At 44.3% G+C, this 119,667-nt stretch overlaps 5 protein-coding genes and 1 long non-coding RNA gene across 10 annotated transcripts; 2 read left to right on the top strand and 4 right to left on the bottom strand.

The window, feature by feature from the left end:
- Window positions 1–492: 492 nt before the first annotated feature.
- Window positions 493–9,450, bottom strand: cldn11b (claudin 11b). The gene is made up of 3 exons (XM_085287705.1): window positions 8,756–9,450; window positions 6,733–6,897; window positions 493–1,844 (listed from the first exon to the last, which is right to left on the bottom strand). The coding sequence occupies exons 1-3, from the start codon at window positions 8,979–8,981 to the stop codon at window positions 1,585–1,587; spliced, it is 651 nt and encodes a 216-aa protein (XP_085143831.1). The 5' UTR covers window positions 8,982–9,450; the 3' UTR covers window positions 493–1,584.
- A 1,472-nt stretch (window positions 9,451–10,922) lies between these two features.
- phc3b (polyhomeotic homolog 3b) lies at window positions 10,923–25,770 on the bottom strand. 3 transcript variants are annotated; one of them, XM_085287700.1, is made up of 11 exons: window positions 25,165–25,770; window positions 22,588–22,740; window positions 20,059–20,160; window positions 18,991–19,246; window positions 16,594–17,706; window positions 15,845–16,179; window positions 15,309–15,474; window positions 14,364–14,475; window positions 14,011–14,131; window positions 12,783–13,086; window positions 10,923–11,743 (listed from the first exon to the last, which is right to left on the bottom strand). In XM_085287700.1, exons 1-11 carry the CDS (start codon window positions 25,768–25,770, stop codon window positions 11,589–11,591), a joined length of 3,423 nt encoding a protein of 1,140 aa, XP_085143826.1. In that variant the 3' UTR covers window positions 10,923–11,588. The 3 variants fall into 3 exon arrangements, with proteins under 3 accessions (XP_085143826.1, XP_085143827.1, XP_085143828.1); XM_085287701.1 differs by having other exon boundaries at window positions 19,039–19,246; XM_085287702.1 differs by lacking the exon at window positions 20,059–20,160.
- A 15,337-nt stretch (window positions 25,771–41,107) lies between these two features.
- Window positions 41,108–49,104, top strand: LOC146567708 (uncharacterized). The gene is made up of 5 exons (XM_085287706.1): window positions 41,108–41,653; window positions 45,036–45,094; window positions 45,188–45,271; window positions 45,352–45,428; window positions 46,748–49,104. Exons 1-5 carry the CDS (start codon window positions 41,283–41,285, stop codon window positions 46,790–46,792), a joined length of 636 nt encoding a protein of 211 aa, XP_085143832.1. The 5' UTR covers window positions 41,108–41,282; the 3' UTR covers window positions 46,793–49,104.
- Window positions 49,105–51,653: 2,549 nt separating this feature from the next.
- Window positions 51,654–75,300, top strand: LOC146567707 (cullin-1). Of its 3 annotated transcripts, none has more exons than XM_085287697.1 (22): window positions 51,654–51,831; window positions 64,107–64,528; window positions 66,602–66,776; window positions 66,870–67,037; window positions 67,234–67,284; window positions 67,374–67,464; window positions 68,135–68,298; window positions 68,417–68,579; window positions 68,819–68,949; window positions 69,285–69,392; window positions 69,463–69,611; window positions 70,216–70,264; window positions 70,352–70,483; window positions 70,593–70,710; window positions 70,819–70,895; window positions 71,790–71,908; window positions 72,341–72,446; window positions 72,532–72,579; window positions 72,697–72,779; window positions 72,873–72,978; window positions 73,657–73,770; window positions 73,854–75,300. In XM_085287697.1, exons 2-22 carry the CDS (start codon window positions 64,389–64,391, stop codon window positions 73,932–73,934), a joined length of 2,373 nt encoding a protein of 790 aa, XP_085143823.1. In that variant the 5' UTR covers window positions 51,654–51,831; window positions 64,107–64,388; the 3' UTR covers window positions 73,935–75,300. The 3 variants fall into 3 exon arrangements, with proteins under 3 accessions (XP_085143823.1, XP_085143825.1, XP_085143824.1); XM_085287699.1 differs by having other exon boundaries at window positions 51,655–51,831; window positions 69,505–69,611; XM_085287698.1 differs by lacking the exon at window positions 51,654–51,831 and adding an exon at window positions 58,953–59,136.
- Window positions 75,301–77,094: 1,794 nt separating this feature from the next.
- Window positions 77,095–99,679, bottom strand: ezh2 (enhancer of zeste 2 polycomb repressive complex 2 subunit). The gene is made up of 19 exons (XM_085287696.1): window positions 98,786–99,679; window positions 94,783–94,906; window positions 94,001–94,129; window positions 93,793–93,912; window positions 93,549–93,669; window positions 92,047–92,226; window positions 91,786–91,891; window positions 88,012–88,175; window positions 87,265–87,362; window positions 86,944–87,187; window positions 83,162–83,328; window positions 82,916–83,051; window positions 82,400–82,525; window positions 82,139–82,317; window positions 81,942–82,037; window positions 81,496–81,577; window positions 81,261–81,341; window positions 81,101–81,185; window positions 77,095–80,429 (listed from the first exon to the last, which is right to left on the bottom strand). Exons 2-19 carry the CDS (start codon window positions 94,897–94,899, stop codon window positions 80,369–80,371), a joined length of 2,292 nt encoding a protein of 763 aa, XP_085143822.1. The 5' UTR covers window positions 94,900–94,906; window positions 98,786–99,679; the 3' UTR covers window positions 77,095–80,368.
- A 17,588-nt stretch (window positions 99,680–117,267) lies between these two features.
- On the bottom strand, window positions 117,268–117,787 carry LOC146567705 (uncharacterized). Its single transcript, XR_014893777.1, has 3 exons — window positions 117,619–117,787; window positions 117,399–117,544; window positions 117,268–117,316 (listed from the first exon to the last, which is right to left on the bottom strand). It is a non-coding gene; the product is annotated as an uncharacterized LOC146567705 (long non-coding RNA).
- Between the last annotated feature and the right edge of the window lie 1,880 nt (window positions 117,788–119,667).

The following is a 119,667-nucleotide window of genomic DNA, read 5'->3' as shown; positions in this document are numbered from 1 at the left end:
GAGTGGATCAATCCAAATATCCATAGTGTTAAGTGGTCATTGAAATGTGTTCAGAATTTGCAAATTAACAGTGAGTCATATAAACCTCTCTGCCCCACATAAGCTGCCTTTATAGGTCAAAAGTATCAGTACTGGCTCTGTATTTACTTGGTATCGGATCAATACCAAACTTTACAGTATCACACAGCACTAGTGACGAGACAAAGCCTGTCGTGCTCTGATGTACGTAGTTTGCGGTTAATCTGTGCTAGCTTTGCCTCATTTTAGCCAGAAGAGGCTAAACTCTGATGATCTGATACCTACTGTAGAAGAAGACAAACAAAAAATCGTATTTGAAATGGATTCATATCAAATGGAAAACATACAGAAATAATATTCAGTAAAACATAAATTTAAGAAAGCATGAATCTTAATTTAAATGTGTATGGGTGTTTTCAGAGAGCCCAAGAGATTTTAAAGCCTTTTTTCTAAACACAGACAAGAATTTAACCATGTGGGTATGCAGATGATTTATTTTGATTATGCTGTTAACATAAAAGTAAAAAGAAATGATAAAAAAAGTGACAGCCGACTGTGGGGGATTAAATATGAGCTGCAATTTAAAAGTATCATAAACACTAAAGCGACCATGAAAACAACAGTTTGCTATTTATAATGTGAAAACAAAGAGCCGCTGACAACGATTAACTTAGATGGTCACAGCCGGTCAAACAGGGGGACTGTCCTTCCTGACTGAGTAGCTGAAGATGTGAAATATGTATTTATACATGTACAGCAAATGAAATTACAAACAGCTGCAAGCTTTCTGCTAGGCTTCACCTCGGCTCATGGGAGTCCCTGAACTGGACGTCCGAACCATGTTCGTGTGGTTAATTCTACTGACAGACCAATCACAGTCATGACCTCGGGGGCTGGTCATGTGATTGGTTTAGAAACAGTATATTTGAGTTTGTTTAGTTTTTTCCTGTAATGCCAGAGTTTGAAGTTGAGATTGTTTTGTGTAAATTGGATTTGTGTATTCCTGTTTTGACTGATTGTTCTTTCTTCCATCGTGTTACTTTGTATCATTCAGTGAGAGCTTTGTTGTCTCCGTTTTTTTATTTCCTTTTGTACTTTGTGCCTTGGTTTGAGTTTTACTTTCCCACCTTTTGAATATGTCTTGATTGCTTTAACCTGTGTCGTGTTTACCAGCTTTTCTCAGTCTCCAGTTAGTCCTCAGTGTGGGTCTGCCCTGAGTGTTTGTCTTACATTGTTGTGTTTTGATGCTACTTGTTTTGCTCGTCTTCCTGGCTTTCTATCCCGTTCTTGTTTTTTCATTCAGTATAATAAAACTTTGTCTTTTTTTTTTGTTGCTATTCTGAGATATTTTTGGGACATACACAGATTCTCCAGACTTCCCTAGATTGAGGCCAAAAGATTTTCTGAATGTGAGCTTATTATTAATCCCTCCATTTCCTGCTAACATTCATTTTCATGGTGGATTTTAGTCTTGAAGCAGTAAACAGATAATGGCATGTCTCATCGATGGTGAATATGACTTTAAACTCAAAGAAAACTTGGTTAAAAATAGAGCGCCTGGTTCCTTCACACCCGGGCGCTCTTGGCGTGGTTGGCGGGGGGGTCGAGGAGCGTGGCCGTCCCCCTGTTCCCAGAGTAGTAGAAGCTGTCGTCCCTACTCGGGGTCCCGGGGTCGATGCCCTGGCAGCACAAGATGATGATGCCACCTAGGAGGCAGAGGGCGGAGCCGACCCAGCCGGAGTACAGAGAGAAGCCGAATGACATCAGATCTTCCTCTTTATTAGTGCCGATGGGGAACCAGACGGTAGATATGATGCTGCACACAGCTGGGTTTCAGACATATTTAAACACAAAAGGTGAAAAACAGGGAAAAGAAGAGGTTATAATTTTGTGCTCGGTGCCTCCATCTGTCTGGCTGTCATCCCTGAGTTTGTGGACAGGAACTACCTGTCTTATCTCACAGGAAGCAAAACAGCCTGACAGATCCTGACCCATCATCCTCCTTCCTGCAACAGCTGGGAATGACTCGGGGAAGACCAGAGCTCTATACAACATGCCACATTCACCCACTCTAAACTGAATGCTGTCTAACCAAATTCATACTGCGACAGATGCGTCGGAGAGTAACTTAGGGTTAGTATCTTGCCCAAGGATACTTGCCATGCAGACTGGAGGAGGCAGGGATTGAACCTCCGACCTCCCGATCAGTAGGTGACCAGCGCTACGTCCTGAGCTACAGCCACACGAAGTTCACTGCAGTAAGAGAAAGTCTCTTAAAACGAGAAACTGCCCTCAGAAATCAAATCTGTCCTCTGAAACTGTCCCAAAAAGGTTATTTGAGCACACAAATACAGTGGGGCAAAAAAGTATTTAGTCAGCCACCGATTGTGCAAGTTCCCCCACTTAAAATGATGACAGAGGTCAGTAATTTGCACCAGAGGTACACTTCAACTGTGAGAGACAGAATGTGGAAAAAAAAATCCATGAATTCACATGGTAGGATTTGTAAAGAATTTATTCGTAAATTAGGGTGGAAAATAAGTATTTGGTCACCTCAAACATGGAAAATCTCTGGCTCTCACAGACCTGTAACGTCTTCTGTAAGACGCTTTTCTGTCCCCCACTCGTTTCCTGTATGAATGGCACCTGTTTGAACTCATCATCTGTATAAAAGACACCTGTCCACAGCCTCAAACAGTCAGACTCCAAACTCCGCCATGGCCAAGACCAAAGAGCTCTCGAAGGACACCAGGAACAGTATTGTAGACCTGCACCAGACTGGGAAGAGTGAATCTACAATAGGCAAGCAGCTTGGTGTGACATACAGTGCTGCCAGGGCCAACCTGAGAAGAGGCATCAAGACTGCCAAGCAGCAGCACAGGAGGCGTATCGAGGCCAGGTTTGAGAACAACACAAACCCAAGGCAGGTCTGGGAGGGCATCAGGGCTATCACGGACTACAAAAGGAGAACACCATCACCCTCAGCCGACAGTTCTACTCTGGCTGAGGATCTAAATCTCTTTTATGCCCGTTTTGACAGGGAGAACACCGACCCTGTCCTGTCCCCTCTCCCCTCAACCGATCCTGCTCCGGTCCTGAGCACTCATGAGCTGAGGCGTGTGTTCCGGAGCATTAACACCAGGAAGGCGGCCGGGCCGGATGGAGTGCTGGGCCGGGTGCTAAAAGACTGTGCTGCGGACCTGGCGGACGTCTTCACCTCTATATATAACACCTCGTTCACTGGTACCATCCTGTTTCAAAGCAGCAACCATCGTTCCCATCCCAAAACAGTCAAATGTCACATGTCTGAACGATTTCAGACCTGTGGCACTCACCCCCATTCCCGCCAAATGCCTGGAGAGACTGGTCATTAAACACATCAGAGCTGCTTTTCCACCATCCCTGGACTCGCACCAGTTTGCATACAGGGAGAACCGGTCAACCGAGGATGCGATCGCCACAGTGCTGCACACATTACTGAAGCACTTGGAACACAGGAACACCTACGCACGGCTCCTCTTTGTAGACTACAGCTCGGCTTTTAATACCATCCGGCCATACAAACTCCTTCCCAAACTCCACCAACTGGGACTTAACTCCTCTCTGTGCAACTGGATTATGGACTTCCTCACTAACCGTAGACAGAGTGTCAGAGTGGGTAAGAACACCTCTTCCACCCTTGTGGTCAACACCGGTGCCCCTCAGGGGTGTGTTCTGAGCCCTCTGCTATACACTCTCTTCACCCATGACTGTATTTCCTCCTGCGCGTCCAATCTCATTGTTAAGTTTGCAGATGACACTACAGTGCTCGGACTTATATCCAACAATGATGAGACAAACTACAGGACAGAGGTGCAACAACTAGAGTCATGGTGCCACGACAATAACTTGGTCTTAAACACCAAAAAGACCAAGGAGATCATTGTAGATTTCCGGAAGAGGGGTCATAACAACCATCTGCCTCTCTTCATTGGCAGTGAGGCGGTGGAGAGGGTGAGCAGTTTTAAATTCTTGGGGGTAACTGTGACCGAGGACCTGTCCTGGGGCAACCATATCACCTCAGTTGTACGGAAGGCCCAACAGCGCCTCTACTACCTGAGGAGACTGTGGAGCGCACACATTCCCAGATCTCTGATGTTGAACTTCTACAACTGTGCCATCAGCAGCGTTCTGACGTATGGATTTCTAGTGTGGTTCCCCAGCTGCACCAAGGCCGATCAGCAAGCACTCCAGCGGGTGGTGAAAGAAGCTGGCAGAATTATTGGAACAAGTCTGCCAGAGATCAGTAATATCTTCCCCACTCGCTGTCTGAGGAGGGTACACAGTATCCTGCGGGACCAACATCACCCTGCGCGCCACCTTTTCCATCTGCTGCCCTCAGGGAGAAGGTACAGGTCTATACAGGCCAGAACATCCAGACTGGCCAACAGCCTGTATCCACAGGCTGTGAGGCTCCTGAACTCTCTGCCCCCCTCTCACGGACAATAACCATATCCAACTTCTTAATAGCAATGAACTGGTCTGCATTGGTGCATCATATCTTTATTCTCATCCCCCTCCTGCCCCCCCCCCCCTCTTTCTTAAATAGATAACTATCATATCTGATATCATATCTCACAGTACAATAATATTGAATGGGTTGCATTGTTGTAATTTGTCATGTTTCTCAGGTCTTTGTCTGAATTTCTACGAACATTATTGCTAAGGATTGTCTTATTGCATTGGAGTCACACTGGGTTAAATATGTACACTTGGGTTTTAAGGGGTATTTATTATTTTCTTCTTTTTTTTTGGGTTGTATGGAAGCCCCAAACGCAATTTCATTGTTCTTGACAATGACAATAAATAAATAAATAAATACTAAATACTAAAATACTAAAAAATCAACTGTGGGAGCAATCATCAGAAAATGGAAGACATACAAGACCACTGATAATCTCCCTCGATCTGGAGCTCCACGCAAGATCTCATCCCGTGGGGTCAAAATGATCATGAGAACGGTGAGCAAAGATCCCAGAACCACACGGGGGGACCTGGTGAATGACCTGCAGAGAGCTGGGACCAAAGTAACAAAGGTCACCATCAGTAACACACTACAACGGCAGGGAATCAAATCCCGCAGTGCCAGACGTGTTCCGCTGCTGAAGCCAGTGCATGTCCAGGCCCGTCTGAAGTTTGCCAGAGAGCACATGGATGATACAGCAGAGGATTGGGAGAATGTCATGTGGTCAGATGAAACCAAAGTAGAACTTTGTGGTATAAACTCAACTCGTCGTGTTTGGAGGACGAAGAATACTGAGTTGCATCCCCTGTGAAGCATGGGGGTGGAAACATCATGCTATGGGGCTGTTTTTCTGCCAAGGGGACAGGACGACTGATCCGTGTTAAGGACAGAATGAATGGGGCCATGTATCGTGAGATTTTGAGCCAAAACCTCCTTCCATCAGTGAGAACTTTGAAGATGAAACGAGGCTGGGTCTTCCAACATGACAATGATCCAAAACACACCGCCCGGGCAACAAAGGAGTGGCTCCGTAAGAAGCATTTGAAAGTCCTGGAGTGGCCTAGCCAGTCTCCAGACCTCAACCCCATAGAAAATCTGTGGCGGGAGTTGAAAGTCCGTGTTGCTCGGCGACAGCCCCAAAACATCACTGCTCTCGAGAAGATCTGCATGGAGGAATGGGCCAAAATACCAGCTACTGTGTGTGCAAACCTGGTAAAGACCTATAGTAAACGTTTGACCTCTGTTATTGCCAACAAAGGTTATGTTACAAAGTATTGAGTTGTATTTTTGTTATTGACCAAATACTTATTTTCCACCCTGATTTACCAATAAATTCTTTACAAATCCTACCATGTGGATTCATGGATTTTTTTTTTTTCCACATTCTGTCTCTCACAGTTGAAGTGTACCTCTGGTGCAAATTACTGACCTCTGTCATCATTTTAGGTGGGGGAACTTGCACAATCGGTGGCTGACTAAATACTTTTTTGCCCTGCTGTACATCCCTCTAAAATTAAAACTACAAAATATGTAACACATGTCCTCAACAAACTGCACACTCAGTACTGTGTACTCACAGTGTGCTGACCTCTACACTCTTATCTGAAATCAAAAACATAACAAATCAAATCTGCAGTCTGTCAAATCAAACTCATTCCTCAGATTTATCAATGGCACTGCTATTAAAGCAACATTTCATTAATAAGAGCTGGTTGAATTCTTTGAATACCAAAGAGAGCACCTTCATTGGGTCCTTTACTACCTCCTTATTCTGGATTTTGGTTCTCATCTATCCAGCTTTTATAAAACAAAATGGTCAGAACACATGAAACAAAGTGTCTGAGATTTGCATTTTTCAGTCATCAGCCACTCCTTTAAGTAATCAGATTCTCTGACAGTCTTTTCCCTGAATCTCCTCCACACGTTCCTTCATGATGTCAAGGAAAAGTGACGAGGAAAAGATCTTTTGGACTAATAAACTGCAAACACTGAAAGTCAGTGTAAGTGAAATTTCTCTTTACTTCACTGACAAAAGCTAAAACATTAAACTCAACTAGTGCTTTTGGTAAGTGTTAGTAAAGTAGTAGTTATAATCAAACTGATATAAACACAACTGTGTGTGCGTGTGTGTGTGTGTGTGTGTGTGTGTGTGTGTGTGTGTGTGTGTGTGTGTGTGTGTGTGTGTGTGTGTGTGTGTGTGGCCTCCTCACCCATAAAGATGAAGAGGACGCCTCCCACTCGGGCGCGGCGCTTCTTCACAGCTGAGGTGTCGTTCTGCAGCCGCACGCAGGCCATGGACATGAGGATCAGGAGCGTGGCGGGGAGACCCAGCAAACAGGCGCAGATCATCAGAGCTCGAGCTGTCTGGACGTAGGCTGAGAGGCAGAGAGAGCATCTGTTTGGTTTAATGTTCTCAGCACAGCTCACCTCTGGCACTCAACAAGGCGCTGCTCACATTAGGAATGTGCACACGTGTTGCATGCACCGAAGACAAGAAAAAGATGCAAGAAAAAGCCAGATTACTTTACTCAGAAAGTAATGTCTAATCTTGCTCTGAGTTACAGTCAAACACAGTCTGACGTCACTCTTCATGTCTTCACTGAACACACAGAGAATAAATCCAACGTAATAAAACATTGGTGTTAATGATTTCTCCAAAAGCTCATGAGAGACAAACCCCACTAGGTTTTAAACACCTGGGACTCTCAGGCTTCTGGTTTAGAACTGAAGAGGCTGCTTAAAGCACGCAAAGAAGCCCAGTCATTTTTCTGTCAAGCTGTTAAGATCTACAGAAATCTCAACAACTGTGCAAAAGACCACCAGAAGAAAGCTCAACCTTTGGCAGGCTTCTCTGTGTTGGCTGGGTTTGTTAACTGGAACCACCTGTCAGAGATGACTGGTATCAGCTTTCTTTGTTAATCCAGGCTAAACGATGACTGGCCCAAAGTGCACATCTAGATAAAAATCAGTCAGCGGGGACAAGGAGGAGAAATAGTCTGTGGCCACCACCTGCTAAACCATTCCTATTTCGGGTTTGTTGTCTCTCCACCTGCTGCACTTTACTTTTGAACTAAGTGGGTGAGATGGATGCCCAGTGCTTTATGCTTCCTAACAACATAGATCAAAATCCCCGAAGTTTAACTGACTGTGTTATATTCTGACGGCCGAGTGTCGTCCTATGTTTTTGAGTAGTGAACAAAAGGCTGATAAATTCCTTTAATTATGTTATGCACTGTTTGGTAAACGTGCAGAAGGTTTGTTTGGTAGTAAACAAATTAAAAGCTCAAAAAGTGGAAAAATTGGCTTTTACATTGTTGTTTATAGTTTGATATGAAACGTGTGAAATTAATAGTCAGTATTTATAATACTGAGCACGAGAATAGAACTATACTCCTATAAACAGAGGACTGAGTAAACATTATTGAAATATGATGAACAATGTTTTACACCATAAAGCAGTTTAATTTAAAGAGTTTAAATAACCAGTTATATTTGTTTCTTTAAATAAAGCTTATAAGTTACCATAGTTTCCACAAGTGTTTGTTCTACACTTCCCATCCTTCCTTTCACAATAAAAGTTATTGAGTACGAGCATAAATTGTGTGATTGCTGTATATCAAAGTGGTCTATAGAAGTGTGTCAAAGCAGTTTATGATCGATTATAGCTTCAAAATAAATATAAATATAAAAAATTAAATTCATATTAAAATGATATTTGACTGATGTTCTTATAAAAGGTAAGACTTATTTACAACATCTTCACAATTTAAAAGGAAATTCTGTCTCTCCTCATTAAATAAACTCTGCTATAAAGTAAGTAAGTACCTAAATGTTCTGATGCTCAAACAAAAACAGCAAAGTTTCTCACAAACGCTGTGAAAAACTGTATTTGTTCATTTTTTATTTGTATTCTGATGAACGAGACTGTTCGATAAACATATTGAATAAACTGTAAAAAGAAAAAATCTCGTTACGAATATATTTTGTTGGTGAACAACAATGCCGGTTTAAATACATGTGTCGATAACTTAATGTTAATAACGTGAAATAACCATTAATATTTAACTGTAATAAATTCAACTCTAAATATAAAGCGTAAACTGTTTTGTTGACACGCAGCCACTCTGCTCACTCGCTGCCTCCCGCAGACCCACGCAGCAAACGTGAGCTAAACACACTTGAAAGATCTCGTCACGCACATCATGTATTAGAGCATTTATTGGCGCATCTCACCGGGCAGTGTGAGGATCTGGGTGAGGCCCACGCAGTGGTGAAGGGACGGGGAGATGACGCACTCTGCCCACAGGCCTCGGGAGCTCAGCTCGTCCATGCGGACGCAGGTGGCCTTGGTGTAGTCGCAGGTCCGGACCCAGTCGTTGGTGGCCGTGGCCACGATCACCCCCACCCAGCCCACTCCGCTGGCCGCGGTGCCAAGGAGTTGCCTGCGCATCTGTGACATGGTGAGCACCGTGCGTCTTTAAGCGCCCCAAAAGAGAAAGATAAAGAAATTCAGCCTGTTTTTAAATTCAGAAACGTGGCAGCTTCTTGAGAGCTTTCCTCTTTTTTTAACGTCTGCGGGAGTTTAAAAAGTTTAAAAATGAAAAATTTTATAGGCCAAAGACTCAGAAAGAGCTTAAAAGCGGATAAATGACTGTGTTATTGTCTAATAAGCAACAAAAAACACCGGAAAACAAAAACCACTGGAATAAAGCAAAAACTGATATATATTCAGAAATAACTGCAGACAGTTTTTCTCTGAGTTGGAGCTTTAAACAACGTTTAAAAAGCTTAAAAGTCTAAATTTAAAAGCAGTCCTGTTCCGTCAGTGCGCCTGAAGCTGATCCACGAGAAAAATGCCCAGAATAAGATTTATCACAGGGTGTGGTGGAAACCGTACTCCTCTCCAAAGCCAATGGGAGCACATGTGAGATCCTAACCTAAACCAGATACGGGGAGAAAGGCAGGCTCAGGCAGAAAAACAAGCATCACCTAAAGCCTTCCTGATGAAGCTAAATCAGTTTAGCTCATAAAGTCCAGAGTTGTCCTCATGCGTCACTCACCTGCACCTCTGTTGCCCTCTGCTGGTGGTCCCGCCATCCCATCAGCAGCACTTCTGCCGAAATCTGCTCAGGTCCACTCAGTTTGGGACATCAGCAGAAATGTTCAGTGAATAAGACGTCTTAAAGTACAGCTTAAAGTATATGGAAGTTCTCAGGTGCTTTATTAAAAACATTAAAAATATTAATATTAATATTTCAAATCTAAACAAAAAAGTTGTCGTTATTCACACCAGTTGATTAAAAATAAGGATTCACAACTAAATATTAGAAAAAAAAACTTTTTTATTATCATTTTAAACCAATCATTTGATGAAGGTGATTTTCAGCCTGGGTTTGCATTTCCTGGATGACAGGACGGTTTCCCAGTAAAGAATGAAATATATAAAATATATAAAATATTAAAGTTTCCAAACCTCAAAATCATTTAAAACCTTAACATCTGACTGAAAACGATTTCTGTGTTTGTTCTGTTCTCAGCCAACGCGGCGCCACCATCCTTCAGTAATGTTGAGGTCTGGACTCTGGGGAGGCCAATCCATGACTGATGGTTCCACTGTGTGTTTTTCTGTCCAATATAATACAGCACTTGATTGATCTCTATTACTATTGTTATTTATTTTATTTTACTTTAAGTTATTACAAATTGAACAGAAAGAAAGACTCTGAGAGAATCTGTTGAATCAGCTGTTAAAAGAAGAAAGAAAACAAACAATAGAACAGAATACAGAGATCAAAGCAGCGACCTAGATACGTGTAAGTAACAGTAACTACTGAATACTGAATGCTATTGAGCAGCACACAAGACCGACAGCGCACGATATGCTTCAAGGTAGAAGCCGAGGAAGATATAGTTTGTCTGTGATCATCCGTGTGCGTGAACGCGCCTGAGTTCAAAAGGTTTCTCCATGTAACGATCTGCTGGAGGCTGTGGGGAGCCATAGCCCCGCCCCCCAGAGCATGAAGCGCTAAAAGTGCTTCTTGATAGTTGTCTCTAAGCCTCTAAGTCTAAGTTAACCCCAGAGCCCCGCTTCTACACCTGCAGCAGCCAGGTTGTAGGCACTGGGGTAAACTGCACTACGGGGGATCCCAGAACCTCTCAATCGCTCCACACCCCGACAAAGTGGGTCTGATAACCACTACACTGTGAAACTGTGCCAACTTTAACTTTAGCATTTTATGCATCCATGAAACCAGGAGGAGGCCCGACGTTTGCTCCTCAGTGGAACATCTGCTCCACGTGTCTGAAGTGTTTATGCACATTTTTGTTAGAAAGCCCGCTTTCACTGGGCTAGTAAAAGGTCTTTTACTTGGGAATTAATTTAAAACAAGATAAATAAATCGTTTGATGATCAATTATTCATTTATTAAATAATTTCAAGCAGGATACCATAAAAATGTGACGATTGAAGACACCAGCCTCTACCCTGATAGTGACTTTTTTAATACACAGACATGTCTTTGTCCAGAATATAGTGATATAAAACATTAAACTTTCATTAATCACTTACAAAGTCTACGCATTATTGTTTTTTCCTTTTACACACACGGGTTATGTTTAGCTACTGGATAGATTTGTTGCTGACGTCACGTTCTAAAAAAACTAAATAGACAAATTTTATATATTAAATGTTCAAAATCCTTCATCAAATAGCTTCAAATGTACACTCTCCAGCGGCATGTAAAATATACACAAAGTTACAAAACCCCCCCGTCTCCTGCTACAGTCGGAGGGCCCAAAACTGGTGAGACTTCTCATGGACTCTGGTGTCGTCATGCTCCCGCACTCCTCTCCAGCTCCCATCTGCTAAGGCCACGCCTAGATTTATAATCTCATGAATTATAAATTCCCACAAATCTCTTTTTGTGACTTTGCTCTGTCATCCTTGGTGTCAGCTTTTGACTTCCGCCGACTTCTCTCGTTTCCTCGCGTCTTTATTGCCTTTTTTCCCTCTTCCTTTTTAAACGCTTTCTCTTTTTCTCACGTTGTTTCTCTTTTTCTTTGTCTCTCATTGGTTTTTCAGTGCGTTGATGTGAGCGCAGATCTTCAGAGCAGGTCCCAGTTTTATGTTCATGCTGGTCATCAGATGGTCCTCGGTGAGCAGCAGCAGAGCCTGGCCGTCGATCTCCTGCACCCGGAAAGCCTCCGCTACGTCACTGCAGCCTGAAACAGCAACGCGGAGAGTTTAAAAACACTGACGGTGTCTGACTGAGCAAATGATTCTGTTCAGTCACACAGAAAGTAGCCATGGCCCTGACTTTAGTCACGTATAACGATCTAAACTCTTGACTTTTAATAAAAACACCTCCAAACTCCTGCAAAGTTTAGTCTGTGGGGATTGACTCGGTTTTGGAGCCTCGAGTGGACATTAGAGGAACTGCAGTTTTCCCCTTTCACTGTTGCTGCTGTCCTTCTGTCACAAGTCACTGCTCTGCTATTTTTATATTAAGAGCTTTTGGTGTTTTCATTCATCAGTATTTTGGTGTACAATATTCTTATCATCCTCTTGATGAAGCACACCCCTGATGCACTCATGTCGTCCACAGCTTCCTTGTTTATTGTCCATGCTACGCGAGGATAGCTGTAACAACGACATCTAGGACTAGGATTAGGTATTACATGGTACTGATGGTACTTTACTGTGTTCAAATCCTTTAAAGACACACTGCACACTGTGCTGAGATATGCTAATTTTGGCTAATATCACTTTGTTTGTGCAGAAAAGCTATTTAATGCATTCAAACGTGTCAACTTTGGGATTATTTTGTAGATTTAACTAAAGAAGTGGGAACACGTGATGTGTTTGTATGACTTTTTGTGGCTAATAAAAAAATAAAGACACCATTTCAAATTAGATTTTGGTGGCTTTCCTGTGAACACATTTTTTTAAAGGTTCATAAACTCGACAATTAAATGATTGGTTGGTGGTTTTTAGGCCACATGATGAAATAATGTGATGCAGGTTCTGATTCTGAGTCTGACGGTGTGTGGTTGGAAGTATTCTTCACATTACTTCACTCAGCAGTTAATTTCAGCATTTTGCGAAACCTTTAATGGGACTTGGGGGATACGAAGAAGCTGTGAGCGCGCCTCCGTCGCCTGCTGACAATTAAGACACGGAGTGTGGCGTAAATCAAACCGACGGTTCTGAGTTAAAGGTCCCGGGAGAAGCTCTACGTGTGGGGCATCGGCTCATGTTTACCTGGCAGCGTGTGGATGAAGGCGGTGACTTCCTCCACGCTCCACTGCGAGGGGGCTGGCTTAAACGTGGTGGTAGGCGTGGAAGTGGTCACGGCCGGCGCCGACGCCCTCCTCGCTCTCCGAGCCGCCCGACGCTCCATCCTAGCCGTCATGGCGACAGCGGGATCTTCCTCTCCTCCGTCATCGTCTTCCTCCTCCCTGCCTCCACCTCCCACCATATCGTCTTCATCTTCGTCCTCTTCTGCCGCCGCCGCTTTTTCTTTTCCATCTTTCTCCCGCTGACCGGCGCTCCACAGATCACGAGGCTGAAAGGAAACAAAGCGTGTAAGAAATGTAAAAGCCAGGAAACGTCCTGCCTGATATCAGCAGTTCAGGGGCTGCTGGGGTGATAGTGTGGGGCCCTGCAGCACCAGCGCAGCATCATTTAAACCCCACACTCCACCTCAATCATCTCAAACTGGTTACTTGTATATGACTCCACAGTCACCAGCTCTCACTCCAGCAGAGAACACGTGGGATGTGGTGGAGCGATAAATATGTAGAAACTGTGTGATGCTATCATGTCGACATGGACGAACACCTCAGAGGAATCTGTGAGTTATGAGAAAGTTCTCGACTCAAACGCAGTTCCAACTCAGTACAAGGAAGGTGTCACTGAATAAAGTGGCTGCTGGCTGCATAGAACTTAAAACTGAGCGTCTGTTTTCTGTCTGTCGGTGGAGCTTCCTGATTTCTCGGCTCTCTGCTGCCCTCTAAAGGCCGTCGGCTGTCACTGAACCACAGATGAACCACAGATGGCTTCAAATGGCTCATTTCATAAGACCAAGTCTAAAATCCACTGCACACGACTAACTGAGCTAATGTAGTTTTACACTACTAAGTATTTTTAATTCATGTGTTTGTTTCAGTTTAGTTTCAGTGTTTTTTAGTTTTTCTGGGACGAAATTTAAAAAGTTTACAAAAGATATGAAGCTACAAACGCAGAGTGGCGTTTTTGTAGGAACGTAACCCATCAAATAAACATCACAAAGATCAATAAAAGCATAAAAATGTGTTTAATATTTGGAAAATCAGCCTCCTGTAATACAGCCGGTGCATGTGTACGGTCACATTCGGCTCGTGGAGGACTTCAGGAGCTCTAACTTCATTTTCAGAGTGTGGCTCTTTAAAACATCTCAGCACTTCTCTGTTTGCTGTTTTTAAGCTGTTGGCGAGTTCAGCGTCCCTACCAGCCGCAGCAGCAGGGGTTTCCCAGGGACTGACTCCGCCCGGTTGAGGGCAGGACGAGGCTTCTCTGACCGGCTTCCTGCGCTGAGAGCTCGCAGACGCTTCGTCAGTCGAACGTTAAACCTGAGGGGGGAGGAGGAAGGGGAGAAGCACAGAGACACGTGGTGATGTTTCCTCGTTCTGCTGCTTTCATTCACACTCGTATCTGCATCTGACACCTGCGCCTCCACGCAGGCCACACACACCACATCCTGTCACGCTGCTGCTGCGACAGCAGCACCCCTACGCTGTGTAAAGGTCCCGTGACATCACAGCTGCCCTCTTTAGCGCTTAAGCCAATGAAGCGAGGCCTTACCCGCGTGCACAGGAAGTGGAGCAGAAGCGTTTGGAGCGCATGAAGTTGTGTGCGTGGCCCCTCTTCCCGCAGAACTGGCAGTGCAGCACCGTTCGGTCTCTGTGGCCCGACCCTGTGAGAGGGACACAGTGGAGGTGAAGCTGAGAAACACAGAGTCTAACATGGTTCCCACTGCTAGTTTAGAAGACTAACAGCTCCCACATTTACCACATCAGCAGCAGAGTGACAGACGTGAGCAGAGCAGGATTCGGGCATGTGTGGGGTAAACGTCAGGTTTACCGCCGAGTTTTCAGGGTATTAAAAGTGGTTGACTTCTTAGACGTCTCACACACACTTTCACTGCACAGTCCCAGGGCTGCTCTCAGCTTGTATTTAGTGTTTAGCCTGTTCATGTGTTGAATGAGCCCCAGTGCTGCAGGTGCAGAACATGACGGGACAGGTTTACAGTGGTGGGCAGAGGCTGTGCCACAATGCAGGAACTCCGGTTTGGTTCACTGTTAGAGCCTGCGGACCAATCGCTGCGTCAAGACAAGAAATAGAAGATCTCTCACCGTTTTTAGAGAACATGCAAAGACTTTGTCCTTGTTTGGTGTGCAGCCACGAGAAACCCTTTTTATATATTTTCTTTAAGCCTAATTGATTTTCCTTTAATATTAAACTTACTAATCTTATATAAAAACTGCAAGAATTATGTTTTTATTCTTGATTCAATCAGGTCCGTTTTAAGCTCTGCTCTCATTTAAAGTCTCACAGCTGCAGGGAAAATGCGTCACCTGCTTCTGTTTTGAGTTTTCTGGGATGAATCTTTGTTGTTGATTTGGTGACAGTATGACGTGGGTGCGGCTGGTCTATTCTGCAGCTCTTACCAACAGTACTTTCATGCATCGAGACTTCAGAGCAGATAAACGAGCAGATGTGAAGTTTAAAAGTTAAACTGCTCCTTACTGCTCCCAGGGTCGTCCGTGTCTCCTCCTTCCTCTTCGTCCGAGTCTGTGGAGTGCTCAGTTTGTTTTATCGTTTCCGTTACAGGCAGCGCCGCTTTCCCATTGGTCCCATTCACTTCCTGCGGTTTGGGCACCTGCACTGGAACCAGCAGGGATGAGCGGTTCACCTGGACCACAGAAATAAGGTGAGTATAAATGCACCGCCTGTGGCTGAAAAGGTAATCGCAGTAAGGAGGGAATCCGTTTACATCCACCCAGAACTTATTCTACGTTCATACACGAGAAAGGCTTTGAGTTTTTTCCCCTTTTAGTAACAAAATTGTAATATTTGCCGTCTCTAAGAAAGGGAAACCCAAGAAAAGGTGATAAACTGTAAAACCCAGATTGAACTGTCAGCTGAGCCACAATTTATTTAGGAAATGCTTAAATAAGCCTGAGGAGATTAAACACCAACTTATTTCACACTAAAAGCATCAAAACCTAAAATTCTAACTTCATTTTTTCTGCCTTTGTGATGTAAAACAAACGTCTCCTTACAGGAAACGGTTGGAGCCCCTCCTGGATGACAAATCCCTCCACCAGGTGGGTGAGAACCTGCCGTCCCTCAGGCCACGGCCTTGGCTCCCAGGGGCTGCTCAGTGATTGGCTGAAGCTCTCTGACTCGTCCTCCAATTGTCCGAGAGGCTCTGCCTCAGTTTCCGTGGGGGGCTGCTGCTCGCCACCTGCTTTGTCCACCTTCGCTGGCTCATGCTGCGGTAGGCTGAGGTCAGTCGGGAGGGCGGTGTGCGCCGGGAGGAGAGGAGGAGGGTTTTCTGCCGAAGGAGTGGTGATGGGTGAGGAGGGGGGAGACTGAGAGGAGAGGCTGGACAGCGCTGTGAGGAGCAGAGAAAGAAAAAAGAGTTGACTGAAAATTAAAAGGAACATGTTTTGAAAAAAGTATTGATTGCATGAAGTTACAGCCGAAAACAAAGCAGGACACTAAAGTTCACCAGTGAGCAGCAGGTAGCAGCGAGCCTTTACTGCACCAGACGTCCCGTGAAGACACTTTGCTCAACAGCTCAATTGCTTTGTAGCCTGAAGCATCAGAAGCTGCTGCTGGCTGCACACTGTGCACGACCATGTGTGCTTCTCCAGGACGAGCGGAGCAATAACAACTAATCATGTGGACCCTTTAAGGGAGCACAGCTCGGACAGATGAAGCTGTGGAAAACGCTTTAATGCAAAGCCTCGTGTAAACACACAGATATGAGCACTAAGTGTTGCTGCGTCTGAGCTGTTCACGGTACCTGACTGATTGTCGGACTGGGTCGACATGTTCTCACAGAAGTCCTCCTGGCTGACGGGCTGAAGGTCTTTCTGAGGCTCTGGCAGCCTCTGACTCTGGGCAGAGGCTTCGGGGGCTGGAGCTGGCTCTGGTACCGGGACTGGTGCTGGAGTTTGGACTGGAAGTGGAGTTGAAATGAGACCCGTGATGGGTTTTGAGTCCACAGTGGAGTCTTTAACAGGATCAGGCTCCGGGATAGGGTCCGTGTTGTGGTACTGATGGGGAAGCTGTGCCGTCTGGTTCTCAGACTGGTCCATTGGAGTCTCTCCTTCCTCTTCCTCCTCCATCTTCTTGTCCTTGCCTTCCTCTCTCCTCTCTCTCTCACTTTGGCCTTCTTCTGTCACTTCCATTTGATCTTCCTCTCGGCTAACTTCCTGCACCTCCTGGTTGATTTGCTCCTCACTGGGCTCCTCCTCCTTCACCTTCTCTCTTTGGTCATCTTTCTCCACTCTCAGGTCTTTAGCAATGCTTTCCTCATCTTTGACTTCCTGTCTCACAGCTGCAGCTCTCTTTCTCTGCTCTTCAGCCTCCTTTACCTCCACCTTCTGGGTCAGATTTTGCGGCTGGGGCTCAGCTTGACTCTGTGGAGAGGCTGGACTCAGAAGGGATGGAGGTGAGGGCAGAGGAGAGGTGGTTTTTGGCAACGAGGGGTTTAAAGGAGGAGGAGGAGGAGGAGGAGGAAGGACGTCTTCAGTGCTCAAAGTCCTCTTTGATTGGGCGGAAACCTCAGGCGACTCTGCCGCTGGAGGCGGCGGCTGCACCGAAGCATGCGTGTACGTTCCCGGCTGTGGCTGGCGACCCGAAGAGAGGGCGATGATCTGAAGCTGCTTCGCTGCAGACAACGAGCGCTCAAAATGCGGCACAGCTGACAGAGCGCTGGAGACAGATACCGGGCTGTGAGTTAACGGACAGCTCTTCAGTCCCGCCAGCGGCCGGCTGATGGAAGACGCCTGGCTGGAGGGAGCAGCAGCGATTGGTTGGAGGGCCGAGGTCTGTCGAGGTGACGCCGCTCTGTGACCGTTAGGAGAGTGAAGTCTGGGTCTCAGAGGGACGGCTCGAACCGGAGAATAGAGAGCTGTGGGAGGAAAGCATGAAGAGGAAACCATTAAACTATGAGGGATGGATATGACTAATAATGATCTGATAAATGACAGACTGCCACTCGTGCATGTTGTTTAATTCTCATGTGCTTCACTGTAATCTGCTGATGCACAGCAGGCTGCAGGATTCAGGGTGTTGGCTGAAAAACTTTCTCACATTAAGATTTAAACATTTCCTTTCAGTGGCTCCAAAAACTCTGAATTATTTAGATGATCAAATGCAAATTTTATTATGTTTTTGTTTTCTAATTTTCATCTCTCAAGGCTGCAAAATATATCAAGACCCATGATTCAATTTACTTTGTTCTGCAGCACAGTGCAGTTTTCTTCCAGTGATTTATGAGTTCAGCTGCAGACAATGACGGCAAACATGCTGAAAACTGACTTGTTGTGCTCTGTGAGGGTAAACCGAAGCTCTGACGTCTCCGGGTAATAGAGAGGAATTATTTGGTTCATAAGTCACTGAAATGAAACGGTACACAGGACCACAGCAGTGCAGCTAAAGACGGCTCTGAACAGCTAAAAGCAGTAAGTTTGTCCTTTCTTGTTTTAAAAGTAACCAAAATTAAAATAGTGAAAAAAGAAAAATATCTATTTAAAAAATGTAATTCTTTAAAAACTGAAGACAAAAAATGATTGAAAGTATAAAACGCTCATTTTGAAACAATTTTTTTTAGTTTACTCACTGCTTGTAGAAAAGAAAACTAAACATGCAATCTCACACCACCAGACTGTGGCTTGCTGCCAGAACAGCTGCAGAGAGATGCAGACGGCTTTAAACTGCAGGCTTTTATTTTGAAAGGTTCAGAGTGTTGATAACATCCAATATGTAATTTGAGGCTTTTATTTTGTGTCTTTTATCCTTTCTTCACCTCAAACCCGTTGCAGCAGATGGCTGCCCGGTCCTGAGGTTTCTTCCTGTTAAGAGGGGTTTCCTTCCCACCAAGTGCTCGCCTACAGGGATTTGTCTCATTGCTCAGGCTTCTCTGTATTATTGTAGGGTCTCTACCTTACAATATAAAGGGCCTTGAAGCAACTGTTATCATTTTGAAAGCATACTGGTCTTCCACTGATGGCTTTTATTTTGAAACTCTGAACCACACCTCCCTCCAGTCCCCCCGGTTAGTCACTGTCAGGGTGAGAGCTGGATCCACCAATAAACTCAAACAGGATCAAATATAAATAAAACATCAGCTGACTGAAAGTGCAGAATTATAATAATTTATGATAATATATTAGTCACTATGTAAGACCCTCACATGGAGGAGCGTACTCATCCGGCCTCATCACACCCTTCAGGGACCTACTTGGAGGCGGCACGGCGAGGTGTCGGCTGGGCGTGGTTGGACACTCCGTTGCTGTGATGCTGGACTGAGGTCGCGGCTTGAGAATCGGGAAGAGGGGGACTTGAGGTCGAGAGAGGGGAGGCGGGGCCGTGGCGTTGGGCTTGAGGCGTAGGGAAGGAGGGATGGCGAGAGTCCCGGGGGGAGGAGGCCTCAAGGTGAGACTCTGGAGCTGGAAGGGACACAAAGATGTTCAGTTAGATCCCACGAAGGCGTTGGCTATCCAGTCACAGCTTAGCAACTGTTACCAGCGAGGGCGGGTATGTTACAGGCAGCAGGAAAAAAGCTCTCTGAAGCAGATTTAGTCTTAAACGTCGGACATTTTCTGATTGTTCGTAAGGTGAAAATAAGAAATACAAAAACAGAAAAACAAGATCACATTTCCTATTGATGTGGGTCTGAGGACCAACTGTGGAGAGATCGTCCACTGATCCTGATCCCAGTCACAGCCGTCTGTTACAGTCAACGTATGAGAGGAGTGTGTTTCACCCAGAAGGAATTATGGGTAGTAGTTGAGCCTGGCTATCTCTCATATACCAGACTTTGTTGAGCTGGCACGCATCCCACACGCTGACATAACCCTTTCATTTCTCCAGCGAACGATCAGAAAACAGATCAAACATCCAGGTCTCAGAGCCGGGACACGCATGCGCACGGCTGCTCAAAGAAACCAGATTCTGCTTTTAGATCCCAGCACTGGGACGGGGTGTAAAAGGGACTCAGGGCAGTTTTTACCACAGCTTGAATGTGTTCTTCACGTGTGCGTCTTTTGTAGTTACGGAGACTAAACATGCTAAAAATGCCAAATTTGCATTTCATTAAATGACTGAAAGTTACTGAAAAAAGCAGCTCGCTCGCTGTGCTTGCTGAGCTTCGCGTGTTTCAGACGACTGTGTAAAGAAGTCAGCTTTTTGCATTTACCGTCTAAGGTCAGTTCAAAAGATGCATTCACGTGCATATAAAGACATTTGCTCGGCTGCTCACCTGAGCCGAGGCGGGGTTAGAGGAAGGAGGAGAAGTGGAAACAGAGGAGGAGGAAGAGGAGGAGCACGGCTGGGGCGGCCGCATAGCAGATGTAAGAATTAGCTGCAGGAGAAAAAGGAGGAAACAGGTGAAGGAGGAGATGAACAGAGGAGAGCAGGACAAGCACAGATGTTTGTGTGAGACATAACTGAAGCATCTTCTTGGCCTTTGCTTCCTTTTAATGACCTGATAAAACACCCATAAACATAAAGGTTACTTTTTCAAACGGATCAACATCAGATTTGAACCCTCACACAAGAAAACTGAATTTTGCTGGGGACTATTTTCTGCGGTGGATTAATACAACTGCGAGGCAGATGCTTCATATTCAGTGTTTTTCAATGTTAAACAGACTTTTTTACAACACATTTAAGTGTTTAAATCCAGGTGGCAGATCTAGATGATGGAAATGATTTGTGAGATTAACCATGGTTTAATATTTCACCGTTAAAAGAACTTTTATGAACAGATAAATAACCTTTAGTCTAAAATAGGTTTCTGTGCAAATAATCAAATGATGTCAATAATGACAATTTGATGGTTTTCACAGATGTGTAGTTTTGAGCTCATCAGTCACAATCAAGCCGCTTTGCTCTTTCTATACATGAACACTCATAATATCTGGGGACCGTTCTTTATTGAGAAACAGAGTTTACTTTGTTTCTGTCGCTCAGGCTCAGTCTGACTCTTCTTTAGCTGAGCACCACCGTCTGCCATCAGAGACATGATCAGAGCAGACACAAAGATTCAGTATGTGGAACACTGATGATGCAAATAAGACATGAAATCATTAAAGCTGTGAATTCATTTATCTTGTTGTTGACTTATCTCTACCATGGCAGCTGCACAGCACTCTTGTTCTTAGTAACTGCAGTTGCAGCAGTGCTCAGCTCAAGGATGAAAACAGATATATTTGTATATTTCTGACCTGCAAATGTCAGTGACAATGAAACACAAACATATGCATTGCTCAACTTAGTGATGGGAGTCAGGTACTAGCTACATGCATGCAGCTATACACAGTCAGCCAATCACAGGGCAGCGTCTCTATGGATGTAGGCATGTAGACACGGTCGAGACGACGGGATGAAGTTAAAGCTGAGCATGTGGAACAAAAGGTGATTTAAGTGACTCTGAATGTGGCGAGGTTGTTGGTGCCAGACGGGACGGTCGGAATATTTCAGGATCTGCTGGGATTTTCCCACCGAAAAAGAAAATATCCAGTGAGCAGCAGTTCTCTGGGCGAAACGTGCCTCGCTGAGGTCAGACGTCGGAGGAGAAAAGCTTCAAGAGATCAGTAACTCAAATAAGCACTGTGTGGCGAGGCGTGGTCTGCGATGCTGCTGCAGGTGAGATGGACGCACCTGCGCTGATCTGCAATCACACCTGTGCTGTTGTCATTAGTGGTTGTTGGTGGTGATGTGTACGGCTGGCAGCTGTTACAGCAACCGTGTGAATATTGTAAGAAGAAAGCATGCTGCAAAGCATGAAGATGCACCCGGGCCTGCTGTGGGTTTGTTACACACTGGTTACAGCCGTAGCAGAAGAGCATCTCTGAGCTAACAGCTAGTCCAACCTCAAACCACACGAGTGTCCTTTCTGTCAGCTACGAGAAGCCTGAGGCTACAGTCCACACAGGCTCCCCAAGACTGGACAACAGAAGCCTGGAAACATGTTTCCTGGTCTGATGAGTCGCGACTTCTGCAACATTAAGACTTCAGTGTCACCATTTGGCCTAAACAACATGAAGCTTCGTGTCAACTGTTCATACTGCTGGTGGTGAAACAGCTTGGGCCTCTTAGGCTGTGGTGTTTAAATGATGCTACCTATTGTTGCTGAACATGTCCATCCTCTTATCGCTACACTGTATCCATCTTCCAAAGGTCACTTTCAGCAGGACAACAGGGCTCAACCTCGTACTGGCAACGTGTACCTCATGAAGTGGCCTCTGAGTGTATAATGTGTACTCTCTGCTGTAAATCAAAGATTTGGGGAAAATGTGGTGCTTCAAGATTGTTTTAAACTAAAACTTCAAACACATAATCTTCTCCCAAACAGGTAGTATGTACATCATCAGTTACCATGGTGATTTAGAGAGGTAAAGCACCTCTGTAACACTTAAAAGTCTGACTTTAAGCTCAACACGGCTGCCTTAACCTGGTAACGTTGCTTCATAGTCTGTGTTTTCAGACTGTTTCAGATCACGTCTCACAGGGTTTTTGGTGCAGTGCATTTCATATCATTTACATCATGTTTGTGTTTGTTTAGTATTCGGAGAAATTTCTGCTTTGAAAGCTTTGAAACGTCTGTTTTCAGATTTGTTTGCAGCTTTAAACTCTGAGCTTTTCCTGCCAACTGGCTCATTTTAATACTCGTCATCCTTTCTGCAGCTGCACACTCTGTCCTGTTCACTGTGAGCAGCAGAACAGAATGCATGTGGAAATATATGAAAGTGTGTGTGTGTGTGTGTGTGTGTGTGTGTGTGTTTACCATCTGAGCTCTAAGCAACACTTGGTCTTGGCCTGTCCCTTTGAGACCTTTTCCTAGGAGCAATGTCTGCTGGGACACCTTGGGATGCCTGACAGGGGAGGGGTTCTGATTGGTTCGCACAAGACCAGGTGTGCCCACAGGAGTCTGTGATACCTGGAACAGAGGCAGGAGAGGGGGGAAGGGAAGCAATTAAGGCAGTGCTTCAGAGCAGGGATGACTTTTTGTGATATTTCCTCGAACAGCAAAGCAGTCACGAGTGTGTTTGGGTGGAAACCAAAAGAGTAAACAATGAAAATGTCGAATTTTTAATGCTTCTTTTCTACAAAAAAGAAAAACACTAAATGAATACTTTAACAATGGACAGCTTCATCCAAGCAGATTAAACTCTCTCCACCAGGCAGCTCACATCTGTTTATAGTTCTTTAATCTCATCTATCAGGTTTAATTTAAAGATTTGAAAAACTGGTTTGTAAAATTTGTTGTCAGAAACTGTTTGGCATGTTTTTAGGCAAAGGAGTGGATTTTAAATCTGAAGTTCAGACTTGAATTAAAGGGGTTTAATAAAAGTATTCCCTCAAATATTCAGGAATTACAGCCATTTCAATGCACAGTCGCCCATTTTCAGAGGCTCAGAATTCATTAGACAACTGTTTAATATGTTTTCACGGCCACCAAATGCAAGTGTTTCATTTGCATTTGTTTGCTTTTTCAGAGGAACTCTCAACACGAGGTCCGAATAAATGTCAGTGCGAGACAAACAGGCCATCACTCGACTGAAAGTCCAAATAAAACAAATGAACCCATCAGGCAGAAAGAAAAAATCAACATTGTGGTGCATCGGCCAGCTCAGCAACACCACGAGACTTTAAAGACCACAGAACGCTCTCAGGGAGGATCATCGTCACAGGGTTTACACCAACAGGGTGCAAACCACTGGTTACACTCAAGAACAGGAGCCAGACTTTACCAGAAAACGCGCACGGCTGGCTGTGGAAGCAGGTCACGAGTGTTTACTGATGATGCGATTGCTGATAGAAGCAGCGGGATGAGCCGCGAAGTGTACGGGGCTGTAGCCTCTGCTCAGATTCAGACAAACGCTGCAGGGCTGATCGGACAGAGCATCGGAGTGCAGACGGACAATGAGCCGGACCACAAAAGCGACCCAGTGCAGAGAAACGTGATCCTCTTCAACGGCCACGTCGGGCACCTGATCTCAACCCGACACAGCAGCTTTTCAGTTACTAAAGGAAGAAAGACACAAACTTACTTCTGTTGAGCTTCGAATTAAGCGGAAAGTCTGAACTTCAATCACAATCGGTCGATTGTTTCATTTAAAATCGCAGCGGTGGCCATCGGGTATCAGTAACTGTCCTTTTCTGTTGCTGACATCCAGCTAATGACAAGTTCTGAGAACAGCTTCAGAAAAGCCGGGATTGAAGTTTCTGATTTCGTGCTCATCTCAAGCTCGTGTCTTTAAAGCTCTAACGTGAGGAACCGCAGACTGTGCAGCTTTTTGTATCTGGCAGCAATGCCTGCATACAGAGTGTGAACGCCAGCGTCTCTGTGGCTCGCTCACAGTTCAGCCTGTTTACTCACTGAATTAACAGAGAGCGAGACCCGAGTGTAAGGATGTGAAACGCACTCAGATGAAAGCAAACAAAGAGGAAACTGTAACCCCAAACAGTCAAACACTGACCCAGATGGAGCCTGACAGGTGAAAGGTCCGAGGCTTCGTCTCACGAGCTGTCTGTCATTCTTACATTTAGATTATTCACACCTGATCTTTCTTTTTAAATCCGTTTGTTCAGGTCAGCTGTCGCTTTCAACACTTGTTCCAACATTTAATGAAACTCAGCTTAAAAGATTCTCACACACCACGTGTCACAGAAATATGAATAAAATACAGATTCGGTCATTTAAGCAGGTTGACTGTCATGTGCTGTACCTGCATTTTTATTTACTGTAGCTTCACTTTATGGATGAAGCTTGCTAACAAAGCTAGCACTAGCTATCAACTTTATGCACCTTTGCACCAAATCCAAAGAGTGAAAACTGTGATTTGAGTCTTGGCTGTGCGTTCTGTAAAGATGGCAGTACAAGTAAACATCACGAGTGCAGGAAGGCTAGATAAAACTTTGAGCTCAAGCTGTTTTATTTACATCCGTCCTCTGCGTCAGGCTCGTCTTCTGAGATTAAATTACTGCGTCTTTTTTAGACGAAGCTAAAAATGATTTGGTCCTAATGTTGTCAGCCTGTTGAATGACTGCTGTCAGTCTTATGAATACAGCCAGTAGGTGGCCTCCTCCTTATGTAACCCAGAGACTGTGCATAAAAGAGGCATCACAGGTTTTCTTTTCGAAGCCTCAAAGTTAACGTTTTAGCCACTGTCATGGTGGGATTCTTGGATGTGGTCATGAGAGGGTGGAGACGTGCGTCCTTATTCTGTATGGGTGCAATGTATGAACACAGAAAGAGCAAAGATCCAATACAGACAAACTGGACAAACTCCAGCAAAGTGTTTCTAAATGAAAGACGTGTTCCTGTTTCTCTATGTGGGGGTCAGTGTGTGACCTTTACCTGTCTGCCAGGTGGACTGGCTGGCGTGTGAAACGGTGTGATTGGCGTTGAGGTTGCAGAGAGGACCCTAGCGCTCCCGTTGGTCAGGCTGGTGGAGATCTTGGCAGACATGGTGGTGTTGTTGTGCGTTGCAGAAGAAGTTGGAGAGGATGAGAGGAGTGGTGAAGGAGCGGTCGCTACGACAGGAGAGGAGGAGGACGAAGGGGGAGGGAGAAGGGAGGGGGAAGGGGGGGTTTGCACGGAGGAAGACATTTTGGAAGAATGGTTGTGTCGGGAGTATGTGCGGAGGGTGGGGGCAGGGGTGGAGGTAAGTTTAGGGGGAGTCGGGACGAGGACGTGAGGAGACGGAGCGCCTGCCGTTGCTGCTGCCGCCTTTGGTCCATGGTTTGTGGTGATGGAGGGAGCGGGAGTGAGAGGCGGGGGAGGGGAGGAGGTGGTGGGTGTCAGCGAGGGTGCGGGGGAGTCCAGGAGCATGGGGTTGGGGGTAAGCCGAGGAGGCGTGGGGGTCGGAGGGGTGGCGGAGGACTCAGCGGCGGTCGGAGGGCTCGTTCCATTGGTGGCCTCGCCGTGATCTGATTGGCTCTGCCGAACCAGCTCCCTGTCCATCCTTCAACACTGAAGCACGCTGAGGAGCACAGACAGACACACAGACACACACAGACAGACACACAGACAGACACACAGACACACAGACAGACACACAGACAGACGCACAGACACACAGACACACAGACAGACACACAGACAGACGCACAGACACACAGACAGACACACAGACAGACACACAGACACACAGACACACAGACAGACACACAGACAGACACACAGACACACAGACACACACACAGACACACAGACACACACAGACAGACACACAGACACACAGACACACAGACAGACACACAGACAGACGCACAGACACACAGACAGACACACACACAGACACACAGACACACAGACAGACGCACAGACAGACACACAGACACACAGACACACAGACAGACACACAGACAGACACACAGACACACAGACAGACACACAGATGCACAGACACACAGACACACACACAGACAGACACACAGACAGACACACAGACACACAGACACACAGACAGACACACAGACAGACACACAGACACACAGACACACAGACAGACACACAGACACACAGACAGACACACAGACAGACACACAGACACACAGACAGACACACAGACAGACGCACAGACACACAGACAGACACACAGACAGACACACAGACACACAGACACACAGACAGACACACAGACACACAGACAGACACACAGACAGACGCACAGACACACAGACAGACACACAGACAGACACACAGACACACAGACAGACACACAGATGCACAGACACACAGACACACACACAGACAGACACACAGACACACAGACAGACACACAGACACACAGACAGACACACAGACGCACAGACACACAGACACACAGACACACACACAGACACACAGACACACAGACACACAGATGCACAGACACACAGACACACACACAGACAGACACACAGACACACAGACAGACACACAGACACACAGACAGACACACAGACACACAGATGCACAGACACACAGACACACAGACACACACACAGACAGACACACAGACAGACACACAGACACACAGACAGACACACAGACAGACACACAGACACAGACACACAGACAGACACACAGACGCACAGACACACAGACACACAGACACACAGACAGACACACAGACAGACACACAGACACACAGACAGACACACAGACACACAGACAGACACACAGACACACAGACAGACACACAGACACACACACACACACACAGACAGACAGACACACAGACGCACAGACACACAGACACACAGACACACACACAGACACACAGACACACAGACAGACACACAGACGCACAGACACACAGACACACAGACAGACACACAGACGCACAGACACACAGACACACAGACACACACACAGACACACAGACAGACACACAGACAGACACACAGACACACAGACAGACACACAGACACACACACAGACAGACACACAGACAGACACACAGACAGACAGACAGACAGACAGACAGACAGACACACAGACAGACACACAGACACACAGACAGACACACAGACACACACACAGACAGACACACAGACAGACACACAGACAGACACACAGACACACAGACAGACACACAGACAGACACACAGACACACACACAGACACACAGACAGACACACAGACACACAGACAGACACACAGACACACACACAGACACACAGACAGACAGACAGACACACAGACACACACACAGACAGACACACAGACAGACACACAGACACACAGACAGACAGACACACAGACACACACACAGACAGACACACAGACAGACACACAGACACACAGACAGACAGACAGACAGACGCACAGACGCACACACAGACACACAGACACACACACAGAGGCACAGAGTTAATTTGCATACTGCAACATTTGTTCTCAGAATTAACACAAGACATGGAAATAAGTCCTAACGTTCCTCGTGAGGATTCATGATCAGCGGGGGAAGCCTCGGCGCCACCACAGACGAGCTGGAGGCCAAATCTAACAGTTAAGAGCCCAAAACCAACAATCGGCACAAACACGACCTCATGTTAACCTGTTCTGTACAAAGCTAGCAGCGAGACACTCCAGAGTGATGCTGAAGCAGCGTCACAGCTTGATTTTCAAGTAACAAAAGCTGGAACGGGCTCGTGCATTTCTAACCACATTTGTTCCAGCACAACGTCTTGATGCACGCTCAGTCATCCAGGTAAGCAAATCCACAAAAGTCCCAACTGTTTGGGATTCCTGCACAACGTTAAAAAGCCTCTGGTTTCAGTCACGTTTCAGGATACAAGTTTTCATCTGCCTCACTTTTTCTCCTTTCTTCTCTACCTGATCCCATCCCCGGTGTCCTCCTCTGTCACACCAACCCTTTTTCTCCTGCCTGGCAGCTCCATCTTCAACCCTTTTGTTCAACATGTCCAGTCTTCCCTCTCTGCACGCGTCCAAACCATCTCAGCCTCGCCTCTAACTTTGAGCTGTCCCTCTGGTGGGTTTGTCCATCTTCAGCCTCCTGTTACATCACAGCAGGTCTCACTACTGTCTTGTAAACCTTCCTTTTCACTCTTGCTGCTTTCACACATCACCCCTGACACTCGTCTGCCTTCACTACCTCATTCGTATTGATTTGCATTGACATATTCTGGTCTTAAAGGATGAAAAACTGCTTTTTGAGGGTGGAACAGTTGGTGGAATAAATCTGGACCTGACTACAGTTCAAGTCCAACACGACTGTTTTGATGTTTAAAATGTGTTTTTGATTTAAAACACAGACATGTCTCTTGTTCCTGGGTAGGAAGTGTTCTTCTTGCCTGGGAGGCAGAAGGAGAGTCATTAATATCTATTTGCAAAAACTTTGCTTTTGTGACCCATAATTTAATTTGTAATTACATTTACAAATGTCACTGTCATCGTAACAAAGACAAAGTCTGCCTGAGAGACACTCTTTAACCCAATGGTCCTTTTGCAATCAGGCTTTAAAAGTTAATGCAAAATCTTGCAAAGGGTTATGATTAAAAGCCACCTGGTTATGTTTAAGCAATAAAAACACTCAGAGTTTGAGTGGACAAACAAATTTGCTGGTTTGTCTCCAGGAAAACAAAAAAACAGATTTTCAATCCCTGAGGTCTGGCTGTCCAGAAGTAGAGTCTATCAGCTTCATTCTTATATTTAAATAGGTTAGTGAAAGAAAGATGGTCCGCGTGTTCTCCTGATTAACACAGAGATTCGAGCAGACAGGTACACGTCAATGTACTTCTGATATTTTGTTAAGCAGCACATGCAAATGTGATGCTGCTGCTTAAAGCTGTAATTAGTAGCGTAATAAATGACTTTTAAAGCAGTGTAAATACACCGATCAGCATGACATCAGGTGAGGTGAATAACACTGACTCTCCATCATTGTACATCAGGGAGAAAGTGAACATTTTGTCCTCTAAGTTGGTGTGTGAAGCAGGAAAAACAGACAAGCATGAAGATGTGAGCGAGTTTGACAAAAGGCCAAACTGTGACGCCTTCTTCTCTGAAGCTGCAGGTCCTGTGGGGTGTTCCCGGTCTGCAGGGTCAGTCAAAAAGTGGACCAAGGAAGGAACAGCAGGGAACCAGCGGCACGGTCATGAGCAGCCAAGGCTCATTGATGCACGGGTGAAGGCTTGCCTGTGTGGTCTGATCCAACAGAGAGCCAATGTAGCTCAAAGTTCATGCAGGATCACACAGCATCACAGTTCGGTGCAGTCCAGTCAGGGCGCCCATGCTGACCTCTGTCCACCTCCAAAACCACCGACAACAGACAGGTGAGCATCAGGACTGGACCACGAAGAAACAGAAGAAGGTGTTCTGGTCTGAGGAGCCACGTTTCTTTTACATCACATGATGGCCGGATGAGTGTGTTGCTTATCTGGGGAACACCTGCCGCCAGGATGCACTATGGGAAGGAGGCAACGTTCTGCCCAAACATCGACACGTACCATCCTCCTAAGCACTGATGCAGAACATGTACACGCTTTCATGGAAATGGTATTCCCTGATGGCTGTGGCCTCTTTCAGCAGGAAAATGAGCCTGGCCACAGAGAAAGTGGTTCAGGGATGGTGTGAGGAGCACAGCAGTGAGTTTCTAAGGCCCCGAACAGAGGGTTTAGAGGATGCTGATCCACAGCACACATTCAGGAGTCTAGAGGAGTGCGTGCCTTTACGGGTCAGGGTTGTGTTGGCAGCAAAAGGGGGACCAACACAATATTAGGACGGAATGCCTGAAATCTGAGTGTTAAGTAATGCATTACTTTGTAACAAAGTAATGCATTACTTTGTTACAAAGTAATGCATTACTATGTTACAAAGTAAAGAGAGTTTGAGTTCTGAGCGTAACACTGAAACAACTGGGGAAGTAAAAACACAGAAAACAACTGCAGAAAATTATTAAAATAAGTGTTTAAAAAGCACTTTGAGTAAATAAAGCCCAGGTTAAAGCATCAAATATACACAAGCACTCAAAACTGTCTTTACAAATCTAGGCTGCTGACATTTTCTGAGTATACATATTATAACATTTGCTAAACAAAGGTTGTATAAAGTCCACTTAACTCTTTTTTTCTGCTTTGATATATTAAGTTCATGTGACTTTGTTCATGTTGACACTATTTCATCTTTTTAGGCCAGTTTTTAAAGTAAAGGCGACTCTGATTCACCTTTTTTGAATTTTTGGATGGAGTTAAAGTTCGCCCCTGAGGACCTGCTCACGCCTCGCCCTTTAAAGCTGAAACACGACACCCTTAGTGTCAACTTCAGCCGTGTGTTTTGGATTTGAGCCACTGCAGCAGTTAATCTGAACCGTCGCTGCAAAACGAAAACAGAAAAGCGTCTCCTGATCTCCATACCGCAATCTGTAATTATTGGATTATCTGACCGCAGACTGCATCAGTGTCCTTAAAACACCGTTACCTGATTCATTTCTGTCACTTTTAAGCCAAAACTTCCAAATATCTTCTGGCTTGAACAACTCAAGTATGAAAATTTACTTCTTTTCTTTCTTATTTTTGACTTTTCTGACATTACATAGAAAAAACCCACCTGAGCAAACCGTCTACATGTTAATCAGCAATGAAAGCAACCATGCTGCAGCTCACGTATCTGCAACTGATGCATCAGACCCAGGATCCGTGAAGTTTTCACACCCGAAAAGAAAACAGGAACAAGAAAAACAATGACCTTTCCACCAAGAAGATAAACAAAGTTGGTTTATCCTGTCGACGCTCAAACGTCCCTACACGTCTTCAGAATAAGAGACAAAAATGACCGGTTTGTTTTGTAAAGCCGGCCTCCTTCCATCATAAACAAAGAGCAGAGAAACGTCCTCCCACCAGCCGAGCCCTGATCCTCCACATGTCAGTGCAGTGAGCGAAACTTTATATTATTCAGAGACATGCAAATGTTACAAAACTGGAGTTTGCATATATTGAAATGATTTAAATGTAATTTTAGATGATGACCTTGCCCAGTTTGCTTAAAGCCTTGCTTAAATGCTCCTGTATGGAGTAGTTACAGGGCACAGGTGGGACACGTGCCCCTCCACAGTTATTTAGAGCACAATTATCTCGTTTCAATGACAACATGGAAGGAGCAGAGGGAGGTGTATAACCACAAAGGAGCCGTGAGGGAAAAGGAGGAGGAGGACATCTGATATCACAACATTTACTCTGGTGATTTTAGTGACTTTGGTCTGAGTGTTTCAGAAGCTGCTCATCTGCTGGGATTTACGCACACGGCCGTCTGTAAGGTTTACAGAGGAAGACAGAAAAATCCAGCGAACACAAGACTGTTGGGTGAAAACGGCTTGTTTGTGTCAGAGGAGAATGAAGAGAGTAACTCAAATCATCACAACTAAGTTATGCAGAAGAGCAGGTGTGAGCGCACAGCATGCCGAACCTTCAGCAGCAGAAGACCACACCTGTCAGGCAAGAACAGGAAATGTGGACCAAAATCTTTGAGGGATGTTTCCAGCAACTTGTTGAATCTGGGTCACAAAGAGTCAGTTCAGCTGGTCTGAGCAAAGTGTACCTAATGATGTGGCTTATAGGTGTATATATCTATGGTTCCTGCTGAGAGCTGTTACCTTCCAGAGTGTACAGAGATCAAAATGAATGAATTCATCATCGATGTGAATATGTGACGCATTTCAGCTTCAAGTGAGGAGCAGCTGCATATTTAGACGAGTTTCCCATCATTTGTCTACTTCCACAACTTTTCACAGTTTTTACAGGAACTGGCATGTTGGTGTGGCAAGGAGAATGGGAAGTAGGGTGGAAATATATTTGTCAGTTTAGTTTTTGAACATTTTTGACTTCTTGCTATTTTCCTCTTTTACACACGTCTTGCAGTGAAGCCTGGCTAACAGAGCTATTGTAGAAAGATTTACTGCAGCTGAGAGACTTGAGACAAAAACCGAAGCACTGATTCAGCAGGGATTATTTTAAATGACAGAAGTTGTTAATTTTTCAGCAGAATGTTGCATTGTTATTGTGCCGGATTTTTGAGTTTTGTTGCTGCTGTAAACTTCCCCAGAAAACGACTGAATCTCAAAGGTTCCCGCAGGAGGATCCACCTGGCTTCGTTTATAGTCACATTACAGTAATTTGTAGTAACAAAAAAGGTGCTTTGGGTGCTCAGCTAGAGTAGATAAGTGCTAAAGAAAGCCACACCTGTGATAGCGGTTATAGTCAGGTAACAAACATGTCATATCTTACATAAATATGTACTTTTACCCACAGCAGGTCTCAAAATCCCAGAGCCACGTTTTCCGACCTTGGTGTCTGTCACCGACTTTTAAAGCCAATCTTTCACATTTCCTATAAATGTGCTATAAAGTGGGCCACATATATGTTACAGAGCAGAGCACATGTTATGATCACACTTTAGCTGTGACTTTGTTAGCTTTGTTTTACTCAGTTCAATTTTTTAAATTAGTCTTTTTATTTCTTTGTTTTTGTTTGCTGCTGGGATTTTTCCCCTTAAATAAAACACTCGAGTGTGCAGTAACACTGCTAAATTGACATTGTTGTTGTTGAATGCCCTCTCGGTTTCTAGTAGGTAACTTTTCATGCAGCAAGAGTGCAAACACTCTGCAGGTTTTTCTTACTTCCTTTACTGTCCGAAGTGTGGCCTGAAAAACCACAGAGGTCCCGGTGTGGTTCCAGGAGGTCCCCCAGCTTTCTATTAGTGTAACAAGAATGATAGTTTTATATTCACATTGTGCTATTTTGCAGCTCTCTGGCTGGGAGCCCTTATTGTACCCGTGATGTTATTTCTAGTGTTCAGCGCAGTAACTGTTAATAGTGCACAATTTAATCTTAAACCCAGCTTTAACAGTTTTACTTGTTTTGTATTATTTCACACAGTAACGACTGTCCCCCAGCCTCCAGCAGCCACGTTTTGGGTTGTTGTTGTTTTTTACAGTTTTTAATCTTGTAACACTGAATTGTTTTTTCTCTGTAAGCCAGAGAAGCAGAGACACAGAGGGCTACAAGACATACGGGTGAACATGGAAGTGAACTGTGAGCTGGCAGCTGAGCAGAACGCAAACACCTCATTAGATGACAAGAACTGAAACTTGATTAATGTAAAGATGAGATTCTACCAGAAAAACAAAATTAGAAAAGAAATAATTTCCCAACTAAAAGACGACTAATGCACCTCTTTATTTTTATACTTGCAGCACACAGCTGTGGTCAGATGTTCACAGTAATGAATTTCATGGTCATTTTAGGTGTTTGATGATTCTTTGAGCTGTTTTTGGTGGAACAGCATACGTCTCTAAGAATTGGGGGAATAAGTTTGAATTTATTTCAGATTTTCTCTCATCTAAGGGGCTTAAATATATAATTAAATGTCTATTAGCTAGTTTTACTTTAACCAGGTGCTTTGGGTAAGCATCAGCAAGCGTCTGGCATCATTCCTGCTGCTCAAAATGACCACGACATTAACGTCCATAATGAGTGTCTTTCAATCTCAGAATAATCCTTCTTTGTCTCACTGTGGCCTTGCTGTGGTCCCTCAGCCACCGCCTGTCTGAAATAAGTAGTTTTAGAAAAAACAAAACATTTTAGCTCCTCCTTAAAGGGTTAAGGCTTTCTTCTGATTGGCTGTCCATTGTCAGCGCGGGGCAGGAGGGACTGCTCTGTCTGAGATGTCTATATTAGAAATATCCTGTCTCTATTACATCATAAATATCTATTGTAGCCATAAAAATGGTAAAAACAGAGTGCTTCGAGTAGCTCGAAGCCCGAGCTTTTGGCTCACAGGGAACATACACTGACTTGGCCGTATTCAATCTGCACATCCACCTCTGGAACAGCAGACATGTGAGAGGAAACAATGAGGAGGTCGGGTCGCCTATAAGGGTTTGAATACTCCTTTAAGCGCAGCAGCTGAGTTCTCTGGCAGACACAGAGTCCAGCAGCAGTTTTTTTCTCTTCCTGTATTTAGCTGATGATTAAAATTCAGTCATTTTAAAAGCATCCTCCCTTCACTTTCATATTAATATTCACTTAAAGATGCACACTGTTGTATTTATATTGATCACAGCTAGCTATAACATGACCAAGTTCCACCCTTACTACTTCCTGACTGACTGTTGGCTGTGAGGCCCACAAACTTACTGAAAAGATTCCCGGCGTACATGGAAACATCTCTAATTCAAAGCAAGTCAAAGACTCTGGGACATTAAGTCAGCTACTGGAAACAGTTATAAAATGAACTTATAAGGACAATATAAATCAACACATGCAGGAACAATAACATTTACTGCCAATAACAATGCAAAAGTGTCACATGGCTCTGTGCTTTCGTTTTGCTGTCCAGATGTGGCAACCACAGGGGCCCCAGTGTGGTTCCATGAGGCCCCTTTTTTCTTCTAGTGCAATAAATCCTGTGAAAACTGATCATGTTGAATGAAAATCTAACCGTTATTGATTTATTTACCATCACTTTTCACACAAAAAAGTCTGATTTGTGTAACTAACACGCCCGACCTAACAGAGGAATAAAACATTGCTTTCACCAACAACTTTGTGCCACCTTTGCAAATACACAACTCCATAACTAACAGGTTTGTCTACGTTTTTATTTCTTTATTTTGTTTTGCTGTTCAAAGTGTGTAAGTGTGTAGGAATCCCACAGCACATCTACTAAACTACGTAAGACTTTCTGTCAGATTTCTGAATAATTTCCTCTTGAGGTTTTCATTTCATCGAGTCATCAATGAGTTACGATGGACACTTTACATGGTTCGCCTTGTTATTGAGTCGTTATCCAAAAAAGTGGCAGGAAGAACCACATGAGCCCCAGTGTGGGTCCAGGAGGTTCCCCTGTAAGATGTTTATTTTCTAGCATCTGTACTCAATATAAACACAATATTATTATTATGGAATATATGAATTGAAAATCTGGTTTTTGTTGTCTGACCAACAGTACAGAACTCAAAGATTAATATCCAGACAATCAACTAAACCACCACCTTCAGCTGAAACCAACAAATTTCAGTGTGTTTGAAGAAGGATTTAAATGACTGATGTGATTAAGCTAAACTGACCAGCCAACAAGATTAAAAACCCTGTGCTGTCCAAAATGTGGCCCGCTGAACCACAGGAGCCCCAGGATAAGTCCAGGAGGTCTCCCTGCAAAATATATTTCCTCGTAGATCACAATCTGCACTCTTGTGCACTCTATCGTTTGGACAAGGGAAAGATATCATAAGATATGTAGATAATTTCTTCAGTCTATCACTTTGTCTATCTTCAGTCTGCTTCAGCCTCAAAAATCCATCAAGAACTCCCAGAACTTGGTTTAAAGTCTGTAAACTCCATGTTTTATTATATGAATCATCCAGAGCTCAGTTTAACAGCAGAATGAAAACATAAAAACAACTTCTTTTATCAACTCGAACCGACAAATTTCTGCTTAAAAATGACACGAATAACTCTGATATTACCCTGAAAGCGATTAGTCTCCATTTAGAACCAACGCGTGTAGTTTATCTGTGTGCACTGTATACAGTATACACGAGGAGCCTCTGCTCATTGTTTGAAGTTCAGAAATGTGGAGATCAGGGCGCAATAAGGGCCAAGATCTTCTGGGAAGTCGCTTTTCTGGTTAAAATGGGAGCTGAGCGTGCGGCCAGAAGTAAGCTAAATTCACGCAAAACCACCACGCAGGCAGGTGCTCGTCCACGCACAGCGGGCAGATGCTGACATCTGGCCCGCAGCCTGTTAACTGAACGTGTCCGCCTCAGACGATGGTGGTGATAGCAATGAGCCACAGTGCACAGTGACAGTTAGGCCAGAGATCATACATGTGACTATAAAAAAGAAAAAAGAAAGATGGAGACAGGCCTTCACAGGGGAGAAATCTCACGATAATAACATTTTGAAGAATTGTCATGTCCACGTTGCGCGTAAAGCGCTTCGCTCGCCTACCTGCTGAAATGCTCGACGTCCTGCAGGTTATTCCCGCTGCCGTCCATCCGAAAGTGGGCGCATGTTTGGAAAGTCCGTTGCTGTGTTATCTGATGAGCGGCTCTGGGCTTTTTCAGCAGGGTCGACAGGCTCAAATGGGCGTGTGTGAAGCTTCACTTCCTCGTCTGACAGCGCAGGGGCTGCTGAGAAGTGCGCGTCACCCTTCCCCAGACAATAATTTCCCCGACCTCACCTCTATGATTATCCGCCCTCTGCGCCCACCGAGAGCCCAAAACGCAAAGTTGCAGTGCAAGACGGGCCCGTTTATGATGTGCAGGGGCTTGTGTGTGTCTGTGTGTGTGTCGCACTTTGTTTAGGATTTCATCACATCCTGGGCTTTCCTCCGCCGTAGATCCGGCCTTCGCAGCGGTTATGGAGTCCGTCGTCCTCCGCTGTGTCACCACCGTCTCACCTCCCGGGTCTGCGGTGGGAATCAGCCCGGCTCGGGGGCACCGTGTAGCGGCTGCGAGGGGCCTGGTTATTCCGCTGCTGGAGAAATGCAATGGAAGTGCAGTCGTTGCAGGGCGGCAGATGCGAGACAGCACCACTCAGAGCTCAGGAGGACCGCAAAGACGCCGATATACAGCCGTGCATGCACGCTGCACACTGTAACACAGTTTGTACCAGCGCAACAGCTCGATGTGTTACTGTGAGAGCAACACTGGGAGCAAAGACGCGGTCAGAGACGTCATTGAGGGGCACGAGGTGCTGAAAATGCTGTGAATCCAACATTTCGCATTAGAAAAACTGCAGAACAGGTAAAGACGCATAAACTCTGGTACATCTGCTCATGCAGTCCGAGCGATGTCGCTGATTTAATCCAGAATGTTGGCAACTGTTCGATATTGGCTCATTCTCCATCAAATCACCCAAACTTGAGAAAGGTTCCCATCCGACCACCTCAGGATCCGCCGATATTTTCCTTTTTACGTTACCTTCAGTATTTTTATGAAGCCATGTAAAAATACTGACGGTACAGTCCTAATATTTGCCTTCATATTATAAATATTTTCAGAGTTCATAGATTTGGGCTGAAATTTGGTGATTTTTAACTATTTTCCCTTCTGTGGTGTTCAGGATGTTTCAGCCTGAAGTGTAAAAACTGACCCTGTGACCCTCTGTGATCATGCAAGGATTTCAGAACCTGAACTTGTTTGATCCATGTGATATGTCCAAAACTTGCATAAGGAACAGGCGTGCCTCCCAGTCGTAAGCTATCCCACAAACTGTGACTACAGTCAAGCCAACACTGTTTTGCAAACTTTGCTGCCTCAGTTGTTATGTTTATATATTTCTGTCCTCTGACTGTGACAAGCAGGAGCTTTGTCAGTATGAAAGTTACATTAAAGACATAAAGAGTGTGCGAGTTAGCTGATGTCACAGCAACTTCCAGTTTTAGCAACGTTACTTCAAAAGGAACTCATGCAGCCCTAAAATGGCCTCGCATGCAAAGAAATTCCTTCTGTGAATTTTCCACTTGAGAGAAACTGAATCATCACAAGCTTCACGAGAGCCGTCCAGCTGCTGCGAAGGCTTCAGCACGACGGAGCGCCGCCTCCTCCAGAGTGAGGCTGAGTCATCGTTCCAGAAGTGAGCAGGCATGAGTGCGTCTGCAGGCACAGTGAGGCATCAAGGGACAGCAGAGAAGCCTCAAAGTTCAAGGAATCTGCAGGAAGTTCAAGGGGTAGCAGAGGGTTGGTGCACAGTTACTTTCTCTGATGAAGCCAACTTCTGTTTTGGAAATCTGGAAAAATCCTTTGTCTGTGGAAAATCCTGAGATTTGTGAGGCACGTTTACAGGTCTAGCCTGCCTCAAACATGGAGCATAAGTGAAAAGTGGCTCAGAGATCATTAGATCAGCATGTTGGATCCATGGTCAGGAAACCAAACCGTGGTGAATGATCAGTTCTTGGAAGCATGTAGACAAGCAGAAGTCCACAAACTGTGAAGAACTTGGAGCACTGATTACTGTCTGGAGGTTCTCTCTCCTGTCAGGTGCAGGTGTGGGCCGGCAGCTGGAGGAGTCTCTGTTTCCCAGGCTTTGCTAATCACACATGCCTTCATTTTCTCAGCAGTGAGCACTGTTTAAAGGTTGGGGTGGGTCTTCCATCTCTGTCAGATTGTTGTCACTACAACAGTGCTAATCGCCCTCATGCTTAGAACAAGTTTTTGTGTCATGCTCTGCTTAACCTTTTGCTCTTATCTGCCTCCAGTAATTTTTCTAATGACCTTCCTCTGTTGCGGACATTCCTCAGTCCAAACCTGTTACTTCAATTTGTTATCATAAATTGTTGTCACAGTAGCTACCAGCTATCCTAGGAATCCTCACCTGCAGTGTACCTGCCTGCCCGCTTTCCACAGCTCCTTCTCCCAGTCTCCTCTGGATTCCTCCGTCCCGTCAGGACATCCTCCACAGCCTCTAGATAAAGATAATACCAGCTCCACTTCTTCTTGAAACTAAGTTTGATTCTGAAACCTTCCTGTAACCAGAGAGTTACCTGCACAATCTCCTGCTGCTGTTTCCAGTGTCGTTAACTTCTAAAAACCTGTTAAATAAACCGTTTAGAACTGTTGTTAGTTTCTTTCAGGCCACTCATTTGGTCATTATGGCATTTAGGACTTCCAGAAGCTGTAAACACCGACTCTCTGCACAGAGTTCATTTGAACTGCTCTTTACCAAAGAATGTGAGCTTTGTGTCTGCAACAAATATTATCAAAATGTACATAATACAAGTTCTTCTTTTCTACTACTACTCCACGACATTCTTAATTAGCTATAATAAGGAAGAACAGTAATAATTTACACAGCCTGCCATCTGATGGTTTTAATGCGTCAAGTTCAAAGTCAAGATGAAGACTTCCTGTCCACAGGATTCACCTTTGACCTTTGACTTTTTGTCAAGTTCACAAAAGCATCAGATTCAGAACTTCAGTTTGGCTTCATTTGAATATGTGTTTGCAAGTTTAACCAAATACCTTTCAGCCGTTTGACCATCGGCTAACTACTTCTTCTTGTACAATAAACGAGTCATGTTCACAGACTCCAACTTCCTCAGAATTAGCAGGAAGCTCTGTGGAGCATGACGAACTGTGCGATTCACTCAGAAAAGACGACGTTTTCCTGTTTGCCTTATTTTCTGCACACTTATTCAAACAAACCCACATTTTAATGACGCAGGAATCCATCCCACATCAGATTTATGACAGCAGCTGGAATCTGTGCAGAGTGCAAAACAAACAGCTCCACAGCTGAGGAATAACTGCACCGCCATTCACACAACCCTACACCACTACAGTTAACCCTGCAGCGGCCGGTGGTGAGATCGTGAAATGAACTCAGCACATCCACTGAAGTACAGTTTAAAGTCCTTGCACTCTGGATGCAGCTACTTTCTCCTTCATGCCATTTGTTTGAAAGCTTTAGTTGCTTCTTATCTGCTAATATACGCTCACAAGATCATTATGTGCACCTCTCTGCCACCAGGCTTGGACCTGCTTTCGTTAGCAGCAGCCACGAGGAGATGCTACACTGTGGTTATAAACACATGGACACAGTCAGCAGCAGCTCAGGTGGGCTGTGGTGTGTAAACGACGCGCAGCTAAGGCGCCCAAGAGTTTCAGTGACTCACCCACGGCATGCACTTCTTTAGCCACAGACGTTAGAGTCACTGACAGATCTTTGCATAAAGCACACAGGAGGACAGAAACTGTTCACAAAGATAAAATCGCTCTCACTCTCTTTCTAACCTGTTCCCACATTAACCGTGAATAATTCTGATCATGTTTCTGCATCGTGACCACTTCATGAAAACTGTTGTTAGTTGGATTATGACTTCCTGTAAACGCGTCTTGCACCACTTTGTTTATTCAACACAAACCACGTTCTTCATGTAACGCATCGGTGCGTGGACGGAGGGACCCACGGTAATCCTGATCACATATTTATTCAGCCGGGAGAAAAACTTCCCAGTGACTCTGCGTGTCCTGTAAGCTCCCAGTATGTGTGGTCATGTGACCTGTGAGCGTCGCGTGTCAGTAATCGGATGATTGACCTGACAACAAATACTCTGCTGCGTCACTGACTTTAATCCGCACCTGCCTCGAGCGAAAGCAGAGAGGGAGTAAAACCGGAAATCCACACAGATTTCAAAATAAAACGAGAAACTAACTTTATGTTTGACATTTGCTTCTTGATGACATTTTTTATGCTGGAGGAGAAAAAAAAGGCAAAAATAAAACAGATGCAGCAGTTTGCAAAAGCCTGTTTAAGCAACCTATAATAAAATACATCAGTATCCCTCTGACATGTTACAAAAGCAGACACACCTGTTTCTTTAAACTACAAATCAAGAATGTTTTCTTAAATACATCTTTTTTTTTACAAAGCTCAACTTTGTAAATTGCCTGTATGTCTGTTAACTTTATGTGACTTGGTTGCTTATTCGGCGTCTTCTACTTGGAACCTTTTATTTAATCTTTAAAGCTGCAGATTTTGTAGAATATATCTGATAAATCTGATCAAGAATAGCTCAAAGTCCTGAGTAGATAGTCTGATTTGAAAGCACCAAATTTTACTTTCTGTAATTAGCAACAGCTCTGTGCAATCTTCATTGTTACTAGTTTATTTTCAGTCACTTTCTGTTATTTATGCCGTGAAATAAATAAAATATATCTTGTATATGTAAAAGAGATTTTATTATTTAGACTTCTTTTCTCTCCGAGACATTTTTCCCGTTAGGAGCGTTTTCGCTGCGCTTTTATTTTGAAATAATGAACTAGAATTTTTCCTGCAGTCTGTCAGCCTTGACTCGGGGGTTGCTAAGGCATGCGCGCCATAGCAACCGGCTCACCAGTGAAGGAAAAGTGAAGATTTTAATGTTCATGTTGTTTAAACACACGAGGAAGAAGAAAATGATGATGATGATGAAGGGTCCCTTCCAACCTTCGAGACCGGATACAGAAACATCCCAATGAGGTAAAAATGCCAGGAACTAAAGTCATCAAGCCTAAACCAGTCGATACAACGAGGAAAACCCAGGAGAGACCCAAAGCGGCCAAAGAGGCGCAGAGTGAGCTCCGAGTTCCCGCTGTGCGCAAAAGCCGCGCCTCCAGCTGTCCGAGAAACCCGCAGCCTGAGCGGTGCCAAAGACCGACCGGCGGGCCGCAGGGGTCACCCTCCAAACCAGGGAGCGAGAGGAGAACCAGGTCCACCTCCACTGCCCCCAAACCTCCACAGAACGGCTCCAAAGCGAACCGGGACTGCAGGAGGGCCAATCATGCCGCCGTGGAGCCCAAATATCAAAGAGAGGAGCGGACAGTGCGAGCGGAGGCCAAGTACGCAACAAGCCACAGGTGAGATACGTCAGAGGGGCCTCGTGGACACCCAGTGGACCACGTGAATCCATCTGTAACACCACTCACAAACAGCAGTGAAGGGAGAATGGATATGAGAAACGCCTTTATTATTATACTGTAATACCCATCACAGCATCGAAAAATAAAGTTAAACACAACAAACAGATAGAAGTAGCTCAGTAAAATTAAATAGACTACAATAAAGACAAACGAAACACAATTAAAAACATCCTGCTGACTGTAGTAAAAACAGCACAGCAAAAATGTTTTTATGCTCAAAATAATGTTCAGTCCGTCCACAGAGGATGCTGCAGATTTACAGATTTATAGGCTGTATAGAAAAGATGGAGTGAAGTTGAAGCCTAAACAAGAAGCTGCTGGTTGTGCGTGTTGAAAGTGACGCAGAAGTCTGTGGCGTCACCAGTGCTCACAGAAAAGCAGCATCAGAAACTGTAGAAATCAAAAAATGGAACGATAGTATTTGATATTTTAGCGTCTCCTGTTAAAAACATTAAGAAAATTATTTCGCATGCAGGAAGCGACAGGAAGTTGGGAAGCCTGATTTTTTCCTTTTATTATATTTGAAGCTCTTGGACTTTTGAGAAACGAGCATATTTGTAATAGAAACGCGTAAACACTGATATCAGCCAAATATATCCAAGCAAAACACTATCATTCATTAAAAGTCAGACGATGGTCTGAACCAAACACAAAAGCAGATTATTTGTGAGGAAATTGTGTTTATTTATGCTTTAAGAGACAACAGCAGCACCAACACAGTCCACAGGTCCAGTTCAGTGAATTGCATTAGTGACAAAGATCACCTGCACAGTGTAAATGAAGGAGGAAGTTATCCATCGAGGCCTCTCTCTGCTGTAAAGCTGGACGTGCAGTCAGCGGGGACTGTGAGAGCTTCAGTGGAGATTATCTTGCCACACTGAGCGATGCTGTAAATTTAATAAAAATATGTCAGGATCGCTCCGTCTGTAGCGCAGCTGTGCCAAACATGTCGTATTTAACTGCTTCACACCGAGACTCTGAAGGCAGGAAGTATCATTTTTTTCTGTTACCTCGACGACTTCTATGGTGGGCGGGACTAAGATGGGGTAAAAACTGAGACTTGAGGAGGTGGGACTGTGAATTATGAGATATGAGTGCATTCATATTGTTTTGTATTTAATGCCATTTTTTCTGTTTTATGACTGTTTCATGTTAAAGATGGAAACGTAGATTTTGTAGTATGTTGTCTTATAGAGATGTCTGCTGTCTTTGGAAAAACATTTGGATGTTTGCATAACTTTTGTTTAACAGTTCTACTTTTTCTTTTTTTTAAATTCTGAGATAGTAGAAATAATTTAGCATGAATCTGGAAGTTTTCATTTATTGAATCAGGACAATGAATCTCCCCTCAGATTTAAAATAGCTGCTTGCGTACGCTGAATGTTTGAGTTTCTCTCTCCGAGGCTGCGTGCAGGTCAGCGTTTGGAGGGGAAGGCGTTCACGTGTAGTCCTGCAGTAAAGTTTCACGCAGCCATCTGGTGCAGCAGGTTAATCCCTGCATGTTTTACCACCAACTGCACGACAGTGCTGCAGGTGAACTGCTGCATGTCCGAGTCACAGCAGCACACAGTGTGGCCGGCTGTCAGATTTGGGGTTTCGATTTGAAGCACAAAGAAGACTCGAGTTGTTCAAATATGCTATTTTTACACCTGGCAGGAAACGTTCCCAACATCTCCACAGGAGTTTGTTGCTTTTCTCTCTGGATTAAAAAAACTTTCACATATTTGTTTTCATCTTTTTCTCCCATCAGCTTAAATATAACAGCTTCTAAATCCAAGGTAACACCTCATTTGTAGGGTCTTCCTCCCACTGCTTTCCAGCTGCGTACCACATCTGTGCATCTTTGATTGTAGCACCTCCTGCAGCCTCCTCTGGCTCCTCATTTCTCTTTCCTTTAGAGGCAATTTAAGAATTAAAAGAATCCATCAAGACAGCGTACAGAGAGAGCAGGACACAGACAGGTCATGCTTGGAGAAATTCATTTCATTCCAGAGGGGCTCAGATTAGAGCTGCAGCTGATGTTTTATGGATTCTTTTTGATTATTTAATCCTTTATTTAAACAGCTCGTCTCATTGGGATCACTTCAGTCTGGTGTTTGGGTTTTTTATTTCCTTGTTTGGTTTTAGTTTCAGCTCTAGTTCTGCTCTTGGTTTCACTTTGGCTTGTGTTTTGTTCGCGCCTCCGTTGTGTTTCCGTGTCTGGCTGTTTGTCTCTTTGTGTTGAATTACTCATGTTTTTTCCTGTTGTTGTTGCTCTTCCTGTTTTAATTTGGCGGGTAATGTCCTTTGTCTCTACAGGTTAGTTTAACCTCCCACAGCGTCGTTCTGTTACTCATCCCCTCGTGTGTTTGTAGAAACCGTCTCAGTGTCCTCTTGTCCTTCGTTGAGTCGTCCCTTGTGGTTGTGTGTTTCCTCGCCCTCAGGTCCCAGAGTCTGTCAGATCAAAGCTACGTTTTACCTTCACTCCTGAGTTTGGGTCCATATCCTGCACATGATAAAAATGTGTGCACAAATACACAAATGCACCTTAAAATATTCCAGTGAAATGATGAAATATGAGTTTAAATGTAATCAAAGACCAGAGAATGATTCACAAATAAAAATCATTATTTCTTATTTCTCTTCACTAACGAAGACCATCCGGTCTCCTTCAGTGAGGAGGGAGGAAAGAATAGTAGGTGGATGAAGAAGCGGATCATTGCACACCCTTCCCCTGTGATTTCCTGTCCCCTCCACCCTCTCCTCCGTCGCTCTCTGGTGCACCTGGTGGATGATGGTCCTGCCCCTGCTTAAAGGAGGCTGGGCTGTAGCATCTTCTGATTCCTGCCCCCCCTCAGTGGGGCTTTAGTTTGCTTTCCTTTCAGGATGAAGGTCCTGGTGGTTTGTTTTGTTTTCGGGGCTTTAGTTCTCTCACGTTACCACCCTGAGCAGGTGTGGCTCCTCCACACTTTAGATTTTTCTGCTTAAATGAAAAAATGTGAATGTCGGGTGTGGCATCCTGTTGAAATGTTTCGGTGGCTGAGAGAACTCGAGCCTTGATGCTCGGCCGGGTTGTGGCTGCGACTACATAAACAACCTGACCACAATCCAGCGCAGCCAGAACTGTGGCGTGAACCCTCCCATCCATCAGAGGAGAAGCAGATTTGTTTCTGTGGTTTTATCACAGTTTATGTTTGATAAGAGATTTCTGCAGCCAGTGGTTTATAAAATGTTATTACTCCATCAGCAGATTAGAGATTCACTTTTTCTTCTCATATTCTGTGTTTGTGTTTAAAAAGTCGTGGAAAGTGAAATAAAGAGTTTGTGTTTCCTGTTCCAGTAACAAAGCTTTCACCGTCATCCCCCCAAATCCCAAGAAGAGAAGAGAGATCCAGAAAAGTGAGTCACATTTCATCAGCGTCGTCTCGGAGCTGTTTAAATCATCATTTTCGCTGTTGATACTTGTTTTGTGATGTCTGATTGGCTGAGCAGAGGCGGAGGCAGAGCTCGCCGCCTTAGAGGAGCTGCGTCTGAGCCGAGCAATGGCGTATGTTTCCATCAACCCCAGCAGTGTTGGTGAGGAGGCGGGACCTGCGGATCTAATTGTTATATGTAAAGTTGTTTTTTTCGCTGACTGTTTGTTTGTGCGCTAACAGGCGGCTGCATGAGTCTGGAGGAAGTACGCTCGAAGCAGCAGCAGGAAATGATGCTGGCGAAGAAGAAGCAGAAACCGGTCTGACGGCTCATTTTCTTATTTGTCATGTTGAACACCTGGCCCATCCCACGTGGGATTCAAAGGCTCACAAAACGAAACTTCCTGAAATGCCGAGAAGAAAAACAAACTACAACATTCAAGTTAAACTGCTTGGCGATCCGCTTCAATTCTAATAAAAGCTTTGAAGTGGATCTGCAAAGTAGTCAAAGCTCATGTTTAACTGGAAACAATAGAAGTAAAGCACATTAAACTCAGCTTCCCAGTTTACTTACAGAAACCAAGTACTGGGACTAAGCCTGCGATCAGACTGAGGCGTCTGTAAGATGTGATCTCAAAGATCTTTAAAATGATTTTGTTTTTTAATCTGTGGTTCTTTTGACTTCGACACCAGTAACGTGTTTAAAAGTGTGAACAAACGCTCCCTGATTGATGCACTCGCTCATTTTATCAGCTTCGACGTCTGTTTGCCTTCAGAGCTGCTTCAGTTCTTTGTAGCACAGCTTTAACAATGAGAAGGAAACATTCATCTGTCCTTATTGACATGAAAGCATCACACAGATTTGTTATCTGGACGTCCATGATGTGAATCTCCTGCTCAGTCTGGAGTCTAGTCCAGATTACAGGCAAGAAACCAGTTTTTAGAGGTGATCTGAGCTTTGTGACGTGGTGCATCATCCGAGTAGACGAGTAGACTGAGTCATACGGGGATGGACAAGGTTAGCAACAATGCTCTGGTAAGCTTCTTCATATGGGGCGCCGTTTGTAAACTGAAACATGTTGAGCATCCAAAGATGCTCCTCTGCAGACCTGCAGAGTGATTATTTGAGTTACTATCATGGCATTTTCACCCAGAGAGCCCAGATGGTTTGTTGGACCATCATTCTCAGTAAACCTCAGCGATGGTTGTATGGGAAGATGAGCAGTTTCTGAAATACTGAATCATCTTTCTTCCTCGTTCTGATGCTCAGTTTGAACTTAAATCCACTGAAGTTCTCATGTGATTGGCAACAAGCAGTTGAGTGGAAATAAACACTGAGCTGCCACCTAATGAAGCAGTGAGTGTAGTTAATTATCTTCTGCGGTTCATAATATTAAAATACTTGGTGGTGCAGCTGATTCTGTGGTGGAGCTCGCTCAGAGATCAGAAACACTTCTGAAAACTGTCGCCAGTGAACGCAGCTCTTTGCTGCTTCCACCAGTGAAAGCTCTGCCTGAGCTCGTTTAAACTCTGAGCATCCAGCAGGTCATTATCTGTTGTTATATCAGTACGATCACAGCAAACAGCAGCGGACTGAAGATTTCACAGAGAAAATACTTTTCTCTCGATGTCGTTTCAGATGAAGAAGCCGGTGTTGGAGGAAACGTCCGTCCTGACGAGCTGAGCGTCTCCTCCTGCCTCGACTCCTCGCTGCAGCTCAAACATATAAATCACATATTTAAGGAGCAAACTTTAAATAAGTCTTTTTAGTGAAATATTTACAGATGAACAAACAGATGTCAGAGCTCACGTATGTCACCGTTGTTGTCATATAGTGGTTCGATTATGGTTGTTTCAAAGTTCTGTGAGTAGCTTTGTGGTCAAATGAAAATGTATTTTTTATCCAAGTTGAAATAGGAAATAACTTTATTAACAGGTCGATGATTCAAACATCTTCCTCCGAGCTTTCAGCCATCACGTCAGTAACATGGAGCTCAGGGAATCTTATATGTGCAGCTCAAACTGCAACCATCGCGGGCCCGAATGTGATAAATATAAAGAGTTGTGTGCTAACACACAGACAGAAGCTGGCTCACTGCTCACAGGTACTCCAGGCTTTCACCTGTTGGATGTGTTTGGTTAGATTCATTTTTCTTTGTAGGATTTTGATGCATTTTCTTTACCTTTGTTTTTATTTTATTTGAAGTTTTCATTAAATCTGAAGCCACGTGTTCAAACTGCAAACACCGGAAATAAAAGGTTTGCTGCAACAAGCAGACTCAGGTAACACCTCTGACCGACTGAGGTGTGGCCTGTGAACGCATCACGCCACTCTTCACTCTTACGTAATTCAAACACAACAGAGCAGAACTGACATAAACAGGCTGTGGACAGCACAGAGGACAGGTGACGCAATAACAATATGTTCACTTAATATTTACAATAAATGTTCAAGCAGCTTCTCTCTCTGCGTCACAGCTCAGTGTGCAAAGCAGCGCTCGTGCTCTTTGACATTTAGAAAAACTCATCTTCAAGATGAAGATCGTAAAGTTTTCCCGGTGTTATTCCACGACTCTGAAACTGCCTCCAATGACATTTCAGAGGTAGGACCTGGCTGCCTCACCCACGAGGTGTTTGAGGCATGTCCGGAGTTCTGATTTCTACCCACAGGAGAGGTCGTAGGGGTTTGGTGCTTGGTGGCTCAGGCAGCGGTCTGGGGTGGAGCCGCTGGTTGCTGAATCTGGCCAGTGTTGATTTCTATTTAGAATTTTTTAACTCTTTTATAAACAAACAGTTTCAGTTACCTGCAGCCCAGCTGCAGTAGAAACCTCCAACATCTGGCTGCTATAGAAACATAAAAAACTCAAATTGTCAGGTGGTAGATGATGCAAGCTTTTAGAAGACACACACAACACCACCTGGAGGTGAGAGGGAGATTGTTTCTTTAGATTTTGTAAAACTTTATATATCTGTGTATGCGCACATGTGAAGAATCAGTGCCACCTGAAGCTTTAATTTACCTCCCGCGTCTCAGGATTTACTGATAAACGTGAAGCAGGAGCATCAGCGGACATGGTCGGGGAGGATTCACCTTCCCTTTGACTCTGATGAGGCTGCTTCCTTGCTAGAATCCAAGCTTGTGTTTCCTCCCATGCCAGCAGAGGTCGTGTTCTGGCTGTTTCAGAGGCTGTGGCGGAGCTCAGGGTGGGTAAACGGTGACTGACCACCACACTGCACACAGAGGAAAGGTGACTGGAGAGCATTCAGCTTCCAGTAGGAAAACACCATCATGAAGAACGATCACAGCACAGCGAGAAGCACAGACACAGTGAACCGGAGGACTGTGGTTATTTTTATAATGTTTCATTAGTATGAGTCAAATGCAAGTCAGAGGAGCTCTTTGAATTCTTTGCATAACCTTCACATACACACATTAAAGAGCAGGAAGCTAAATGTCAGCATTATTCTTCTGTATCACGAACGCATAATTAAAATGTGTCATATGGCAACTAAAACCCACCTTTGCGCATGCGTGACAGCTGTAGGGAAGCAGCTGTAATTGTTTTGTGAGGCCATGATTGTAGTCCTTATAGGGAGGCGACTTTGTGGAGCAGGTGCAGCATTCAGGGGATCCGGGGAAGCTCAGACATTTCAGCGTTAGAATGTTTGTGTTTGTTTTTCCAGTGTTAAAAAATTCAAATTTCTGGTCATTTAATGAGAAAATATAAGAAATGTAATTAAAGTAAAAACTATTATATAAAGACAAGACAAACAATATTAACTTTAAACCAATAAAATCTTTGTAAACTTGATTTTTGGATAAAAACACCAGCGTTTCAAACGGGTTTTTATCAGATTTGAATGATAAGCCTACACATGCATGTTTGAAGTCATTTAAATTAAAGTCATTTAGGGTTCGGATCTTTGTTATATTTGAGCCACATGCTGAACAAGCGCATTTCTAAAAACTGCAAATAAAGTATCGTACATGTAGCACTCGCAGCTCTCCTGTCTTTTCTGTGTTTTCTGCTGTAGAGCACAGATTAATGTTTCATTTGAAAAAAGACTCAATGTTAAGCTTAACCAGGCTGACAGCAGCCTGGTGGATAACTTCATTCTTTGTTTGTTTGTTTGCATGTTACAGAGCCTGCACAAAATCACTGATCACACAACAGGGAAATGCCTTGTACCAGATTTAGCTCCTAGCTAATCTCCATCTGTAAGCTCTTTGGCAGGTATGCACCATATTGACTAAGCTATAAAATACAAAAACACAGCCAAGATACAAGCTGTGGGAACAGTATATAAATCAAACATGCATGCAAAAAAGGTTTTAAAAACCCAAAATATATTGTAAAATCATATGTATATGTGACCGGTGTGTTCCTGCGTTGCTAGAATTAGAATTCAACTTTATTGTCATTGCACATGTTACAAGTACAAGGCAACGAAATGCAGTTTGCATCCATCCAGAAAGTGCTTTGGCAGTAATATAGATATATTACAAAATATGGATCTATTATAGGTATGTTACAATGTACACGGTATGAAGGTATGTTATGTTGTGTCTGACAATGAAAGGTAAAAAGAAACAAAGACCTCCAAGTCATTAACCTGCTCGCTCCAGCTCCTACAACCAACTACAAACAGCAGGGAAGAGGGTTGGCTCCACCCACCACAACTCCCAAGCTAGCAAGAATTATCTATTCATGCTAGCACTGACTGTGCCTATAACACATATGCGACACACACGTACTACACATTTACAGCATCTAGCAAAGACAGACACAGTGATGACAATAATAGAACTAAAAACACAATCAGAAACATCAGGGTGGCTAAATATACTGTATATGTGTGTTGTACAAAGAAAGGACACAAACCCCTCCCACAGGGGAATTGTAGGAAAGGGGAGAGGCCAAAGGGGTACACTGTATTTATAGGGTTGCACCAAAGAAGAAGAAGAAAAGGCTGAGGAGGGGCTCTAACTGATAATGAACATAAGGCTTAGTTCTACTGAAGTTCAGCACAAACTAAAATCAGTCGTCTCTTTACATTAAACACAGTTATTTACAATAAGTACCGTTAATAGACTGTAAACACAAAGTCTGAGCAGAAGGTTTGGTTCTTAAAACAGGCTTATTGAGTATTTCATTAAATTTAAACAATGCATATTCAGTTATGTCATTTTGTGTCATTTGTTCTGGCTGTTTAATGAATGAATTTAAGTAATACATTAACAAGAGTATTACATAAAATCAATGAAGGGTCTTTCACAAGCGATTTGTAATCTTTGATATTGTTGAAAAAGACCTGACCTGCGATTGACCTCTGTTCTGTGTTTGTATTGTTCTGGGTTTTATAAAGTAAGCTGAAGATTTCTCCATTAGCACCTGAAAGACACCGACCTGGTGAATAGTTTAGGTTTTATTCTTTGTTTGTTCTTCAAATCTGAATCTCATAATTATGTCTTGACTTTATTCTTAGTAAGTAAGTAAATGTTATTTACATAATACATTTAAATTAATGTACTTTATATTAAATAGAGAGAGAAAAACAGAATGTTTCTCAGGCTCCATCTACACACACCGTAGTGCTGGGCTATGCTGCAAATTTTGGTATTGATATGATACCAAATAAATACAGGGCCAGTATTGCTGATACCAGTACTGATTTATTTAACACAAATGAACACAATTCAGTGCATGAATGTTGAACTTAAAGGACAGAAAGTATGGATCCAATACCAGTACCAGCATGGTTTTGATACTTGCATTAAAAAACACACAACAGCAAACTGTCCATGAGCCACAGTTTCAGAGATCAGCAGGTGGTAAATGTTTGACAAAACAGATGTTCAGCCTGTAACATCTGGGGAATGTTAGAGTTAGAACAAAGTGTGCAACTATTTGTTTGTCAAATTTAAAATTGGTTAAAAGTAGTTAGCAGCATTGCCTTGCAGCAAGAGGGTCCTGGGTTTGAGTTCACCAGGCTAACTGACTGGAAGAAGAAGAAGAAGAAGAACAACAACAACAGTCCCCCAACATAGATCCTTGTGGAACTCCAGATGTTATAACTGCAGATACAGAGAAGTATTTCACAATTTAACTAGTATTGCATACCAAACCACTGATACACATCTATCCAAATAATCAGGGGGTAAGTCATAAGCACTTCAACTTTACTGTCAGTATTTGGATTTTATTTAGACTGTATTATTAGTATTTCATCTGGAATAGTATTTTCACTTCATTTTGGAATATTCTGGGGAAAAAAAACCTTCCAATATTATTTTCACAGTGTTATTTATGAAGTATTTTTTCAGTTACAGAAAAAAATGCCAGGCAGAGTTAAGTTAAAAATGTAAGTTATTATTTTAAAAGTTCAACTTTGAGTCAGTTAGTTGAAATTTTGACGAACCTCTGCCTGGCATGTTTTTTTTCAGTGGCAGAAACAAACGTATTTCATAGCCCTCGTATTCTTTTATGATAAAGAGTGTATGCGTGTTTCGGCGGTGCCTTGCGTATTTCCGAGGGAGCCTGAAAGCAACTGCAGTCAGTGGCCGCGGCGCTGTGAGCTGATCTTTGTGCGAACGAAGCAGCGCAGCAGTCGTAGTTAGCAACCGACAGCAAACACACTCGGAGACGGCGGCGGGACACCGATTTTGGGACTGAAAAATAACTCATCCGGCGATTACAAAGTGACTGGGACTGCCTTAAAATGGTAAGGTGACATTTTCGAGCTGGGCCGGGGGAGATTTTTTTCCTCCCAGCTTGCTAAGCGGAGAGCCAGCAGGCTAATGCTAGGCGGTTAGCGAACTGTTTTCCTGACTCATTATTGAGAAGCTCGAGGAGCTAGGCTGCCATTTTACACCAGGCTGTTAGTCTGTCCTGGCCTCTGCCTTTGACTGTGAGAAGACAGCCTTTATGTTGATTACAGTCCAAGTACCACACATGTGTGTAAGCGATTGATAAGTGTGGGTCACATAGAGGCTGTGTTTTGATTTGAAGCTGGTCCATCCATCGTTCGGGCAGCAGACGAAGCTACCAGGCTAATCGAGCCTCAGAGGCTAATGGGAGCTAGCAGTATTGCGTAGCAGCGCCTGACTCCATTCCGGGGAATAATCACAGCGAATATTTTCCAAATTAACAGACGCCGGGGATCATTATATTCAAAATATACCCAAGTATCCGTTGGGGGTAGGTTTTTTTCGAGCACAGCCCCGTGGACCGTGCGGTGCGGTTTGGTCATTCGAACAGGACACACTCCTGGAACAACTGGTGGAGCGGAGCAGCGATACGGTCGCTCATTTCCTGAGATATTAGGAGAAGCTCGGAGTCAGAGGTAGTGCTGACACTGAGCTGCCAGAGCGAAGCAGCTGTTGGAAAAGGTCTGTTTTCATACTAATCGAGATTCCTGGATATACGTCCTCACAGTTCTCCTTAATTTAAACAGTGCACTTATTTTAGACACTGATCATTAAAACGAGATATTAAGAGTCGATGGCAGTTGTACCGGATTCTAACTCTTTAGTTTAGTTCACTTATTATTGCTTCCCTTTTATGGAGTCCTAGAATTTGTCAGGATCCAGGACAATATACAGCACGAGTCTGAGTTACACCTCACTCCTTTGTGTTTCTGGAGTAATGGGAAATGTGTGCAGCGATTTATTCAACATAAAAATCTAAATAAGGCAAAATCCGAGTTTTTACAAGTCTAAGGAGTTTGAATCATGTTATCTGAGCACTTTTTTAAAAAGTCCTCCAGGCTTCAGACAGTCAGAGCTTTTCTTTGGATGTTTGTCTTTTGTTCTGGTCCGTCAACATGATCCCACAGTGCTTCAATGCCTCTGGAGGTCAATCCACAACCGATAGTCGTCAAATGTCTGTTTTTCTATTCATATATGTCTTTGTTACATGGACAGTGTGTGTGGACTCATTGCTTTCATGAGTAACTGTGGGATTGCACGGTGACTTGTAATCTAAACGTCTGTTTATAATTCTGTTTTAAGGTTTCGGAATAGACTCAAGTTATGGTGAAGTCTAAGTTTTAAACTTTGTTCCATAAATCTGCGTCTTCGGCAGTATGTAATTGTGAAATAATTGGCTCAGTTTGACTAAAATTGTGTAATCAGAATCACCTTATTACTTTGAGTTTGTCTTTATATTGATTTTAAAGCTGACCCCCCCACGCAGTTTTAAAATGCTGCGGTTCAGAGGAGTTTTAAAAGACAGATGTTTTTTCCCTGGGTTTATGGCCTGCTAGTTTTCTTTATCAGGCTTTTATTTTGACGAATAGTGTTGATTATTGTATTTTGATGTACACTTGTCCTCATAAGTGAGGCGTCACCTAATCTTATTAAAAAAGAAAACGTATTATTAGACCAACAGGTGACAAAAGGCCTTTATTATAGTGGGCTAAAGACATTAAAGCTTTTTACCATCTTCAGAGTCTAAACACAAAAGGTGCCAAAGAGCAGTTATATTTCCACTTCTGTTGAACCTGTCACTGTCCTGCTGTTTTTACTGACCCTTTTGCTTAAAGCTGAAATGTGTCTGATAGTTCAGGTCATCTTGTTTCTAACGCTGTTTGTTCAGCACGTGCAGGTTCAACAAAACTTGATGGCCTGAGTTTAAAAATGACGTCGAGCACACTGATTGGCCGGCTCCTTGCAGCTGACTTCACCTGTGAATCAAACCTTTGCTTGATTTGCTTTTCATGCTGGTTTCAGCCGGTTTACCATGAAATGAAGTGTTTGAGGTACTGAAATAAGGAAATGTTTATTAGAGAAGGCGAAGAGTTTGTTTCACATTTGTGACTGTAGATCTGCATGAACTGTAAACCGGAGCAGGGCTCACTTTTATAAGAGCAGCCTGAAAAGTCTTGTTACATCGCTGAAGGTGGTGCTAAAGTTTAATTCTGTAAGTTTGTGTTGAATCTAAGAGCTATGGCCTCGCCTCTGCAACTGCCTGACGACGACGTCAGCATTTATTCACTTGTGTCCTGCTCTGCCGTTTTGATGGCGGTGGGCTTTTTCTCTCTGATCCATCGGTCTCTCAGAGACGTGGGGTTTCAGAAGGGTTAAAATGAACGCAGACGTACATTAAAGAACAAGGTTTGACTTGAAACTGATCACAATCTAGACCTTTACAGGTGTTACCTGATCAGCAAGCTTGAACATGAAGAAAAGTGTTTTTCTTCCTCAGCTGTTCCCATCCACTGCTGTTTGTTTTAGTGACAAAGCTGTGGGATTGGAAAGGAAGATGAAATGAAATCTGCCCGTAAACAGACAGACGTCTTGTTTGGCTTCCGTCTGTGGCAGATTTACCCCCAAAACACACCAGGTGTGTGTCTTTGGTGTCATGACTGATGCAGTTTTGTTCCAGCTTTGTAATCATGTTCCAGGTGTTTCAGAAGAGCTTAGTCTGCTTGGGGTCTTTTATTTTGAAAATTGAGCTCATTCTCTCTGCTGATTCTGCGTCTGACTTCCTGTCCTCTTCCTCGACTCCGTGGAGCTCGACACAGATTCCTCAAAAGAAGCAATAAACTGGGCTCAGTTTTAAGCAACGTGAAGCCTCGGCTCTCTATTTCTAGCAGCATACAAGGGCGAGTGGAAAAGGTGCTAAACTACATTTATCTTAAAGCTTTAGTAGCTAATTAGTTTTTATTTATATTCGTCATCAAAATCTACTAATACGCTGTTTTGTAGATGGAGCCAGCTAAGAGTGTATGGTGTAATGGAAAAATGGTCCAGTGAAACATGTTCTGGAAATATGGAAAATGTAATGCTGCACACTGATGAATAACTTAACAAGTGCTGAATATTGATGCTGACCTTGACCTGCAGACCTGCTGTGCTGAGAGTGAACACACAGGAAGAACTCGGGGGCAGCATAAAGGGTGTAGTGTAGGTTTGTATAGTAACCACGATGAAATAGCTGCACACCCATCCTTCCTCACTTGCGTGGTTATTTGGTGGATTTGCCACAGGGCAAAACACAACAAAGAAAATGCTCGGTCATATTTTGAGCTCGGTCAGCCTCTTTATAGCTTGAAATAACCGCAAAATGCAGCCTGTGTGCCTTCCTCCTGACACGTTTATCGATGCCGTGGAGCTGTTTGTGGCACTTGGATATCCCTCGATCTGTGGCTTTCAGGCTTATGTTGCTTTTCCGTGTGTAGCATGATGGGAAATATGCATGTAAAGTGATTTATTTTTTCTTCTGGCTGCCCTCTGCTCCTCATGATGGGCTCTTTCACAACAGCTCACTGCCTCATGCTGAGTTCAGATGTCTCGTCCATTCTCTGCTCAGCATGGACGCCTGAAATCTGCCTGTTAAAGATGACTTGTGATCTCTGTGGACATGACGCGGTCTGTAAACAGGACGGTGTCATTAGGAATACTTGGAAATGGCTAATAAAGAGATTTAAAGGTGGGAAAGGGAAACGTGTACTTATTTCTCATGTTTGGTTAAATTTACTGAACCTACTATTTGTTCACATTAATATCAGTGTTGGAAATCTACAGCATATAGTTTTACTTGACGTGAACATACACAGATATGAGTGTACCAGCCTGATATCAGTGTTTTTCTACATACTTCAAAGGATATTAATATAAAGTTTCATGAGCTCAAACTGAGAGGAGCTGACATAAGTGAACTGAGCATAGATTTAATAAAGGCCATAATCAGTCTGGTTAGGTTGGTGTCAGCGTAGAGGCTGATCCAGGGTGTGCATCAGTGCATAGAGCACAAAGGAACAAATGTTTCCGTTATTGGCTGATGTGCTGATTATTTCCTAAATTAGTCTGATTCATAATGTCTGTAAAATGTCCTTGATGATAATAATAACCAGAAGAGATGGAAATACCTTTTGTCTATAATAAACCTCACACTGCATCACTGACAGGAATCAGTGATAGTTTCTGTCCAGGTCTGCGACACAGTTCAGTCAGTGTCACCAAACTCTACATAGATCTGTATTGAGCGCACGCAAAAACGTTTGCAGGTGCAAGTGTTGCATTTTGAGCGAAGAAAAGTTGAATTTGAGTGAACAAAATTCATTCCTGCATAGGGCTGAACGATTATGGAAAATAATCTAATTGCGATTTTTTGCCCCAATATTGCGATTGCGATGCGATATGCGATTATTTTTTAAGGTCTTTGTCTTCTGTATTATTAAACAAAGACAAGCAATACATCATATAGTATGGCCAATACTATATTACATTAATTTTAAACTGTTCTTTCCTGGAAGACAGACCTCTGTTATGATGACATGAGGTGATGCATGAATTGATGACTGACATTTTTATTTAACTTCTTCAATCACAACAGTATATTTGAACATACACAATAGTTTATTTTTAGCTTACAAACATCTGAGAATAAAGTGCTGACAAGGAACCCTGGTGTAAACATTAAAATGAAAGTCAGTACAATGTGCAGATTGCAGAAATATACATAAACAAAATCAGTGGCTTTACCACACTCAGTTTTTCGACATCTGTGAACTACTAGACAGTCATTCAATTAAAAAATAATATTAAATAAATAAAACTAATAAATAAAAAATACACACATCTTACTGATCTCTGCAGTCAGTAACATTACACATAAAGTTCAAACATAATAGCAATTGTATAAACACACACACAAACACGCCTTTAAAGTTTAAAGGCGTGAAATTGGACGGTCTAGTTCTGATTAGCGTCACCGCTGTCTCGGTGGAGTTTAATAAACTCGGCCGTCTGCTTCTTGCTATCTAAAATATAACCAGACACTGGTGTAAATTCTCGACTGTCTCATACTTCTGTTTAATAAGTTTTCTGTTTGACGTTTAGTCAGCTGTGTGAAAACCAAGGAGGAACCCACCCGGGGGATTAATAAAGTTTTATTTTATCTAATCTAATAACTTTAATCTCAGCCAAACCGATTTACTCACGAACAAACAAAACACTGAAAAAAGCCCAACAATAACATTTTTAGGTTGTCTAAGTGACTTATATATCACGTTTAACCCGAGCAGCGAAACTCCGCGGTGATCTGAAAATGATGTGCCGGGAGTTGTGCCGTTCTCGGCCGCATCAGTAACCCTCGAGCTCCCGGCTAGCTGTCGAGCTGGTGGGTAGCAGACGCCTCTGAAAACGTCGAAGCACTTTTGCAAATATGGGATATCTTGATAAACCGAGCAGATATTTGATGTTTACACAACTACTTTCTCGCCTGAAAATATGTTAAAAGTTTATTTTGTGACCCAGAAAGATTAGTATGAGTAATTTTAAAACTTAGTAGCGGCCGCCATTGCTGGAAACTGGAGTTTGGCTGGGCCGCGCTATGAATTCTGGGATATGGTAGTAATTTGGACAGCCTTCGGCACGTCGCTGTGACGTAATTGGTCTACAAATGCGGCCTCAGGAGGATGCAGCCCATGAATTTGGACATGTCCAGAGTATAATCGCAGCCTTTGCGGTTAGAAAATTGCACTTGATCATGTCGCGATGTTATCGCAAATGCGATATATCGTTCAGCCCTATTCCTGCGTGCAAAAAATGTATTTCAGCGTTCGCTGTTTTACACACACACACACACACACACACACACACACACACACACACACACACACACACACACACACACACACCAACAGCCCCTCTCGCTCAGTTTTTGCATGTGCGCTCGCTCACAACGTGTTGCTCGCGCTCTCAACATTTCTGCCCGTGTGCGCTCAACTCTTTCTCTACACCGTTATGTTTGTGCCACAAAACCAGCCAATCACAGACTTGGATGCAAAAAAATCTGATTGGCTGTTCTGGTCTCCAATCAGCTCGAAATGACGAAATGCAATATCCCAGAATCCATTTGTCTGAAACTCAAACGAGGCAGTGGTGGAGAAACACAGAGGGGCGGAGTTTGAAATATTACTCTGTCTGGGTCACAAAATAAACTTTTAAGATATTTTCAGGAGAGAATGTTTCTGTGTAAACTTCTAATACCTGCTCCATTCATCAAGACATCACATATTTGCATAAGAGCTCTAACGTTTTCAGAGATGCCTGTTACCCACCAGCTGACCGGGTCACTCGGGTTAAACATATAAAAGGCTGAACTGACAAAAAATCACCGACTACATCAAAATAATTTTCTCCTCAAAATGCAACACTTGCACCTGCAAACTTTTTTTTTTACGTGCGCTCAGAATAGTGGCACAAAGGTTTTCCTGCCCCAGGTGGCCTCTGGGAGCTGAAGTTTTACCTTGTTTAACAAGCGGGTTATTAAACTTGCTTATGCTGACATGCTTATGTAAATTAAATCAAGGAATTTTCTTTGGGTGGTCCTCACTTAAAAAAAAAAAAAAAAAAAATCCACGCAAATAAATAAATCTGCTGTAATTTAAAAATAACAAAATTCACCACAGCAGTGGATCATTTACTGTAAACATGATGAATTCATTTTAGGAAACATGATTTAAAAGTATAGCTGTACATGTACATGTGTACCCTTGGTCACACGAGTTAAGATGATCCTGTTGTGTCATCTGGGACTCTGAGGGTTCGTCTGCTTGATGTTTGAGATCCTTGGATGTGAAGTTTTGTTTGCGTGCTCATCAGAAGCAGATTTATGTCACAGTGGCTCAGATGATTTTTAATGTTTGCTTCTGTTGGTAAAGCTCCCATGTGAACTCTAGGTGGTGTGTGAAGCGCGCTGGCGGGTGTTGGTGTGTTTGGCGGTGGTTTGTTTCCTGGTAGGGTAATAGGTTGTGGAGTCTGTCCCAGACACACTGATACTGGGCTAATCTGATTTACCGAGCACTGCGTGTTCCCTGCTCTTTCTTCCTGCTTCCTTCCCGTTCAGCAAACCTCTCTCGCGCTCTGCTCCAGCTGAGAAACCAGAAACATGCAGGTGAGCTGTGAACCTCAGGAGTCGCTTTACCTGTCGGCCACACTGTGGGACAGGTGATCATCAGGCAGAGGTTGATATGAAAGCTCACGGAGGCTTTGAAGTTATTCTGCAGCAGCCGAGCAGGGTAAGAACTTACAGCAAATATTTCTGGACTTGACCCGACAGAGGCGTCATAAACCTGTTAACTCTTCAGTACAAAGTCTGTGAGACGCTGTTCACACTGACGTGTAACTAGAACTGAAGCCATAAGTGCTGTGGAGCGAGAGACTTTAGTTCTTGGTTTATTCTGATTGTGCTGCTGGTTTAAAGCATTTAACCGTTTGCAGTCGTCTCTGATAAGAAGTAACTGTAATCTTGACTTTGGGAGAAACTTTTTGGGCTGCGTCAGTTAAAATGACTTTCAACTGTCAAAGTAGTGAATGGTAATAAAGTGTATTTGTAATACACTTCTGACTTTGGAAATGCTCGTTTTAATGAACAGGACTGACATAGGATTTCAAAGCCAAGTTGTCTAAAAGTTCTAGAAACGGTGGACAGGAAAACAAACGGAGTAACCCAGACAGCTGTTTCACACTTCTTCACATCTGGCTCATTAAGCTCCATTTTGGAATGAATACCTTTGTGGAACAGATTTTCTGTCTCCTGGTTTAAAACTTTGAGTGACATGTTGTTCTTGACTTACCTGGTTACCTGGAGGTGCTGAAGCCCCTCCAGTCCTGTCCTGTAAATCAGGACAGAAGAAGAAATGAAGTGAAACAAGTCTGCCTGTTTAAAAGTGGCAGAGATGGCTCTCTTTGAAGTCTGCTCTTTTCTTCATCGTTCCTGAATGAGCTCCGCCCAGTCCCCAGCACACTGTTAGCATTACCCAGAATGCTGTTCAGCAGGGCCATTTTAGAAATGCGTAGTTTGTGTTAGTAAGGGTTGCCATGATGCCATCTGATGACCCCTCTGGTGCACGAGCGCTCGCTGCAGTCTCCTAATGATGCGTGTTTCTTCTCAGGGAAAAACATCCACCTCAGGCTTTTATTGGAGTAGAAGCAGCTGAAACAGGAAGCAGAGTAAACTGCAGCGCGCTCCAGCAACTGTGACGCCACTTTTGGTGCACACGGCTTATTAGCAAGGGGCGAAGCAAGCATAAACCACATTAACTTATTATTGTACATAAACCGTATGATTAGAGGCCTTAAGTGAGAAGAATATGGTAAATGCAGCACCTGTCAGTGTGCTCGTTAGCGTGCCTAGCGGCCAGTAGCATAATGTACTTAAACCGCTTGGGAAGCCACAGGTGGTGCTTCGGCGGTCTCCTGCATTGAGACCTTAAAGTCCAAAGAAGAGGAGCGGCGTTTTGTTGTTCCTCATCATGAAGCTTCTTCATAAACAGACGTGGACTCCTGTGGGCCTTGTTGCTGTCTGTGGTTCAGACTTATCTGGGTCAGCTGTCCGCTGACACGAGTCACGACCTCTGAGCTCCGCTGCCTTCCTGCTGCACACAGAGGCGTTGTTGATAACCGTGGGCTGGGATTCCCATTTCACAACAAGCGCTCTGCGAGCTTCCGTTTCCTGTTACTCGCCGTCACACGGCTGTGGGGCTGATTATAGGTCAGGCACTGGATACCTGCTGCTGTGGGAATCTGAAAGCTGATCACAGCGCTGCCGTGAAGGGCACCTTTCTCACCGCTGCAAGAACAGGAAATGGCGGAGACTGAGCGCTCTTACACTCTTACCTGCTGTGGTCCAATGAGTATTCACAGGTATTGTCTGCCCCAGTTGCCACGGCAACAGCTCAGGTAGGGGCTACCTTTTGCGTTTAAGCGAGGATCTGCTGAAGAGGAGCCAAAAGGTTACAAAGCTTGACTCAGTAAAAGAAAAAGAAACACGCGAGGCTGCTGTGAAGTGGACATCACACTCATTTCTATTTTTAGTGTTATACTAGAGCAGCTTTTCATGATTGACAGATCAAAATAACCCCTTGGGTACGTCCCCTGTCTGAAACAAGCTGAGCTGGAGCTGAGTGCTGTGTTTAGGATCTTCCTCAGTGGCGTCAGCGCTCATCTTCATCACACTGCTGTGTCTCAAGTGAGTGCAAAAGTGAGTTTTACTGTGATTCCAGTCAGAAAGAGGTAAGACTGGGCCATATCATACCATTCACGGTAATACCGGTGTAATGTTGGGCAACGATAAGAAAATGAAATATGGCGATGGAGTATGGGTAAAACGCGCATGCGCAGTGCCTTTGTTTTCATACACACATGGCGGAAAAGCATGGCGGCGACGGAGAATGAGAAGAGCGAAAGCGGATTGTTAAATGAAACCAATGAACCAGAACTGGTTTGTAAAAATGCTGCAGCTTCACTGGTGTGGAACTGGTTTAGCTTTCGTCCGTCAGACACACAACAAAGCACTATTTATGGTAGCGCATGCTAGCGGGCCGTCGTTATTACCGTGTTTTTTTGGAAAATACGGCACACTTAAAATCAATCCTTTGATTTTTCTGAAAGTCGACAGAGCCCCTTATAATCCCGTGTGCCTTATGTATGAACTCTGGTTGTGTTTACTGACCTCGAAACGATTTTATGTGCACGGCGCTCAAAAATCTGTCAGATGTTTCAGTACGACTTTGCTGAGCTACGAAGCCGCACCGCTTGATGGATTGTCGGAGCATTACGGCTATCGTAGGCGGAGCCTCGCGGAGTGATACGTACTGTGCTTCAACATAATATTACCGTATTGTGTGTGTATAAGCTCTTTTTAAGTTTTGTGGATATTATACATGGTTGTGCTGAGGATATGTCGGCCAGTTTCCACTGGAAATGCCTTTTGGTTAAACTGTCAGACAGGAATTTGCGCTGTTACATTTTTATATAACTTTAATGCAGATAAAACAGCTGCTTGTTTAAGTGAAAACACACTGATGTTTGTTTTGCACTAATAAAGTTGTGGAGTTGTAAAGTATTTTGTCTGGTGTCAATTATATCGTCAATTATATCGTTATCGCAAATTTTCAAATGTATATCGTGATAAATGTTTTTGGACCTATCGCCCTGCTCTAGAAAGAAGCCAACACGAGTCGGTCATTTCTGCTGGAACTCTGCGTGTTATATCTGAGCAGTTGCCTGTTAGACGCTCACATAAGGTCTCAATCAAAGACCCATTTCCAGTGTTTCATTTTCTACGCCTTCAGAAGCAGAGCTGTAGCTGAGACGACCTGCAATCACCCAGACTGGTCGTTGGAAGGAAGTAAACAGACGATTTCGCGCGTGTCACGTCCTGAATATCTGGCCCTGATAGCCGTGAGTGGTCATGCCTGCTCCTGCTAAATATAGCAGCGCTTGCCTACACGAAGCAGCAGTTTGTGCCCGTCCACCCTCCTCTTCCTCCTCCAGTCACACAGCAGCAGCTTCAGTCTGTTTTCTCCCTCTTCATGTCTGTTCTCAAATAATCAGAATTATAAACATGGGCTAGCAGTGAGCCGTGTCTTTTTATGATTACCCATTCTCTTTTAAACATAACATTAAATGTTAACTCACAAGGTTCGTGCCGAGCAGCTTTTCTTTATTTCACTTCTGTGGTTTCCCCGCAGAGCTTCAAAAGTCCATCGAGCAATCTGTCATGTTTCCTAACCTTTTGTTCCTGGATGGTCAGCTAATGTTCATAAAAGTTAAACACTGTTTAACTTAAACTTCATGAACTTGATGTTTGAGGACAGATTTTATTGTTTCAATCGGGACTTCAACACAAATGTGCTGGTTTAGTCTTTGTGTCCAGCTCTCAGCTGAAGGCCTCTGTAACTAAGAGCAACCTCATCTACTCTGCCTTCTGTCCCACGATATCTTCTTTATAAGTTTGCTTTGGTCTCTGTTAGACCACGTCCTTACAAGTGATGGCTCAATCGCAGCTGCAAGGGCTGCAGCTGGTGAAAGACTTTGTTTCCTGACAGGATGATGGCAGTAAACACAGAACATATGCTCAAAAAGCTTATTAGCTTACATACTGCTACCTGTGCACGTTTCCTAACATACATATTCTTCAGCTTGTGATTGTAAATCAAAACAAAGAGCCAGTAAGTCGAGTGGATTGTAGTTCAGACCTCTGGTTGCTTTGTTCCTAGTGTCTCGGTCTCTCTGTGGCTTCAGAGATGTTGACGCTGCAAACCGTGGCGTTGGTTTACCTCCTGCTCGTGTCCTGTCAGCAGGGATGAAATTACAGCTGTAGGTCTCTCTGTTATCCCTAATGATCCGGCCTCTGCGTGCTGCCGATGTTTACCCTCCTCGTGGTGCGATAGTCGTGACTCAGTCTTTCCCACAGGATGGGTTTTTAAACTCCTTCCTGAATCTAGGAACCTCATGGCTTCACGTCCCAAAGTTGGAAAGAAATTCACTACCTCGCACGAAGCATGATCCAACCCCAGCAACACCTTTCTTCTACTCGTATAATTAAGACAAGACTTTACAAGGTTTTTCCCCCTCATGAATGTGCCAGTCTGAATTTTTATCTGGTCTGTTTGCCAGTGTTTTTTTTCTTTTTTTCGATTATAAATTGCCTGTTGACTTCCCAGACTTTCAAAATATGATCTGAGTTGTCCAGTAGTACGCCAGTGGTTTGAAAAACTCCCAAACAGGCCTGTTTAATTGTTTTTAGCCCTTCAAGATGACAATTCAGTGTTTCTGATTAATTTAGAATCTCCCAGAATGCATTCCCATACTGCCAAAGCAAACACAGGTTATAAATGTAGGTCATTGTGTTTGTGTGTTTCTCCTAGCAACCAAAAAACCCTTATTGACTGTGGATGTGGAGTTCGTGTACAGTGAGGCTGTGGTAAGGGAAACTAGGCAGGCGCTGTAGTGACTAATCTCATTAGCTGACTGACGCTGGGTCCGGTCAGCATTGTGTCTGCTGGCTCAGATCCAGGTGTCAACAAGGTAAATCCAGGTAACCTACCTGGCTAATCACCAGCAGGGCTGCTGCAGTGATTTTTCAGTGCCGTATGTATGAAGGGAATCCTTAAAAACACAAGTTTTGGTGAAGCTTTTATTTATTTTTAAGTCAAAGATTGTTAATCAGGTGGCTTTGTGTGTCTCTTCGTTTTCTTTGCAGGTCATCTGGTGAAGACTTCCGAAGCTTTTAGGTGGAGGAGTGGCAGACAGCGCCACCCAGGCGTGCAGAGTGGGACCCCTTCCCGTCTCACATAACCGACGACAGCTTCCCGAGGCCGCCACCATCGTCCCCAGATGGACTCCAGACTCTGAGAAAAGAGCGAGGCAGTTGGGACCGAAATCAAGCGAAGGAGAGGAGGCGCAGGGGGAGGAGCACACGCTCGCTGGAGCAGGAAAGGGAGGGCATTGGTAGGGAGCGGAGAGGACACTGGGCTCCACCACGATGTCGTCAAATAGGACCCAGAACCCACACGGACTGAAACAGATAGGCCTGGACCAGATATGGGACGACCTGCGGGCTGGCATCCAGCAGGTGTACACGCGGCAAAGCATGGCCAAGTCACGCTACATGGAACTCTACACGTATCCTGTGTGACTGCGGGTGCTGCTGAGTGTGTGTGATCATACAAACCAGCTTTATTAAGTGTGATAAACCAGTGTGTTACTGAGCAAGAGGCAGGAAGGGCATTTAGGAGCAGGCTCAATCAGTAAGTATTCGGAGTAGTACTCTGACACTGGCGTAACAGGATCTATCTAGAGGCAGTAAAGCTGGAGATTTCCGTAGGTGTGGAAGGATTATTCACGGTTGGCTTCAGCTGCTCCGGATTGGCTCTGGCCTGCTCAGATCTTAGGTCCTCTTTTGGCAGGACGCGGCAGTTGGCCGTCAGCTTGCAGTCGCTCGAGTTTGCTGCCGTGCTGGGCTGTGTTCGCCGCAAGTGTCCTGCGGTGGAGTCGGTCTCTGACTCCCCTCCAACCCCCACCACCCTCTTCTCTTTCTTTAAAATACATATTTATTTGTTTTATTTACAGGAAATCCCCTGTACAAAGCCACAGGTGCAGTAACTGATGTTTAGCAATAATTGTGTTAAATCATCAGGTTTCTGTCTGCTCTGCATTATTGTGAATAAAGCGCCTTGAGGCAGCTGTTGTTGTGATTTGGCACTTTAAAAACAAAATGCAGATGAAAAATTGAATTACATCATTAACCAAAATCACCCTGATCAGGATTTTTGCTTCATTCAAGCAGCCATAGCTTCTGTTCTATTGCCTCTAATCATTAATGTGGCTGCCTTAAGAACTGCAATATCCCTTTAGTGCTAAAAGTTAACAACCTAACAGCAAATTTTCCGTGTGTGTTTGTTTCAGATGGTTAATCTCACTAGTGTGTTACTTCCTTTTCTCCGAAGCACAAACTTTTTTTCTAGTCGTTTGTTCCATTAATGAGTTTCACACACGGAGCAAACAGGAAGCAAACCTTTGATTCAGAGCAGTGTTTGTGTGGTTGAAGTTGTGTTTGAAAGAATTTCACTTTCTGCTGAAGACATTTGGCTCCATTGACTCTTTATTAGACGCTCTGTTATCCAGACTTACAACGAACTGTAAGACTAAATAGAAAATAAGAAGATTTGGTTTATTTTTTCCACACGTTTAGAAAGAAGCCAAGAAACAAACCACAAACAAGGCAGACGCTGTACGAGTGCCTCCACGGCTGAGATAGCTGGCGTATATTCATAAGCCTGCAGTGATTTCATTTTCAGGGACGCTAAAGGGAAGAATATGGAGATTTCTTAATCTCCTGCCATAAATAGAAAAACCATCAACATGTCTTCAGTGGTAATCTCGTGGCATCGCTGCTTCAACTGTCTCTGCTTTAGCTCTTCTGACGTCCTCACACAGGTTTTGGTTTCTAAAGGCAAACAGATGCTGAGAGTTACGAGTCCAGTGATCAGACGTTGGCGTTCGTTACGATGCGCCGCGTTCAGTGACAGACTGAAACCTCCGACAGCCATGTTTGGAGGTTTGGTGACTCTCATACAAACACATCAGCACAGGGAACATGTGGGATGAAGGCCACGTTGTTCTCAGTAGAAGTTCATGTTTAACAATAAACGCCCTGGTGGGCGGGGCCAAACAGACCTTCAGGGAAAGAATATCTGAGCTTGACAACAAGGTTAGTCTTTGATATGCTGCTGCAGAGTTTGGATTACTCACCGACCCTGAGCTTGATGTTCACACTGTAATCTTCCCTCCAACCTTTGAGTAGGTTTTAAAAATTGGTTTCAAAAAGCTTTATAAAGTTTGTCTGTGCAGAAGAAAAGGTTTAAGTCCATAAAATGCGTCTGCAGGGGACGTGGGCGTAAAGTCTGAAGAGCTGATTATCCCCTCGTGCACCTTTCCTGCTAAAGGTTGCACATTTCCCTGAAGTATGAAATAAAGTCCACCCGGCCGTGGAAGCTCGACGCTGCGGTCGTGTCCCTGCAGACGGCCCAGGTTTAAACTGGGCTGTGTGCACATGTGCTGTGATTTCATGCAGAAAAGAGAGAGCGACAGCCGAGGACATTCCTCACATACTTGCTCTTGATGTTACAAGCAGCCAGATGTGAGGAATGCAGCGGTTACCCTGATGTGACGTGCGCACCTTAACCCTTCGATCAGACATGTATATAACTATTGCACCAGCGTCCACCAGTCCAGCCAGGGCCGGGGCTCCGTGCCTCCAGCAAAGCCCTCCAAAAAGTCCACCACTCCAGGCGGGGCTCAGTTCGTAGGCCTGGAGCTCTACAAGCGGCTCAAGGAGTTCCTGAAGAACTACCTGACGAGCCTACTCAAGGTGAGTCCATGGTTACCAGTCGCAGCCTCACCGAGTGCACCACGGACACCTTTCAACCCCTCCTCCCTTTGCTTTCCGCGTTATCGTCCGCAGGATGGCGAGGATCTGATGGACGAGTGCGTGTTGAAGTTTTACACCCAGCAGTGGGAGGACTACCGTTTCTCCAGTAAGGTCCTTAACGGGATCTGCGCCTACCTCAACCGCCACTGGGTCAGACGAGAGTGTGACGAGGGACGCAAGGGCATCTACGAGATATACTCGGTAAGTCTGACAGTTCCTTTCTGTTTGAATGCACAGAGTTAAAAATGCAGTTCCAGCAGGACGAAGTTAAATACGTCACCTGTCCCCAAACAGCAGTTACACAAAAGCTTTACCTGACAGGTCGCAGTAGGAGCAGATTCATAGCAAACACTGTTTTATTAAACTTGTGGTTCTCCTTTACTCTGCCTCCTCTCAGCTGGCACTCGTGACCTGGAGGGAGTGTTTATTCCGACCCCTCAACAAACAGGTGTGCAGTTTTCCTTCTTAAAGAAACAGCGCAGTGATTAAAATGCTGAATTCTGCATGTTTACTGAAGCGAACCTCTCTCCCTGTCAGGTAACAAACGCCGTTCTGAAGCTGATAGAGAGAGAGAGGAACGGTGAGACCATCAACACCCGGCTCATCAGTGGTGTTGTCCAGTCTTATGGTAGGTCCTCGAGTGCAACAGGGGAGTAACCAAACACAAGCAGGTTATGAGTATCAGCAATGATCACACAGACTGAGAGCTGTGCATAACTTTCAGGCTGATGTGAAATTCTACTTGGTTTGGTGGGAGCTGTGAACGGAGGCTGTGGAGACTCACAAGCAGCTACTCTGAGCATGTGTTGGGTTTAACATGAAAAGCTGTCGGTGATCAGAGCAGCAGACTGTCTGCAGTGTCTTCACCTGTCTCACTTATATAAATAAATGACATCTACCCATGCTGGAGTCTGCACACGTGTTCACAGGAGCTCAAATCTGACTAATTAAACCCAGCTGGAGATTTTTCTGACTGACTTTTGTGCAGCTGTTGAATGATTTGAATGATTTCAGAGTTATTAGCCTAACATCTATTCTGCAAAGGTCACACGTACATTATGTTTAAGATTTAACATGAAGATGCCTGCTCACAGCTGGGCGATGCTAACCACAGCAGCACAGGGTTGAATGAAGCTGGTTGCTCACTGTGACACGTGGTGCTGTCTGCGAGCACATATTACATTATTGTTGTTTTAAATGAAAGGATCGTTTCAGACTAAATTAGATGTGTAGACACTTTTGTTTTGTATTAACAGGATGTGGATGCTTTCATTAATCCCACCTCTGTCCTCCTGCAGTCGAGCTGGGCCTGAACGAGGAGGACGCCTTCGCCAAAGGCCCCACGCTGTCCGTGTACAAAGAGTACTTTGAATGTCAGTTCCTCACTGACACAGAACGTTTCTACACGCGTGAGAGCACAGAGTTCCTGCAGCAGAACCCCGTCACAGAGTACATGAAGAAGGTAGGCGCTGTGCTGTCCAGCTGCAAACAGCTGTGGGCGAACGAGCAGAGACACGTGGAGCTTTTAGCGCCGAGTCGTGACCAGAGTCCGTCTGCTTCCTCTGTGTGCGTTTCCTCAGGCGGAGGCCCGTCTCCTGGAGGAGCAGCGGCGTGTGCAGGTTTACCTCCATGAATCCACCCAGGACGAACTGGCCCGAAAGTGTGAGCAAGTCCTGATCGAGAAGCACCTGGAGATCTTCCACACAGAGTTTCAGAACCTGCTGGACGCTGACAAGAACGAAGGTAACCGTGTCCTTTCCCTGCTGGATGGGAGAGACGGCACCGTGACGCTGACAGGGAAATATTTTTGCAGCTCTGATCCCCTCTGGTGTGTGTGTGTGTGTGTGTGTGTGTGTGTGTGCGCGCGCTGCATTCCACACACACTCCAAACATCGATCTTTTCCTGGATAACTCAAAGCTTTTGTCTCCAGTAACGATGACCTGGTGTTTCACAGATGCAGCTTTCTCTCTGTGTGTTTCAGACCTGGGCCGGATGTACAACCTGGTGTCGCGGATCACAGACGGTCTGGGTGAGCTGAAGAAGCTTCTAGAGACCCACATCCACAACCAGGGCCTGGCCGCCATTGAGAAGTGCGGCGAGGCAGCGCTCAACGTACGCAGGACTTTTTTTTTCACCTCAGTGTTTCTCACTAGTTTAATGTAAGGAGTCGACTGAAGGAGAGGAGGCTCTGAAGCTTCGTTTGTCTGTCAGGTAGCAGTGAGATGATAAACGTGTGGCCTGTTAGTCAAACACACGGAGACCAAATGAGTTTGTTGGAGTTTTTAAAGCAGATTGATGGAGAGAGTGGGCGGATCCCTGAGCTCCACAGCAGATGTACTAACAGGACAATCACACGTTAGCATTTATGTTAAAAATGGCTCACAGGCTCTGACGTGTGTGTGTGTGTGTGTGTGTGTGTGTGTGTGTGCGCGCGCGCTTGTTTCCAGGACCCCAAAGTGTACGTGCAGACCACCCTGGACGTCCATAAGAAGTACAACGCTTTGGTCATGTCTGCCTTCAACAACGACGCCGGCTTCGTGGCCGCACTCGACAAGGTCAGTAACCACAGACTGTAGATAACAGATGGCAGCAGACAGTGTGATGTCATCCACTGGATTCCTACAGGCAGGTGAAATTTTAGACTCGTGGATTTGTCTCCTTTTGAAGGCGTGTGGTCGGTTCATCAACAACAACGCCGTCACCAGGATGGCTCAGTCGTCCAGCAAGTCTCCCGAGCTGCTGGCCAGATACTGCGACTCTTTACTGAAGAAGAGGTGGGTGATGTGCACAATGCATGTGAGCCGCGCAGCTCAGCATGTCGTGTAGTTTCCCTGGACTCCTTCTGAGGCTTCTGCCGTTGTCTTTTAAATAAAGTCAAACGTGCTGTCGCCAGCTCTTACTTTCTTCTTCCTCTGTGACCTGTTTCAAACAGAGTCAACACTTTCAGTCCTAAAAGTGAAACATTGAACGAATGATGAAAAGCTCTGTGACAAACAGAAGTGCGCCACGAGGGGTTTGTTTGGGCAGCTGTTGTTTCCTGATCAGTGGATGCTGTTCCACTGTGGGACTCTCCCCAGCAGGACTGCGCTCTCTGTGGGTTCAGTAACTCTGAGTGGCGTCTGCATCCTGACTGCTTTGTTAAACTCAGGACAAAAACAAAGACGCTTTTCAAAGCGCGGCGAGGTGGACGAAGCTGCTTAAAAGCAGCTGAGGAGTGTGAGAGTGATGCAGCTGAGCAGACAGTGTTTACTTCATCCACACAGGGATGGTTTAGCTTTGCTTCAGAGGCTGAACAATAGTATAGCATCTGCCTGTCTGTAATTTAACCTCCAAATGAGATTGAAAACAACATTTTGTTTGTTTTTGTTTCCTTTTCAGCTCCAAAAACCCAGAGGAGGCTGAACTGGAGGACACTCTGAACCAAGTGGTGAGATGCTGTGACCCGAGCTTCTCTGTAAGGTGATGTCTTAGTTTTGCAGTGAAACCAAAGACTCCACGCTGTTTCCTCTCTTAGATGGTTGTGTTCAAGTACATCGAGGACAAAGACGTTTTCCAGAAGTTTTACGCCAAGATGCTGGCCAAACGTCTGGTCCACCAGAACAGCGCCAGCGACGACGCCGAGGCCAGCATGATCTCCAAACTCAAGGTCGGAATCACATGCGTGTGCACTCGTTACACACTCCAGGCAGCGTGTGTGTGTGTGTGGGTGTGGGGCGTCTGCAGGGTTGTTTTGACTTCTTCTCTTCCTCCTGCAGCAAGCGTGCGGCTTTGAGTACACGTCCAAACTGCAGCGAATGTTCCAGGACATCGGAGTCAGTAAGGACCTGAACGAGCAGTTCAAGAAGCACCTGACCAACTCTGAGCCGCTGGACTGTAAGTGCGCGCACACACACACACAGCTGTCTAAATCAAATACACATTCAAAATAAAGTCACACATGTATGTGAAGATGGACGCAGTTTCATTGTGTTTGTGTCACAGTGGACTTCAGCATCCAGGTTCTGAGCTCCGGCTCTTGGCCTTTCCAGCAGTCCTGCACCTTCGCTCTGCCCTCAGAGGTAATCCAGCACGCTTTAAAATTCATTTTTCTAATTTCATTCTTGCTGATTTCAGAGATAAAACTCTGACTTCTGAAGATCAAAGTCGTGATTTGATAAAGAAACCTCTCCCCCCTGCAGGCGCTTCCACCTTTTCCAGGTACGATTGGAAAAGGATTCCCACATTTCATCTCACAGGATCAATAAGTCATAAAAACATGATCAAGCAGTGCTGCTGGTAATGAAAACGAGCTGCTAGCTCGACTGCTTTAATGGTGTGACATGAAGGAGGAGGAGGAGGTGTTTTCATAATGTTGCTTATGAGTTATTGATCCCAGGAGTTCAAAGACATGAATGTCTTTTCCAACCAAACCTTGAAAAGTGAAGCGATATTGCTCCTCAACTTAAAGTTTTCCCCTCATGAATGTTTCGTGTCTGGTAAATTTAACGCGTCGTAGGTTTTGTCATCCGGCAGCATCTGAAACGTACATCTTTGAAGCTCTAGTTCAGTATTTAACTAAATCTCTCCTGTAAAAACAAGGACAGTTTGATTTCCTCATTAAACATTTAAAGCTCAGTGTGGACGTTTGAGTGGTGACACATCAGCAACACTTTGTTCTTACTTTTAAACGCCTTCAGCTGAAGGACGTGTGGATGGAGGGTTTAAATCTATGCCTGGTATTTGTTTTCCTGCTTTATAAGCTGCGCTAAGAAAACGACTGCTGCCAGAAGGTGCCAAGAAATAAAAACCTAATATGATGAGAGATTACAGGAGAGACGTGCAGACAGACGACTGTGGAAGTGGGTCACAGCTTTGTGCCGTGACAAATGGTGTTAATAAGAAGATCCCTTACAGGTCCGCAGACCTCAGGTTGAGTACCGTGGCTCTGACCCTCTGCCTCTCCTCCTGCACAGCTGGAGCGGAGCTATCAGCGCTTCACGGCGTTCTACGCCAGCAGGCACAGCGGCAGGAAGCTCACCTGGCTGTATCACCTGTCCAAAGGAGAGCTGGTCACCAACTGCTTCAAGAACAGGTACGCGTGCAGTCTGTGAGCGCACAGGTAGGGGGCGCTGTGGCGCCACAGCTCTGGTGATCAGCCATGAAAGTTACATCAAATATATTTGAGATTCTTGCGCGGCGAGTTTGTTGCAGTAAATGTATTTTTGTGTCTTACCGAGTTTCTATTTCACACTGGAGTGAATGAAACACCACTTTAGGGACTATTTTCAGAGGCGGATTAATACACACGTGGACTGTAGTGAGTATTTGGTGCCTCTGAAAGGTTTTAAGGCATTTGTGACACAGAGGAGCAGAATCTGAGGCTCGTGCTGAATTCTTCTTTTGTGGTGACTCTCAGGCTGGTAGCAGACCTGCAGAGCTCTGAGCGCACCGTCGTGAGGTACGTGTGGCGGCCGCGAGGAGCCGAGCCCACGCCGCTCCTTACTGTTGCTGTGCTTGTTGACAGGTACACGCTGCAGGCCTCCACCTTCCAGATGGCCATCCTGCTGCAGTACAACACGGAGGACAGCTACACGGTGCAGCAGCTCACTGACAGCACACAGATCAAAACTGTAAGCGCACAAACACCGCCGCCTTCCTTCGTGCTGCTCTGTCGCCGCGGAGCAGGCGTCTCTGACCCCTCTGCTCTGTTTTCAGGACATTTTGGTTCAAGTTCTTCAGATTCTGTTAAAATCGAAGCTGCTGGTGAGTCACGCTTTCTGTCCGGAGGTGAAATCCTCACGTGTGGCTGGTCTTTAGTTTCCATAGAAACGCTTTAGTAATGGCAGACCTGATGCTGAATCCAAACTTTGTGTCCGTCAGGTTTTGGAGGACGAGAACGCCAACGTGGACGAGGTGGAGTTCAAGTCCGACACGGTCATCAAACTCTTCCTTGGATATAAGAAGTGAGACACGCTCCACCTTAAATCCGCCTTAAATAAAAGTGTGCCTGTGATGTAGGAGGATGCTGAAGCTTGTTGCTCTTGTTTGCTGCGCAGTAAGAAGCTGAGGGTGAACATCAACGTGCCGATGAAGACGGAGCAGAAACAGGAGCAGGAGACGACTCACAAGAACATCGAGGAGGATCGAAAGCTCCTCATCCAGGTGCAGCTCCCACTCCACTCCACTCCACTCCACCCTCTGCATCACGTTTAAAACATGCTGAAAAAAACCAAACACTGAGCTTTTCCTCCGTCTCCAGCAGAGCTGTATGAGGGCATGAAGGGACATAAAGTGGTTCAGTGCAGCTTCTGCTCCCCTAAAAGTCACAGACCCACAAACATAAGAGCATGAACACAGACAGAAACGCACAACAAGAATCTCAGAGTTCATCAGGAGCAAACGAGGAAACGTTTGTTTGAATGTGTGACAGAAGCAAAAACCTCTAATCCAAACAAATCAGTTTGCTAAAGATTCGTATCTGCGTTAAAGTAACGGTGTGTATGATCCCAGCTACGGTGAGCTCGTCTGAAACTGTAGAACAGTGACTGTTAAAATATTTTCTGATCAGATTCAAACACACAAAACCAGACGGTCGACCCTGTGAAGGCGGGAAAACTGGAGACGTGTGCCGCTGCTCTTCAGACGGCTGCTGTAGTCACTCTGTAAATGTAAAAAATGGGGGATCTGCTGCTAAAACCTAAAAATATTTCCCATGTTGTAAACATGTAAAAGGCGCCGTCGCTGGGCATGAATCAGTTTGACTCTCCGAGGCTCCATGCATGGAGCCAGCTGTCAGATTTGCCCTCCTGCTCTCACACGGCGCTCCTGTGTCCCCTGCAGGCTGCCATAGTGAGGATCATGAAGATGAGGAAGGTCCTGAAGCACCAGCAGCTCCTGGCTGAGGTCCTGAACCAGCTGTCATCCCGGTTCAAACCCCGAGTCCCCGTCATCAAGGTACGCACACCTGTGTGTGTGTGTGTGTGTGTGTGTGTGTGTGGCTCAGAGTGTGACGAGTGTTTTTTCTCCCCCGTGGACAGAAATGCATCGACATCCTGATCGAGAAGGAGTACCTGGAGCGAGTGGACGGCGAGAAGGACACGTACAGCTACCTGGCCTGAGCGCCACCTGGCCTGAGCGCCACCCGCCCTCCCCCCTCCCACCTGCCCGCCTGTCGCCGCCGGCTCTCCTTAGTTTAATTTTAATTTGTTATCTTTTTTGTTTTTTATTTTTTATTTTATGTCTGAGTAATAAAGTGTGGATCCCTCTGAGCGTGACCACCCTGATGATGACCGCCACCAAACCCGAGGGGGGGAGGGGCAGCTCGCTCCTCTTGCCTCAAGAGATGAAGGAACGAAAACGCCCCTCCTGTCGGAACCGGGAAACCCCTTCTTCACGCTCGCCCGTCCCCGCCTCATCGTGCGACTCGAACGCTCACTTCCTTGTTGTCATACTGTAAAAAAACAACCACAGACTGAGAGGAATAAACAAGCCCCGCCCCCCAATCACCACCCCCATCCCCTTTACATAAGCGTGATGAAATAGCCTACAGCCAATCAGAGGAGAGCCGCATCCAAAGGTTTCTGCATGCTACTGCCTACCTGCGCCACAGCGACCACGAAAAAGATTCTCACGTAAGCATAAAGAGCGGAGTCGCCCGGGCCGCTGCTGCCGCACGCCCACCAGGTCGACGCCGGTCCTGTAACTTAAAGTCCGCCACTGCATCGGAGGAGGAGGAGCCGCTGAGGTCGCGTCAGAGCGAGGTCGGTGGGTTCGAGCAGGAGTCTCTGTACCGAACGGTGGACATTTGTATAGTGTGGTTCATTTTCTAAATGTGTGATGAATAAAAACAAGGAAAGATTTCTCTAATGCCCGCCTCCCCCGACACTCTGTTCACCCGTGTTTAAAGGGCCGGTACACCCTGAAATCAGTCACATGCTTCTGCTCTGGGTCAGAGGTCACAGGTCCTCAGTCACTGCACAGATAGGCTCGGGTTAATGGTGGACGGACAGGTGAGGGTCAGCTGATGAGCTCATATTGGGTTTTATTTAAATGTTTGTCTCTGATGTCCTCTTCAGCTCTCGATGTTGGAGCAGAAGCTCGCCGGCGTCTCGCTGTTTTATGGTTCACGTGTTGCTCAGAGTTTAGCTCCGCTGCTGCCACGTTCAAGCAGGTCGGAGCTGCAGCCCACCAGCTGCTGGAATATTTTTGTACTCGGAGAGACATGGTTCAGTAATGTTTGAGTTTACTCACTGCTGCTTTATAACAACTGAAAAATGTAACGAGCACTTTGACCACAGGGAGGCAGCGACCCTCCTCTCGAGCTTTGAGCTCCATGTTTCATCTCAGTGCATCATTTCTGTTTAAAACAGTTTGTTCGAGTCAGCACGTCGTTCAGTTTGAGTTTCAGTGCAGTCAGATATATTTAATATTTTGATTTAAAAACCTTAAAATGTCTGTTTTAAATAATAAATTCATAATAAAATACTCTGGCATGATGTAATTATTTAAATTCTTAAAATAAATATTTTTAAAGCTGTTGGATAAAACTGGTTTTAATTAATCACCCTGAGGATCTGCAGGCTGGGTGACACACGGGTCTGCAGACGCACACTTGCACTCATGTCGGCTGCTGCAGGCTTCAGTTTGAACACTGCTGCCAAACAGGTCGTCTGGAAGGAATGTCATTAAATGTAAAACTCTGAGATGATCTGTGTGGTTTCTATTTAAAACAGAAATGATGCACTCACACAGAAAAACGACCTGTCTGCGCTGGAATCAGTAGCATGACTAACATGCTTTTTGCACAGATGACTACCCACACCTTAGATTGCATTCAGCACTGACTCGCTGCTCCACCCTGTGGTTCAAAGCGGTATTACACGAGTGACTGTATTAAATGACCATATTTGGAGAGGTTTGAATCCTGATGAACGGAGCGTCCACAAGCTGAGCACAACACATAGACACAGGTTAATAAAATATTTGCACGTCACTGAAGTTGCAGCACACTTCCTGGAGTCACCCACCAAACTCGAAGCTTCAAACAGGTGAGTTATTAAATAAAGATCATATAAAGGTGGAGACTTATGGAGCCTCCAAGCGGCCGTTGGAGGAACTGCAGCTCTTAAAGTTTTACCTGTGATGAAGGGCTCACACTGAGCGGATGTAGACAACAGAAAGAAAATAGTCCCTGCATGAAAAAAGCACATGAGTGTTTTTGGATATTTTAATGGGATTAGAGGCTCTCGATTTCTTTGAGCACCACAAAGTGTTTATCAAAAATGAGGCTGATGTCTCGAACACTGGGCAGCCTGGAAGATGTGAGGGGAAACCTGAGACCTCGGATCTGAAGCAGACTTTCACTTTGGGTGGTGGTGACTAAGTAGGAAACAAGTTCCTCTGCTTCATGCAGATTAGAGGTGAGATTTACTACAAAAAGACGCAAATCTGAAACTGAAATGTCCTCACTGGAGTTTCCACATCTCATTTAAGGAACCTGACAAACTTTATTCCACAGAGTTCCTGCAGATCTTTGAATTTATTAAATGCTAACAATCAGTTTATCAGGGATGTCAACAGATAATTAGGTTTATATTTAACAAATGGAGCCCAAGTTACCCATTAACACAGGGGTGGGGAACTCAAGGGTGGGTGTCCTGCAGGTTTTAGATCTCACCCTGGGTCAACACACCTGAATCACATGTTCATTACCAGGCCTCTGGACAACTTCAAGACATGTTGAGATCATTTAAATCACTTTTATCTAAAACCTGCAGGACACCGGCCCTGGAGTTCCCCACCCCTGCATTAAGGGTGTGAAATGTCACTGAGTGGATTTGAGTCATAGGAGCCTGGCTACGTGAGTGAGTGCAATGACTCCAACAGGAAGTCACATGTTTAAAACCCTGAAACAGACCAATCAGAAGCTGGAACTACATGTTGGCTCCAGCATCGTTTCCTTCCGTCTTATCAGACCCATAAGCTGACCCAGGGTTCATTCACCTGACAGCCAACACGTTCACAGGAACAGCATCTGTCCAATCACAGGGATATTTAAATAAAGACGAGTTCTAGGAAAGTTTTTGTATCTTTATTTTGGGATTATTTCAATATTTGCACCAGCAATAAAAGCGAGTCTCATAGATCTGAGAGTGTGCCGTGTTTCTACTCTCAGGCTGCTCATCAGTGGTGTTATAGGTTTAATGTACACTTGTGTTTCTTTCCACTAAAGAGTATGATCATAGGTTATTCTACATGAAGAAAAAAACCGACACTGGGAACAGTTTATAATATTTTAATCTGCAACACTTTGAACAACAAAAACCCCTGTAAACATTACAAAATCAGCACCTGTGTGATCAGAGGAGAGACGTGGTCCTGTTGACAGGAAGAAGAAAAGAAAATACACCCGCAGCTTTCAGTTCGGGGAGAGCCGAGGAGCACCGCTCCCCAATCTCCTCCGTGTTCAGAGACGCTCCTCAGCCCTCCAGTCACAGCAGCGTTTACACATCTGTTCATTGATTAGAAAGCAGCTGCTACAAACATCTGCATCAGCAGTAAAAGTAAAAAACACGAAAGGTTCCCGCACAGATCGACGTGGGAACCTGCGAGTGAAGCACCAGGTTTCAGAGGCCCTGAAGTCTCCCGACGACTACAGACGACACTCCGCTCTCTGTGACGTTTGTAATAAATTACAGGTGAAGAAAAGGGAGGTGGAGGAGGGGGGAGGCTGGTATTGCTACGAGTTGGTCAGACTTTGGGGTCTTTCCGAGCACCAGAATTCCCACAAGAGAAGATTCACATTGTGGAGGAAGAGGAGGAGGAAGGATCAGGGAGAGTGCAGAGGAAGGAGAGTTTTTCAAAGTAAAACTCAAGTCACTGAATTATCTGACGATCTTTTTAAGCTGTTCAAATTCAAACAGTCAAAATCCAACTGAGATGAATTAAAGCAGAGACCTCAGACTGTGGCTGAGCTCAGCTTCAGCTCGAAACACTGACGGCTCGTTAGTGCTGTGATTACATCCTTAAGTTAAAGGTGGTATACACAAGATAGAAAACGCCTCAAAGGAGGCAGAGAGGATGCTGGGAAAACTTTGATTAAATGTGCGTAAGTCAAATACAAAAAAAAGACTTGTTTCCTGATTAACAGAGGAACCTCAGCGCGCTGCTGAGGATGCTGGGAAAACCCGACCCGAGTCAAAAAGCACTCGGACATGAAACTGAGGCTCCGCCCAGATTTGAAAGGCTCGCCCGGCGGCTGCGGTCAAGTGCCTGGCTGAAGGAAAGCGGGCCGGCTTAGTTTTCACGTAAGCACCTGAAGCAGAGGCGGCGTCACAAAGCAGAGTCACGTCCAGCTGGAGGCGGACGCCGGACCTCGCTTTTCACGTCGCGGTGTGTGCGAGGAATCGGAGACTGATCGAGAACGAGGCCTGGGATTCGTTTGGAGCAAATTCAGCACAAGAACAACCACAAGAGCGACTCTACGACACGCTGCAGGACATCTTTAGGATGGATCACATCACGAGAGCCTAAACTATCAGTTTCACCTGAATCTTCATCAGTTCATCAGCCTCTGATGAAGATCTCACCCACGGCCTTGGATTACTTACACTAAAGTAACTAACACACAAACCACTGAACTACAAAGAAACTGTTTTTCTCTACAGATCAAACATTAAACATCAGAACTGCCCGTCTTTGTTTTTCTGTACAGTCGTCTCTGAAGGCAGCGCGTAGACGTTTGTCTTACTGTGGACACACGGAGACGGCGTCCCGTCACTTTTATCACCGACTGGTTTAGTAAACATGCACATAAACGTCTGAACCTGGACAAAGTGGAACAATCTGGACTTTAAACGAGTTCGAGTCCCTCGGTCTGCAGCGTGACGACGCGCCGGTGATCGCGTTTGTTTCGGCTCGTTAGTTTTGTTCCTTTGGAAAAAATGAACGTTAGCACCAGATCGGCCGCTGATGGAGAGCCCGGCTGGGACACAGTCAGTGCGCCCTCCACAGTGGTTGCTTCGCACGCCACCGCAGCACCACAAAGCCGCTTCTACTCATGCTCAGAAGTCGCTGCAGTGTGGCGGTTAAGGACACGAGTGAACGATGGCGTCAGGTTTTAATCATCGTGTTGAAAACACATCAGTGCTCAGAGGGAGAGGCTGAGGATTCGAGAGCATGTCAGAGGTGCTACACCTGCTGTTCAGTGGGCGTGTCCAGCAGCTCCGACTCAAGCAAACCTGCGTCTCCGACAGATACCTGCTAATTAATGCCAGCAGCACTAATATCTTCAGTTGAGCCACAAAGATGTTTTAACTGCATTAAAAAAGCTCCAAACTGCACAAACATGATCCAGAGGTTCAGGTCACAAACTTCAATTACAGGCTCACCTGTTAAATAAGCCACACCCCCAAATTCTAACCCTAAAGAAAATCCAAACAGGCGAGTTAAACAAAAGGACCGACTCACTTTAGGAGCCTCGAGTGGAGATCACACTGATGTCAGTCCTGGAGGGTGATGTCTGATCTGAGCATTTCCCAACATCAGCCCAGTGAAACCAGTGAGAATGAGCTACACGTCCCACTCCACACTCACCTGTGTTAAACTTTAACTTTCTGTACTATTTACAGAATGGACGCTAACTGCTAATCTGAGCCTCCGAGCTCGGCCTCTGGGCTCCGTCTGTGCTGTTAGCAGTCACTAACCGTTAGCCAGCAGTTACCTGTCTGTGGGTGCACCTGTGCACCTGCCGCCTGACAACCGACCCTTAACCTCGTAACTGAAGAGTTAATCCTCTCATCCAGATTTTGTCACTTCTGGCTCAAAAACAAAGCAAAAAAAAATTAAACGGTGACCAAAACGCCTTCACAGAGCCAGCAGCCCACTGCACTACAGCCGTGTCCATCTTTAACGTACAGCTTCTTTTATTCTTAAAATATTCCTGTTGTTCATCGACTTTGTTTTTAGCGGTCAGCTGGTTTCAGTGTGACGCTGCTTCGTGAACGACCTCCAGATTTACAGACAGACAGTGAAGCGGCGCTCTGAGGAGTGACAGGTTCACACGACACACAGACAGACACGCACAGACACGCACACACACACACACACACACACACACACACAGACACACACGAGGAGTACAAACAGTCTGGTCGGCGGTGTGAAAGTGGCTGGTGGAGGATTTTGGTCCCTGAAGCTTGAACTGAGAACTTTTAAAAACAGTCGGGCTTTTTTTCTCCAGAACATTTTTACTCAAAGATGAGACAGATAACAGATATTTATATATTTTTTGTCGGTGCGCTTTCAGCAGAGGGAAGATTTATGAATCCAAAGAGGAAGATTTGTCGACAAATCAAAGGATAAAAAACATGACAAGTTTCTCAAAAACTCAGACAACAACAAATATCAGCTTCAAATATCCCCGGTTTGTTTTTCCTGAAGCTTTGTGGCGTTGTGACGAATCGTCTGAGTCTCCTGAAAGTGAGGGTGTGGTTTGTTTGTGTGTGTGTGTGTGTAAGGCCTTTGTGTCACTGAAAAACACAGGAAGTCCCGGTCAGGCGATCTCCATCTCACGCTCGATCCCGACGTACTTCAGAGCGTCGGCCTGGCTGTACCTGAGGAACAGGAAACAAACCTTTGAAATGTTTTCTGATGCTAATAAGACACAAAAGCAGAAAAACTGACCTTTTTTTAATAATAATCTTGATATGCACACACGGTTTCAAAAAAGCCAGACCAAGAAAACTTTTAGGACTCGAGTTGAAGCAGCTAAACTTCTCATCTGACTGCTTTTGAATGAGTGCCATCAAAAGCTGACGGCACTCCTGGTTATTCAACATCCTGACCTCTTGGAGGAGATCCAGAGTCATCACGTGACCCTTAAACAGTTAGACTGGCCTGACCTGGATGACAGAGAACCTTTGCACACAGACCAAAAGCTGCGTCTGTATGAGAGTCAAAACTAAAGAAATCCTCCAATACAAAGACATTTAAAGTACAACACGAAGAGCTCTGAGTGTGAGACACTGACTGCAGGTGATGTATGTAGATGAAGGCGTGTTCAAAGCACTTTGAAACATTAACCGAGCTGTTCTGCAGCTGAGACCTCCATGTGACCCTGACCTGTTTAACCACAAACACAGCAAAACTACTTTCATAACTACTTTCATGCAGAGTTAACCAAAAAAAAAAGCGATGATCACACGATCACAGCCTCGTCTCCATCGTCACTCAGATAAAACCTCAGGACTCTCTCAGTCAGCGATTTGACTTTTTCTTCACTGACCTGTAGTCGAAGAAGAGCTCCTCTCCGGTCTGGATGGCTCTCTTGGCAAAGATCCCGATCCTGTGATCGCCGTTCACCATCATCACTGCAGAGAGGAGAAGCAGAGTTACCACAGAGAGGCAGGAAGCAGCAGGAAGCTCCCGCGACATGGTCTTTGTACCTTTTGCATAGCAGTTCGGGTTCACCGAGTGGTTGGCGAAGCGGATCTTGTTGCCTTTCCTCGTGGCATCAACAACAAAGTCTGGAAGGAAGAGAGCATTTCTGACTTTATCCTCAAAAACAAGAGTGGAAGAATTCATTTATTCAGCAGATCAGACGCGTTTGAGCTGAATGCAGTAAAATAAAGAAGAAAGACCTCAGATGTAACAGATATATTTATCCGTGCTGTGCTTTACCGTTGTTCAGGTTGAACAGGAAGCTGCACATGTATTTGTCGTAGACTTTGCCTCTGCGGTCGGCTTCGTCCTGAGAGATGATCTGCAACAGAACGTGTTGGACGTTTAACGCGCAGCTGTGAGCACATTTATTCAGCTGTGACTCCAGCACGTGCACGGCCCTTTGGGACATGGCTCCACACAGCGGGGAGCTTGACTTTAGTAAATGAAGTCACCCAAAAACACATTACAATGTTAAAAAATAAGACAAAACAGGATACAGTTTTCCTCTGCAGACACCAAACCTTCCTTTAGCAATGATGTAAATGGCCTCTGGCAGCCCTCTTGCAGTACCGTCACAGCCCACCAGAGGCCACAGTGAGAATCGCAGCATCAGATCAAAGATTCTTCAACTTCTAACCAGGTCTAAAAAAGCAGGTTAAACGACCACCATCAATCAGCCGTACCTCTCCACAGTACTCCGAAATGAACTCGTTTTTCTGCACCGGCTCTTTGATGAAGATGCCCCAGCCGGCCACGTCTGACGGAGCGAGCAGGAGGTGCTGAGGGACGGGAACAGATCAGGCGGCGCTTTTAGAACGTTTGATTTCACAATAAAATGTTTTGTTTTTAGTGAACGATGATTAAAGGCTGCACGTGTTACCTTCTTGGCGCCTCTCTGGATGGAGCAGTTCTTGCAGGACACGTTCTTGCTGTCCCAGTGGTCGGCGGCGCCGCAGGTCAGGCAGAGGTCGGGGTCGCACTCCCTCACTGCCAGGTAGCAGGGGCACTGCTTGGTGTTACACTGAGCTTTGCAGCGGCAGCCCGGGAAGCGGTTCTGACCTGCAAACACGGGAAAAGCAAACCAGTGAAAACACACTCAAAGAAGATTGGTTACTTCGTTTTTCAAAATAAAAGTTCTTACACTCCGAGCTGCACTGGCAGAACTTCTCACAGAAGTTTTGCGCGGTGACGCAGGGACACGAGGAGTCGCAGGGCTGACGGGGGTGGTCACATGGCTGGTAGTTATACACGTGATTGGATGAGCCATCTGTAAGAGGTCAGATGTGGCGTTTAAGAACAGAGCGAGTTGTGTGCTTGTGATTTCTCTGAACAGCATCAACGCCCGAGCTTTGCTTCCAGTCGTCCATCTTCCTTTGGTTTAAACCTTACTGTCCAACCTTCCACCAACAAACTCTTTATGTGTGAACACCGTAAAACAAAAACAAATATGAATGAATAATTTCTCCTTTTAAAGGGAGCAAACATGACAAAAAGTAAAGACGAGGAAAATGTTTGTGCTTCTGCACAGGTAACACGGCGCCCCCTGCTGACCATTATAAAGAAAGCAGGATTAAAGTACTTCCAGTTTGACTTGATCTCACAGACGTGTCAGCAGATGTAAACTATTGTAAACTTTTGTGCTGCTGTGACCTCTGACCTTTCTTCAGCTGGATCTTGCGGCAGTGAGTAGCCCACAGTCTGTGCTTCCTCTTCTTCTTCCTCGGCGGCGTGTCCTCGTCTTCAGCGGGAGCGCGAGCAATGATGGCCGACTCCTTGACCCTGAACTCGTAAACCTGCAGGACCCGGTAAAGACGGCGTGTTAGACCGAGTGTCATCGTGAAGCCAGGGTCAGTTAAGACGAGCTGAAACAGATGGCGGTGAGTGCGATGAACCGGCAGCTCACCTGTCTGCAGGTCTTGGTGCCTATGAGCCGCGCGATGGCGCAGTAGTTGTCGTAGTACGTCCCAATGAGGACTCTGAAGAGAGACGCCTCAGCGCCGCTCCACTCCACCGCTTCGGCCTCACCGGACAGCTTCATCTTCACGGGAGTCTGACAGCGCGAGTTTCCCTCTGCACACATCAAATCAACACTGAGGACGTTTCCAACGCCGCAGGAAATAAACCTGCATTTGTGAGGATCTTGACAGGTCATAAACGAGGGTCCTACTTTCAGGGAAGGGTCTAACAGACAGCAGTGGTAAAGGTTTGTGTCATAAAACAAGGAGCGCGATGGTCTCATGGCTGAAACTGAGCTCGCTTAAATTTCCTGAGAAGGACAAACATCTCCGAGGGATCTAAGCTAAACAGCCGAGCAGTGCAACCTAAAGTTCGACTGCCAAGAGAAATAATCTTTAGATAAAACCATGAATGAAACAAAAAGGCTTCTTATTACAAACACTGATGAATACTGATGAATACACAGACTCAGTCTGTGGATTTATCAGGAAATGCGTGGAAGATGTCGTCCCATCCAGAACAGTCAAATCCTTCCCAAATCAAAAACCCTGGATTAACGGAGATGTTCGCGCGGCACGGAGCACCGCCTTTGCCTCCGCGAACACATCGGACTACAAACACGCACATTACCAACTCCGGAAGACGATCAAAGCAGCCAAACGTGAGTACAGGGACAGGGTGGAGCAACAGTTTGACAACCCGCGGAGTATGTGGCAGGGACTAAACACGATCACAGACTTTAGAGGGAAAACCAGCACACCGCAGACCACGGCCTCTCTGTGTGAGGATCTAAACGTATTCTACGCTAGATTCGACACAGCGAACACCATGAGACCGGACAGTGTGCGCACCGCGGATGACGTCAGTGCGCACACTGTGTCTGAGGAGGATGTGCGAGGTGCTTCAGGAAGGTGAACGTACGCAAAGCTACTGGTCCGGACGGGATTCCCGGCCGCGTCCTCAGGTCATGCGCGGCTCAGCTGGCTGGAGTGTTCACACACATCTTCAACCTTTCCCTCTCTCTGTCTGTAGTCCCAGCCTGCTTCAAAATGGCCACCATCGTCCCTGTACCCAAATCCTCCACCATCTCCTCATTGAACGACTGGCGACCTGTAGCCCTGACCCCCATCGTAAGCAAATGCTTCGAGAAGCTGGTCAGGGACTTCATCTGCTCTGCACTACCCGACTCACTGGACCCTCTACAGTTCGCATACCGCCACAACAGGTCCACTGATGATGGCATAGCCCTGACACTACACACTGCCCTGTCACACCTGGAGAAGAGAGACACGTATGTGAGGATGCTGTTTGTAGATTACAGCTCAGCATTCAATACCATCGTTCCCTCGAAGCTGGACAGGAAACTGCAGGATCTAGGACTGAGCAGCTCCCTCTGCAGCTGGATCCTTAGCTTCCTGTCTGACAGACGCCAAGTGGTCAGACTGGGCAGCATCACCTCATCCCCCATCACACTGAACACTGGTGCTCCACAGGGGTGTGTACTGAGCCCTCTCCTGTACTCACTCTACACCTACGACTGCACAGCCACTAACAGCTCCAACATCATTGTGAAGTTTGCGGACGACACTACAGTGGTGGGTCTTATCACCAACGGTGATGAGACGGCTTACAGGGAGGAGGTCAGCGCCCTGACCCACTGGTGTCAAGACAACCATCTCACCCTCAACGTCGCAAAGACAAAGGAGTTGATAGTGGACTTCCGGAGGTGCAGAGAAGTACACACCCCCATCACCATCAACGGCGCTGCTGTGGAGAGAGTGAGCAGCTTCCGGTTCCTTGGAGTACATCTGGCTGAGGATCTTACGTGGTCAGTACACACAAACAAAACAGTGAAGAAGGCGCAGCAGCGCCTCTTCTTTCTCAGGAGACTGAAAAGATTCGGCATGAGCCCCCGCATCCTCAGGACCTTCTATCACTGTGCCATTGAGAGCATCCTCACTGGATGCATCACCACCTGGTATGGCAACAGCACCGCCTACAACTGCAAAGCTCTCCAGCGAGTAGTGCGGTGCTCTGAACGGATAATTGGAGGTGAGCTTCCCTCCCTCCAAGACATCTACAGGAAGCGCTGCCTGAGGAAAGCGGGGAGGATCATCAAGGACTCCAGTCACCCCAGCCATAAACTGTTCAGACTGCTTCCATCAGGAAGGAGGTTCTGCAGCATCCGGTCCCGAACCAGCAGACTGAGAGACAGCTTCTTCCATCAGGCCATCAGACTGCTGAACACGTCATAGACACCTCAGCTTCACTACTGGAACTTCAACATTATGCACTCCACACTGTATATAAATGCCACTGTTTTGCACATATTCAACTCTGTATATTTTATATATTTTATTATTATTATTTTTTTTTTTTTTTTTTACTATTTAATTTGTAAAAATGTGTATACACACACAGGAAAATATTTAGTATACACATCCAGAAATGCATACACTATTATATATTGTACATATATTTATTAGTTTCAGGTTGGCCATTCTTGTATTTTGCTCGTTTGTGTTGTTGTGTTTGCACATCTCTGTTGCTTGTGGGGCTCGCACACAAGAATTTCACTCGCATGTGCTGTGCCAGTGTGCCTGCACATGTGATGTGACAATAAAAGTGATTTGATTTGATGTCACAGTGACTCCTGGTCAAATCGATCTCTTTGAGCCTAAATTTAAATAACTTCAAATGTCTCCGTGCACCAATATGATTGAAGTACAAGCGTCACATGACCACGTGTGCCTGCACTGTATGAAGACTCACTGCTGCTGCCTGTTGCTTTGCTTGCAAACTAGTTTGTGCAGTAACGACAGGAAGGAAGGAAAAGAGTGAGAGTGTCATAACGTTGTATGAACTCCAGGCCGTTATTGTCGTCACGTCTGCTGTTTACATCGCGTGTTTGTGACTTTATCTGCAGCAGCTTTGAAGTGCAAACAATCATCTGTGCTGTCAAACAAACCTCCCACAACAAGGGGGCTGCATGCAGAGGGGAAGACCCAGCTGGTACCAAGAGCATCGCTCCAGCGTTCAGCCTCTCATCGGTGAACCGCAGGCACGGTGCAGGTTACTGCACGGATGAAGAGATGCTCGACTCAAAGAGCCTCACAGGAGCAGCAGGATCTCTTCTACAGTCTGGGCTAATCACAGTTTTAAAGTCTTGATGAAGCAGCAATGTTACAGTCTTTGTTTAAAAGGGGCTCAGAAACAGACATCACTCCAGCTGGTGGTTTTTATTTATCCAAAGTCCTAAATTAGCATCAAATGAATGTGCCTGCTGTTTGGGAATCGCCCTCCTCAGAGGAAATAACTTTAACTTCCCAGGAAAAAGAATTCCTGAGAGATCAAGTTTGAGGTTCTCTGGCTGTCTCTGTGTGCTCCAGCGTTAAATTCTGCTGCCAATTCCTTCAAAGATCTATTAAAGACAATAAGGGACATAACAGAAGTCTTAATGTCCCATCAGAGCTGTAATTAGAACAGCGAGGGAGGAGATGTGATGTCAGCTTTTTAATAGCTTCATGAAAATAAACAGAACTGTTGCTGCGTCGGCAGATTCATTGACTCTCTGAGGTCATCGCTGCTCTGAAGCCTGCGCTTCACAGGCAGAAACGTTTCTGTTAGGTTTGATGGACAAACAGAGACTCTGCGTCTTCTCTGCAGACGGACGTCTGTAACCCTGTTAACATTGAACTTCTACCGTCTGTAATAACCGCCCGTCTGCACCTGAGCTGCTGGTGGTCTCGTCCTTCTTGTCCTCGTCGTCTTTGTCGTTGTCTCGCTCGTCCTCTTTGCTGCCCTCGCGGTCGCTGTCCGTGTCTTTGGTTTCAGAGGACACCGTGGGGGTGCTGGGCCGGCTGTTACTGTTGCTGTTGGGCAGCCGACCGCGGCGCCGGCCCCCGTTACGCTTGGAGGGCGTCTTTGCCCGCTCGGTTCCCACGCCTGTGGCGTACTCCCTCATCATGCCGTCCTGAGGAAGCAACAGGAAGAGTGTTAATATATTTTATAACTTTTCTGTTTCAGTTTAAAAGAAAAGCAGCGACTCGCCTGCACCAGGTCCATGTAGCAGTCGATGCCACACGGGTTTTTGTCCACCAGGTTCTCCAAGTTCTTGCGCTTGTACGTGTTGGGAGTTGCATGGAAAGCTAAGAGACACGAGAGAGAGAGATGAGTGCTTCTAGGAATTCAACAGCCTCATCTGTCAAACAAGCAAAGACTCCGACCTTTAAAGATTTTATATGATGCAAACACTGCCAACAAAAACAAACTCAGGTTGGTGCCAATATCAAAAAAAGCTGCTGGCGTTTCAGCGTCGATCACATGACGTGTCGAGCAGCGTTTATAACACCATCAGCACAGAGTCGAGCAGAGTCTTTTTAGGATGTGATGTTTTATTCTTTACTTTACTGACACGATCAAACTAAAGGAATCATTACCACAAGTTATTTTATGACTGTCAGGTTTTTAATGGAAAGCTTTGAGGCCATTTTTATACCCAAGACTCTTAAAACTGGCTGGACTATGAGTTAATGTGAGGTTAGAGTTCTTATTTCATTAAAACTCCAAAGATAAGGTTTGATAACTTTTGGGGAACAGAGTGAACTTCTTGGTTTTCAGGTGGGAACATATCAGAGAAAGTTTGATTAGTACTGATGAAGGTGAGCTGCAGATGTGATAACGTCACTCTGCAGGCTGATGTGACCACATCACAGTGACAGTTACACAGATCTCTGAGGTAGCAGTCCAGCCTGTATAACCAGGAACTGCTGTGAAGTGTATTTATTGTGCACTAACGGTGGAGGAAGCAGTCGTATTTGAAGCAGCGTCTGCAGAACAGAGTGTGGAAGGAGTGCAGGCTCTGCTCGCGCTGCACGGAGCGAGCGTTCGGACCGTCGATGTTCGGCGTGCATTCAGGCGGCAGGGCGCCGGGCAGCTGCTGCTCAGTCAGCTCCTTGTACCTGCGAATACAAACACGCACACGAGAGAGATCAAATTTACTTAAGTCAGATGAACGCAGTGAGACAAACACGCATCACTGAGTTATCAGGTTAAAACATCCCATCAGTTTGTTACTGTAAAGCTGCTCTGTGCTGTAACACTGTCTCACAACACAGACCTGAACGTAAACAGGAAACACCTGGTGTTGTGTAACAATGGATTTAAGAGTCACACCCACAAGAACTAAAGTCTGTCAGATTAAAGATATAAATCCATAAACCAAAACAGCAGATTTAAACCCGCCCCCCTCGCCTCCTATAACATTTAACATGAACAGATGTAGGGCTGAACGATATCGCATTTGCGATAATATCGCGACATGATCAAGTGCAATTTTCTAACCGCAAAGGCTGCGATTATACTCTGGACATGTCCAAATTCATGGGCTGCATCCTCCTGAGGCCGCATTTGTAGACCGATTACGTCACAGCGACGCGCCGAAGGCTGTCCAAATTACTACCATATCCCAGAATTCATAGCGCGGCCCAGCCAAACTCCAGTTTCCAGCAATGGCGGCCGCTACTAAGTTTTAAAATTACTCATACTAATCTTTCTGGGTCACAAAATAAACTTTTAACATATTTTCAGGCGAGAAAGTAGTTGTGTAAACATCAAATATCTGCTCGGTTTATCAAGATATCCCATATTTGCAAAAGTGCTTCGACGTTTTCAGAGGCGTCTGCTACCCACCAGCTCGACAGCTAGCCGGGAGCTCGAGGGTTACTGATGCGGCCGAGAACGGCACAACTCCCGGCACATCATTTTCAGATCACCGCGGAGTTTCGCTGCTCGGGTTAAACGTGATATATAAGTCACTTAGACAACCTAAAAATGTTATTGTTGGGCTTTTTTCAGTGTTTTGTTTGTTCGTGAGTAAATCGGTTTGGCTGAGATTAAAGTTATTAGATTAGATAAAATAAAACTTTATTAATCCCCCGGGTGGGTTCCTCCTTGGTTTTCACACAGCTGACTAAACGTCAAACAGAAAACTTATTAAACAGAAGTATGAGACAGTCGAGAATTTACACCAGTGTCTGGTTATATTTTAGATAGCAAGAAGCAGACGGCCGAGTTTATTAAACTCCACCGAGACAGCGGTGACGCTAATCAGAACTAGACCGTCCAATTTCACGCCTTTAAACTTTAAAGGCGTGTTTGTGTGTGTGTTTATACAATTGCTATTATGTTTGCACTTTATGTGTAATGTTACTGACTGCAGAGATCAGTAAGATGTGTGTATTTTTTATTTATTAGTTTTATTTATTTAATATTATTTTTTAATTGAATGACTGTCTAGTAGTTCACAGATGTCGAAAAACTGAGTGTGGTAAAGCCACTGATTTTGTTTATGTATATTTCTGCAATCTGCACATTGTACTGACTTTCATTTTAATGTTTACACCAGGGTTCCTTGTCAGCACTTTATGCTCAGATGTTTGTAAGCTAAAAATAAACTATTGTGTATGTTCAAATATACTGTTGTGATTGAAGAAGTTAAATAAAAATGTCAGTCATCAATTCATGCATCACCTCATGTCATCATAACAGAGGTCTGTCTTCCAGGAAAGAACAGTTTAAAATTAATGTAATATAGTATTGGCCAAACTATATGATGTATTGCTTGTCTTTGTTTAATAATACAGAAGACAAAGACCTTAAAAAATAATCGCATATCACATCGCAATCGCAATATTGGGGCAAAAAATCGCAATTAGATTATTTTCCATAATCGTTCAGCCCTAAACAGATGTTGATATTAAGTTTATTAAAGTACTCCACAGCTCTGCAGAGACACCGATGAATGCAGTACAGTGCACACACACACACACACACACACACACTTTGTGAGATTTGCTGTCACAACAACAGAGGAGCTGTGAGTCAAAGTTCAGCCACTAAATATTCTGGTTTAGTACCAAGTGGGTCAAAACAAAAGAGCCTGACTCCAGTCTGCACTAATGCTCCAGCTAACACATGCACGAGGTTTAAATGTTTCTTAAAAATGATTTTATATTTATGAACTGATCCAAATTAACGTGATGCGTTTAACCCTTTATGGCCGCTCATTTTGTGCGACTCTTTTTAAAGCGGTAGCACTGCGACCACGTAAGCTAGCACAATAATGGTTTTGCATATGAAACTGGAGGAACTGTACTTACAACTTATGCCAGTTTCCCCCTTCAGAGCCTTATAAGCCTATACTGGTGATTTTCTGTGTAGTTTCTGGGATGATTAGAAGGCCAAAGAGTTCTGGAAATAGTTTGTTTTGATGCACATGCTGCTTTTTTTTTTGCAAATTTGCATTATTATATTAAATTTCCTTTTTCCTGCAGTATATAAAAATTGGTGTAGCTCAAAAATAAAACTATGAAGACACTCAAAACACATTTCCTGTGGTTGGAAACTATTTTGTACAACCTTTTTGGATAGCAAAATTTTCTCTAACAAGAAATATGTGTTTAAAAAAAAAAGTAAAAATGATTTTCAATTTTTTGTAGTTCATTGCACTTTTTGGCTATTTTTGTAGTTGCTATGGACTTAGTGCAATCATATTATTAGAATCTGGTTATAACGGTTGTACTGAGGTATAGCAACTTGAAATGCTCCCAAAAATGGCTCCACAGCATGTAAAATATAAGCTCTGGTGGATTTGGTTCTGTGGTAAGTCTTGAAGTATTAAATTGAAATTAAGTCAAATCTCGAGTTTAGTATTGTACAAATATTTTAAAGTACGTATAAGACCAACTGCTGCTCTTATATTTTGTATATATTTTACATCATAATCAACATTTTAAACACTTAAGAACAGGTTAATGTTGTTATAATTCAAAGTCTGTTTGCTGAGGCATGAACAGTAAATAAACAACATTCAAGTAAACAAACAGAAGATATGGAACAGACCATCAGCTAAACAGTTATTTTAAATACTGGATCATCCTGAACAACATCAGTATTACTGATAAATCTTTTTAAAAGCAGCTCATGACGTCTGTGTGTTTACAGAATGAATCAAAGTGGTCCTGAAAGGCTTCCAAGACATAAACAGTCTGAAATCAGACCTGTCCTGAGGTTTCCTCGTACAAAAACGTGCATCGCCTTTAATGATGCACGCCATCATCAGTTTGTCTCAACATTAGCACTCATCTGTGTGTGTGTGTGTCCTCTTTAGCTCACACATGAGGCGGCTGTAGGAAGCACACATCTGACGTTCTGGCAAAATTAACAACCACCAGGACAACATCACGCCTGAGTCCATCTGAGCAATGACTGGATTCATCGTCTCCAGTGACACAACATGCAGCAATCTCAGCACCAACTGGACTTTGAGTTCCAAACACCAGTGAGATCACCTGCTGTCAATACGCCCTTTAAAGTCATCGCCTCGTCCCATCTGACCAAAGCGCCAAAACAGGACTTCTTGAAATCTCTCGAGAGGAGATCAACTTGAAACCAGGTGCTTTTTATGTTCATGGATAAATTCTTTGACCTTCTTTCATGACACATATTAGAATCAGTTCCTCTGTTATCGTCACAGTACTGACTCACTCGCACACAAACAAACCCACTGACTTTTCTTTGAGCTCCTCGGGGGAGCCCTTGTCGGGGAACATGGAGGAGATGGCCTCAAAAATCTTGTCAGAGGGAAACTTCTTGCTGGTGTCATTGTTGGTTCGGCCTGGAGACGACACACACACGCTTTCCATCAGGACACAAAACTGTCAGCTGGACCAGCGTGAATGCTACCCCCTTACAGCAGGTCAGCACAAACACGTCTTCATTGGTTATTACACGTTTCTAACTGCAGTACAGCTCCAACATCTCAGGACTTACTCTCATTGTTAACAAGCCCATCCTTGCGGGGCTCCTCTGGGTGCTCTTTGCCATCACACACGTCCATCTTGTCCACTTTAAAGTCCTGCTCTTCCTCCTCCTCATCATCCTCGTTGTCACTGTACTGTGCCAGAGCGTTGACCAACTCGACGAAGATCTCGTCGTTGATGAAGCCACACTCTGCAAAACACAACACACAGGATAGATAGTTTTACAGAGCAGCAGAGGAGCCGTTTCTCTTTCTACTGAGACGACGATACAAAGCAAATATTCATCGCACTGTTTTCCTGATGAGACACCACACTGACCAACCACACGAGCACGTTCACATTCCTGGTTTTGCGGTTTCTCTCAGATGTTGAGGGAGGACAGCAAACAGCTGTGCTGCATCAGCTCTCACATTACAAACTGCTGTGCAGAGTTTTGATTAAACGTTTAATCTCTGCTAGTTTTTTTCTGTCCCACATACTCAGAAATCTCTCTTTCAGAAACTTTGGAGCACGCCCACACAGGAGCCCGAGTTTGACAAGAAGCCATGCGAGCACCGAGCAGCACAGGACTTTCAGCTGCAACGATCTGTCACATTAAGTGATACTCAATCGTAATGGAAAACAACCAAAACTGATTACAGAAGGTAATTGTGGAAAAAGTTCATTACTAGACTTCCTGAATTCAGTTTTGTTTTTATTCCTAATAGAAAACTCTGACCGGCACATTTGTTTCGAGTCTGAATGAAAAGTGAAATGTTGATTCCAAAACAACTTTGTTCCTCAGAGCAGTGGCACCGTGACTGCACACAATGTTACGCACAAAATATTTATTTTCTGCACCAATGCTTGGTAGCAACTCATTTTCATAGGGAAATGAGTGCATACGAAAAGGAAGGAAAAAAATCCATCGTCTGTGCACAAAGTTTAACACACCACAGCTAACACATGCTACAGATGACCGACTACCTGAAGAAATAAAGTATTGCCAGAAAAATCCATCGTATGGTTCCAGCAGGTTGAGCTCTCAGGAAAAAGGTGGCTAATGCTAACGAGGCTCCAGAAGCCAAACATCCACCCTGACAGACACTTTGCTTCAACAAAATGACCCATATGTTTATGGAAGCAGCTTAATGCTAACAGAGAGGAGACACGCCAGCATTTCAAATGGTTTTTCCTGTTGCCATGCTAGGTCTAGATCCTGCAAATGAGCTGTTAAAAAATGCAAACACAACAAAAAACGCTGAAAAGTTAGAGGCTCCTGTGTTCATGTACGACTCGAAATTATTGTCTTGTTCTTGTTCTGATAAACTGCCGCCGTACAGTCGTTTTTAAACCATTTTTCTGCTCTTTATATTAACCCTGGAGAACCCATGGGGTCGGCTCTGATCCATCAGCTGATTAGTCACATTTCAGTAACTGTTTTTGCTGCCTTCAGACTGATTATCAGATGAAGTTTCATTAATTACTACTTTGGCTCTCAAACCATTTGCTCCTGCGCCCACTGACCCTCACCTCTGTCTCCGTGGACTTTGCCGTCATAGTTCTTGATGAGCTCTTCGATGAAAGTCCCGTCCTGGTCGAGGATCTCGTCTCCCATGTAGGGAATGTTATGGAGCACCGTCTCATCCTCCACCTGCAGGAGGAAACCCAGAAACGTCACACACACAGCTTCTCAGCCACCTGTGACTGTAGTATACTGTCCTGAATCCCAGCCTCAGCTGTTCACAAAGTGCAGCTTTTAAAGCTTTGTACGCACCATGAAGTTTTGCTGTAGTGGCGACCAGGAGTACATGACCGGGACCGAGGCCACGGCGTTCAGAGTCTTCAGGGGGATGACCTGTCGAGGGAACTCGGAGAAGCCGCTCTCCACGGTGCACTGCAGAGGAAGCGTGCGTTACAGTCAGGACACCGCCCTCTGAGCCTTTAGAGTATTTTTATTTTTGATACCAGTATCAACCGCTCACCTCTCGAGTCCCTCGTAAGGAGCTGACCGACGTCATGATGTGAACGGGCTGGATTCGCCGGGTTTTCCACTCCTGGTTCAAAATGTCAGTTCGCTCCATGATTTTCTGACGGTTGCTGTTGAACATGCTCTGTGAGAGTTAAAGGAAATTTATATCAGTGCACAGAACAAAACACAGGGCCAGCTTCACTCTCCCTCAGTGTTACCACCCGCAGAGATCGTACCTGTGCAGGTGAGCCAGGTGACCATTTTAGCAAATAAACAGCACGTGCTGAAGCCTTTATATGGACCTTCAGCTACGTAAACTTTAATTTGGATCAGCTTTAGTTTTCATTTCTGACGGAAAAAGGTTAAAGGAGCCATAACGTCACTAACGAGACCTAAATCTGTGAGAAACTGCTGCTGTGAAAACAACTTAAAGTACTGAAAACGTTACGTAGTGAGACAAAAGCACCGTCATCCATCAGACTCCTGATAACCATCTCTTCTCCATTTTAACACCATTTATAGGACAACTCTCAGAGAGCCAATCAAAGAGTTTACAGCCCCGGCTGGTCTAATCAGTCAAAGCAATCACCGGCCCAAACACCGTGGGACACTTCCTGTTTCCACTTTCATGATTAAAAACTTTGGGCGAATAAATAAATCTGTTCTTTACCCCAAAACAACCTCAGCTAGTGCTCTTAAAAAAAATAAAAACTATAGTCAAACAGACCCAACTTCTCTTAATAACTGCAGCATGAATGCTGCTGTGTGTGTCTGTGTGTGAGTGCGTAAACGAACCTTGACCTCGTCAGCCCGTCTGAAGCGTTTCAGCTGCCGAAGCCTCATGTACTCAGACTTCACCCTCCTCTTCCAGCAGGCGGGGCCTTTCTCCGAACGCTTCCCAGTCAGCACCATGATTCACCTGCAGCCAGACAGGAAGAGATTAGGGATCCTGAACACGACACCTTCAGGTCTCATATTTTCACACTTTTCTTGACTGGACTGTAGGGCCAAAACACTTTATCTATTTAATTTAATAATTTAGGCATAAAATGTTCCTCTTGGCACAACCCAAACTTGGATCTGGTGCCCCAGACATGCAAACCAAACATACATTTGTTAAGATAATAAACTTCACCTCACGTCCAACAATCAGAGCCAACCTCTGATTTTCTTTTCTTTCAACAGCTGATGTAAAAATGATATGCTGCAAATCAAACGTCTGAAACCTCGCTGCCAGCATTCAAATGCCTTCTGTTCAATCTCACGTTACCATTCAAGTGCCAACCCCGGAGAGATTCAAGCACAGGTGGATTACTTCCTCGCACCTCCTCTGCCAAGTCCTCGTTCTCATCCTTTCTTTTAATGACTGTGTGTGAATGACAGCAGTCGTCTGTCGATCCATCTGCTGCCCGGCAGTCAGTCAGTAACCGTGAGTCTCTGACTCAAACCTCACACTTCAGATTAGACGTGACAGACGGCCGTCATGGAGATGTGGACGACTGAACCGGCCTGACACATTTCACAGCACAGAAAATAAAGAGAGATACACTGAAGCCCCTTTGGACAAGTTAAATGTGCTGGGATGTTCACACAGTAAACTCACTGCTGTGTCTTATTAGTATTTAAAACGTGGAGAGATTATTAGGCACCGTCTCAGTAATGCATATAATCAGTATCTAAACAGGCGATTATAACCTTATTTAAGGGTTGGATTTGCGCACAAAATGGAGCAAGACTATCACTGAGTCAATTTAATCCCGTACGGATTAGGGTTGGGTGATTGGACGAATATATGGACTATTGACGATGGGCTCAGCCTCAGTGGGCACCAGATCCAAGTTTTTACAAGAGCCATTTATTTATTTACCCATGAGTAAGTTTGCTAATAATGATGGAGCTAATAGAAGCAGTCAACAGCAAAAAAATGAATAAATAATAGCGCCGTTTTAACCGCACCCTCTTTCATCTGCGAGCAAATGCCCCCACCTCAGAGTGCGCCCAAATGCTTGTTGATGGAGCTGCAGAAGCTGGTGATAGCCTAGCATAGTCAGCCGGATGGTGGACACGTACATGCTCATGCAAGTTAGTCGTGCTTGAGTACTTTGCTCACACTATACGTCTGCAGCACACCGCTTTGGTTACATCCTTAGGTTTACCTCTTTCATCTGGTTTAAAGCCAAAGAAATCCCAGAATGGTGACTTTATATTTTTTGTGCTGTGAGCGCTAACACGCCGTCAACATGACTAACACGATTAACAATTAACCCATCTGGATCCCAGACTGAGTCAAAATCCCTGAAATGTCCCCGTCAACGCATTTCGGCAGTTTGTCCCAATTTTGTTCATTCTGCGCTCCAGATGTGTTGGGAGCGTTAACGATTGTAATTGTGATGACCGCGTTCAAGCCGTGTTAACGCTGACAGCGTTTTTTTGGGAAACTAGTTTGTCCATGTTTGGACTTATTCTGTGTTGTAAACACACAAATCAGTTCATGCATGATTACTTTGCCCCGCCCATCAAAAAGTGTGCACATGCGCGAATATATCGCCCATCAGTGATTGTTGGACTGACGATTGGAAAATTGTGACATATCGCCCAACCTTAGTATGGATATACCGAGATTGGTAAACTGTGCTTGGTTTTCCTGTACAGATGTGAGGGGGAAAAAAAATCACCAACAATGCTATAAAAGTATCTTCTAATCAGCCTGTAAATGTCTGAGAATTGAGGAGAGCAGCTGCTGGACTTTCTGGAGAGGAATGTTTTCCCATTCCTGTCAAAGGAATCTAGCTGCTCAACAGGTCTGGATGTTCTTTGTTGTGTTGTTTGGTTCATTATCCTCCAAACGTTGAGCATGAATTATGGTGAGAAAGGTCTGGACTGCAGGCAGGCCACTTCAGCACCGGACTCAGCGTTCATATTTCTAGTTTCATAGGCACGAGTGGACTCCCACATCATCATGGAAGCAGACTTTGAACTGATGACAAACCGAATGCTTCCTCTCCCTTCTTGTTCCAGAGAATGTGAACTCTGCGTTTTACAAAAATAATTTCAAATTTCATATTACCTGACCTCAGAACAGAAAAGGTAACTGCCCCCCTTGTAAGTCATGAACAAACTGGGAATAATCACATTTCTTGGAAAGTCCCAATCACTTTCACTAGCCACACCCAAACCTGAGTCAAGAAATCACTTAAACAGAACCTGTTTGTCAAAGTGAAGGAGGATAAAGATCTCCAAAAGCAACACATCACGCTACAGTCTAGAGACACAGCAGCAAAACAAAGTCACTGACATCTACCAGTCTGGAAAAGAATACAAATTTCTAATGCTTTGGGACTCACGAGAACAGTAAGAGCCATTACCCACAAATGGAGAAAACTTGGAACAGCAGTGAACTTTCCCAGGAGTGCATGGCCCACCAAAATTATTCCAAATTACTTGGCAGCTCACCCAGGTTGTCACAGGAAAAAAACCAAAAAAACAAAACAGAACAACATCTAAAGAACTGCAGGCGTCACTTGTCTCTGGTGAGCTCAGAATTCATGAAAATATTCTGGACTGATGAGACAAAAGCAGAACTTTGATTCCCGTTACATCTGTCATCAAACTAACAGCACATCATCAAAAGAACATCTTATCAATATTCAAACAAGGTGGCAGTATTAATGATGGTCTGGGGCTGCTTTAGGACCTGGACAACTTGCCATAATTAATCAGAAAATCCTGGAGGAGAAGGACACTTAGTTTATGCAGCAGAACAATGATCCAACACACCAGCAAGCCCACCTCTGTTGCTTTGGAACAATCTTCCTCTTCACATGGTTTTTCAGTCCAGATCGAAGACCTATTTTTAATCTCTGGCTTTTAACTCTGTGGGTGACTGACACTTTTATTCATTTTATTGTCTTGCCAAGTTTCTATATTATTATTATTGTATTGTTCAGCACTTTGGTGTGTTGTTAAAGTGCTATATAAATGATCATGATGATCATGAATGGTTCAAAAAACCCCAAATGCATGTTTTGGAGCAGCCTAGTCAAAGTCCTGACTTAAATAAATCGCTGCAAACATTTGACCTTCAAGATGAAGGGCTCTATCCAAAACCTGCCACATGACTCAAGATGACTTTTGACTAACAGGTGAAACTCAAGCTTCCTGTCATGTGTAAGCGGCACAAACTTCTATTCTTTTTGCTCTAGGCGATGTTATGAGTTTTATGGTGAGGGAAGTGGTTGAATATCGCCCCCGCAAGGCTTCTAGGCAAACAAGAGGGAAGCTTTTTTACTTTAATCAATGTGACAATCGCCTAACTTAAGGTGACACTTACTTTTACCACCACCTCCAGCCCCAGTTTCACAATAAAACCCTCAAAAGCTTGAACAAAAAACGAAAGAAAATTAAATGAGAGGTACTAAAAATTATACATCAAAAAACTGTACCAGCCTTTTTCTGTGAGCTAGCTTCGAGCTAACGATAGCTTGCGGATGTCGTGCCAAGTTTGGCTCCCCTCAAAATGTGCTTCCCCTTAGCCCTGAAACATGCTCACAAAGGTCCCAAAACACGAGTGGACGGTGGATCCATCGGAATGATTACCCTCCTCCGAGTCATTTAAAAAAAATGACGGCTTCTTTATAAGCTAGTCAATATTTACGGGGATACAAGAATTGGCACGGTACCCCGGCGAGCTAGCTAACAGTTGGCGAGTTAACAAAGATTGAGGCGCCCAAGAGCACAAAGAGCAGCCCACAACAAAAGCACCGTGAACACAGCCACGGACACTGACAGCTTCTCTCACCTCCACCCGAGCCTCTGGCCTCATCCAACGGAGCGATCCGGATCGATGCGACAAACACGGGCAAAGTCGTCCTTTGTGCTGCAGATTAGCTCGCTCCGTGTTACGGCTAGCTGTAACGTTAGCTCGATGGCTAGCTAGCAGTTTAACTCAGGAGGAGGGAGCGACCGAGCTCGCGCAACACCCGGCTTCACGCACCCAGAGCCGGTAAATGAAATAACTCACATCGGCTCCTTCGCTCCAAGGCTGGTTAGGACACAGAAACTGTGCGTCTATGAGGGACAGTTTGGTGTCAGCCTGCTTGTAAAAAGTTATTTGGATTTCAATGTTTCCGCCTAGGCAACAGCGACTCTGTTCAAACTGGTCCTCCGCCTCACCGCCCACTACGGCTGCGGCGGATTCAAGAGGCGCCAAACGTCTAGGCCAATCACAGAACCCGATGTTAGGGTTTCCTCAGTGAGTCCTACGCGATAGGTCGAATGATATAAAAGTGTAGCCAATGAAATTTGGAGCTGAGCTGGGGGCCCTGTGGCAGGGACATGTGGACAGCTTCTCTTTGTTCTCTCTTGTCAACGGGAGAAAAAACAAAATATGCAAATACACACTTTGACAGTTGAGTTAATAATATTTATGCATCACATTTGAGATCAAAGCGGTGTCTCTGACGCATGACAGCTGTCACAGCCGTCAGGGCTAAACTAAAACACTTATATAAAAAAGGTTATCGATGGATTTAAGGGCAGCGGAGAGGCGACAGACAGCGCGTGGTCTCGTGCAGAACAGTTCAGGTTTCAGCAGGTGTGTGAGCGTCTCAGTGTGTCCAGAACGAGGAAACATGACGGCTGAACGGGTTTATTGAATGAATGAGAGACTCCAGTGCCACAGCCAGCAAGGGCAAGGGTCTCCAAGTTTATTTAGCCACGCCCCTCCGAGCAGCGATTGGATGACGCTTCGAAAACGTCCACATGATGCATTCACTGCCAGCGGAAACAGAAAACACAGCCGACAGATTAAAAGCATCATTAAAAAACAATTGTGTCATTTCAAATCTTTAAGAGTAGTAAAAAATAAATAAAATGTAGAATGTTTTAATGCATTGATTTTTAAGCAATAACAATAGGGAGGGAGATGAAGAAGGCAGACTGGAATACTAGGTTACGTTAAACAGGATAAACAGAGAGTGACAGAAGAATGCAAAGGTCGTCCAGATGACATACCTGATGGAAATGTGTAGGAGAGAGGGTCGTGCAATTCTTCTTTAACTAGATGGTTTAAAATAATCCTGGAGAGAGTGAGAGGATACCTGAGGTATGGAGAAAAATGTACTTGAATTGTTTTTTAAGACGAAGGTTGATGTGCAAAGCTGTAGCAACCACAGAGGGATAATGTTGTTGAGCCATATCATGAAGAAATGGTACGTTGTTGAAGCTGGAATAAGAAGAGAGGTGGTGATCAATGAGCAGCAGCATAACTTCATGCTGAGAAAGAGAACTACAGATGTGATGTTTGCTTTGAGAGTGATGGAGAAGTATAGAGAAGGTCTCAAAGAGCTTCACTTTATCTTTTTAGGATTAGAGAAAGCAGATGATAGGGCGCCAAGAGAAGAACTTATGAAGTCAGGAGTGGCACCACAGCTCCCTCTGTTGGTCGCTGTGGTGCAGATCCAGGCCTTTGTTTAAATTCAGTTAACTTAAAAGTTACAGTTTTTTCTGAATGCTTAAACCCTAACTGTGATTCTTACAGCACAATTTCTAAAACTATTGATAATTATAGCAAAACCACTCACGGAGTTTGCAAAACTAAAAGCACAAACACTGCTTTGCACTCAGTTTGCCATTTTGTAACACACACTTTGCAAACCTGTAGCTATACAGCACTCTTTTTGCAGAACTGTAAACACAACTCACTGCTTTACACTCAATTCCCAAATGATCAACGCACTCCTAGCAAAACTATACACATTTACGGCCATTATTTATACTACATTGCCAACTGTCTGGCACACTTTCACATGTGAAAACTGTTTTAGATAATTAGTTCACTTTGCAATCAGCCTAAGCACTATAATACAGGTAAGCTGTGTGTGCGGAGTACAATGGAGGGAGCAGAAAGAGTGAGAAGTAGAGGAGGCCGAGGAAGAGGACGTGGAGGTGAAGAAGTAGGATGAAGAGGACGACAAGGACAAGGAGGAGCAAGAGGAGGACGAGGAGGGGGGAGAGGAAGGGTAAGAAGAGTAAGAAATAAAATTGCTGATGACATCAGAGCTACAATAGTGGACCATGTAATCAACCGTGGAATGACCCTGAGGGTAGCTGGCCAACGGGCCCAGCCTAACTCGAGCCGCTACACTGTAGCAGGCATCATAAGGACATCTTGAAATGAGAATCGGTGAGTACAGTCACTTTGCACTAAGACTTGTAGCACTGCCATATGCCAATGAGAAACACACCAATACCATTGCTGTAAAAATACTGAAATTGTTACTTTACAGAATTGCTAGATGACCAGATGCTGGGGGCAGAGGAAGCATGTTCACTGCAGACCAAGTAACCCATATAGTCATTATGGCAATTGCAAATAATCCTATACTTGGAAATAAACACTTGTGTTTGTTTTGATGTGTTTGAATAAACAGCAGTACTTGAAGTTTGGATCCCTCTATGCTTATGGATCTATGACAGAAGTATGAGCTCAAACTGACATAGCCTACCTTGTGCGCAGAGAAAGCAAAAGCCAGATGTGTTTTGTATTCATACCATCAGTGTGCAGTTGGCGCATTGTGTGCTTAGTAGATGATGGCTTGTGTGTACTGTTTGATACGGAAACACCATTTTTACGAAGGTGTGAAGAGTTAATCCAGCTGTGTTTGCTTTTGCAAGAGAACTACAATGTTTTGATGATTGGGTGACAGGTTTTCTTATTTGTGTGAAGAGTTTTGCAAAATTAGCCAATTGTTACAAAAAATGTGCTTAAGCAATCAGAAAAAACTGTAATTCTGTTTTTCTGGACGTAGAGTTTTGTGGGAGAAACGTTTCGTCCAAGGGACTTCTTCAGTCTCAGCTGACTGCAGGTTTCCCCAAATCTTATAAACAGTACATTTGCATAATGAATGAAACCAGCCCACTGAAGGGACAATGGGCTGTTTATAAGATTTGGGGAAACCGCAGTCAGTAACCTGCAGTCAGCTGAGGCTGAAGAAGTCCCTTGGACGAAACGTTTCTCCCACAAAACTCTACGTCCAGATGAACAGAATTAACTTTTGGAGATTTACTTTCCTGGATGATTGAGAATGCATCAAGATATCTATAGAAAAAAAGACTCTTGATTCTCAAAGGTCCAAAGTTTGTTTGTGTGTGTTACATCTCCTCGAGAGGAGGAGGGGATAACACAACAACTCCGGAAACTCAGTACAGGTGTTATGGAAAAAAGGTTTAATGGCAGCGCTCCAGAGTCAGACAACCAGATAACCCAGAGTCAGACAACAAATGTGGGGGAAAAAGGGAGTTAGGTTGTGCCAAAAAAAAAAAAAAACCCCACCAAAAAGACAAAACCAAAACTTAGCTGAGCTACTATCCTAGAAAAGCATCAAACAGGAAAAAAAGGCCCTAGACCTCAACTTAAAACAAGTAGTGATGTGTCCTGTGTGTCGAAGCGTCGAATCGTGTGTCGGGTAATCACGGGAGCGTTTTTGTGAAGCGCGTATCGAGGCTCGCTTTGATTACGTATGCAGTGACGTTCGAGGCCTCGCGGGCAGTCCGTACCACGTGACTGATTCAGGGACTGGTTCACCGGTTCGCGCCAGATTCGAAATAAAATGGGCAGAAAAACAGGTGATTCCCCATCACGCTGTGTTGTGGAATTGGATTACGTACGTGCTACATAGTTACTTATGCATTTCTTCTTCGATGGAACCAGCAAGGAAGAGATGTTTTTTTTTAAATGTTGTCTCTCCTAATAAAGTATGCACACAGTAATAAATATCACAAATGATAAACACCATAATATAAATAAACAACACTACACATCCTATAATCTGATTTCTGTCTTTTAGTTTATTAAAAAGTGAAGCACCAAACACTAGTTTGTGTCATTATCCAGATGTACATAAGCATGATTACACAGGTACTAGGAGCGGGTTTGGATTATCGATTAAAATCGATTCTAGCTTGGATGTCGATTCATTAAAATCCTGAATCGATTTTTAATAGAAATATTACTACATTTCAACAACCACCAAACAGCTAAAACAGTAAATGAGAGGAGGTACACCGATTCTGCACAAAGACGTAAACACAAGGCGCGGACCGCTGACGGATCAGAATCAGTGAGATGTCGCCTTTCTCACCAGACAGCACGGACACGGTCGGGGCTGAAAGCCGACAGTTCACTGATTCTGATCCGTCGGCGGGTCCGTGCTTCATGTTTACGCCTTTTTTGCGCTGATTCTGAAGCTGTAGGTTTTATTTCTCTTCAAACAATATTGACCGAACCAGCAGAAAAAGAAGATCCAAACTACGCTTCACATAAACATCGTCATGAATTTCCTCTGATTTTTGCTGTTTTGCTTTCACCAGGATAAAAATCACACTTCATGCACAGCTCTCTCTCTCTCTCACACACACACACACACACACAACCTTCAAGAACAGTTTCCTGTCTAAAAATCTGCTTTCTGCATTATTCGCTTGTTTGTTACGCATAAGACCTCCGTTGTTTGTCAGCCGCTGTTCTTTCCCATTTAAATACTTCCGAAAAGAAAACCTAATTTCTGTCGTTCGATAGGCTACTAAAATAATTGAAACTTTTTAACATTATGCAAAATTGCAAAACGCTAAGGTGTGTCTCTAATAAAACCTCTATTTGCTCTGCTTCAGTTCAGCAGCATCAGGTAATGTTCATTTGTTGATTAATGGTTTTCTTTCGGTTTTGATCTACTGCTGAATATTTTCATAAAATCGTTTTTCTGTTTTAGCCTCAGCTATGTTGACACAAAGGCATCTGCTGTGATGCTTACACATTAGATAAAGTCTCGAAAGTGTCAGCTTTCTTTTTATAGTTATACAAATATGCAAATGTACAGATCTATGATCTGAATTATAGTATTGACTGACTGTCTGAGGCTGACAGTTACACAATCATACCAAAACGCTGTCCTGATACTTTCCACTTTCTCTTTTGTATCACACATACTGAGACAATATTCGGGATAAATAACCAAGAAAACAATTTATTTATTCAGTTTAGAGGTTTACACATCATTATAATCACAGAGCCCGCTTCACTTGAATTGTCCACTTGATGGCGCAGTAGAGCAAATGAATCATCACAGTGCTTCGAACCATGAGTCGACCAATTGGGTGGAAAGCTTCAGTTCATCATGAGGCTTCATCTCACCATCACTAAAAACAAGCTCAAAGTTACATGGGTGGCACCAACCTACTTACCTAGTGTTTCTATCAAAAAGACTCTACGTGAGTAAGTGTATGGGGCCCCCAAACTTACCTAGTCCACTTTACTCCCACCACAAGCATCAAACAAAAGAAAGACAGCAGGAAACCGTCACACATGTGCCAAACAATTCAAAGGAGGGAAGAGAGCCGCGCCCAGCCACAGGTGGGTCTCCTTATCAAGGTGTTCACTTCTGGTTTGTCCAATCAGGGCCTCCCTCCTCTAATTAGTTGGACGTCCCTAGATTGACATCAGCCTGTAGTCTGCGACCTAAGGGAACGGAAAACAAAAGGAGAGGGAAAGAGAACATGCAGCCTGCAGACACATAACAGTGTGTGTGTGTTTTCAATCAGTAGAAAAAGAGTAATGAATAAAGTTTGTGATTTTCCTGAAAACAGATCCTGTTACTACTGATAGTGTTGGTCCATCTGTTAGTGAGCAGGTAGTGAAAAAATCAGAGTGTAAAAACATCCTATAAAAATATATTGGATTTATTTATTGGTTTGCAGAGTGTTTGAGAAGATAGTTACATATAAAGATATGAAGCGACACAAATAAAGATTTTTCCAAAAGAAAACACAAACAGACATAAAAGATCTTATTATTATTATATTATTATATTATATCTCTCGGCTGGCCTGGGAATGCCTTGGTATTCCTCCGGACAAGCTGGAGGAGGTGGCTGGGGAGAGGGAGGCCTGGGCCTCTTTGCTTAGGCTGCTACCCCCGCGACCCGATCTCGGATAAAGCGGACGAAGATGGATGGATGGATGGATTTATTTATTGGTTTGCAGAGTGTTTGAGAAGATAGTTACATATAAAGATATGAAGCGAAACAAATAAAATTTTCAAAATAAAACAGGAAATGATCTAAGATATACACATAAAACATAAAAGATGAGTGAAGTGATCTTATTGAAATAAAAATGAGAACAAGAGTCAGAGCAAACAAAAGACACAAAGCATTTATTATTTTCCTTTTACTCAAACCTCTTCAGTTTAATTTTAGGAGTTTCCTTTTTACTCTTATTTAAGTTCTTTTTTTATTTTCATATTAGGACTTTTTTGTTTGAATCATTAAAGTTTGAATGGCAGAATGCAAAAGATTAAACACACACAGGTACAACAAAGGCTCGTTCAGGTCAATACATCAAACGTCCAGCAGATGGTGATACACACTCAGTTTACAATGGCCAACTGTGCTGCTGCTCCTCCACCTGAAAGCATGTTTGGTTCCAGACTTCAATGTCAAAAACCTTAAAGAGAGTCAAAGACGCACAACTGAGCTTTCATGTCTTTAAAGGCCTCCAAGTTAAAGAAGGCAGTGGGAGAGAAAGCCATGATTCATTTAAAAAAAGAGAAAAAGGTATCAAACAAATATCAACGTGAACATATTTATGCAGAGATATCAAGTTAATTAGTAAAATGGGAAATATGTGTGATATGTGTGACTTTTTATAGAAACATGCTGAGGCAAGCATGGACATACAAATAAACCCCCCTCTTGTAGCTCTTTGGAAATGCACAAATACAATTTTATGTCCATTAGATTTTGTGAAAATATCTGTATGGCTGGAGTTTCCTGAGGAGCTTATTGATTTCTGCATTAAGCTGATTCTGTTAGTTAAAATTAAAATGTTGAGAACTGAAATTAAATTATGTGGCAACAATTCAAAGAACTTTTTTTTTTTTTAAAAAAAAGGGAAATTAAGATAAAAAACAATTATGTACTTTATAACATTCCAACATTATCTGATGTTTGTCAAACGTTTACAACAATGCCTTTGTTTCTCCCTGTTGAGCTAAGACCTCTAAAAAAATTATGCCATCTAGAAGTTGGTCAAATGTGAAAAGTAGGAGTGGAGCTGAACCCGAATACGATATTCGGAAAGGCACAAATAGCGTGTTTTTTTTTTTGTTTTTTTTTACAAATTCTTATTTCAAAAAATACTTTAAAAAATATTTGTATTTGCAAGCGCGAGCCACTTCACAAGCGGATGGCACAACATAGAAGAGCCACCTCCACAGGACAAGACTCAGCAGTCCATCTGCATCTAAAGGTCAAAGGTCACTCTTTCGAGGATGCCAACGTTGGGTGCAGGTTTCACAATGAGCTCACCTGAAACTCTGGCTGATTGGGACCCACACCCAGTTTGACACCTTGGCTCAGGCGATTAGAGGATCATCAGGGGGTCCTTTTGTCCCTCTGTGGGGGGAAACTCCCACTGGGTTTAAATCTGCTCCCTTCTCTTGTTTGCCAAAATCCCCACATCTGGGCTGAACTCATTTAGCTCAAAGGTCAGCTAATCAAAGGGGTGTGACCTCACGCCTGCCACTCAGCAGTCTATGAAGATGAATGGTAGATGATCCTGTGGAGCTTGGGCTGTGAAAAATACGCCCATGTAAATCTTGTATTTTTCTTGTTTTTTCTCTTTGGATTAGTTGGCGTTGTTGTTGCACTTGGTCACATTACCATGTAAGAATCTGTTCTAAGATGACTTTAAATGTATACATACAGTATAAATATATATATTTATTTTTTATTAAAAAGGATAGGGAGGGCTCAGCCCTGTCAGTCCATTCATACCAGCCGTCCCTGATAGACACACCAGGGATCCTAAATGCTGGCAAATCCACAGAACTTGTAAAAAAAGAAATGATCACATATATTGAACTCTCTACCTCTCTACCGGGTCCTCATCTTTTTACATTTATTCTGATTATCTGCGGAATTGATGACTGGTGTACATATGAACTCATATGTTTCATTCTGATATATCTCCGAAACTTTGTATGGGACAGTTCAGATAAATCTTTGCCCAGGATGTTGATTATTAGAGTTTTCTTCAAAGACTTCCCATTTACAAAGATGATGATTGAAATCCTGTCTGTAAAAGAAACAAAATATAAATTTAATACAGTTTAGACAGTTAGTCTCACCTCCAAAGAGAGTGAGTGAGGTGACACAGCTACCTGAAATATGATTACCACCTGTTAACATACCATCAGTGCCACTGTACTGTTGATCTCACAGTTATGGAGGACAGTATGTATAAGACCAGTGGTCAAATGTACCTTATTACATTTACTCAAGTACTTAATTGAAGTACAGTTTTAATGCAATTGTAATTTTAATCTTAATTTTAAGAATTTTAAGAATTTCTACTGTATGATGACAGTGGAGATTATTGTGGACTTCAGGAAGCACACAGCTCCACTCCCCCCCATCATCCTGACTGACACCCCCATCACCTCTGTGGACTCATTCCGCTTCCTGGGTACCACCATCACCCAGGACCTGAAGTGGGAGCCCACCATCACCTCCGTCATTAAGAAAGCCCAGCAGAGGATGTACTTCCTGAGGCAGCTGAAGAAATTCAACCTGCCAACACGGACGATGATGCAATTCTACACTGCAATCATCGAGTCCATCCTCACCTCCTCCATCACCGTGTGGTACGCTGGAGCCACTATCAGGGACAAACAGAGACTGCAGCGTGTTGTGCGCTCTGCTGAGAAGGTGATTGGCTGCAGACTCCCATCTTTGCAGGACCTGTACACCTCCAGGACACTGGGGCGTGCAGCTCGGATCTCAGCTGACCCTTCTCACCCTGGACACAGTCTGTTTGACCTGCTCCCCTCAGGCAGGAGGCTCCGGTCCATTCGCACCAGAACCTCTCGCCATAAGAACAGTTTCTTCCCCTCTGCTGTTGGACACATGAACAATAACCGTATGACTGTTCCCACCACTAACACATGACCCTACGCTGTGTTCACTGCATCATTCTATGTTTGGCACTGATCACCACCTGCACTCATGTATATATCATGTATATATCTATCCACTTAGCACTTTTAATTATTATTTTTATATTTTTATGACAGTATGTTTGCACTGAAGCACCGCAGCAATTTCCTAATGTTGTAAACCTGCTCAACATTTGGCAATAAAACCCTTTCTGATTCTGAATCTTCTGATTCTGATGTGATGCTGTTTTCATCAAAAAAGACAGTGAGATGCATTGAAGTCCTGTCCAGGTTCTCATGTGTTCCTGTTGGTCATCCAAGTCGGTCGATCCCCAAAGAAGAGAAAGACTCCGTGGAAGACTTGCAGGAGCTGTTTGGCCCAGAGGCAAACCGGTACATGATCATGCTCTTCAGGAGTATGTAAGTGAAGATGAGCCGGGGCTTCACTGCATCATCCAGTGCTGTGGAAATAGATTCCACGTCTTTGACAACATCAGCAAAGACACAACACAGGTGGTGGAGCTGGTCAAGAAGATTGGTGACATGATGGCAGCAAATGGAGTTGGAGGCTGCACCAATGTTGGTTGAAAAGAAGTATAAATTCATACAATCACTGATGCAACAAATCTTAACATTCATGTATATTTTTATGAGAAAGTAACAAAAATGGCCAATATGTGACATCTGCTCTTTGAAAAAACATAAATGAATATGTTTTTCACACATTTACAATCTAGGAAAGGCATGCAATAAATATATTATTATCTAAAACACTGCTTTTGGATTACACAGGAAATTTATGTCCTGAGGAAGTAGCAAAGAAGGTCTGAAAGTTACTGTTTCAGCTCCTATTGATTCACTGAGTAAAAGTACTTCATCATAGCAACACCAAATAACTACTTCTACTATTATTATTATTATTATTATTATTATTATTATTATTATAACAATAATAATAATTATTCTACCCTCCCTGTACGTTGATGCCCAGTTTGGCAGATAGATAAACAGTTCTTCAAAAGGAGAGGCAAAGGCTTCCAGTTCTCATTGCAGGGTTTATTTGTCTCCCTAATGAAGGCACTGTAAAACTACAAACATAAGAAAAGCATATTAAAACATAATTTGGAACATAATATATTCCTCACATTACAAAGTACAGACTGAAGACTTAGCAACTTGAATTATTGCTGGTATAACCAAGAAAAATAAATGAAAACATGTTAACCCCAAATCCCGCTAGCTTGATGCTAAATCATGATGAAATTTCCTATTGACATGCTAACACAATTAGCATCGGCAGTGCAGCTAACATGCCGGCTTCAAATATGAGAGTCAACAACCCATTTTACATCACATGCTTAACATGAACACAGAATATAATCGTACTTACAAGCATTTATTTCTCATGCTCCAGTACAGCCAACTTCAGAGCTAATATTTTGTGTGCTGGTATCAACTTGGCCAGACTCCATGAACTTTTCCTATATTTACTAGTGGTGGGCGGATCGATCCAAATATCGATAGTATCGATCCCAGGTCGGGATCGGTATCGGATCGATACTAGCATGGTTAGATCGATTCTTTACTTTGAGATCGCTATGCTGTGCTTTCGGCAGAAACGAAACAGCCAGGTTGCTGGACTCGCCGCTCCTGTGTCAGCGGAGAGCAGGCACACTTTGCTCCCCCCTCTCCTTATGTTTCGGTGTTGCGCTGACACGTCACGTGACTTAGACACTTTGGGGGTTATTAAGTTGTTTACATATTAATTATATTTTTACCAATTGTTTTTGTTGTTGAGAATTTTAATTGTGATTTTTATATTATAGTTTATCAACAGTGTTTGTTTTAATTTGTTTACTGGTTTATGTGCACTTAAGATTAACAAAAAAAAAAAAAAAGATCGCAGCCATGGCAGACCCGATGGCATTTTCATGCTTCGCCGCATCATTTATTCTTACAATAATCACACGGTTGCTGTAACAGTACATTCAACAGCTGCAGCTCTCCCACTGGCAGCCGTACACATCACCACCACCAAACCTGCAGCGGCAACGCAGAACACGCCCTGCCACATATCCCCATCGCCCACTTCACCCCACCCCGGGAATCGGCCCGGACCATCGGCGCCCCATGCCCAGCGACGGAGAAGTCTCCACTCTGGCGGTTGCCCGCGCCTCCAGCGGAAGCCCGGGAGCTGGCCTGATGGCCACCCATATGGCAAGCAGCGGCGGCGCAGCAGGAGTGGACGTGAGCCGGGGCTCAGAGGCAGCTGGGCAGACGGCCGGCACGCAGGGCCATGCAGCCTGCGTGCCGAAGCAGACAGCGTGCCGCCCTCAGGCAGGACCCTTGCGCACCTCAACCTCCATCTCCAGCTTGGCAGGTCCTGCTGGCGCGCTGTCCACCCTTACAGTGATCACCCGGTTGCTGTAACAGTAGCCTACATTCAACGGCTGCAGCCCTCCTGCTGCCAGCTGTACACATCAACACCAAAAACAACAACATCACAAGCAGCGCACAGGTTTTAAGCCGTTGAGGCATGATTGTAGATGGAGTGAAGGTGTGTCCATCTCATCTGCAGCAGCATTGCAGACCACGGCCTGCCACAATAATAAAGCATTTTTTAATTTAATTATAAATAAATTATTTCTCCTAATTATGTCCTGGGTTTTAAGTAATTAAAAATACAAAATGAAAACTCACAAAAAAGACTTAAGGTCATGAAAATTAATTGCGATTTAGCAGTTGAATGAGGCATCCACCTTATTTATTGGAAAGTATCGGTATTGGTATCGGCAATACTGGCCCGTATTTGGTATGGGATCGATACCAAAATATGCAGTATCACACACCACTAATATTTACTAGAGAAAATTGAGTACACAAACCCGCTTCCTCCCCCTAGTGTAGTAGGAAAACAACCTCCGACACTGGCCGCAAATACACTTTAGGAGTGCCATTCTTGACTACCTTCACTTCCACCTTACGTACTCTATGATCTTGGCTAGGAATGGCTTTAATCACAAGTCCAACAGGCCACTCAGTCCTTTTTACTTGCGAATCCTTCATCAGTACAACATCTCCCACTTGAAGGTTTGGCTTCTCTGTTGTCCACTTTCTCTGTGTTTGAAGCGTGGTCAGATACTCCGTTTTCCACCTCTTCCAAAATGCATCAGCGAGTGCTTGGACCCTTTTCCAGTGTTTGTTGGACAGATCATTAACATCAAAATCCCCAGAGGGAGCAGTCACTGTATCTCGTTTCTATGTCAACAACATTGATGGGGTGAGAACTGCCGGTGCTTCTGGGTCAGAAGACACTGAGACCAATGGTCTTGAATTTATAATGGCGGTAACCTCTGCCATCAGGGTGACAAGTGTCTCATGTGTGAGGTACGATGGATTCAGCTTCAGAAGAAGAGCATCTAAGATTCGCCGAGCGATGCCAATCATCCTCTCCCACACCCCACCCATGTGGGAAGAGTGGGGAGGATTGAATATCCAAGTACACTTGTTGCCTTTAAGGTAACCCCTCACCTCAGAGTCTGATGTGTCAAGTCTGAGTTCTTTACAGGCTCCAGTGAAATTTGTTCTGATTGTTTTGTTTGGCCCTCTTATGGCAATGAAACATCTGAGCTCATTGATGAAGCTTGTAGTGGTCATAGTCTCTATAACCTCAATGTGCACAGCTATGGTAGTCAAACAAGTGAACATTACTGCCCATCGTTTACTTTCCGCATGCCCTCCTCTTGTTCTTCGGGCAGTCACCATCCAAGGTCCAAAAACATCCAACCCTACATGAGTAAATGGCAGATCTGGTGAAAGTCTTTCAGATGGCAAGTCTGACATCTTCTGGTCCTCCATTTTACCTCTCAGCCTTTTGCAAGTTACACATTTGTGTATCACACTAGATACAAGTCTTTTTCCCCCAATCAGCCAAAGTCCTGCCAACCTAATAGCTCCCTCTGTGCAATGGCGTCCTTGGTGCGCAGACTGTTCGTGATATCTTCTGACCCATAATGTAGCAATGTGCGTCTTGGGAATGACCAGAGGATGTTTATCATCAAAAGACATATCGGTTGAGGACATACGGCCGCCAACTCTTAATAACCCATCTTTGTCCAGAAATGGTGTCAGCTTTCGCAGTGGACTTTGTTTTGGGATTCGGTCCCCTTTGGCTAGACACTGCAACTCCTTTGCAAAGGCATCTTGTTGAGCAGTTTTAATGATCACTTTACAGCTTGTTCATCTTCATCTCCAGTGTTGCCGCCATGTGTATCTGCAACACTCCTTGCCTTTTTGATTAGTGTGGAGACTGCACGAATCAAAGCTCTCCAAGTGGAAAATGTAAGAAACCTTTGAGCTCCAAGTGAGCTTTCTTTAACCATTGTGCTGAAGGTCGTTACTTCAGGGCGAACATCTGGATCCACCTCCGGATGTATCAGCTCAAAGTCATCACTCTGGGGAAGGAGTCCTTGTGAAGGGCTCAATAGAAATGATGGTCCAGTGAACCAATTGGTGCTTTTGAGAGCTGCAGCAGTTGTTGGCCGAGTTCCATGGTCTGCTGGGTTTTCTTCAGTGGTGATGTAATGCCACTGATCTGGACGAGACGACTTTCTGATCTGTGCTATCCTGTTTGACACATAGACATAAAACCTGCGTGAGGTGTTATATATGTAGCCCAGTACTATCTTGCTGTCAGTATAGTACGTCACAGAATGAATGTCAATATCCATTTCATCTTGGATGAAGACTGCCATTTCAGTTGCCAAAACCGCAGCACAAAGCTCAAGACGGGGCACGGTGTGCGCTGGGTGTGGGGCCAGCTTTGCCTTTGCCATAACAAATCCCACATGGATCTCTCCTCTTGCAGAAATTGTTTTCAAGTAAGCCACAGCAGCTATAGCGATGACTGATGCATCTGAAAACACACACAACTCTCTGTGCTGAGTCTGTGTGGCCAAAGACACTGGAACATATAGTCTTGGAATCTGGAGCTGTTCTTAGTCTTTCATAGAGTCTTTCCAGAGTTTCCAGTGTTCTTGTTTTGAAGCTGGCAATGGCGTGTCCCATGTTGTTCAACAGAGAGGTTTCTCACTAAATGTCTTCCTCCCACTGTGACTGGCACTACAAATCCCAAAGGGTCAAATAAACTGTTCACTGCAGACAAAATCCCTCTTTTTGTCAAGGGCTTCTCCTCCTTCGACACACAGAAGGTGAAGTTGTCTGTCTCCAGATTCCAAATTAGACCTAGACTCCTCTGAAGAGGTAGTGACTCCACTCCTAAGTCTAGATCTTTCAATTCCTTGGCCAAGTCTTCTGGTGGGAATGCTTGCATAACACTGCTGCTGTTCGATGCAATCTTGTGTAGCTTAATGTTTGATTTAGCTAGCATCGCTTGGGCAGTGCGCAGGACACCAGTGGCTTCTGCTTCGATAGGAAAAGATGCAAGTCCATCATCCACATAAAAATTGCGTGTGATGAACTCCCTTGCACTGGTAGTGGAGGTCTTTCCTCCCCACTGCTGTCAGACTCCATAATAAAGACTTTAACTGATCAAGCACACACATCCATACATATGCAATAATACTAAGTGCAATAATCCTTTCTGTCATCGTTGTATTTTTACTCAGTTGTATATAGTATTTGTATTTGTATTCTATTTTTATCTTATTGTATATTTATTTTATTTTATTCTACTGTATATAGTATTTTATTTTATTCTATTCTGTACAGTTGTGTACTGTATTTATTCTTATTGTATTCTAATTTTTGCCTCATAACTTTTGCACTGTCCACTTCCTGCTGTGACAAAACAAATTTCCCACGTGTGGGACTAATAAAGGTTATCTTATCTTATCTTATCTTATCTTATCTTATCTGCTTGCTTAGCAGCTCGTCTGAGGCAGTAAATGGCAACTGCTGGTGATGGACTGTTGCCAAATACATGTACTGTCATTCGAAACTCTTTCACTGCTTTTTGGAGATCATTGTTTTCATACCATAAGAACCTCAGAAAGTTGCGATGTTCCTCGCACACCTTGAAGCAGTAGAACATCTACTGCACATCCGCTGTAACTGCTATAGGTTCTCTGCGGAAGCGGTTCAGAACCCCAAGGAGAGTGTTGTTCAAGTCGAGTCCACTCAGGAGCACATCATTGAGGGAAATCCCTTCATGTTTGGCACTTGAATCGAACACTACCCTTATCTGGTCAGGTTTTTGTGGGTGGTAAACCCCAAATATTGGTAGATACCACCTTTCCTCACCTTCTTTTAATGGAGGGGCCGGCTCTGCTTGCTTTTCAACAAATATTCTTTGCATCAAATCGATGAAGTGTTTCCTCATTTGTGGTTTTTTTCTCCAGAGTTCTCCGAAGAGATGCAAGATGCTTTAATGCTTGAGGTCTGTTATTGGGAAGGTGGTTTCGTGGTGACCGAAAAGGTAATGGGGAAACCCAAGTATTGTAAATGTCTTTATAGACTTGTTCATCTAATGTCTTCAAGAAACTCTCGTCATCGATCGACATTGCCGGGACGTCATCATGTTGTGTCCTTTGAAACACCTGACTGGAAAACTCACTTTTCTTACTTTTCAAGTGCTGTGCAGAGCTTCGAAGACTTAGGTTTGAGGTGTGACAACCAAGCTTTTCTTTGACTTGCATATTGTTTGGACATGCACTCAAGAGTGAAGCTCGTCCATTTGGTAGAATGTTGGTCTTGTACACACAGATGTTGGATGTCTTATGCACTTCTCCCAGACACACTTCCCCTACGATCACCCAACCAAGGTCGAGTTGTTGAGCATATGGTTCATTATGGAGACCATTATGCTGTTCTCTGACTTTGTGCACACGCAGAATGTCTCTGCCAAGGAGAAGGAGGATGTCAGCTTCTGGATCAATTTCTGGGACTTTTCCCTTGATTGCCTTCAGATGTGGGTAGTAATGAGTGACTTCTGGGGATGGGATTTCCGTCCTATCATCAGGTATCATATCACACTCAATAAGAGTAGGCAGGGGAAGCTGAGTGGTGCCATCAAGGGACTCCAAAATGAAGTCACGGACTCGTCTCCCTGCTATCTCCACAACACCTGAGCATGTTTTCAGTGTATAGGGCTCAAGCTGTCCTTCAATGTTGAAGATGTCAAAAAAGTATGTTTTAGCCAAGGAGCGATTGCTTTGTTCGTCTAGAACAGCATACATCTTGACAGCTTTCTCTGGTTGTCCAGCAGGATACACTCTGACCAAACATATCTTAGAGCATGACCTTGAACCAACTGAGTCTCCGCATACTTCTGTGCATTTTGATGTCACGTCAGCCACATTTGCTTCTCCTTCTCTCTCCTCCCCACCATATCCTTCACTAGCCACCAGGCTCTCTGCATTTTTAGGACGAGGATTGGGGTGTAGTGCGGTGCTATGTCTTTCACTACCACAATCTGTGCACTGCACTGATTTAGGACAATCTTTGGCCATTTGCTGCACAGAAGAACAACACTTGAAACAAATGTTCTTGTCCTTTAAGTATGCCTTTCTTTCTTCCAGGGTCTTATTTTTGAAAAGACGGGATTTTCTGAGAGGGTGAGGCTTGCAGTGTAGTGGACACTGTTTATCGGGGTCCAAGTTGTTCTTGCCTGTAGGAATGTTTGGGCTGGCTGCCATATTATTTGCTATCTCCATCCTCTTAGCAGAGACATGTGAACGATACTTCTGTTGTGTCATTCTCTCGATTCTAGGATTGTTGGTATTGGCAGCGGTGACACAAGAAAAACTCGGGTCATTACGAATTTTAGCTTCTTCGTTGACAAGTTTCACAAAAAATTAAAATGGAGGATAAGACACTGCATTCTCTCTCTTGAACCTCGAGGCAGCTGTAACCCATTTCTCCTGAAGGTTGTATGGGAGTTTTTCCAGGGCTGTATCGAGGTGTGAAAGGCCTGGGAGATGACTACTTGTCTTTGCAGCATGAAGTTCTAGCAGAAGATCCCCCAACTCTCTCAAATGCTGGTTGTCTCTGTTCATCAGCTTCGGAAAATCCTGAATTTTCTTTAAAAGTGCATGTTCAATGACTTCTGGTGCGCCAAAACAGTCTTCGAGTCTCTGCCACACCATCTGAAGACCTGCAGTGGGATTGTTTATGTACGCAGCCCTGACTCGCTTGGCTTGTGGTGCTGATTGTGGCCCGAGCCATTTGGATAGCAGGTCTAGCTCTTCTTGAGGTGTTACATCCAGATCTTGAATTGCACTTAGAAAGGAAGCCTTCCAAGCCCAGTAATTTTCTGGTCGATCATCAAACCTCAGCAGGCCCGAGCTGATCATCTCCTTTCGTATCAGGTATCTCGTTAGATCAGACGTGTCAGCATGACTACTCCTTACAGGTGTGGGTGTCCATACCTTAGACTGAGGATGGTGAAATCGATCATGGTTTGCTGGCTCGCCTCCATAGCTCCAGTTGCAAGATTCTCTCTTTGGGCTCAAAGCACGGAAGACTGGCAAATGTGTGAATTCTTGGTTGTTGCTCCTACTGGGCTGATGGATACTTGGTTGTTTGTGAGCATTTGGTGTTGCATCGATGGCCATGGCTGGCTGTGGCACCAGAGAAGATAGGAGTTCTGGATGATTAACTTGTGGAGTCTGCAGATCGTCGCCGAGTTCTGATTATTGCTGCACATACTCTTGGACTCGTTCTATTGGCCTGATTTGCTGCATATTGTCCAGCTGGGGCTGTTGTGGATGCTCACTCTTGTGCAGATGCTTCCTAAGCTTGAGCCTCAGCTAGTGCTGCTGCAGCTGCCTTCTGTGATTTGAGTACGTGTAGCTCTGCATCCAGATCTTCTTTCTTTTTAAGCTGCTCGCCCTGTTGTTTTAGGATGCTGGCTTCCTGCTTGGCAAAGGCAGTACTATTCTGCCCTCCCTGTACGTTGATGCCCAGTTTGGCAGATAGATAAACAGTTCTTCAAAGGGAGAGGAAAAGGCTTCCAGTTCTCATTGCAGGTAAAAGCGATTCATTTTTTCTAATGACTTTTTTGATATATGACAAAGTTTTAACTCCAAATATAAACTCTTATGATTAATTTTAATTAAAGTAATTAACTAATTAGAAACAAAACACACAAAAAACACAATATTCCTGTTATTTTTCATTTATCGTAGGGATAGAAAATTTGTTTTGCGTCATGGGCCGTGGTGCGCGGGCACGAAAGGATCCAGGCGCAGACTCCGAGCTAACAGAAAGACACTTTATTGAAACAACGAAAGGCGACCCGGGGAAATTAGAGAGCAAAACAGAAACTAAAACCCCGGGGAAACAATGACACGAGGAAGCCGGGATCGGGACGGCGGGGGGCTGCAATAGAAAGGGGAGATGATTACTAGGGAGCCAGGAAGCGGGGAAAACATATCAGGACTGAGTTAGAGTAGGGGCTTACGATAGAACGGGACCGTGGGAGCTCGGGAGGGAAGTGTGGCAGTCCGTGGGGGCAGGAAGTCCGTGGGAATGGCGAGTGGGCCAGGTGAGCACCGCGAGATCCAGTTGAGCCGGAGGACAGGCAGGTAGCAGACGCCGAGTAGAAACCTGGACAGAAGTAGGCAGGTTAAACAAAGTTCCAAGCAGAAGAGAATGCACACTTTTCGTGGAAGTCTGGTTACCACTGTGGGGATGACTAACGGACTGGCGTGGAGCATCCGTCAGCGCCGGATTAAGTGGATCTCCGTGTAATCACCGTGATGGAGAGCAGGTGTGCTGGTGATGGCCCAGCCCGGGGGTGTGGCTACCCGAGCATCACGCATTCCACAGACACAGGACCACGGACCATGACATTTTGTCTTGAATTCTAACACAAATTGGGTTGAGGTGTCATAATACAGAATAGTATTATGTATCAAAGCTAGCAATCAGCATAAAATCTATATTTCCAAGGAGATAACAGACAGATTTGGGTCTCATCCGGACCACTTTTTCATGTAGATGTGGCACTGGCACAACAGCCAAGTGTGGCCCAAAACTCAGGGAGCACCTGATATCTAGACCATATAATATGGACTTGTAACTGAATTCTCACAGCCAGACTCACTTATATTTAACACCATCAATCAAGGTCAGTTATGGCCTATAAAAGCTGTGGGCCACATGTTGGACAACTGGTTTACTATGGGTGTTTGTTAAAAAAGGCCTACAACATGCATTAAAATAACATTCACACTAGTTAAAGCTAGTTGCCAAAAAACAAAAACTTCAGCCCATTGGGTCATTGTCATAGGACCAAAGGAGGTTCCAATTTGCTGGCAAAATGTTTTTCTTTTAACTGCCTCTCCTTATTGTCGCCATTGTGGTCAATAAGAAAGTGTGTATGATCCATACTTATATGCTTTTCTGATTTCAATGAACAAGCTTTGGCTGTTGTGTTAGTAAGTTCCCTGGAGCTTAATACCATCTTATAGTTTCTGACCTTGAGCTAAATTGTGCAGCTTTTGGTAGATTGGGCAAGTCATATTGAAATGAACTGACTATGCTTGTGTTTATAAAACAGCACAACTTTTGTAAATCACTCATAAAATTAACTACTCCTATTAGCTTCTGACGATTTCTGAAACCAGGTTGTGCTCTTTGCACAGTGATGTTGTCCTGATAGTGAAGGCGGCTGAAGTTGGGGAGTGTCAATTAGTCCATGAGTAACCTCTGAACACACCATCATTAGATTACATAGATTTATGGATTTTATTGACATGCAGTAGATGCATTTCCATTTTCTGATGTAATGGTTTTCTTTTCTTCCGCCTTCCTTAGTCCTAAAAATGTCATTGTTAGAAAAGGGTTTTGTAGAAATTGTTATCTAATCATTAAAAACTCCACTTGAGCTGTGAACCCTTTAAGCTAATATTTGTATGAAACGCTGATCCTTTAATGTCAATAATGACAAAAGCTACTTTCGGTTGCTCCTTTATCACAATGCGTTGCCATAGTGGGAAACTTCTGCATGTTTGATTTAGCAGAATTTAACCAATAATTATCGGTGAACCAAAGATAAAAAAGCAATCTGCTTTAAACGAAAGTTTATAACACGTTCAGAGATACTCTTGCATCATGACATAGGACATAGGACAAGTTTTTCAAAAAGAAGGTTCTACACACACACACACACACACACACATATATATATATATATATATATATGTGTGTGTGTTGGGTGTGTCAGCACCAGTGATGAATAACGGCGTTACAAGTAACAGCATTACCTTTTTCAGTAACGAGTAATCTAACTAATTCCTATTTCTATTGTTACAACGCTGTTACATTTACTAACAAGAAAATGCGGTGCGGTCGTGTTACTTTTTTTCAACAAACAGACGGTTGAAGCTGCGTTCTACGGTGGCCCCTAGAGACAAAGCACGTACAAACTCCAAACACATGCAAACTCCAAAACGTGTACAAAATCCAAAACACGTGCAAACTCCAAAACACGTGCAAACTCCAAAACACGTGCAAAATCCAAAACACGTGTAAACCCCAAAACACGTGCAAATTCCAAAACACATGCAAAATCCAAAACACGTGCAAACCCCAAAACACGTGCAAACTCCAAAACACTTACAAAATACAAAACACATGCAAACCCCAAAACACGTGCAAACTCCAAAACATATGCAAACTCCAAAACACTTACAAAATACAAAACACGTGCAAAATCCAAAACGTGT

This window comes from Mchenga conophoros, linkage group LG9 (assembly GCF_057382185.1).
Source record: "Mchenga conophoros isolate Kocher_MC1m ecotype Shallow Benthic linkage group LG9, M_conophoros_male_GT1.1, whole genome shotgun sequence".
Lineage (NCBI taxonomy): Eukaryota > Metazoa > Chordata > Actinopteri > Cichliformes > Cichlidae > Mchenga > Mchenga conophoros.
This window is presented reverse-complemented; position numbering and strand designations above follow the sequence as displayed.

Excerpts from the sequence above, each read along its gene's own strand:
- ezh2 (XM_085287696.1), bottom strand. The coding sequence starts at position 94,899 with ATGGTGCTGACTGGGAAGCGTTCGGAGAAAGGCCCCGCCTGCTGGAAG. Across the intron at positions 81,186-81,260 it reads CCCGAACTGCTATGCAAAAG|TGATGATGGTGAACGGCGAT; the intron begins GTACAAAGACCA and ends TCCTCTCTGCAG. Across the intron at positions 80,430-81,100 it reads GAGCTCTTCTTCGACTACAG|GTACAGCCAGGCCGACGCTC; the intron begins GTCAGTGAAGAA and ends CCTGTTCCTCAG.
- phc3b (XM_085287700.1), bottom strand. The coding sequence starts at position 25,770 with ATGGACAGGGAGCTGGTTCGGCAGAGCCAATCAGATCACGGCGAGGCC. Across the intron at positions 14,476-15,308 it reads CACGGACGACCCTGGGAGCA|GGTCGGGCCACAGAGACCGA; the intron begins GTAAGGAGCAGT and ends TCCCTCTCACAG. Across the intron at positions 14,132-14,363 it reads TCCACTTCCTGTGCACGCGG|GTTTAACGTTCGACTGACGA; the intron begins GTAAGGCCTCGC and ends CTCCCCCCTCAG.
- LOC146567707 (XM_085287697.1), top strand. The coding sequence starts at position 64,389 with ATGTCGTCAAATAGGACCCAGAACCCACACGGACTGAAACAGATAGGC. Across the intron at positions 67,038-67,233 it reads GCATCTACGAGATATACTCG|CTGGCACTCGTGACCTGGAG; the intron begins GTAAGTCTGACA and ends GCCTCCTCTCAG. Across the intron at positions 67,465-68,134 it reads TGGTGTTGTCCAGTCTTATG|TCGAGCTGGGCCTGAACGAG; the intron begins GTAGGTCCTCGA and ends GTCCTCCTGCAG.
- LOC146567708 (XM_085287706.1), top strand. The coding sequence starts at position 41,283 with ATGCCAGGAACTAAAGTCATCAAGCCTAAACCAGTCGATACAACGAGG. Across the intron at positions 45,095-45,187 it reads GAGAAGAGAGATCCAGAAAA|AGGCGGAGGCAGAGCTCGCC; the intron begins GTGAGTCACATT and ends TTGGCTGAGCAG. Across the intron at positions 45,429-46,747 it reads CGAAGAAGAAGCAGAAACCG|ATGAAGAAGCCGGTGTTGGA; the intron begins GTCTGACGGCTC and ends ATGTCGTTTCAG.
- cldn11b (XM_085287705.1), bottom strand. The coding sequence starts at position 8,981 with ATGTCACAGATGCGCAGGCAACTCCTTGGCACCGCGGCCAGCGGAGTG. Across the intron at positions 6,898-8,755 it reads CCAGATCCTCACACTGCCCG|CCTACGTCCAGACAGCTCGA; the intron begins GTGAGATGCGCC and ends TCTGCCTCTCAG. Across the intron at positions 1,845-6,732 it reads CGTCCTCTTCATCTTTATGG|CTGTGTGCAGCATCATATCT; the intron begins GTGAGGAGGCCA and ends TCTGAAACCCAG.